Source organism: Dermacentor albipictus, chromosome 5, assembly GCF_038994185.2.
Source record: "Dermacentor albipictus isolate Rhodes 1998 colony chromosome 5, USDA_Dalb.pri_finalv2, whole genome shotgun sequence".
Lineage (NCBI taxonomy): Eukaryota > Metazoa > Arthropoda > Arachnida > Ixodida > Ixodidae > Dermacentor > Dermacentor albipictus.
Window position 1 is genome coordinate 120,061,489 of NC_091825.1, and position 143,100 is coordinate 120,204,588.

The 143,100-nt window shown below is 43.1% G+C and overlaps 7 protein-coding genes across 12 annotated transcripts in view; 4 read left to right on the forward strand and 3 right to left on the reverse strand.

The window, feature by feature from the left end:
* The first annotated feature begins 2,031 nt into the window (after positions 1-2,031).
* On the forward strand, positions 2,032-27,722 carry pont (RuvB-like helicase pontin). The gene is made up of 11 exons (XM_065449565.1): positions 2,032-2,443; positions 2,845-2,931; positions 5,249-5,381; positions 6,072-6,155; positions 11,177-11,334; positions 11,985-12,029; positions 17,402-17,570; positions 23,997-24,195; positions 25,928-26,030; positions 26,126-26,217; positions 27,468-27,722. The coding sequence occupies exons 1-11, from the start codon at positions 2,303-2,305 to the stop codon at positions 27,625-27,627; spliced, it is 1,371 nt and encodes a 456-aa protein (XP_065305637.1). The 5' UTR covers positions 2,032-2,302; the 3' UTR covers positions 27,628-27,722.
* Positions 27,723-35,414: 7,692 nt separating this feature from the next.
* On the reverse strand, positions 35,415-42,671 carry Nf-YB (nuclear factor Y-box B). 3 transcript variants are annotated; one of them, XM_065449573.1, is made up of 9 exons: positions 42,416-42,671; positions 40,785-40,867; positions 38,900-39,000; positions 38,739-38,804; positions 38,380-38,447; positions 37,383-37,515; positions 37,222-37,300; positions 35,634-35,698; positions 35,415-35,533 (listed from the first exon to the last, which is right to left on the reverse strand). In XM_065449573.1, exons 2-9 carry the CDS (start codon positions 40,864-40,866, stop codon positions 35,519-35,521), a joined length of 609 nt encoding a protein of 202 aa, XP_065305645.1. In that variant the 5' UTR covers position 40,867; positions 42,416-42,671; the 3' UTR covers positions 35,415-35,518. The 3 variants fall into 3 exon arrangements, with proteins under 3 accessions (XP_065305645.1, XP_065305646.1, XP_065305647.1); XM_065449574.1 differs by lacking the exon at positions 42,416-42,671 and adding an exon at positions 42,028-42,251; XM_065449575.1 differs by lacking the exon at positions 42,416-42,671 and adding an exon at positions 41,458-41,479.
* A 248-nt stretch (positions 42,672-42,919) lies between these two features.
* Positions 42,920-57,018, forward strand: Sec61alpha (SEC61 translocon subunit alpha). The gene is made up of 11 exons (XM_065449569.1): positions 42,920-43,083; positions 44,002-44,069; positions 44,182-44,247; positions 45,124-45,334; positions 45,889-46,152; positions 48,505-48,665; positions 49,493-49,633; positions 51,312-51,368; positions 53,246-53,437; positions 53,769-53,916; positions 56,177-57,018. The coding sequence occupies exons 1-11, from the start codon at positions 43,077-43,079 to the stop codon at positions 56,290-56,292; spliced, it is 1,431 nt and encodes a 476-aa protein (XP_065305641.1). The 5' UTR covers positions 42,920-43,076; the 3' UTR covers positions 56,293-57,018.
* A 3,896-nt stretch (positions 57,019-60,914) lies between these two features.
* LOC135916252 (zinc finger C4H2 domain-containing protein) lies at positions 60,915-70,790 on the reverse strand. 3 transcript variants are annotated; one of them, XM_065449572.2, is made up of 6 exons: positions 70,653-70,790; positions 68,723-68,886; positions 67,603-67,774; positions 66,247-66,419; positions 65,072-65,240; positions 60,915-62,106 (listed from the first exon to the last, which is right to left on the reverse strand). In XM_065449572.2, the coding sequence occupies exons 2-6, from the start codon at positions 68,773-68,775 to the stop codon at positions 61,993-61,995; spliced, it is 681 nt and encodes a 226-aa protein (XP_065305644.1). In that variant the 5' UTR covers positions 68,776-68,886; positions 70,653-70,790; the 3' UTR covers positions 60,915-61,992. The 3 variants fall into 3 exon arrangements, with proteins under 3 accessions (XP_065305644.1, XP_065305643.1, XP_065305642.1); XM_065449571.2 differs by lacking the exon at positions 70,653-70,790 and adding an exon at positions 69,098-69,250; XM_065449570.2 differs by lacking the exon at positions 70,653-70,790 and having other exon boundaries at positions 68,723-69,011.
* Positions 70,791-70,985: 195 nt separating this feature from the next.
* glu (structural maintenance of chromosomes 4-like protein gluon) lies at positions 70,986-110,075 on the forward strand. Of its 2 annotated transcripts, none has more exons than XM_065449566.1 (26): positions 70,986-71,133; positions 71,305-71,403; positions 71,715-71,857; positions 72,095-72,286; positions 73,364-73,540; positions 74,141-74,305; positions 75,119-75,246; positions 77,558-77,698; positions 78,785-78,935; positions 81,143-81,256; positions 82,089-82,196; positions 83,204-83,325; positions 85,905-86,145; positions 87,722-87,883; positions 90,339-90,379; positions 90,990-91,177; positions 92,727-92,962; positions 93,580-93,706; positions 96,145-96,196; positions 96,624-96,761; positions 98,644-98,788; positions 101,190-101,363; positions 102,389-102,568; positions 106,277-106,509; positions 107,060-107,243; positions 109,073-110,075. In XM_065449566.1, the coding sequence occupies exons 2-26, from the start codon at positions 71,334-71,336 to the stop codon at positions 109,280-109,282; spliced, it is 3,822 nt and encodes a 1,273-aa protein (XP_065305638.1). In that variant the 5' UTR covers positions 70,986-71,133; positions 71,305-71,333; the 3' UTR covers positions 109,283-110,075. The 2 variants fall into 2 exon arrangements, with proteins under 2 accessions (XP_065305638.1, XP_065305639.1); XM_065449567.1 differs by having other exon boundaries at positions 71,308-71,403.
* A 9,655-nt stretch (positions 110,076-119,730) lies between these two features.
* On the forward strand, positions 119,731-121,770 carry LOC135916254 (queuine tRNA-ribosyltransferase accessory subunit 2). The gene has a single exon (XM_065449576.1). It carries the CDS (start codon positions 120,329-120,331, stop codon positions 121,496-121,498), a length of 1,170 nt encoding a protein of 389 aa, XP_065305648.1. The 5' UTR covers positions 119,731-120,328; the 3' UTR covers positions 121,499-121,770.
* A 6,964-nt stretch (positions 121,771-128,734) lies between these two features.
* LOC135916255 (quinone oxidoreductase-like protein 1) overlaps positions 128,735-143,100 on the reverse strand; it is a 17,131-nt gene continuing 2,765 nt past the window's right edge. The window contains exons 3-10 of the mRNA XM_065449577.2: positions 142,240-142,363; positions 141,920-141,988; positions 141,489-141,670; positions 139,790-140,005; positions 136,478-136,651; positions 134,304-134,409; positions 133,456-133,501; positions 128,735-129,869 (exon numbers count right to left, since the gene is read on the reverse strand). Of these exons, the coding sequence (XP_065305649.1) occupies positions 129,770-129,869; positions 133,456-133,501; positions 134,304-134,409; positions 136,478-136,651; positions 139,790-140,005; positions 141,489-141,670; positions 141,920-141,988; positions 142,240-142,363 (1,017 nt within the window). The 3' untranslated portion in view covers positions 128,735-129,769. The remainder of the gene's footprint in view (positions 129,870-133,455; positions 133,502-134,303; positions 134,410-136,477; positions 136,652-139,789; positions 140,006-141,488; positions 141,671-141,919; positions 141,989-142,239; positions 142,364-143,100) is intronic.

Genomic DNA, 143,100 nt, shown 5'->3' on the forward strand with positions numbered 1-143,100 from the left:
AAAAAGGCCAGTATGGATTGCACATTGGGTTTACAGCACTAAATCAGACTTTTCAGGCATCAAATTCTGCGTATCAAAAATATGATACGTTGGGCTTTGTGGGGCGAAGCAACGCGGCGAAGCTCGTTGCTGCACGCCACCAAGAAGAAAGATCCTGCACGAATATACTTCGCTGTCCAAAGGACGGTTGCTGGCTGCCCACTGCTGGGTGGCGTAAGCCGAACGCCGCCTCGAGGGGCGCGACGTTGCGCTCGCTGCAGCTTCCCAGTTTCGCTTTCGCGCGCTCTGATAATCGAAATTCGTCGTGCCACAGTTCCGCGGATAATCGAATTTTGCCAGATACAAAAGTGTATATGGCTTAGTTGTACGGAGAGTTCGCTTCATATTTCCGATTACGATGACTCTGCTGAAACTAAATGGTAAAAAGTTAATGAATTATTTTAAATTAATTAACGACTAATTGCGACGTATCACTCGTCGCCTCGTGGTCGCCACCACAGTCGGCATGTCTCCGAAGGAACCGACCTTTTATTTCAAAACGATTATCTTTAAGTATTACCTAAAATCTTCGTAGGAACACACTTTATACACAGCCTGAGGATCTCTTGGACGGAACAACGAGCAGCATCGGGAACGATGACAAGAGTCGTGTACTCAGCGAATGAATGAATGAATGAATGAATGAATGAAATTTTGTTTCGAATAATTCTTCATTCGTACCATCAGCCACGTCGGCATCGCGCTGCTACGTGGCTTCTGGCACGTGTGGTAGAACACGCCGAAACGCAATATTTAGCAGGGAGATATCTCGGCTACTAGCCGCTCAAGTGACACTCCTGGTTTTCCATGGTGCGTGGTTTCCCTAGAGTGCTCCAAGCCTGTGCGGAAGTTAGAATTGCTAGCGCGCTGCAAACGCTGCGAGAGGTGTGTGGTGCCAAGAAGGGGAAAAAAAGAGAAAAGGAGTGAAATAGAAAGCACCGAGTTTAGCATATATCTCCCTGAACACGCTGCTCTGCCAAAATTTCTTTATCGCCATCCTGATACTAAGTGGAAGCCTTTAAGTATCTATCTATCTATCTATCTATCTATCTATCTATCTATCTATCTATCTATCTATCTATCTATCTATCTATCTATCTATCTATCTAGAACGGAGGCGCGCCATCTGGAACAGATATATCGTATAAGACGAATTTCTGTTTGGTTGTATAGGTGGTGTCCAAATCCACGCCCCAGCGGCCGCCCTCCGGTTAACAAATATAGAACTCCAAGGCCATGCTTTTGCTGGTTACATGCGGCGGAAGCAATTGCAAAAACCAAAAACACGTCATGAACGTAAAACGTGGTACCTACGTAACCACGACGTGTTCTGTCTTTGCAACGGCGCATGCAGCCCGCAAAAGCATAGACTTTGAGATCTGCGTTTGTTACTCGGAGGCAACCGTCGCCGGGACGTAGAAAACGTTTTTCTATTGGACCTCTTCGATTGTAGGTCCCTGACAGTCCCGGACTCGCCGAGACGGTGCTTTCAGCTAGTGAGCGTTGCGCATGCAGCGTCTCGGACAGTCCGTGACTGTTGGGGACGGATTATAGGAAAGACCCAGTCTCTAAGCGATCGCACCCTAACAAAAACAAATCTCCAAGGCTGTGGTCTTGTGTATGGCAAACGGCGGAAGCGATTGCAAGAGACGAAAACATTTCATGCTCGCGATGTTTTGGACACCGCCACAACGTTGACCGCCACATTTGCAAATTCCTGTGAAGCTTCCGCAAAAAGTGACTCCGAAAAGAAAACAACACGACGCTCGTGATCCCATAGTGCGACGCCCTCTGGAGTTAAAATGTAGATCTTAAAGGAGATGTTTTTGCTGATTGAATCATAGAATAAAGAACGTTGAATGCGGAGGAAGCAATTTAGGGAGCCAGAACACGTCAAAGACGTCGGGTTTCGGACACTACTTATTGAACCACTAGCGCCAGCTTACGCTACGCATTTATTTCTAGATGGAACCACCATGGCTGCCGCGACTACGGGGTATGTAACAAAAATAGCCTACAGCCTGTGAGATTTAACCTAGGTTAACACCATAGAGTTTTATATTACTAAACACCTTTCAACATTATGGCCGCTAGAAAGCAGTAGTGAGCATTCTTCTAGGTGGTGTTATGGTTGTTCATCTCTCCATTTTTGCTTCGGGTTGTTTTCGGTGAACATTGAACATCATTCTATTGCTGTATCGATTGCGGTGCATTTGTGAATGGCGTCGGACTTGCGTACTCTTTGAGCCAGAAAACTTCAACAATGAAGATAGAAGAAGTTAAAAGTAACACGAAGACTCAGCGCATCGCAGCCCACAGTCATGTCAAAGGGCTCGGCGTAGATGAAAATGGCACGGCGATTCCTGTTGCCTGTGGCTTGGTCGGCCAGGAACAAGCGCGGGAGGTAAGCTGCCATCGCGTGGTCTCTGCATGCCGGTGGTACGCACTTCATCGCTTTGGTTGAAATGCAGTGTTTGTGTACTCAAAGCACGTTTGAACACATGTATTGCGTTACTGCTAGCTCTAAATGGTTTATTTAGCTCCCCTTTTGGGCAACTAGCTAAGGATGTAGCGCTCACTCAGCCTTGCATTTGTGCGCTAATTGAAAATGCACGAATTATGACGCGTTTTACTCTCGGCTTAGCGGATTGAAATGCTAGTGGTAACCCATCGTGCTTTTACGTGTCAATGCTTTTGAGCTGCTGCCGCTTGTTCGTCGGCTGTGACTAACGCATAGTCATCGCAACCATGCCGCCAATGACAGTGCTTGGTATGACGTAAGGCTACCGCATTTTCATTGAACAGGCTGCCGGCATCGTTGTTGAGATGATACGGTCCAAGAAGATGGCCGGAAGGGCTGTTCTTCTGGCTGGACCTCCTGGCACTGGCAAGGTGAGCTTTTGGAAATAACAGTACAGTACTACAAGTCTTCTAGTGTATGTAGTTTGTGGATGTACATCCCCGCCTTTAGTCGAAGGAGCATTTCTCAGAGACCACACTAACTCATCTGTCTACTGCGTTGCTTTACTCGACGGATAGTGTGTACCAGATAAAATCATGCACCTGCACCTTCACCTGAAAGTGTCGTGCGATGTGTAGTATTATTGCAATGTGTTAAACATTAACTGCCAGCATCAGAGTCTTGTATTGTTTTAGTTCACAATTCCAGCTGCTCTTCGTGGTACAAAGTGGCATGTAGTGAGTAGTTTGCATGTCAAGTGTTATAACTTGTGGGTGTCTATGCAGCCGGGCTATTTATGTCGAACATATTCAGAGCATTTAAAGGCTGGGACTACTGTGAGACGTGGCAACGTGGTTGTGTTTCGTACTGCACTCTTTGTAAATGCTCCATATTGTGACACTGACATGAATTCTTAAGTATCATCGTTTATGTACTGCAGTCTTTGATTTAGGTTTGACATTTCTTAATAAAGTAGTGCAGATAAACTTTAGCTGCATCTTTTACTTGTTAGCTTTGCAGCACTGTCACATGTCAGCCAAATATCATATGCAAGCTCTGGCCAGACTGAATGTTTTGCACTTCAGTGAAATGCTTGACAGTGTATGGTTTGAGGAAGGACCTTACGCTGTGCAGCTGTGACACATTTTTGTGACTGTTCAGTTCAGAGGTGACAAAATACATAGCTGAATACCATGTAGTCACATTGCTGGAACTGTTTAATTGTATTTTGCTCCATCATGTGACATCCAGTTATACATTTGTGGCACAGGATGGGGTGCCCCCACTCATCACCACAATATACGTTGTCCCTCATTTGATAAGCTTTACCTAACCCAGATACCTCAATATTATGTTACTCTTGTCACATACATTATTATTGGGGAATGGTTGTATTTTCCTTTTGGAAGACACACATTTATTATTCTGGTTCTTCGAACAGATTTTATGTACTTTTTGTTATGTTTGTTTACAGGGATTGAAATACTTGAAATGAAGCACCCATACAGCTTTATTTCCACCTTGCTGACATTTCTTATAAAATGATAAGCACTGCTCATGCAAGCAGTTTTAGTAAATAAGAGTCAGACTAGGCGGTTACACAGTCCTTGTAAATCTTTTTTATAGTGCTTGTTCAGCTAGAAAAAAAGAGCGGATTATTAATAAAAAAAATTGTAACTGAAGGTGGGAAAGCTTATGCTCTATTTCTGTCCTGTTTGAATTTGCGGCACCAATAACTCTGTTGCTTGATATGACAAATTTAATGGCCTTTTTGCAAATCTGCACTTTTTTAAATACGTTGCCAGGTGGCACGCTTTATTTTTAGAGGCACAAGCATCGAGTGACACTCTTGTTTCTTGCGCAGCCCTTCCATTTCACCTCCTGAGACATCCGGGGACGAAATTCAAAATAAATCAAAAGAAAAAGAAAAAAAATTGTACAGTACAAAATTGATGGGTTTCATTATAGATATGGTATCAGAGCATAAGTCTAGTTACAAGTTGGGTTACTGACATGTCTGGAATAATTAGAATTAGAGATCACTGATTACCACACACCAAAGCACTGAATTGTAGAATTTAGAGACCCGCCACGTGAGCACGACTTTGGTTAAATTCCTGGAAATCTGAAAGTAAAAAGCGCAAGTAATGGTGCCACTAATGATGTCACACACAAGAAGGTGGCATGATATTTACCCAGCTAACTAGTGGGAAAGCAGTTGCCTCCGAGTTCGGTTCGTGCATTGCGTTCACCTAAAGTTAACCTAAAGAACAGCAACGCCAAGGTGCAAGTGCCACTAAGAGACACCTAACTCAATGATTAGGGTTTCCTACCTTTTCTTTTTAATTTTTTAGACCAAATATAATTTCTTAAGATAATGAACAATTAGCTAAACTCAGCTGGATTTTGTTGCAATTGTTTACATTTTTCACATTTAAAACACATTCTATCGCGACAATACTCTGCTGTTGAACAAGGGTGACACGTTTGCTACTTCTAAGGCATCATCTACCAGTTTAGCCTTAGTAAATATTTGCCTTCAGAGAGAAAATATCTAGAAGAATGGAAATTCTTAGCTAAGTGCGTGTGTGTGTAATGTGTGTGTGTGTGTGTCAAGTGTGCTAGCAAAGTATTTGATGGATTATACAGAGAAGTCTGGCACTGAGGGGCTGCATGTTAAAGCACACAGTTTGTGGATAAATAAGCATACTTGAATCCGCTTCCCTTAAATATACCTGTTGTTTTCAGACGGCCATTGCCCTTGCTATATCCCATGAACTGGGCAACAAAGTGCCCTTCTGCCCTATGGTCGGCAGCGAAGTGTATTCATCTGAGGTGAAGAAAACTGAAGTGCTGATGGAAAACTTCAGGCGAGCCATTGGTAAGTGCAGAAGTTTTTATTTACTCGCAAAGCAGCTGTCCTGTGCCTGTCTCGTGAAGATTGTTGCACAGTGTGGTCCACGCTTGAAAATAATGCCTGCTTATACTTAGTCTCGCCAACTCCACACATTGCAGTGAAAGCTATGACTTGCATTAGCCAAATAGGGGAGAAACCGGAACAAGGGCTTCTCCATTTTCCACTTCTAATTGCTTCCCACGGGACATTGACTGAATGGAAGCTTCCTGAAAGGATTAGCAGCGTACAGCCCCTTCATCCCCTCCCATGGACACGTCGGCACTTCAGTACTGACAAAATTGAATGTGCAGTAATTTAGAGGCAACCATGAGAAGTAAGAAGCAGGCAGCGAGGTTATGTAAATCTCTGCTTTATGAAAGTGGCCTGTGTCAACAGTGGCACATGTACGTCTTGCTTTTTTCGCACATACAAAATGCTTGTCAGCTTTCATATTTAACTTTATTGTAAATGATGCCTAATTGGAAACACACTCGTAAGGCTTCAGACACAAAATAATACGATCTCTTATACGGTTCATCAAAGGGTTGAGTGGGCCATGCTGTGCTTCTTGCATGAAGTGTAAATCTCGTTCTTTAGGGCGCAGAGTAAGGGGAGGGCACCGATGCTGTGTTGTGTATTTGTTTTTGTGTTAATGTAGTTCACTTGTCTTTACAGGTTTGCGAATCAAAGAAACCAAGGAAGTGTACGAAGGTGAAGTAACAGAACTGACGCCGTGCGAGACTGAGAACCCTATGGGCGGTAGGTTACTCTTAGTATCTGCTGCCCTTTCAACTTGATCTGAGAAATACTTGACTGAGATAAAAAGACAATAAGGACAGAAAAAATGAGGTGGCTGGAACATGCGCTACAAACAGTCAATTTATTGTGACCAAAAAATGTATGGTACATATACTTTACCCAACTAACGTACATTAAGTTAAATGATGGCCACTCGCCACCATGGCTCGGTCGTCATTTCATTTAATGATCCTTAAGGCCCCGGAGGGCATTATATAAGGGAGGGGGGAGGCATTCTAGTGTGTGTTATACAATAATTTCAGAAACAAATGTATAGTACATATACTTTACCCAACTAACTTACATTACGTTCTGATGACCACTCGCCACCATGGCTCGGTGATTGTTTCATTTCATTTATGCATCCTTAAGGCCCTGGAAGGCATTATATAAAGGAGAGGGGAGGCATTCTAGTGTGTGTTATAGAATCATTTGAGAAACAACAATTAAAGAACAAGAAAGGTAAACAAGATAGCTGATATATAAACCCAATGGACACAGCGTGGAGTACTGCAATGAAGTCTTCACTTAATTCAGTTTCTGAACACGTGGTTGCAGATTCGCTTACCAGTCGTAACAGCTACGTGTTTATGTACAAGCAAAGGTGCTTGTGGACAGAGAATTATGCATTGTCTTGGGCCATGTTAAATAACTCATTGTCAAATTTAATTTGAAGTCCTCTACAACAGCATCTCTGGTAAGCTATGGGTTGCTTCAGGCCGACATTATAAAATCAGACAGTCATTCAGTCAATTATCGGAATCAAAGTGCCTAAGCATCACTGGGCTAGTTGTGTAGATGTTTGAAAGCACCACTTCAAAAACGAACTTTAGTTCAATTATCACTGCTGTTTCCTGTTGGGTCTGTCTGAAAACATGTGGGGCAGCCCTCACATGTCCAATGGTGTCCCGACAACATCTGTTTAGAACCAGTGATGGAAGTTGTTACAGTAAATTATTTGACCTACTTTGAAACTTGAAAAGCATTTCTTCCTATGGTTTTAAGTGTTTTTACTTTATTAAAGGGACCCTGAAACGCTTTCGACGATTTTCTACAAACGTACTGAGTCGTTAGAGTAGGTCCTTCTGATCATTAATTGACACATCTAAGTGCCCCGCGTAAAGCGTGTAATTTATTATAAGGTTTTAAAAATGCACATCGCTGCCGATCGCAGCACACTGCTCGGCGGAATTTTAAGTCGCCCCTACCCATATGACCGAAATCACCCATACGACGTCAGTGGGGCGAGCTATCTGATTGGCTGACAAGGGCGCGTGATAGATAATTTTCCATCTTTATGGTAAACAAATGATCTTCGTAATAGTTGGAATGTTAGTTAATTTGTTTTTATGAAAAGAAAGTAACATAAAGAGAATGCACAAGAATAATTTTTCGGTACACTTAAGCACTTCCGGCACACAGCAGGTGTCGTCTGCTTGTGTTACAACGTACTCCATTTTGACGAGAGCTCCGTGGTCAGAGTCGGTCTCAGTCTTATCGCGAGCACTATGATTTGACTTTGTTGCCTTGTGAACTGCAAACGTAGTGACTGGCAATATGTCAAGCTGCGACATCGTGTCCCTCTGCAAGGCAGCATACGAGCGAACTGGCTGCTGCGCATCGGACTGCCGCTATCCGATGGGCGCCAGGATTTCCGCGTTTGTGGCTGTCACTTTACACCGGAAGATTACTAACGCAATAGCGTTTCGTGAGTCCGGTATTAGGTCAAACGCGAGCGCAAGGGGACATAGTCTGGGCGCTTGACTGTGCCATAACGGGATGAGCCATGATATGAGCAGAAGGGCAAATCATAGAATGGGCAAATGTGAATGGTCTGCACGGTGCAGCCACCTGGTGAAACAGAGCTCAACCATACACAGTAGCAGCAACGAAGTGTATTCTTTTTTGCTGCTGGTGTGTATTTTTCGCAGGAGTGTAATCATGAACACGTTGTTTTTATAGATGTTTAAAATGTCATACATTTGGTTAGAGCAATATTATCGTTTTGTTTGGCTGGTTAAGCACTGCCCCAACAAGTGTATGGACCGTGCAGACCGATTAGGCCGCTCACGTACGTCTGCGCTAAAGTTCCTTCATAAGCTTGAGTTTATGCCTCCAGTCATTTGCCAAAATGACCAGCTTGCCTGTGGTTACCGGAATACAAGACACGTTTGGCGCTACGACAGAATGCTCGCAACGCACGCTGCTTCGATAGCTCTCGCTTGGGGTCGACGGCCAAGCGGCTAGCGGAGAGGTCTCGCGCGCGCGGGGGAGGGCTCCAAAACAACCGGAAGTGGACGATGCGACGTCGCATCGTGACGCTGAACCAGTGAAGGCAGAGCTTAGCCCCGCTCGCTCGGCGAACGAGTTGAGGAGAAAAAGCATGGCTAGGGAGGAGGGTAACTTCTAATTGCTTGTAGCTCCATTAATACGTAACGCTTCACTTAAATTGTGGTGCGAATGTTCTACTTAAGCTGTACCCTCCGCGTCTACAAAATTTGTCCGAACCGATTCAGGGGCCCTTGTAGCACACGCTCAAGAGAAGCACTAAATAAGCCTAGATTGATAAAGTATTCTTTGGAAACTAAATTTCACAGTAATAGCCTGATTATTAGCAGAGAAATTGAAGGTCAAAGTTTCATTCTATGGATTTCACACCGAAACTCCAGCGCTGCTGCTTCAGTGCGACATTGTGAATTTGAATGTATTTTATTGTATTTGGGCTTCTTTGATTTGGTAAAAGTTACTGAAATTTGCCGTGTTGTATCTTTAGCTTGTTTAAAACAAAATGTAGTCCATTTTTACTGATAAACAATTAACTAGGCCCTCGCAAACGCCATTAAAATCCATGCCGTCACGGCAAGCACATGTGGGAACCTCAAGACGGCGTCATCACTTGTCTTTCCTCTGCACTTTTTCTTGTTAAAAGAGTGGCATTTTTGGTGGCGTATAATGGTAATTTACTAATACAGGGGAAATAATTTTTCTCTTTAGTGTCCCTTTAACGCAAAAATAAAAGATAAATAAACAAGAGAAGTCAAACTGTCATGTCAATAGTACAGTCAAACCTCGATATAACGAACACGCATATAACGAATTATTGAATATATCGAACTCTTCCGAAATATTTTTGTCAAACACATGTATTTTTAACTTCCTATAGCGAACGCGGTTTGGCATAAAACGGATATAACGAACTTCGCGACGCCAAGCCCTACCTCACTTTAATAGCAGGCGGCAGGCTTCGTTCCACTACAAGTGTGTTGTGCGGCGCAGCAAACGTTCAGGACTACCTTGCAGGCGCTGACAGCGCCACAGATGCCACGTCGTCATCGAGAGTTGACAGCCAAAGAAATCGTCCGCATCTCACAACCGCTGACAGCGCCGCTTCAGCAGCGGCGGCAGCGGCGTGATCGAATGTTGCTTTTGCGTTTTAGCATAGAGAAAGGGATTGTTTTAGTGTTAGCAGTGGCGTGGCCGTCGTAGCGTTGTATGGAGGCTCTTTCGGTGGTTGTGTCGAGTGCGGTGCGCGGGTGTGCGTAGAACATTCCGACTTCACAAGAAGCACTTGCTGCGTTGGATTTACTGCGCCGCCACTGCAGTGCTATTGAGGGCAGTGGGTTTGCCCTTGTTGAGTGTTTGCAAACTGTGGAACAGGGCGTGATACGGAATGCGATCAACACCAAGAAGCAGGCCGCGATAACACAGTTCTTTGTGCGTAAATAAATGAACGTGACCCAAGTAAGCATCGCTCGAGTTGCTGTGCCTTCTCTGATTCAATTTTGCTCCTCTTGCATGTATTTTTTACGAAATTTTATATTACGAATTATGGATATAGCGAACTAATTTCCGACTTTTTAACTGTTCGTTATAACGAGGTTTCACTGTACCACCATAAGTATCCGTTGATGTAATGACAGAAGAGCCATGTGCAATTGATGAAACTCAAAAGCCTCAAGCAAGAACGATGCGACAAGGATAGCTTTAGAGCACTTTGATGGAAATAGCAAGGTGGCTGGTTAAGTGACTTTTACGTGACATCTCTCCTACTAACAAATGAGAAGAAGGGGAACTGAGGGGCCCAGTTTTTGTAAGTCACAACCACATGAGGCCAACAAGCAATGATTCAAGGGAAAGCATACAGGGAATTACCGTATAGACTCATGTAGGGCCACAACCATCTAAGGGCTACACCCCAACTTGGCAGCCCGAAATTAGAGGGCAAGAAATTTCCAATGGAGAAGCAGTTGTGTTCGGTGCCCCGATGGCATGTGGGCTCATCGGCAAATTTTTGCATGCTGTGTACGTTCATGTTCCGCTACTAGATGGTAAGAGCCAGGGTGTGAACAAGTCACTGGCTGCGCCAGCACCATTTTCACTAAAAGGTTCGCTCCCGTGAAAGGGCTGCACTTCGTCAAAATTGTGAAAAGGAAGTGTGGTCGTTACACTCGCGTGTTTAATTGAAATGTAAAAATTACAAATAAGGGGAAATGAAAGGGAACGAAAAAACAAGGGCCACAGGTGGGATACAACCCACGTCTTCGCATTAGGCGTGCGACGCTCTTACAATTGAGCTACTGCAAGGCCGTTTTCCCATCCACTTTCCTGGCTATTTATGTATGCTGCCGGAGACGCTGCCGGAGACGAGACTTTGGCTATGCAGTGAAGGGAACCGAGGGGCCTGTTCTTTCTTCTTTTTTTTATTTTAAGTCAATAATATGAGGCTAATGACACAAACGAAAGCATGTAGGTTATTACATACCTGTTTATTTAATTGAAATGTAGAAATTACAAATATAAAGGGAAATTAAAGTGGACAAAAAAACAACTGGTCGCAGATGGAATATGAACCTGCATCTTTGCACTACGCGTGTGATGCTCTTACCGATTGAAATACTGTGGCACATCTGTTCTACTAGAAGTTGACCAGTGGCTGATCTGTTCCTGGTGTGTACTTGAGTTTACTGAGTTTACTTCTCCAGGTTATGGCAAGACTGTAAGTCACGTGATAATTGGCCTCAAGACTGCCAAGGGTACCAAGCAGCTGAAGTTGGACCCGACAATTTACGAGAGTCTCCAGCGCGAGAAGGTGGAAGTTGGCGACATCATCTACATAGAGGCCAATAGTGGTGCCGTCAAGGTAAGGCTCAATGAGAGCACCCCGGGGCACATCTTGGCTCTACGTTGGTTTAGGCGCAGGGTTTTACTGGTTTCTGCTGACCGCTTTTTGGCATTTCGTGATTTTGAACTGGTGTGAAAAAGCATGTTTCCATGCTCATGCATGGAAACATGCATGAGCACTAATTGCCAATTGAAAGTCAAGTGGGCCAGCACAGATTGTATAGTCACATGTAGCAGTGCAAAGAGACGTAGCGAGGCCTCATTTGCACATCTATATTCTGCTTTGTCCTGCCATTGTTGTGGCGGCAGCTCCCATCCGGTAAAATGTCTTCAGGCTAGTTTCCCATCAAAAATAGGTAGCAGGGGACATAAATCACTGCTCTACTTCACCATTGCTGGGTCAACGACGGAGCCGCACCCTGTAACCAACCAGGGAAACTCATGAGCTTTGCCAAGTGTAGCTTTTTCACCACAGTCCCTGTGCTCTCTATTGAACTCTCAGGTGCACCAATTTCCAGTCGGCGGTATAAACTGGTTTATATTTACTCTCCTTAAGAACCCAAATGTTTACACTGGCACATATGAACATATGTTTACACTGACACAGGATGCTCAGCACCTACGGTACCTTACTAAGTACTTTCTATGCTTGTGCTTTCCTCTTTTCAGAGACAAGGAAGATCCGACGCTTATGCCACTGAGTTCGATCTCGAGGTGAGTTGTATGAAGTCATCTTATATTTAAGTGAATCACATTGTCAAAATGGTTGTTTCACAGGAACATTACCGTATTTAAGTTCCAAAATTGTGGTGGTGGAAGTCATTGGAACATGGTTTTGGTTGAGTACTTGTCAAAAGTTCCATGCTTCAAAACTTGGGACAGAAGGACAGTTTCATGTGCAAGCTATGGCGCAGGGCAGTATAGAAGACTATTTAGAATACAGCTGCAGGCAAATTTGGGGGGCGTCTTACATATCGATGGCACTTGTTGTATAAACTTGTGCAAGAGCTGCATTTATATCTTTCTCACAATTTTGGCAAAGTGCCGCCCTTACATGGCACCGAACCTTTTGGTCAAAATTATGCGCACTCCGTATCCACGGATGTACTGTTTTGTGAGAGGTCAATATGCAGCTCTCGCCATCTAGTAGCGGCATGCGGAAGTACGTAATGTGCAAAAATTCGCCAATGCACGCCCTGTGCATCCGGGCACCGAACGCGATTACTACTCCAATGTAAATATTTTTTTTCAGAATTTTAGGCTGCCAAGTTGGGGTTGCGGCCCTTATACGAGTCTGTATGGTATCACTGTTTGCTGACGTGTAGCAACCCTGGTGCTTACTGGCTTGACATTACATCTGCGTTTAGTGTAGTGCACTTATAATTGCATTTCTTGCAATTGTAATGTCCTGTAATCATTGGAATGTAACTTTTTGTATTCTTGTACTGTTAAACCTCAGTATAATGAAATCAGTGAAATCGGCAATTTGCTTCATTATATTAAAGTTTGACTTTTTATGCAAATAACTACAGTCACGGATAATTTTTGTTGCACTTAAGAGGTCACCAAATTTTCTGAATCATTGGGCAATTGGAAAAGGCAAACTTGAATGATAAAGAAAAAAAAAAGATCATTTTGTTGAATTTGGGAGTTGGCGACGTAAAATACCATTTCATTCCTTGTCAATGGTACATATCCTCACGTCGGCGGTACTACAGTGCGAGTCCTTCACTGCTGCAAGTGCTAATGAGTCACAAGATGAGAATTGCAACTTCAGGGGGGACACGGCTCTTTGCGGCGAAAAAATCGCGAAAAAATCGAATTTTTGAAAACGAAATTTTCGATATCTACAGCTAATATTCCTTTAATTCACCAAGTTTCGAATCTCGGGGAAGAGTATTTCGTACGCAATATCAATTTATAACATCACTGTGAGCTGAATTCCGCGCAAAAATAGCCCTTTTTATCGCGGCGCGTAGCTCTTTTTCTACGCGCGCGATCGCAGCCATCTTGGTCTCGTTGGAAAGAGGAGCCTTCCTTCTTTAATTTCCCGCCAAAAGTGACTCCGTCGGTACGCCAATGACGTTGAAATCCGGGGAGAAAAAAAAACCCGAACGCGCGATCCGATTCGTTGACTAGCGCACGTGACCAAAAACGCGTGCTGTGGTTGGCTGCGCGAGGTTCCCATCGTCTGCTCCACTCCGTAGGCGACGCGACTGCGCGTCTCGTAGGTTGGTTGGCGCATGCCCAACGATGTCCGATCCACCGGGAAAGTTCGCCACGAGGCACAAGTTCGGCAAAAAGAATAAGCGATCATATAACTTTCCAAAGCGCTCCATTCCTTCTGAAAGCATCGAGAGTAGCTCGCCGCCAACCGCAAATGATGCCGAAACCGCGGACGATGCCGAAGTAGGCCTAGCCAGCTCACAAATGAGTGAAATCGTTACGGACAGCGGCTGCGTTCGGCGTGACACTGCAATGTTGCAGCGTGCGGATTTGTTGCAGAGGGAGATGAACGCTCGATAAAACTTCAAGTTCTTGGGTCAACGCCAGCAACAAAGCGGGTGTTGGATTTGCTCACTCGCGCCGACGGCGTTGCAGCCGCGCCAGTCGACGGCGAGGCAGGCTTCGCTTTCCTCTGTAGGACTCCGTGAACGGACTGATGTCGTCAAGTGCAAGGTGTGCGGCGGCAGCGTCGCAGTAGGCAGAAGCGAACGGTAATCTGGCCTCGCCATAAAGATCGTTATCACGTGCGCGTGTTGCGGCGATATCGCGTCGGCATGAAGCTCGACCCGCGTGACCAACCTTGCCGCGCGCGCGATGCAAGCCACCGGGAATCGGCGAACGGCGCTAAACGATGTTTTTGCCGCGTTTGGATGGCCGTGGTTAGAGCGACTACATTCCTGGTGGCTTTTAGCCACTTTCACTGCAAAATAATGCAAAATTATTTCTGTACTTTTGATTAAAAGTGAATGCATTCCTTCTTTCTCGTTTTCTCAAAACACCGACTTTTCACTTGTACACAATGTAGGGTCAGATTTTGGAATTTATGCTTTAAACTTTTTCAATTCTGCTTTAGATCAGACAGTAGGGTAGCCACAATTCGAACATTAAAGATTGAATTGCTATAAAATTACTAATATTTGATATATCGAAATAGTGTTTCCTACCATTATGTTCCTTATGTTTTCTAGTACCCAGGCATGTGCCAATACGAATATCGTAGCGCATTTTTTTCCCCTATTGTGTCTGCAAATTATGAACAATGAATTTCATTTATCTTCAGAACTAAATGGCCTATTGGAAAAATAATTATATTTGATATCAGCACAAAAGTCTTAACAAGAATGGAAGGTTTCATGAATATTGATGGAAAACATCATGAACATTATTTGAATTAGTGTCCCCCCTAAAGAAGCAAAAGTTTCATTCTTGCCTGGTTGGACCCCTGTATCATCCTTGATCAATTTAATATTCAAGCATTTGCCGTAATCACCATGAACATGTCCTGAAATGTTTTTTCTCGTTTTCTCAAAACGACATTTTTGATGGTAGTGTAGTTTTGGAGTGACGATATCTCTGGTTCTACTCATCTTATTGCAATAATTCTTTTTTCGTCAGAAAGGTGGACAAATTGGGAGTGCAGTAGGCCTAAAATATGAACAAATATCATTACAGAAATTTTGAAAAAGTAATAATTTCTCCAGGGTTTCACTAATGCCTTCTGCTTACAAAAGTTTGACATGCCGTAACTTCGGCATAGATCAGTTTATAACATTCATTCTTGTAGCACTGCAACCTCTGATCATTCAACATCATTTTGATGTGCCAGTCTCCTTCATTAACAGCCAGCATTGTAGAGAGAACTTGCCTCCAAATTAGTCCATACAAAAAAATATGAATTGCTTATATTTTGAAAAATACTTGTTGCATGGGAAAACCAATTGAATATTTGAAATCAGCATGTCAAAATACATAAGTGATGGAAGTTTTATCAAATTGTGGCCACAAATAAAAAATGAAAATTTAAGTGGGGTGTCCCCCCTTCAGCGCTGCTTTTGGGCAAATTAGAAGCAGGATTTGCTGACTCATTCAGTAAGTAAACGCGTGTTGACAAAGTAGGCATTTGGGGGTTTATTGTTTTCTTGATACCCTCAATAATTCAACATTCTTTTAATTTGGACATTTCTTGTAGTCTTGTGAAATCCTAATTGACAAGGTATTATTGTACAAGCGAAGTTAGCCATGCTTTCACGTCCACTCGGCCCTCGCGGCTGGTAGTTTTGCCTCAAAGTAGCAAAATCAAAGTAGTAAGCCGTCATACTAAGAGGTTGTGTATATTTGGCTCATGTTAGCTTTGCAAAAGTGGGTTATTTCCGCTAGTTGTCTGTTCTTGCTGACTTGTGCCTTTTTATACCTAATCAATTTGACTTTGTACCATCTCTCACTCATCGTATTTGCTGTCAAGCAGTAAGCTCAGGATCGGGGGTGGAACCTATAAAAGAGTGCATCCCACCCCCCCTGTTCGCATACCTGTGCCCCTTGCTACCAAGAGGCTGGCTTTCCTTTTAGACATCCAGTGGTTAAGCGTGTTATACAGGCGAAATTCCACCAGCAGCATGAAATTACCACAAAATTCAGCACAATATTACACTTTCATAGATTAGGTAGAAATAAATGCTAAGAACCACGTTTGCTCCCGCACGGCCAGCAATATAGCATTCAATTTGTTTCAAATAATCATATCCAATCAAATATCCGAAAATTTTCAAATATATAACTTTTGAATCGAATGCGAATGGTTAAAAATATAATATTTGACAATATTCAAAATTTTTGAATATTCGCACACCCTTAGTCCTTGGTGGTCCTCCGTGTCGTCAGATTCGTACACGAGGTCGCGCGATCACATCCCGGCCTCAGCGGCCACATTTCGATGGGGGCCAAATGCGAAAACACCCGTGTACTTAGATTTAGGTGCACGTTAAACGTCCCCAGGTGGTCCAAATTTCTGGAGTCCCCCACTCTGGCCTGCCTCATAATCAGATCGTGGTTTTGGCACGTAAAACCTCATAATTTAGTTTTTTTAACACATTACCTATGATGTCCTCATCGGTCATCCTTGTGCACAGCAACGTCTTTATCAGCGCAAACAAACTAGTTGACGCTAAGGCTATGTGGAACTTCATTTTCCGCAGCACAAAGTTTGCCCCATGCATTGGTCAGCAACAGCTGAGGACTGTCATCGAGTGCACCTTCAGGCAAATCTTCCTCCAGTGTCGCTGCATCAGCGCGTGATGCTTGCCGAGTGGCAATAAAGCCGGTGCACTTAAAGCAATTAGGTAATCATGACCACACACTTCACCGCACCAATTCTGAGCAAGCCAAGAATGTAGGCCTTGTTCATTCGTTCGTCCAGGCTATTTGCTTGCATTGATAATCATCGCCGATGGTTCGTGCAAAATTTCTTCTCCATTAAACTCCAAAATAGAGCTTCCTTCCCCCCTAGACCTGCTCCAAATTTTTATTTTCCTGCTCTGAAAATTGCTTCAAATCCTATTTCAGCTGTTGCACCCCCGTAATTTGCTGTGTCACAATTCAACAAGGTGTCCCCTCAGATTTGTGAACAACCACACACGTAGCTTACAACATGCCATGTGGTCACATGTTTCCTCTCACCGGCCATTCAGGTTCAGCGGCTATGGCTTTCTGTTGCTGAGCACAAGACTGCATGTTCAATGCCTAGTCATGGCAGCTGCATTTTGATGGGCGTGTATGCTTATGTTTAGGTGCGTGTTAAAGAACCACAGGCAGTCAAAATTAATCCAGAGCCCTCCACTACAGTGTCTCTCGCAGTCTCGGTGTTGTTTTGGAACATTAAGGCCCTGCAAATCAATCAGTTATGTTCCTTTTTATTTTTATTATTTTTGTGCAACTGTACTGTCCAGATTCCTTTGCCCTGCAATGCTTAATTTTGATAAACTAAGTCTCCAGTAGATATACCTTGTAGGTAAGTTTCAGCTGGCGCTGATATGGGAAACTCATTGTATTTGTTTCGGCATCTAAGATCGATTTGTCCCTTTCAGGCTGAAGAGTATGTGCCGCTTCCCAAGGGAGATGTTCACAAGAAGAAGGACGTCATACAGGATGTGACGCTCCACGACCTGGATGTTGCTAATGCCAGGCCTCAGGGCGGCCAGGATATTTTGTCCATGATGGGCCAACTGATCAAGCCTCGCAAGACAGAAATCACTGGTGCGCAAGTTAAAATGTTGAATTTTTTCATGTTTAATGTTTACTTGTCATGTGAATAGTACTGTCGAGGCCTGTCCTTTGATTGCGTCAGCTGTGGTAGCAATGCTTCGGGACAGCCCCGCACTGTTTAGGACAGTGGAATTTGCTTACACATATTGTTGAAATGCATCTGAGAACAAAGGGCAGGTTACAGATCCTTGAACATGAATCCACACATCGTTAGACATGCTTGAACATCATATTATAATAACTGCACTTAGTGGAAACTTCGGAAACACACTCTAAGCCCTGTATTCATGAACGGGCGTAGACTTAATGCTCTTCCTTGACTCCGTGATATACTCGCCGTGGTTCCTCAGTGGCAATGGTGTTGGGCTGCTGAGCACAAGGTCGCGGGATCAAATTTGGCCACGGCGGCTGCATTTCGATGGGGGCGAAATGCAAAAACACCTGTGGTACTTAGATTTAGGCGCATGTTCAAGAACCCCAGGTGGTCGAAATTTCTGGAGACCTCCACTACGGTGTGCCTCATAATCAGAAAGTAGTTTTGGCATGTAAAACCCCATAATTTTACTTAACTCCATGATGATGATGATTTATTGGCATCCCCCTTTGAAACGGGTTGGTGACAAACTGTCACCGAGCCTGCTTGAGTTAATCAGGTATGCTACAGAAGCTTTTCGTTCGAACATTTTTCACAACTAGCGTTCACAACACTGAATGGAGCACAATGCCACCTCTCAGCTGATGGAAACACTGCAGTTCAAAAGGGCCCCTCAGTGATTCTACAAGAAGCTTATTGAGAAAGATATATTTGGCCTGATTTACTTCAGTAGGTGACTGGAGCAATTTGGCAATATTTCATGGTGGAATTGCCGTAGAGTGTCATTAAAGCACAGTGACTGCTTCAGTTGAAGGGCATCACTGCCGTCGACTTCCTTGCATCAAGGTGGGCTATCAAGTGGAGGAGTGTTATAAAGCAGCACTCGTAACTGCTCTTAAGACTGAATTTCATGTTTATCAAGCTTGTTACCACCCTTTTACTGCATAACCTCTTCAGGTGCTGCGCGTACAATTATACATTCCAAGATGAGGTCTCCAAATCAGTATCATGAATCAAACTACAGTGTAGTCTCGATAAACATAATTTGCTTAAACGTAACTGCCACATAAACTGAACACCATCCTCAAGGTTGGTTGGTTTTGTATTCGTACAATGCTGTCTGCAATGTCTCTCAGTAAATGTAACTCCTCATAAACAGAACCGATTTCCCTAATTCCTTAAGGTTCCATTTAAAGAGAGTCCATTGTAATGTTTGAAACATGTTGCATACACATACCTTCCAACTCTTACGAATTTTCCGTAAAATGTACAAATTTCAAGCAGTCTTACGATTTTACGAACCTTGCTTGAAATTTTGCGGAAAACATTGTATTAGCGGAAAAAAAACTTGAAAATATAGTAAGGGGGGGGGGGGTGTACCTTGCACGAGAGGGCAATACGTATGCATGGTATCATCATCAGCAGCTGCAAGGTTGCAGTGACTTCTGTCGTCTGCTAGGGGGATCACGAATCCATATCCAAAGCTAGATAGTGCCAATAACACCCCTAGCGCCTCCGCAAACCCGTTGCCATGCTGCTGCCTTTGCTGGCGCGGGCGTGCGGCTTTGGACTTCACTCAGCTTCAGTCACTGCAGTGTTAGCCTCATCTTTTGTGTGACTAGCTGCCGCATCAGACGCAGTGCGACACCGGCCTGTAGTGCCGTTGCATTGCAATGGCGGGCTCGAAGTCCCCGCAGTACTTCCAAGTGTTTTTGAATTTGTACGCAGCAGAATTTCCATGCTTCGTGCTGTCGAATAAACTGGAGAAGTTCGGGCTCCGCACCACGTGTGCCTGTGATGGGAACATCTTGCGTGGCAGCAAGTCAGACATCAAGGTCCACATCGCTTTGTAAAAATGGCTGTGGCTTAGCTAAGGTTAAGCCCAGGATGCGAAGCATACTAGCCTTTATTTTCGTTGTTGAACCACTGTTTAGCCTGGTGAACTGCTGTTGCTTGGCTATATTTGGTTCGGCTAGACGAAGAAACAACTCGTGCGTTACTCTGCTTCGCCTTCAAGAGTGGAACGCGACAGTGTTCCCGTCGACCCGCCAAGGGGTGTAAGACAATGGGCTACGGCGCAGCGACTACGCGCCCCGCATTGGACGCGGTGAGCGTCGAGCAACGCAGCGTTCGGCGCGGCAACGAAATGTGCGCCTGAGCAAGCGACGCACGCCTGAGCCTTAGAAACAGCTCGTTTCTAAGGCAACACCGCATTCACTAGAGGCGCTTTTGTACCGCTTTGAAGCATCGTACTCGTGGCTCAGTGGTAGCGTCTCCGTCTCACACTCCGGAGACCCTGGTTCGATTCCCACCCAGCCCATCTTGCAAGAGTTGAGCCAAAGCCACCTAGAAAATCAGTCTCTGTAGCACGCCACAACCTTCGCTTCTCATTCCAACGAGCAGCTCTGTCTCCAGGAGGCATCTTGCCTCGTGAGTGTCTAGCAGAGGCAAGCGCAGCTGCTTATATACCGCCGCGACGCCGCGAACGACGGCGTGAGTTGGAGCCCCGTTTCTCCTCTGTCGTGACGTCACGGTGTCACGTGGTCAGCCTTGAAGGCGACGCCACGAGCGACGGCGCGAGTTGGAGCCCCGTTTCTCCTCTGTCGTGACGTCACGGTGTCACGTGGTATTGAAGGCACACCGCCGCGCCTGAGGAGCTGGGTTGAGCTCTAGTAATATGCTTCGCATAAAAGCATCAGGGATACGTGGAAGCCACGGAAGCCAGCCAAGCGTAGCAAGTTTTGTACACAGCGACAACGACCTCGGTGTGATTCGTGCAGAATGCCTCTTCACGTTTTTAGTTAACACAACATCCAGCTGAGTGTCAGTGATCATGCCGGACTGCTTTTCCGGAAGGTGTTCCCGAAGTGCGAAGAAGCGAAACGCTAGGCCTGTGGACGAACAGAGACGACGACAACTGTTTGGGAAATGGCCGCCAACACTGAGACTCCTTTGCTGAATGCCCTAAAACAGCAAGTATTTTCGATTGCTGTGGATGGCAGTAACAATAGGGATACGCAGCGTTACCCTATTGCGACATATTTCATTAAACGAATAGAGTAGAAAGCCACCTTCTTTGCCTCGGGGAAAATCCAAGGGGAAGTGACGGGTCACACGATTGCAAATCTTGTTCTGCACGAGATGAAGTCTCGGAATTTGCTGTGGAAACCTGTTGGCTATGTGTTCGGGCAATGCCAATGTCATGAGTTGACAAGAAAAACGGTGTTTCTACTCTTTTGAGAGAGGCTCAACCAGGTTTGATAGGGGTTGGTTTCTCATGCCATCTCATCAATTTGGCCGCCCAAAAAGGAGCTTCATGTCTTCCTGTAAAGGTTGATGAAGCTTTGGTTGACCCCCCCCCCCCCCCTTTTTTTTTCACCTAGAGAAAAGCTTGAAACAAGAAGATCTGCTTAGAAAGTTCAAAAAAATGCCTGGTGCCAATGTCAAAAAGATGTTGAAGCATTCACCGACACCTTGGCTGTCGTTGGGGAAGTGTTTGAAGGGGCTGCTCGACCAGTGGAAATCACTACTCAGCTTTTCTTTATCCTGGAACAAAGCAGTGCAACAAGCCGAGCTTGTTTTTGGAGAAATACCATATTCCGACGACTTCCTCACAAACCCTCAAGAACCCTGCACTGACCCCAAAGTCTGCTACACATCTTCACAAGGCTGCTGCAGCCCTCGGGGGAAGAAAAAAACACCAACGGCAATGAACTCTCGCTGAAGAGGAAAAGAGTTCATTCTGGACCTCAAGCAAAAAAAACTGAAACTTCATACCAAGGATTCTGGGGAAGCCAGCCATGTGACCAGTGAGAAGTGCCTGTTTTATTTTTTTCATCGGAGCTAAACTGGGCATGCTGTTTTTTTCTCCAAAACGTTATACTGTTTTTTGAGAAGGCAAACTACCTTCTTCAGGCACAGGCTCCTCAGATTCATGTACTGAGAGGCCTCTTGAACCGCCTTTTCGAGGATCTCCTGAATAGATTTGTGCGCCTAGATGTTGTTAAGGCATGTCATTCATTGCTGGAAGTTGACTATGAAGCTGCAGAGAACCAGAAAGGTGATGAAGACATAGTCATTGGTAGCACAACCTACTCTGTGGTTGAGACACTGATCTGCATCGAGAGGGAGCAGTTCTTCTCTGCTGTATGTCGGTACTTAACGGCAGCATGCGATTACATTCGCCACGAATTCCCGCTAGAAAACGTCAATCTTAACATGGCTGAAATGCCTCAAATACAAGCTCTGAAAGCTGCTTCATCAACAGCGTGTGGTATTTTATTATGGCATTCCATGCTATCCTGCCCCAGCAGAGTGGTGAATCAAAAGAAGAAGCAATAGACGCATGTGAAGTCGAGTTTGCCAACGTGCAAGCATATCAGCTTCCAGCCAACATATTGAATGAGCCAAGGTGCAACGTGCAGTGGTCGCAATTAGGAAGCGTTCGAAGTGTCGACGGATCGCTCAGGTTCCACAGAATTTCAATGGTTATGCTGGGTATTCTCACCATTCCCCACAGCAATACTGAATGTGAGAGAATATTCAGCACTGTGAACAAAACACGAACGGAGTTTCGCTCATCTGTGTGTGAGAAAACACTCGAAAGTCTGCTGATGGTCAAGGGGCACCAGAGTGGTTCTTGCTTTGAGCAAGCCTACACGAAGTTTCTGATTCTGAAGCAGGCAAAGTCGGAAACAGCAAAATAATTGCAAATAAGCTTGTCGCAAAAGGTAAATCCCTGTATATATAAAAAAAGAATGTGCTGCCGCGCACGACCACCCCCCCTCACCCCCCATCCCGATAGTTTTACGAATTCCAAAATCTTCAGGTTTCAGGTATGCATACATATATGAGACTTCTGGTTGTGCCTACTATGTGAAAAATTCAATACTATGTGTAAAGTGTGGGGAAAAGTAAGAGCGTGTACATCTGGATATTCATTCACATCACATGCAGTCATGCAGTGAATTCCTTTATTTCCGTTTATATTTTTTCCCCATTCCTTTTGAAGTGGCTAGTAAGTGCAGTCACAACATAAACAAACTAGCCTTCTTTTTTTTCCCTCTGTTGGGAATGTTGCATGTTCACTTCGATAAAGAAAAAAAAGGCACTATAAATCAGGAGAAACAAGAGTAAAAATGCAACACACACCTATCCTCTAAACCAGTGATGCTCTTTTTTTTTTTTTTTCGGTGCACATCGAGTAGGAAAAACTGTGTTGACACTAAATTCCCTGCCAAAAGTTGCACCAGCCACCAGGTATGAGATGCAGAACACGGGTGTATCCATTGTCTGACTCCGATTTCCTTGTTTGCTACACTGGATTCATGAAATGGTAAGGGAAAGATTAGCAGCATACAGGAGGCAAGCCCTTCTCCTTGAGAGAGGCACAGCCAGTTCTCACTACTGATTAGCTTGCACGACCTATAGCTTTCACTGCAGTGCATGGATTCGATGAGGCTGGGTGCAGTAGGCTGCATAGTAGAAGACTAGCATAGTTTCTGGATTGGTCTGCCCTCCAATATTAGTGGCAACTTCAGAAACGCTTGCGTTCTGTGCTATGACATTTGCCTTTGTTCTCTTTCAATGCATTGAGCAAATTATGTGTCCCCAGCGTAAAATGCTGTTTAACACTGCTGTCACAACCTATGCTGAACAAGTAACAACATAAAGCGTTAGCTTGCCCATTTACGTATTATCCTTTACGGAATACTGGGTTACCAGTGACATGGACACCATCTTGTGGTACAGAGTTTAACTGGAGTAGAAACAGAGCTATTATTGCAGTGACCAACCATGTTCTGCTTAGCTGTTGGTGTAAACTTTGGGAAATGGCCTAATTGCTAACACGCACTCTCTGTCTTCTCTCTCTCTTTCTTTTTTTTTTGCAAGAACACCCACATAACGCAGAAGTGTTTCCAACGCGTTGTTGTTGGACAAAGCATCACAGGATAACATTGTAAAATGATTGATAGGTTGGCTAGTTGGTGATGCATTGTAATAAAAACTTAGAGAGTGCTAAAAACACAAAGGATGAAGAAACACACACCACACGCGCGTGTGGTATGTGTTTCTTCTACGTCCTTTGAGTTTTTGGCGCTCTAAGCTTTTATTATAATACATCACAGGATGTCACTACCAGTGTTGTTACTGCAGTCGAGTTCCCAAGAAACCCGATTTTTCATGGGGTAGTACATATAACCGACAAGGGACAAGCTAAAACTAAGCTTACTATTATTGAAAATTAATAGTTCAGCATTAGCCAACTCAAATAGGTCAGTGGTGCACCCTCTTCACTGTTGTGGTTCATTTGTTGCCTGCAGACAAGCTACGCAAGGAGATCAACAAGGTGGTGAACAAGTACATTGATCAGGGCATTGCCGAGTTGGTGCCTGGTGTACTCTTTGTTGATGAGGTTCACATGCTGGACATTGAGTGTTTCACCTACCTCCACCGCGCCCTGGAATCCTCCATAGCACCTATCGTCATCTTTGCTACCAACCGTGGCCGTTGCACTATTCGGTAAGCTGCTTTTAACAAGGTTTTTGCTTAACAATACTCCTTCTAAACTTACATTTCGTATGGGATCTGCAGCTGTTGGAAGAACTGCCATGAGCCAGACAAAAGGTGATGGAATACTATAACTGAGAAAAAGAAAATATTGCTGCATTCACTGGCCTAATTTATAGAGATTCTGTGGCCTAGTGTCTTGCTCTCGCTGTAGAAAAAAAAAAATCATTTGTAGCAATTATACTGCAGTTATTTCGATTGTGTGTGGTAGTGATTTTAATGTCAGCTGTTTGAGGGTGATGTTGAGCAATGTGTTGTGTGCAGTCTTGAAGAAGTGGCATAGTAGGAGAAAATCTCAGTATGTGGCCAAAGTACACCACCATATCTTTTCATAATTTTTTTTGTAGCCATTTTCAAGTAGTCAAATGTTAACTACAGTTTATCTGAATTTCAGGGTGATTCGAAATCTGAAAAAGCCCTGGCCTCTAAAAGCGCTCACTGTGGCATGCATTGAGCTCTGGCAATGTAGATGAAAAAGCAAGCAAAGTTCTACACATGCTGCGGTTGTCTACTTAGTGACACTGGGAGTTAAAGATCCAGAAAGGTGTCAGTGACTTCTTTAAATTAAAGCACAGTCACCAACCGATAATTTAGGCATCTCTGCTGCACCACCACTGGCCCCATAGACCTAATGTATAAGGACGACTGAAATTTCAGACACCTTACCGAACGCGTTTGAAAATTTGGACCCTGCCTACATGACAGCCTGTTAATTTGACCACCGAGTCGGAAGAGAAAGTGCAGTATTCTTGTTTCAATGCATTGCTGGCGTGGTTGCTGTCCTTATCACTGGCGCCTCCTCAAAAACGAAACTAGAGGAGCCTAGTCTGTCCGGTAGCCCCCGGCAACACCCAAACCCCCCCATACCACGAGGCATGCCAAGCCAAGCCGCTAGCCACTGTAAAGACTATTTGTCATGTCAGCGGCTCGAGTTCCATGTGTTCGTTGTTAGTTCCTTGCGTTAAACAGTGACACGGTCTCGGCCGACAGGTTTTGATGGCACAGAATCATCAAGCAGCTTCAGATCATGTCAAGTCTCTCTTGATGGCGGCGCCAACGAGGGTGGTGATTATGTGTGGGAAGTACTACCGGACAGTGGCGCAAAGAAAGCTGCGATAATTCTGCTATTGGAACGCAATTATCCTTTGGTGCAGCGGGAAACTTGTTAGGAAGCAAACGGGACCATGGGCAATGCAAACTCACAAGAAATAGTCACCGACTGCATCGTGATGCCTTCATTCCTCACCAACAGTGCATGTGCTGACGTTACTTTCGTCTATATGTAGCGACATTTTTTATAATGGTCCAAATAAAGACTAACCAAGTCGTAGATAAGCACACATAAATGTAGCAACACATTGATAAGCTTTTTGGGCTGCTTACGGAATTAAGTCATCTATTTTTTCACAAATTCAATACTTCGGGCTCGATTACTCACATCTTTAGGCAGTCTTCGTCATGTCCAATGATCAGTCCGTGACTGGAATCACCATGTATAATCAAGACTGTCATGTTGTCGTGGTGCTTTGATTGTGGTTTATTGTGAACTATACAAAACTTTAACAATATAAACATATTTCAAGGCGCCAAGGAATTCGTGTTGTTGAAATTTCACTGTACTGTAGTATTACCTTTGGCAGTTCTAATATGGTGTCAAGTTGAAATTCCATCTTCTGTTTTCCAGGGGAACTGAAGATGTTGTTTCTCCTCATGGTATCCCCTTGGACTTGTTGGATCGGTTGTTGATCGTGAGGACAATGCCATACACAAGAGAGGAAATGGTTCAGGTTAGGTCATTTTTTTAGATCATTCAGGTTTTCGCCTTTCGTCGTGCTCATGTCAGCGTGAAATTCACTTGCGCATTACTCTTTCTCGCTTGCAGATTCTCAGAATAAGGGCACAGACAGAGGGCATTGAGATCGACGAAGAATCTTTGCAGGAACTGGGAGAGATTGGCACACGGACCACACTCAGGTATATGCTGCCCGACATCGTAGTATCTGCGCTAGATGCTATTCCTGGGCAACAGTGAGTAATGACAGCAACGCGTAGGGTGCGATACTCAATCGTGAGGTTTTCAACACCACCTGTGTTAGTTATTTAGTTCAGACAGCTTTAAAAACATATATGTGTAAAGGATAGTGATGTTCCCACCTACTAGGTGGATTTCAAGAAGCGACTGTCATTATTTGCAGGACCAATTGCAATGTCCATTTAGCCGATCAAGATATTTTCACTAGTTGACTGTTTTAAATATTCACGTTAGGCCACATGTTGAAATTGCAATATTGAAGTCTCGGCCGCTATCTTGTACACATTCGAAAAGCCGACGTTCGATTTCGCCTCACGCGATTCGACTAGATTGGCCTAGGCCGTGATATCGGCGCAGCCTGGACAATCGCGCGAGGCAGGAATCCTTAGGGTAGCATCACTTTTCAAGATATGTGTCTCTGAGAAATGCTAATAAGTGCATAGGCATTGCAGTCGTGATCATCTCGAACTGCTGTAGGTGTGCTTTTGGGGAAACGTCAAAGCAATTTTTAGCAGATTCGATGGACAGGTATGTTGAAAGTGGTGCTAGTCTTAGGGTTTCTGTTAAAGGGCCCCTCACCAGGCCCCATAGCAAATTTTGTTTATACGCTGGTTTATACACACAATGTGGTCCATTTCCCTATGCAAAAATGAGCCGATTGTGCCGCACACTTTACCACACCTCAACAAACTTGGTGCACTTCTATGGAAGAGCCTATATTCATCACACAATCCATCACAGACCACCATGTGGTTCATGTTCGCAAGTAAGAAAAGCCAGGGACACCAGATTTTCACCATGCAGTTTACCACACACCGAAGTTCCCCGACACACAAGAAAATTGTGGAGATTCAGTCAGTCCACGTGGCGCCCACCTACAAGCACTGTGTGTGACCGCACCACGCAGGAAGCAGGTTCAGGCTGCGTTTTGCAAACCAGGGTCACTGGACGTGCACCAAAGATGTCTGCTCTGCTGCTGCGGGCACGGTGTGACGTACCCCTGGAGAGGTCTATTGCTACATTCGCATGACGTGAACTTGTATGCGGTGCAGCGCCTCACACTGCTCTGTCCAGAAAAGGTGTAGAAAGTGTAGCTGAAGAGATAGCACGTAAACATGCTGAAAATGTAGCTAGAAAATATGGTTTGTTTGTTATAAATTTGCAAACCAACATTTCAAATGTTTTCATGCAGGTATGCCGCACAGCTGCTGAGTCCATCGAGCCTACTCGCCAAGGTTAACGGTAGGACATCCATCCGCAAGGATGATGTCAAGGAGGTCAACGACCTCTTCCATGATGCCAAGTCCTCAGCCAAGATTTTGGCAGAAAACAACGATAAATACATGAAGTGAAGAACCTGTTAAACCATTTGGTCTTCTACGGGCGCCATCACCACAACCACTTCGTCTCTTGTGTTTAAAGCCATTAAAACCTGCATCACATCCTCTTCTGCTTTCAAACATTGTCCAGTCACCCGAAAGCCAGGTATCGGGACTGAGATGCATGCATTCTGTGGGAACTGCTGTGGCATTTTGAGTTGAACTACACTTTGCGCTGTTCATGATTGTACTATAAAAATTAAACAGCGAATTCTGTCAGCAATAAAGCGTCATTTATTGCCAGAAATCCTCTGGTCTAAGGAGCTCTCTTGCATGTGGTTTTCCATCAATAAAAGGTACCTTAATGAGATAGCCCTTGAAGCCTAATGAAGTTTGCTTAGGCATTTACATATATGTTAATTTTAGTTCGGACCTGGTGTCAGTCCTTGATTAGTCTGCAGATTTTACACTACAGCAGTAAAATGTCAAACATCTAGCTTAGAAGTTATCAGTTCATAAACACTTGCAAGTGCAATTTGCATATTTTTTAAGCAAAAAAAAAAGAGTTGCAAGAGGTTAAATTCCACAGCAGGTCCAAGTTCAATTTATTTATATCAAAATGATGCAAGCAGGCGTGAGCCAAATATGGACAAACTTCACTTGGAAGTGCCTGAACCTCCCTTTTTCCTTGCTAACAGCAGGCATACTTTTAGCGATTCATATATTGGTTATGTGTTTCCTGAGTAATGGCATTTCGAAATAACCATTTTGCAGTGATTTATTTTGGTTGCACGTTTCTTTAACAGCTTCAGTTTGTTTTTTTGTTTGTTTTTCTTGTAGCTATAGTGAGCACAGGGTGCAGGTTTGTTTCCCAACCACAGCACTAACATTCCAATGGGGGCAGAATGGAAAGAAGAGAAAGAAATAAAAAAAAATAGCATGCTTGGCCCCAGGTGGTGGAAAAGAATGGAGTCGTCCCACCACTACAGCATCTCATAGCTCATATGTTTGCTTTGGTAGGTTAAACCCCATAATGTAATTTTTATTAAATGCAAAGCACTTCACTTTAGTTGACCTTCTAGGTGCTGAGCAAAAACTTTCTGCTCCAGTGCATACTCACGGATGTTGAAGAAAATAACAGCAAACCTAATGTGTTAGATCTGAAGCAGCAGAAGCTTGATGTGGGCAAGTTGGTTTTGCATACTTGAAGAAAAAAGCACTACGAAGACGCGGACTAGTCCGCGTCTTCGTAGCGCTTTTTTCTTCAACTAATGTATTGTAATGTAGCAAGTGAAATCGTCACTTGCTGTGTAGACCTGGTATTGTGTTGGAAATGAATTGAGCTGCGTTTCGGACCATTCGCACAAGAATTCGTGTTCATCATTCCCAAAGCTTTGTGTTCAGTGGCCACAGATAGCAAAATATGGGGCTCTATGGAGGATTACCAAAATCTGTAATTGTCCTGTGTATTCTGGGAAATTGCATGCCTCCAGTCGCCAAAATCGAATGACTGCCTGCCACTTCTTGATAGCAAACAGCCGGACGTGCTGTCATCTGCAGTAGAGTGAAAACTACCTATGGAGATGCAAACGTCCAAACATCACCTGACTGTAGTTTGACTAACTTTGTTTATATTACAAATAGACAAACCTACGACTTTACCGTGACAGCAAATTGGTGCCAAGTCTGGGTGCCAGGTACAGTTGTACCCATGCTGACCACCACTATGCTGTCAAAAGAGTTTCTTTACATACACTCTGCATGCTCTTCTGAGCAAGCCAAAAGTTATAAGGAAAACAGAGGCTTGAAATGATTAACAGAATATCTCTAGAGCCAACGTTTTGACAAGGGGACTTGTTTTCATTAGGGCAGAAAGTGAGACGTGCTCGTCTAGTCGCTTGAACAAACAAAGTTGTTAAACAAAAACTTTGTTTTTTTACCCCTACCTTTTTAGGGCTGTATTCTCGATGCATCATATTTGATATGTTGGTGCTTATTGAGTGGCGAAGTTATTGACAGAATTCTCACTACTCCAATGATTTATTGTGTTGGCAATAATGTACAACGCAAGAGTACTCCCGAAAATAATTGGCCGAGACTTCAGGCCTTAAATTGTGGCAGTCCTGATAATTCCAGAATGGTACAGGCATGACACTTCCATACATTTTGATGACATTATAGTTAGACATGCTGCCTCACTGTCCAATGACAGTCAAAGCTTACGCCACTGTATCAAGAAATTTGCCGAGTAGCTCAGTAACGCAACAGTAGACAACAGCGCAAGGTTGTGTTTGTAGCTATGGCGACCAATCTTCGTAAGCCAGTGTGCTGAGACACTGCTGTTTAAACATAAGAAGTTCCAGTGGGCGTTTTGCAGCAATAGCTTTTATGGGCTCAATTTTCTGGTCGTTTTGATGTCCCCGCTGGAATCCCAAAATCCTTTGCGAGAAAATTGCGAAGAAAAATTTACCATTGTGTTGCAGGGATTTGAGCTTGTGATGGCCAGTAGATTGGCTAGTCCAGGATTCTATATCTCAGCCACTCTGCCGATGCTACAGCAGTGGAGAATACCGATACGAGAGTGTGTTATCGCACCAGCAGCTGGCCGTGATTGGCTAACGCCTGCTCAACTGCTGCATGTTGGATAGAGCTGGCGTCCGTGCCCTCGTGCTCTAGCATGTTGCTTTCCCACTTGCAGAGGCGATCCTAAATTGAATTTTCTTCTAGGCTGTTGTTTCCTCAAAACATGGCTCGAGGGGGATTGGCCACACTGGATTGACTGAGAAGTACACCCAACAAAATACCAAAAGGGGTAAAGGCAAACCTTCAAAACGAAGTGTTAGGAAACTATATGGTAACACAAATTTTGAGAGGGCTTATACGTAAACTTAGGGGAAAAAAGTGCTCCATGACTGGTAACCTAGCAGTGTAATCTTCCAAATGCTTCAATGAATTTGTGCAGAGCAGTAATCATAGACTCACAGCTTGTGCCTAATCGACAGACTCCAAAGGACAAAATATTTGGTGTTGTAAGGGCTAAACCTGGATTACAAGTCGGAAACATGAGAAAGTTCTGCAGAGGAAGGACAAGCAGCAGCAGGAAAAAAAGAAATGGTCAATAATTTTTGGTTTGTTACAAGGAGAGCAGAGGTTAGTTATGGATAAACCACCTCTATGAAGATGCAAATTTAGGCGGGGAACTCTACAGTGGAAGCTTGATAATGTCGCCCCGCATTGCTGTGAAAGGCAGTTGCTCGTGTTCCACAAAATTTCAGATGGCGAAAATCATTAGAGGAATGTAGGGATGATTCATTACAATTCGGAAATAAATGGCATTTAAATCTAGCTCCTGTTATAAAATAAATCAGGCAGAACATTAGCGACAGCGATGCGAGCGAGTCAGTAGATTCATTTAAAAAGATTCCACTACGTCCGGTACCCAGACAAAGTGAACTTCACACAAATTGTCCGAGGCAAGTGTCAAAAATATAAGCAGCTGTGACCGATGTCATACAAACGGAATGGGAATACATAACAATTATTACTTTAGATTTCTGTGGGCCCAATTTTCTGATGGCCAGGATAATTTCCAGAAATTCAAGAAATATTGGGGTGTAATCGGTGAGATGGAGAGCAAAAGACCAGTTAAGCTGATTAGAAAAGATGCCAACCCTGGCCTTCTCTAAACATTGTCTTGTGTCTGTAGGAATAACCCAGTGAGATGGAAATTGACCAAGATGATCTTGACGGAAACCTTCCAGTATTTGCGCTGGAAGAAGCTTTGCATGTTTTGGGAAAATATTCTCAAAAATCACACATTTCAGCTTCAACAAATTTGTTTTTGGAGAAAATTTTGATAACAGCGGCTCAACAAAAACAACCTGTGGCTGTTGATAACGCCACCCACATATTCTGAAAGATGGATCAGAAGTGATAAAAAAGGATTGCTAACAGTAGAGAGGTGCATCGTAAAGCTTCAGGAAAGTTGGGACAGTAAGTTGCTTAAATCTGGACTCAAGTGGAATAATTCCAGCCTTGAGATAAAGCACGTTCTTAGCCACAAAACTTGGCAGCACAAGGCAACGACGCAGCGCTTGCCTTTCCAGTAGTATTAAAGTCCTTGGCTTGTATGCTACACATCCTGAAAAAAGAACACAGCTGAATTCAAGAATGGGACTGGCGTAATGTTTATAAATCATCAGTAATATAGCCCTATGCATACCCGTGTTTTTATTACTGAACCGGCACTACAATCACATCGCACATTCTCCTTTACTAGCATTTGCTTCGATTTGCTGCTGCCAGTTTAGCCTTCCATCACACGTTATCTTTAAGTACTTCAAAGCTGCAGCTTGTGGTATTGCCTCATTTCGACAATAAAGAGAAATAAAAACAGGTTTTGTCAATTCAAGTAATGAGCACTTATTGATGTTGACAGAACTCAGTCTGTCCAGCCAGGACTAGAGTTCAGACAAATATGATCGTAAAGCTTGGTACAGCTGATTGGTGTGCTGCAATTAGGAGAAAAGTGCAATCTCATCAACAGATCCTGATGAACTGCGACAGAAGATAAGTTAAAGAAAAGCATAGAAAGAAGTAATCTCTGTGGTATGCCTGTCTTCTATCTATATGTAGCCGATGTCACCCCCATCCTTTAAACAAAAAAATTGTCTACCAGAAAGGAACTCTTGTATCCAGGCCACTATATAGTCTGGAACAGCACAGCTTGCTAATTTCGAAATTAGAATTCCATGTTCAACACTGTCATAAGCTTTTGATATATATGAACTTACTAATGCTGAGACATCTCCCAATAGTTCTAAACGAGAAGGGGGTTAACTGAGGGGTCCGATTTTTATTAATCATAAGAAGCCAACAAACTATGACACCAAGGAAAACACTGGGGGAATCACTTGTAATAACTAATTGAATTAAGGAAATGTGTTGGCCAGTGCCACCACTCACAAACCTTGGTGAAGCTTGCGGAACATCCTTTCTGCCGCAGGCATTGCGAGTAAGTGACCTTTTTGGGCGAAAGAAACTGGTGCTGATAGTTCCGAGAGTCATGCAGCTTTCTAAATCGACACAAGCTGACCATACTGAACATTCAGGCCTAAATCCTACTTGTCTCGACCACAGAATAGCCTGAGAACTAAACTTATTGACCAGAAATGTAATAATAATAATATTTGGGGTTTTACGTGCCAAAACCACTTTCTGATTATGAGGCACGCCGTAGTGGAGGACTCCGGAAATTTTGACCACCTGGGGTTCTTTAACGTGCACCTAAATCTAAGCACACGGGTGTTTTCGCATTTCGCCCCCATCGAAATGCGGCCACCGTGGCCGGACCAGAAATGTAAGGGAAATTGGCAGAATGTTGTCCAAGACATACCCGAGATTTGGATTTTTAAGTAAATGCACAATTTTTTTCAATTTTCCAACAGTTCGAAGTACATGTTTATTGTAGTGCACAGATAACTATATTCAAAAGTGTAATGACAATGACTGAGCACATCTGCCTCATCTAGTGCTTGGCTTCTTATGTTTAGTGCATGGCGCTGATGTCCTGTCCCCAGCAATATGCATGATGCCTATTATTAATGGTGTAGCCCAAATATAAATTTGAGAAAAAGAACAAATCGAGCAGTAAGAAACGATCTATTTTCCAGACCCCCAATTTTTGGGTCATGCCTGACAATTTGGACGCCCTCGTGGAACCACCATTTGCTCCATAGAGTCAATGTATAAAAACGTCTGAAATTTTGGGCGCAAGATAACTTCGCTGTCCGATTTTCAGGACATTTTAACATGACCGCAGGTCCACGGCATTAATCGAATTAGGCAACCACCACCTCCATTTTGATTATTTCGCCACCTCACCCCAACCCCACTCACGAGGACTGGGAGGCGACCCTGCTCAGCCGCTGTGACCTGCAGGCCCAAATGGCCTTGGTCGAGTGCGACCAGGCAGTGGCCGAACCCACCTAGTATTTTTAAGGACTGGACCCTTAAGGTCCGACTCATGCACACTATCTCCATATAACTTATTACTTTTAAGGGCAATGAATGTTTTTCACCACCACCCTGTGCCGGCGCTCTCGCACCCAGATTCGCTGGCAGCCACAGCCATACCACGGCAATGCAAGGCTTAGCTACTTTGACGTTCGCTAACAAGCTTTTTTCTGTTCAGTGCGATGTCTTTCATTGAAATGATTCGCTGCTCTTCGCAATGGCGCTGACTCCACCTTCATAATGCATTCATTTTTTCGCACATTTTCTTGGCCCCTAGGGAGTCAGAAAAATCTGACGATTAGTGGCTAGGTCCGGATAGATAAGAGGAGAAAGAAAACCCGATCCTTTCCATCGGGAGTGGCACATTCATGGCCAGTCCCTTGTAGTGGGCTGCACCACACCCATAGGCACCAAACCACCGGGAGGCGCAACTTCCACAAACAAATGCAATTAACATTTTTTTACTTATCAAAAGATTGCTCGCTTGCACCTGCGAATGTTCACTCCAACAAACAGTTCGAGGCTTGCTGCGCACTATATCTTGCAAACTATCATGTTACAGCCTCAAGTTACGGGTGAAACAATTTCTTTTCTAAGCACTTCTGTGGCAGTCCCCTTTTAAATCATAGTTCGAACAGGCCTGCGTGAAACTTGGAGTTTTTAAACTGGGCAAATTAGTCGGAGATATTGAATGAGCTCTGGCAAAGTTACGAAAATAATGCAATGAACCGTGCGTAACGTTTCTAGCGGCAGAGGTGGCTTAAAGGTGGAAGAACATCTCTCGGAAGATGACCAGCGAGACTTGCAGCAATAAGTCAGGGACTGACTTATACCAAAACGATAACCAAGCCATGTACCAGCAGTTGCAGGAGCACTGGCACTGGTGTGTGTGTGTGAAAACTTTTATTGTACAGAGGTCCGGAGGCTCGACTTCTCAAGCCAAGGCGGGCCGCTCCCACGTTGGCACTGTCAGGCCAAGCCTTTCAGCGACATCATGGGCCCTCTGGACTGCCCTTAGTTGGTCCTGAAACAATGGGCTTTGAATCCTTTTCTCCCACTGTGTCCATTCTTCAACGAGGTTGGGGAGAGTCGCGGGACACCCCGCCAGCATATGTCTGATTCCAATGATGCCATTACAATCATTGCATTCCATCTTAATCTCCCTCTCTGGATATATTTTATTAATGGTGTACGGTGTGGGATATGTACCCGTTTGCAATAAGCGCAGTGAGACTGCCTGAGCCAACTGAAATCCGATGGTTTCCTGCGCATATGGGGAAAGTGGACGAGACTCGGGTAAACCTCAATGAGGTTGCTCATGACTTGGCACGAGGACTTGCTAACCGTGACAGTCACAACCGAGCCGTTCACCATCAAGCGAGGGAATCCAGAGATCATTTACTAACATACAATGATGTTACCAAACATTACTATTTAGGACGCCGACAATTCCCATTGCCACATTCAAAACTGAACTGGCACTGGTGCATTGCTGCAATAAATAACTTGTAAATGTAAAAAAAATGTAACGAAATTCTATTGAAGTTTTAAGTATGTAATGCACTGCAGCGCAGTTTAATAACTACGGAAGAGTATCCTGCAGAAATCTGTTGAGCCGTGATTCACTGCAGTCAGGTTCCGAGCGCATGAGCTCTGCTCTCAAGCAAGGAGTTGATGACGTGGCCAAAGCGCAAGCCCCCCAGTCTTCTTCGCTGCAGTAATTTCTTTCTCAGCAGAGCCTAGCATGCAAGCTTTCCAGTACACACTTGTATATAGTTACACGGACAGAACAATTCACGTAAGAATGTGTGGGGTTGCTGCTTTAATAACACTACTATATACATAACGGGAACTGTGCGTCAAACACGGGTCCTGCAGATGGTTCCTTATCACCGTGGTGCAGTACGGCTCAGAATGTAAGGTCCTGTTGAAAGGAAACGGGAAGAGCAAGAGCACACCTGATTTAGCACTTTGAACATCGCAAAACTCAGCAGAACTCATAGAGGTGCATGAGGAACACTTGCCTGGTTGGGAAAAGTTGTGAAAATTACGTTCTGTTGTGTTGCTGGCTCCTGGGCAAGGATGTTAGCTGCAAGTACCGAAGCATTATGTTAGTATGACGGCAACGGGTTGTTCAGCCACCTCACTCTAACTTCAAAAAAGAAAACAGGTGCAAGTGGTGAAATTCTTCATGTAGACACCACTAGCGTATGTATTCCATTCACCATATTTTACATGACAGCTTCCATACTGTTGCAAGGTGACAGTGCAGCCGTATGTGTTGTACAAAGTGTTAATTACTAGTAAAGATATAGGCAAGTTATTCACAGGGCGTAATGTCTAGTGAGGTTACAATGTTGCAAATGCCATAGGAGTCCCTGCCACCACAGAGTTTCGAACTAACACTACTAGTAGAGGGAAATCTGGCACTGGAACCACCATTGGAATAACAGGTAGTAAGTACTACATGGATTCTTTTATGATTATGGCATGGCTTTGTTGAGATTTGGCATGGCTGTCGTTTATTTGTGGTTCAGCTGTGTTGTGTGCTGGTTGCACATTTCTTTAGAGCAATGGTGTGTTCTATGTTAGATTACAGCAATCTGTTAAGCAATCTCAAATTCATAAATAAGCCTCTACACTACTCATTGTGCCTGCTGCTGGATCTGTATGGCTTTCAAAAATGTTATAGTACAATGGTAGAAATTTAGAATATTAGGTTAAAACAAGTGCGGAAGCTGTTCAAAGCTTAACGCAAAATTTAGACAAATTCACATTCTACCTATCATTCCCAAGCTGGACAGAGTATTGTGTTGATCATTGTCCTGTTTGCACTGCAGCTGTCATTATTTTCACTTTTTTTTATCAATAAATGTCGCCACTTTTCCAATCAATATCCACCACGACACTGGCGACTCATTTTACAAGTTGTGACCGGCACTAGCTACATTTACATGCAATTAGCTGAATTGGTTCTGAAATGCGTGATGTGGGCTTTCAAGTTGACATTCAATGCCGACTTAAAATTAGAGAGCTTGCGACTTGTGTAGCAGTCCAGTGGTTAGTGTGTCCAGTCCTCATTTACACATAGGCACTGTGGTTTGGCTTAGGTAGACCTGCGCTACTGCTAATGGCTGAAGTTTTCTTTCGCTGTTTAACTTGTTTCATGGTGAACATGACGCTCTTTTCTTTTAAGTTCATATCTGTGATGATGACATCATCATAGATATTCCTGTCCTGATGACATTTACATGTTAAGACATTTCCCTGTTCTGAAACCAATCACGCACGCACAAGGGATAACTCCATGCTTAATAGTACTAACAAGCAACTACTAGTATGCTGATATAACTTATGCAAGATATAATGATGAGTTGCGGGCAATGCTCAGCACAGCACAGCATCGAGTTTAACATTTCACATCCTTTACAAAACCACCCATCTCTGCTTACACGAATGCAACATGTTTCAGAAATAATCCTGTGCACTCTCACGTTTATGTAAATGTGCCTATAGAGTGATCAAGCACCCTGTTTAAGCACTTTTGAAACTTGTTTCAAGCTGCAAGTCTTAAAGGAGGGAAGAAGGGCACCGTAACAGGCTCACACTCACGGAATGTGTCGTCTGCAAGCTCTTCAAGCGAGGTTTCAGATGCAGATGCAGTTCCAAGGTTCTTCTCCCCTTTCATGGCCTGTGCAACAAAGCAGATCAACAGCATGTGTTAGAAACGCACTTCAAGTTATAAAGAACAAGTCACATTTGATTCTACTCACCACCTCGCGATATTTTTGCAGGTAGAGTTTCAGTGGTTCTATGTAGTTGTCAAATCCCAGGGTTGACATGGCGAAGAGGATATCTTCTCCGTTTATGGTTTTCCTCTTCTCTTGGTGGCAACGGTCACTGGCTCTGGGACAGCAAGCTTAGGAATTCTGTACCTGCCAATTGTACTTCCATCACACTAACACTTGCTTAAGAAACATAAAAAGAACACACTCTGATAAGCCACTCATAAATTACTCTCGCTGTTACCTTTAAAGGGATAATAAATGTGCTGATCAAGTCTAGCTAGAATGATACAATTGCAATCCTTAAAAGCCTCGCAGCATTTTCTCTGCGACCAAATGGAGAGTTATAGGGAATCCCAACAGAAGACCAGAAGCAGCAGCCTGGATCAAGTACTCTACAAGCTTTCAAAACTAAATCTGGCATTGAGAAAAACTGTGCCACGCTGGATTGCCGAGAAAGTTGATGCACATGACCAGTTCATGATGCAGTGTCTCAATTCTTTTTAAATGTGTGCTAATCAAGGGATAATGGCAATTACAGTGTTGGCGATGCTATCACCTGTAGTGTTTGACACTACAATTACAGCCCGTTTCACCAGGAGCCAACGCAGCAGCAGCCAACGTACAAAGTAGCACACTCTCTGTTGCACACTAGTGTTTACACAGAGCACCAAAACAAAGTAGCCCTCCTAACAGGAGGAAACCTTCTTCTCGAGTTAAGATAAGTCTATGAACAGTGAACTGGAAGAGAGTGCCCCACTGCGGAGCAAATCAGCCTGAACTGGCCACTTATGTATTACTTAACCCCAACTCAATTTTTTAGCGCCTCGTTAAGCTTGGCTTAGAAGAAAAGTGCACCGTAAATGAGTAGAACTCATCCTTGACAAGCACAAGCATATATGGCTTGGGAGTTAATTAAGCAAGGTGTAATTGGTCTCTCCAAATAGCAGCACAAGTGTGAATATAGGCACACAGGCAAGGATACTCGCTGGTGATGAAACTGACAAACTCGGACACACATTCTTGTACGCACTCCTTCGCATCTTTGGCAATCTGAAAAAACAGATAGAATATTCAAACTGTGGAAGGTATCAAAGTGCTTACGATTTGGTCAACAGCAACTTATATCAGAAGCATGCTCCGTACTGCGAAAAGCACGGTTAGCTTTTTGTAAGCAATTAGCAAAAACAAGGCACACATTTGAAAAGGCAGTGGTGAAGAAGATCAGGTGTACATAAAGAAAAGTAGGGTCTGCATTCTAGCATATACGTGATGTGCTGAAAAAAAAGACCAGAACTGCTGTACTTGCAAGAACAACTTCATAGTACAGCAGGTGAACCTTACCTTTCCGCTTTTAGGAATGGCATTCTTCATTATTCGAGCAACGTTAGCAATAGGGAGAAAGCGATCCTGCAAATGAGACAAAATGGGGCAGGCTTCAAAGAGCCTGAAGGCGCAGGCAAGTACACGCAACACAGTACACACCGTTCAAGTAGTGATCGTACCTGTTCCCGTAAGGGTTCAGTATCTTTCTGACTGTCACCTTGGTCAGAGCCATCACCAGCAATTCCAAGACCGTCCTCACCCTCCGTGCCAGACAGAGAGCCTGAGCAAGACAGAGACAGATTATCCAGTGTGCAGAAAAGAAAGTACTGACAGAGTGATAACATTGCAAGGAAAGCGAAGGCAAAACACAAAACGAAGAGTATATGACATGAGCAATTGTGCTGGCTAATTTCGTGTACTCATTTTTGCGTAGTTTTCAGCCATGCGCTCCTACCAACTAGCCCAACTTGCCAAAATACAGGCTGTATTCATATGGTATATTTGACTGATCTCTTCAGACTGCTTTGACAGTGCCACGAAAGTTGTGTAAGACAAGTTTAAAGCTACGTTATAAAAACAAGGAAGGCATAACGGTAACTTTATGGCTTCATTATTGCCACTGTGGCATTTTTACGCTTGCAGTAAAGCTCAGTTGCTGCCTGACAGGGCCTTCGTAGCGCTATCGGAGTGCTCTGAAATGACCAGTCAAGTGTGCCGTTAAATGTTTCTCCACTTGACGTGCTCCATCAACTTGTGGCTGCAGAGCGCAGCAGTGCCTTGCCTTATTTCCAGTGAGTCTTAACCATGTTGTGACAATGTTATGGTGGCTAAATTAAGCAACAATACCTACATGCTTTAATGCACGGTTGGAGCTTGAGTGCAAAAGTATGCAGTACCTCCAACACAAGGATAGCTATATCAAGCAAAGGAATAAGCCTTTGCTATTGCACAGGATGGTACAATATGAAAAGAAACATGATTTGCAATAAACGCAAGAACCTCTGCAGAAAGGAGAGTTCAAACATTAATTTCTAGCATTCGCTAGGAAGCCTTCTCGTTGAAGAACATACCCTGAAGTACATTCAATATTTCGGACCTAGAACAAGGCCCTTTGATGGCGTTGAATATGTCACCTGCTGCTTTTTATACTGGTCTTGCCTGTACACCTAACAACAAAAATTTCTGGGACACAAGGGGCTCACATAGAAGTGATCTTTTCTTGTATATTTTCTATGCAGCTAGAAACAGATATGGCAGTGTGATGGCCATACACAGAAACAACCACCACACATTCCAGTTTCTCGGTGGACACATTAAGGGCAAGCAAATTCTAGCTTTTGTAACTGGGCCTTCATTGCTGCAACAGGAAAACAGTAATAGCAAATACAGAGATTTAGTGCAGTGGATACACTCTAATGGTGACATATCCGACATTAATTAGTAGACACATCCAACATCAGCAGCACTGGTGGAGCCATCTTATGACATTGATCAACCACAACACACTCACCATAGGAAGCACTGCTGTGTTGCACAACATTTTGATGAAATCGAGGGTTCGATGGAAGCCCCTCTGGTTGGGATGAAGCAATAAAACGACGGACACCGACCAACAGAAATGCTAAAAAATGATTAAATCTAAAAGACGTTTTGGCTTCCCTACGAAAGCCTTGTTCACAATGGAAAATGATTAAACCTAAAAGACGTTTCGGCTTCCCTACGGAAGCCTTGTTCACATTGGGATCCCATTGTGGACAAGGCTTTCGTAGGGAAGCTGAAACGTCTTTTAGATTTAATCATTTTTTGGCATTTCCGTTGGTCGGTGTCCATCGTTTTATTGCTTCATGCACAACATCTTACTTTTGAAAAACAAAGATGCAGGAATGTCTTTCATAATGGTTAAGTGGCTACCAGCACATACACTGTCAGATAAGTGGACTTCTGATGGTAACTGCAATAAAGGTCCTACTGCATCGGTTGGGCACGGCGTCACAAGATGCGACTTCCAGCATACATCTACATTATCATGTTTATGCAATGCTGAAACTGTTTGATATTCCATACCTTCTGCATGCACTATGTATTGGCCACTCGCTGAGAGGAATGAGTCGGTAATGTTGCCACCATCGTTATCGCCGTTTTCCATCCTGAGGAAAGAAACAGTTCAATTTGAGACATGGTCAAGTGTAGATGAAATATTACAGTACGCAACAATAAAACGAGAGTGTAAAACTTATTTTCAGGTTAAAATGACACATGACACAATGAATATACGTCTGACCAGGAAACAAATTTTTGTCATCTCGTATACAATGATTGGCTCACAGAGTGACCGCATAGGGAGCTATTGGCTAAATAAAGAAAGCACTGCAGGTTTTAAGTGTCCAGAATGGCACCCTGTGGCTATCAACCGAGCACATTTAGATTTTAGTAGGAAATCATCAACCTTGTAAGTTTGCCCTAAAGACATGGAGAATGGTTAGTTATGCTGTTAAAAAGTTCATCTTGATATTGAAGCTCAAGAAGCTTGTGCAGTCGAAACATTAAAGACTGCTGCTAATTAAGTTTTTATTGTGAAATAAATTACCATGGACAGCTCAACTAAGGTGCTAAATTGTTCTAAGTTAAAGAGAATTATGTATGGTAATTTAAGTGTGTTAACAGTTTTGCCCAGCAGAATATTACTGCAAGCACTTTTAGGAATTACGAAACCGATCACTTTCACAATGCTACTTGCCATGCGCTAAACCAAATGAGGAACAACAGTCTTCGTAGCACAAAATGTGTCAAAGCCACACAAAAATTTTATTTATTCGTGTGTTCACCTTAACTGTCCGTGCAATTAAGCGCGTGCTACGTGCAACATAGGACAGTGACGAAGACCCACTGCACTTTGCTCGGGAGGCTCAATCAGTGAAGCTACGCGCTTTAGATCACGCTGCATTGACATTAAAGCTCACGCAAATGTGTGACGAAGCACTTCTAGGTGCGGAATATAAAATTTTTGTGCCACTCCAAGTCTGCTTATCTGTTGCGACATATGCGCATCCACAAAATCTATGAGTAAATTTTTCCGCAATGGAAATCGCGATAAGTGACGCCTGTTTGCTTGGTCAAGCACCCTTGAGCACGATCGGCCGGGGCACCTGACACAACGTTGGACTCGAAATCCTGCAGGCCGTGCTCAAAATAGACCCCGGAAGAACGGCAGACTAGAAAGGGGGCCAACGGGATGCAACTCCCCTTCCATTGTAGCAGTGCCTGCGCGTTGCGCTCAAAACAAAAACTGTGGCGAGAAAAAACTTGCTTTCTAAAGCAGCCCCCGAAATTGCTAGGCCTTTTTTTTTTTCTTCCCAAATGGTCGAGGCATATGCTTCCAGTCTATCGCAAGTTAATTAAGAAGGTATCTTAAAACAGCGTCGCAAACTGCACAAGCACCCCGCATCGCGAGAGATGCATCGTCGGCAAATGCCAGCAGCTATGCCTGTTCGCCTTGACATTTGCCCGTGCTCCCGCGAAACATCGCAACCGCCGTGACGAGTACAGGCGGACCGAAAAAACTCCAACATTCAACCCCGCGGAGTTTCAGTATCGCAGCACGTGCTTCGTATCGCGGGCGATGTTTAATTCGGTGCGTCAGCTTCGAATGACGAACCAGACAACCTATTGGTCAAAGTCACGATAAAAGGACAAACCTGGAAGCGACAGCCACTTGGTTGGTCAGCCCAGAACCAGTAAGCGACGAGCGCACAAAGGCTTCGTTAGAACTTAGCTAATCGGAAGGAACGGCACCGGCGACGATCACGGGACGGCCACATGAATTAATTTCGCGAAAAACGCACCGCTACTGCAGTGCTGGGCCTCAAAACTTTGCTGCAACCACGGCTCAGCGCAGCTATAAACAAATCTTCGCACAGTTGCAATGGCTACTGCCGTGAGTGAAAGCGGCGAGAAGGAGAGAACGCAATGCCAGTTTCGAAACCACTTTTTAAATTTTTATTTTTTAGTTTGAAAATAGCAGTGCATCAATATGTTTGCTTTGCACTCACAGTTCACTTTTTTGACACTGAAAATAATTATAATACCCCAGTAATTGAGATAACGTGTTATATTTTTATATTTTTTTGCATACTTTGGCCAAAGACAGCCGCAAAACGCGCACATGCCTTCCACAATGGGCGGCTGCAACGTCATGCGCAACGCTGGCGACGTGGTCACTTCTTTTGCTCCGGTGTACGCTCCGCTATCCGGTTGTTAGCAGCCGCTGGCGGCCGTGTGTGTGTGTGGTGGGACAGTTAGTCGTTGGCCGTCGTACACACTACACATACTCAAGCAGTGGTCACTCAAGTGAGCAACATGGGAAGTAAGTAGAGCGATGTTTCAAGACTTTTCAGAGAGAGCTTGACGTTTTGGTGTTGTTTACGAGTGCGATTCAACATCCCTTGTTAGGATGAATGCACCGTGGAGAACGTCTTTCGTGAACATTTTGCCGGCTTTCTTTGTTGCTCACGTAGTTGGGCTCCGTAGGGCACCATTCAACAAGATTTAGCAGTCCCCCCACGAATTGGACATTGTGACAAGCTTTGATTTGTCATTCAATGTGCACAACTCGAATGCGATCGCGCAGTTATTTCGGTACCGTTGACTTCACCGAACTTAGCTTTTCGGGGTCATCGTGGACGCCGCTTTAAGTGTCAGTCTGGTGACGTTGACACGTTGCCGGGGACGTGTAGCAGCCGGTCTGACAAAACATCTTGGTTTATCATTTGTCATTTAAAGTCTACTTAGATTGATCTTGCATGTGCTATCACTAAAGCACATGATAGGAGCGTATCCGCTCTGAGTCTGCCGTGGTTATAGTGAGCGTCATTTGTAAGTTCGTGTTCATGACCGTGAAAATTTCGACACGAATGAGCGCAGCTCGTCAGGGTTTGGAACAGCTTTAGAAGGTTCAAAATGTTTTGTAGTTCCAAAGCATCTAATGCGACCTCTGTACTCAGCACCTTTTAGCTATAAATGCAGCTACCAGGCTAATACGGTATTATGACGCCCACGTATTGCACCATAAGACATACGTAGATATCCAACGAAGCATGCAAGTCTAACCGTAGAAGGTGCCGTTCAAGTTGCCCGTAACAATGTGGAAACGTTGGTTTTATTTCACAATCGCACCACGATCATTTCAAGGACTCTAAAATTTGATTGACATACGATATATGAATTGGTATTTTAGACGTAGAAAGGATGATGTTATCTAATTTGAGCATTCTTGTCCTTGCAGTAAAGTTTTTGGAAGTTATAAAGCCCTTTTGTGGTATTCTACCTGAAGTTGCAAAGCCAGAACGAAAGGTAAGCAATACTTTAGGTACTTGTGCTGTAAGTTAACATACTTGGGCTTTAGTAATCTTACAGTGCAGTTATATTTATAACACTGCATTCTGCATTTTTCTTTTGATTCCAGATTCAGTTCAGAGAAAAGGTGCTATGGACAGCGATAACACTTTTCATCTTCCTCGTTTGTTGCCAGGTGAGACTGAAGTAGTAGTTGACCTCGATACCAACAAGCGTTGTGTACTGCTTGAAGAACATGTTTAAATATAGAAGAATACTTGCAGCATATGACTTAGTGCTCACTACGAACCATGGCTGTGGACAGTATCAAAAATAAAAATTAACCAGGAAAAGGGTATTGTTGCAAGCATCCCTTAGGCAGTTTTATAGGTGCAGTTAGATTTCTGTTTTTTTCCATGGCAGCATTCGTTTTGTTTCCAGGCATAACTAGACAATTCAATGATGCCTAGTGAAAGAGAGTCGCATTGTTCATTCCTAGGCTTGCAAAGTTCCCAAGGTTACTTTCCGAAGTGCAGAATGTGGCAAGAAGAAGCTGGTTAGAGGATAGTCGTAAGGCGCAAATAAGTAATGGTGCCCATGTTTGATATTCGGGCGATTGTACATCTCGACGGGCAGTACTGCGTACAATATTATGCCACTGACTCGGCCTATGTAATCGTCAGCAGCTAATATGTGCCATCACGCTGGAATGAAGCCCGATTGGAAAGAAATAAAGAGAACCTCCTACAGCAGATTACTTCAAAGTGAGATGTGTGATTGGGGTACAGCCAGAAACTAAATGCCCACTAGCCCCAAATCTAAGCAGCTGTGAATGAATTGCCTCAATGTTGTTCAGAGTGGAAAATGTGGAAAGGTAACCTTCTCATTCACTCTTGCATTCACATTTTATTCCCATTGACTACGCATCTGTTTAAATGATGTCTTGCGCACACATGTGTCATAACAACCCATAATTTCTGTTTAGGGCCATATTGAAGTTCTGAATATCTAAGCAAGAATCTTTGCTTGTACTTCTAGGTGTTCGAATAACTTTCTTTCTTTTTTTCTGCAGATTCCACTTTTTGGGATCATGTCTTCAGATTCCGCAGACCCTTTCTACTGGATGCGAGTCATTCTCGCTTCAAACCGAGGCACCCTAATGGAGCTGGGTATTTCGCCTATTGTCACATCAGGTCTCATCATGCAGCTGCTAGCGGGAGCAAAGATCATTGAGGTTGGCGACACGCCGAAGGACAGGGCACTCTTCAACGGCGCGCAGAAATGTGAGTGTCTATTAGTTCATTTTGTGAACTGCTTTGTCTGCAGAGCCAGATGTTTTATAGTGTTGTAGAAGGGTGTACTGAGCTTTGTGGTGACTCTTTGATGAGATATTAAAGCTAAGTGAAGAAAGATGTTGCAGAATAATAACTATTTGAGCTTGTTGGTGCATGATTATGTAATTGGAAAATTTGCTAATAAAATGAACATGAAAAAACAACACATGATTGAGAACATCATGAATAACAGCAGGACATGACCTGATCACGCGACAGTATGAAAAAAGTGTATAACCATGTTGAGTCAATTTATTTGTCGATGTTTTTAGAGCAGCAAAGTCACTGTGGATGTAGAATAACATTTAGGCTAAGTTGAAGTTGTATAAGGTGACTGCTTCCTGGCAACCCTTACAAGGTTAGGGCCAGTTGCAGTTAACGACCTTCTTTTCATAGTTAGGAAACACAGTGCTTGATAAAAACACTTAAGGTGTTTTGGTGCTCCAAAGATGCTTGAAGGTGCTGCCATTTTCCCACATCTTTCCCTCTGAATTGTTTTTCAGTGTTTGGTATGGTGATCACGATTGGCCAGGCGATCGTGTACGTCATGACGGGCATGTACGGGGACCCAGCCGACATTGGTGCTGGTGTCTGCTTCCTCATCATCATCCAGTTGTTTGTGGCGGGTCTCATCGTGCTTTTGTTGGATGAACTGCTACAGAAGGGCTATGGATTGGGCTCTGGTATCTCTCTCTTCATTGCCACCAACATCTGTGAGACCATCGTCTGGAAGGCCTTCAGTCCAGCCACAGTCAACACTGGCCGAGGTAAGTGACAAGTATGCACTTGTGTGCAGATTGTGGCGGCAAACTTTGTTTTTATCAATTTGTGCTGGCACCCATGTATGTTTTCCAATTAAGCAGTGTCCACTAAGCCACAGCGATAACTCCCTTTGAGTAACAGAAACTGATCTTGAAGGCTATGCTTTTGCTGACTGAACGCACTGGAAGCTATTGCTGGAGCCGGAATCTGATTATGGTCGCCATGTTTTGGACAGCACCTATAGAAGTAGGCATGAAGGGAAGAGGTGGGGGAATGCATTGTTGGGACCTACGTGATTGAGTTGCTTGTGACAGTAGGAGGGTGGCTATGAGCACAGGTAGGACACGGGGTTCGTAGTAGTCCTTTAAACCTTTGAGAGCCCTTGAATATCAGAATGCCTTGTTCTTGCCGTTGAAAACTCGTATATTTCATGAAGTGCTTAAAAATAATGGCTTCTGTTTTTGGTGGAAGTTGGAAGTTCCAGCATAGAAGCTCTCGCAATACAAAATCAAGCCACTCTTATCCTGCTGGCAGCTTGTGGCAGTTACCTTCGGCTGTGCCTCCGTTTCTTTTTTTTAAATTTATTTTACGCAACAACAAAAACAGAATTGTTTGCTCGCTGTGAAAAGTAGTGCTTTGTTTTCACACCGTCAACACATTGCCTGGGCCTTGGAAGCCCCCATGAAACCTGACCTGGGATATTTTTCTGGAAAAATATTGTATACCTGGTGATAATAGCACAAACATGTTTCTCTCTCTCTCTCGTGTGTGTTAAAAAGGCATTTTTCTACACCAGTGTCTCCCAACGGTGTCTCAGTGTGAGAAGCTGTTAACTGTTTTGAAAGTTACTTCACCAGATTTTGGCATTTGCATACAAACAAAGTGTAGTGCATAGATCATGCAATAACGATTGTACACGTACTTTAAATCTCAGAACAGCGAGTTTCCTCGGCAGCAGATGCAATCAAAACAGCATAGGGATTCCCATGAACTACAGAGGGCACAAAACTAAAGTTCTCTTTTCCTATTTGTGGCTTATAATGGTACCATCCAACGAATGTCGCTGTGCAGGATTTTGTTGAAGGGACACCCTCCTGGTGACCTTTAAGGCTCACTGTTTCGTTTCTGTTTACTTTGATGCTCCTTGACTCAAAATTTATGTGCGCTGTGTACTGGCACTTCCGTTGGTCCCAAGAGCGCAATGATATTGCAAGACAGATGCAAGTAGACATCTGAATCTGAGCTTGTGTGTCACAACCGTCTGATGATAGCAACGGCTTTGTTTCGATTGAAGTTTCTTTTTTTACCCCGGTAAGTGATTTGCACTTGTACTCGGAGCCGTCAGTTTACTATTTAATGCTTTTTAATGCTGCTTCTTTCAACGAGCAGAGATAATGTGTAAGAATGTTATGAAAACATGTATTTTGTAATGTATTTATGCAATAGGTTTACCCCGCCAACTAGATTATTAATGTTTACACATTGGGCTGGGCAGTTTGTATCTTCTTTCAAAGCACTGTGCGGTTACAAGATGATGCGCGTGACTTTTAGAAGGTTACTAAAAAAAAACCATGTCACGTGTAGTATTGAAGTTTCTGTACTTGTCAGCCCTAGTAAATACTTGCACTAGACATGTTACAGGTTGTCGTACCTAATTAATGGAGAACTGTACCATCTTCTCTGAACAGCAGACAAACAATATGGTAACTTCAACATAAAATACCGTGTGTCCCAGCTAATGTTAGCCAAGCTATTCAAAGAAAAAGAAAAGATAAAACGATCGTGGTGCAAGATACAAGACCTGCAGTGTTTGGTCGTCAGTGGTCCGACAACCGAACAGTGTTGGTTTTAAAATCGTGCCTTGCACCGTGTTTTTTATATCTTTCTTTTTTCTTTGAACAGCTTGGCTAACATTAGCAGGGACACCCGTACAAACGAAATATTTTTACTCTCCGGCCACCGCCATTTATGCGTTTACCAAGCATTCTTAAGTAAACCATCGAGCCAGTACCAATATTACTATGCAGTTAAAACACAGTTTGTTAAATAAATTTTATTCCGAAATGTACACAAAAGCTGCATACGTTTAGCTCAATGCATGTGGTATGTTTCTTATGATTTAACAAGTTAATAACATGTACCTGTGGTTGACTACTGGACCAATTCATTTTTCTTGGCAAACCATGGTATCACATGCACGCAATAGGAAGTTTTCTGGGGTCGCAAATACACTGCTGCCACGGTGCGAATAAAAGGGCCTTTTACAATATTGACAATTACTCTTTTTATGGAGTATGCATTTGTCACTGCGCATTTAGAGTACTTACAGAGGGGCTTTCTTGGTGTGCTCCATGCAGGCACCGAATTCGAGGGTGCCATCATTGCGCTCTTCCACCTTCTGGCCACACGGTCGGACAAGGTGCGTGCCCTGCGAGAGGCCTTCTACCGTGCCAACCTGCCCAACCTCATGAACCTGCTGGCCACAGTCCTCGTCTTTGCCATAGTTATATACTTCCAGGTGCGCACTTTAACCTCTTCGCCTTCTGTTGTTGCTCGTTAGCCTTGGGCCTTGTTGTGGTATGTGGAAGGAATGTATAAAAAAAACTCATTTGAACAGTAATATAAATTACAGCTTTCCAGCTCATGAGAGTCCTCTGATGTTCACATATCCTTGCCCAGACTCTGGGCTGTGCAAGCAGTAATCACTGGAGGTACAGGGCGTATAGCAATTTGTTTGCTTAGTTATCGATCAGTCAACCTATCACTTTACTTTCACCTATTTCAATAAACAGACGGAGAAGCGGTGAATAAGAGCAGCCCTTCAGCAACCTGAGACAACCAGAGTGTTATTTTGGCTTGTGATTGAATGCAACAATTGCTCATAATTCAAGGTCCCATGCAAGTTATTTGAAGTCACAGTAGTTTACCATGCTGAAAAGTGAAAACATGGGTACTGTATTCCATAAGTATTCTTTTTCTACAATTCCATCAATTTCACTTCATCTTTTGTGTCAAGAGGCTGATCCCAGTGATAACGGAGTCAAAGCGTCGTGCGAGTCAGCGATGAAAAAAAGAATGAAATAATTAAATATGACAAGAATCATTGCAAAATGCAGCGAAAAGCTGCTTGGCACTCACTTTGTAATAGTGAACTGAGTGAAGGAGTGTAAATGGGTACGTGAATGGATCTTAATGCTTTACGGAACCCTGTAATGCCATCCAAGAAACGTCTTGCATTGAATAGCACCTAGTTTAGGAGCTCCTTGCTGAAGGAAGGACCTGCTGCTCCGCTCGGAACAAAAAAGAGAAAAGAGACCCATCTGTGTCCTCCCTCTTCTCCAACAGGGCTTCCGTGTGGATCTTCCCATCAAGTCTGCCCGCTACCGTGGACAGTACAGCTCCTACCCCATCAAGCTCTTCTACACGTCCAACATCCCCATCATTCTGCAGTCTGCACTCGTCTCCAACTTGTACGTCATCTCTCAGGTGAGCCGCTGCAAGGTCCTCATGCCTCCGTGACTCGTTGGCTGTGGCATTTGACTGCCAGTCATTAGGGCCACATGTTATGTTCACAGCCACAATAATGATATGTGACACAATGCAGAACGTTTGTGTTATTGAAAGTTGAGAGCTCCTTAAGGAATGTCAGGTGATTAGAATTGAAATGAATTTTACTCTGGCACGGTTAGTGTAATTAAGTGTCTTAAGACCCTAAGTTTCTAAACTTGTTGCTACACATATTTAATAATATTGGGCGTGGTGATGACAGCTGTAGTGATTGCGGCAACTTCGTTTACCACCCGTAGTACTGCATCAAAGAAGTTCTGCCACTAAAAAGTGTAATAGGCACACTTTATGTACAATAATTGGTTTAGCTGAGAAATTTATTTTTCGTGTGCAGCTGGTAACTGGGGCTATTATTGAAAGCAAGAGCATGCATTCTATGGCCAAATAAATACTGAGAATGTACTATATGGCACAGTTGATGTCGTATTGTATGCCGGTGTGGCACAACCATAATACAGAGCCTTCTGCTGTGAAGTCTATCGTACCATATTTACTCGAATCTAATGTGCACTTTTTCTTTCCGATAAAACGAGTCCAAAAATTGTGTGCGCATTAGAAACAAGTATGACCCTAAATTTACGTTACTGTATCGTCGTTGGCATTTCAAAATGGCCGCCTCATACGCACTTCCCGAGCTAGCTGCTGTAGCTTTCTCCATCTGCTGTAGCATGTGTCCTTAGCTTAGTTGACCGTCCGTCTTCCTGTTTTATGCATTTGATCTATAGCATAGAAGTGCTGACTGTGGAGTCACGCTGAGTTCATCACGATGCAACAAATAAAAGGAAAGTGATCACATGTGTGGAGACGGACGGAAATGGGGCCGTATCACGGCGTTTGCGCGGCTGCTATCTTGAAAGTGACATGCGATGGAAACACAGGCTACGCATCTAGGTGCGCATCGTGCTGTTTTCATGTCGCTAGTTCGCATTGAAGCGAGAAGTCGCACAAAGGTCAATTTTCTTGCTCCTGTTACTGTACTTCCTCACTCCAGCGTTTTAATGAAGACTTTCCGCAGTTGTTGAGTGAGGCTTGTTCATATTTGCTTGTGCACGCATGACACCGTGCTTATTTAGTTAATAAGTGAATGTTTAAAGGTTCATACGGCTGCTAAAATTACGATCCTTACTTTTCGTATAGCTGCCTACAAATATGCTGCCGCAATCGATGCTTTGCCTTTCGAGCGAAACTGCAACTTTTTTTTATTTATCGCAGCTTTAGTGCATAGGGAGCAAATCTTCGTTTTCCAAATGAGAGAAAGTTGTATTTCTGTACGGAAGAATAAAGTGTGCGGTACTGTAAAGGACTTTTCTTTTTTTTGTTTTTTTAGGTCACTGCGAACGAGTGCATGTTACAATTGAGGGCATTTGTTTTTTTGTTTTTTTTATTTTTTTTCCACAGAAAATGGGTGCACGTTACAATAGAGGGCACGTTAGAATAGAGTAAATATGGTAACTTGTGTTGTTTTAAGATGTTAAATCTTGTCAGTGATATGCTAAAAATTTTCAAAGCAACTTACACTCTGTGTCAATTGTTTTTTGTTTTGAATCTGCCCTAATTCTCTCTTGCTCTCTCTCTTTTTTTTTTTCTGCGCATCCAGATGCTTGCCGTCAAGTTCAGCGGAAATGTATTTGTCAACCTTCTGGGAGTCTGGGCGGTAAGCATTCCCACTACTTTTTTTTTTTTTTATGTGCATAAACACCAATGCATATGTCTAGCAGCTAATTTGCCCACTGTGCAATTGAAGCTGCTGGACACACTCATATATTAACCTTGAAGGTTAAGCCATGAGTTATAACCATGAAAAAAATAACTAAGCGTTACGAATAGTGGGCCTGACAGCAGCGATAAAACTGCAGGGTGTAGCACACCATAGCTTTGGTATGTCGGTCATGATGAATGTGTATACTAAACATCTGTTAATTTGACTGCAGTTAGTTTGGTTTTTTGGTTAATTCGATCGTGGCCAAATGTCCCGACCGCCACCCATGCATTTTCACAGGCCCGAACTTTCATTATTTCAATCTTAAAATTGACTTTCGCTAGATCATTTGAACTTGACCAGTCAGCACATAGTGTCTGATTATGGTATTGAGCAGTTCTAACACATACCATTTTTTTCATACCATTAATCAGGTGTGCATTAGATTTCTATTTCCGTTAGCAGCTTTAATGTCATCTCTACATTAGTTTTTTATTTTATGCGAAGCATATTACGAGAGCTCAACCCAGCTCCTCAGGCGCGGCGGTGTCGCCTTGAATACCACGTGACACCGTGACGTCACGACAGAGGAGAAGTGGCTTTGGCTCAACTCTTGCAAGACGGGCTGGGTGGGAATCGAACCAGGGTCTCCGGAGTGTGAGACGGAGACGCTACCACTGAGCCACGAGTACGATGCTTCAAAGCGGTACAAAAGCGCCTCTAGTGAATGCGGTGTTGCCTTAGAAACGAGCTGTTTCTAAGGCTCAGGCATGCGTCGCTTGCTCAGGCGCACATTTCGTTGCCGCGCCGAACGCTGCGTTGTTCGACGCTCACCGCGTCCAATGCGGGGCGTCCAAGGCGAAGCAGAGTAACGCATGAGTTGTTTCTTCGTCTAGCCGAACCAAATATAGCCAAGCAACAGCAGTTCACCAGGCTAAACAGTGGTTCAACAACTAAAATAAAGGCTAGTATGCTTCGCATCCTGGGCTTAACCTTACCTAAGCCACAGCCATTTTTTTTGACACGGAAAGCTGGCACGCATTTTATTGGGGGCGTTTTAGAATCTGGAATATGCTGCCAAATGAATCAGTGGTGTTTTTCAGCATTTTCCCCACATCTTGTAAAATTTGACACACTGGATAATTCAATTGATCTCGTCAAGATCGAATTAATAGAAGTCAACTGCATACAGAAAGCCCTCACCATAACGAAATGGTCAGGACGGTAAGTGGAGTTCATAATAGTAAGCTCTAGTTAGTTAAAAATCAGAGAGGCTCTAAGAGAGCCATACTAACCATAGAAGTGCTGAAGTGCATTTGAATGGTGTAAAGAAAGCAGAGTACATTGCATTGAAACATGGCAGTGCTCTTTAGAATCAACATAACAGCAAGATTCTGAAGACATCTGTCAGCTGCTGCTTTGTCTGTCGGTTATGAATGCGTGATGTAGCCTCAGTTTGGAGGATCGTCCGCTGTGCTGCCTTTGCCTGTCCAGGTAAGCAGACAGAAGGAAAGTGTTACCATGTATGCTACACCAAGCTGTTTCACTCAGATTTGCTGCTTCGCACTTCCTAGTGAGTGGAATCCGGCACCACTCCACTTCCAATAATCTGGTGTAAAATGCAATGACTATAGTCGGGACCTCGTAGAACTTCAAATAAAGTGGCTTAGTTATAACAAGGGTGTACTGTATACTGCTCGCCTTTTTTGTAAGCCAGCACTGTGTGTGTCCGCTCCTATCCATCTTTCGTCCATGTGCTGTATGCAAGTTCCTTGGATTATCATGATTCTGCCAAGGTTTTTTTGTGAACCTTGTTTGTTTTACTTCTGTAGGATGTTGGTGGCGCGGGTCCTGCCAGGGCGTACCCAATAGGAGGCCTCTGTTACTACCTCTCGCCACCCGAGAACTTGGCTCACATATTGGAAGATCCCGTCCATGCAGTGCTGTACATTGTCTTCATGCTAGGCTCCTGCGCCTTCTTCTCCAAGACGTGGATAGAGGTGTCGGGCTCTAGTGCCAAGGATGTAAGTAAAAGTGTTCTCTGCATTCGTCTGTGCTATGATGTTAATTAAAGGAGAGACCAGGCAGATCAGTGAAGTTTGCTTAATTGACCAAGAGTCATTGTAACGAAAAAATGGTGCAGAGAGCTATCATGTTCTAAATTGAAAATGGAGATTGATTTTTGTCCCTTGTTTAGATAATAGTAAACAAGAAAAGACGGTAGCAAACGAGTAGATAAACCATCAGTGCCATTTCTTGCAGGCTGATACAATGAACATGGTTTTAACTTTCTTTAGAATTAGGTTTGGTATGTGAAGATTGTGGCATTGGCATACCATTTCTGTTATCACCCAGGTTGCCAAGCAACTAAAGGAGCAACAAATGGTGATGCGCGGTCACAGAGAAAAGTCCATGATCCACGAACTGAACAGGTACATCCCCACGGCAGCTGCATTTGGAGGCTTGTGCATCGGAGCCTTATCGGTGCTTGCCGACTTCCTGGGTACGTGACGACGACTTCACTTTGAAATACTGCTTTGCACTGGCTTTCACAGCTTTCAAGATGATCTTCTACAGCAAATATTCATTAATTTGACTCCAGATAATTGAACACCAACCGCAAGTCCCCCCGAGCACCCATGCATTTCTGTGGGCCCAAAATTCGTTATTTTGATCCTAAAATTGGCCAGCACCGAATAATTAGAACTTGATCGGTCAGCATGCTTGCACCTGATCCCCTATTTTTCCAAGAAAACTGGGCAAAAAATTGCCTGCATGGTGCAATCAAATGTGAAATGAAAACGGCGTTTGCAGCTTTCATATGCTTTACCACATAACACAACACATAGCAGACTTTATGGAACCCCCAGTCACCATGGTTCAACACATTAAAACCCTTGCCCATTTTTCTTGCTAAAGAAACGGGTGCTCATTAGACTTCTACTTTGCCTAGGAGCCTCAAAGGGGTCCTGGACCAGCCCTTGGGCTTCGTGAAAAAGCAGTCCGAGGATAGCATACGCTGCTGTGAACATCTCAGCCAAATTGCCAATAACTCTGCTTCAGCTGAACGCATTGAAGTACTTTTTTCAGCGAAGTATTTCTGAAATAGGTAGTGTATTTGAACTTGAAATGCATTTCTCAACTTCAGTAAAATGTGGTTCAAGGGCCCTTCAAGTGTAATTTCTACATTACTATTCTACTTTCTTTCCGCTGTAAAATGTGTAGACTTTAGTCGGAAGAGACATAGTCATAGGACACATTCGGAAAGCGGGCGCGGGTTTGTTTTGGACGCATATTAGAATCGAGCAAATCCTGGCAAATGGATCAGCTGTGTATTGAAATTTTTTCGACATGTTGTTTAATTTGACAAGCCACACTATTAGATCAATATTGTTGGTCCTGTCAGCGTTGAATTAACGACAGTAGACTCTTTGATGTTACCTCCCCCCCACACACACACACATTTGTGTTTTAGATGGCGATTGTGGAATGTTCAACATAACATTGCTAGCTTTTGCATGGCCCCTTGATGTCGTAGCATTTATTCTAGATGTACAAGCAGAAAGCAACCTTCGACCTGCTGATTACTGCAGTTGACAATTTCAACCTTGAACTTGATAATTTAACCTTAACGGGTTTATTGGAATTATACAATTATCCAGTGGGTTAAATAACAGACGATATAGAAGAAGTGTTTACCTGAATCTAACATGCCCTCAAATCTAGCACCCACCCAGTTTTATAGCAAAAAAAAAAAAAAACTTAGCACTCCTCCAATTCTGGCAGTTAGAAAGAAAACGGAAACTGCAGAGTTTACCTTCATATATTCTAAATTTATTTACGCTTCTTGTCCATAGTCACCACTCTCAGACAGTTTTGTCAGTATGAGTCGCATGCTGTCGCTGTTTCCTACCGTATTTGATATTCCACATTTCATTAAACGATTACACAACCACGGCAAATAGAAATGGTTTCTGATGCCTGGACTAAGCACTTTTCCAGTTTGTCATGTGTTACAAGACTGTTAAACATCAAAAAACTTGCAACTCAGCTTCATTGTCGGTAGCCTTAGCATGCAAAGTAACTTCTCCTTTTTATGAGCTTTTGTAAAAACTGCATATTCAATGCCAGCCTACAGAAAAACTTCTCTCGCCATGTTGTGATGACAATGGCGGTGATGGCAACCTTGGCATGGCAGTAGGCTGTTGCCAACAGCGCGAACATAAGTTTCTTATCAAGTTGTCGTGAACCATCAGCCTTCAGACCAATTTTCTTTTTCATTTTTTAATGTGCAGGTTAGAATGGGAAAGGCACTAACCATTCGTTGTGAGCTGCCATTTTTGCTTGAAGCTCAGCTTAGTGCAGGCCAGAAATTTGTATTTTCAGTGAATATAGCATGTCATACACAAGTTCATTCCTCGTTAGTGCTGCCAAGACCAGCGCCATTGGGGTCTCCATTCGGGTCGGGCACAACCCGAATGGCACAGGCACATGTGGTGGCAATGGCACAGGCATGTTGTGTGTCGACGAGACAAATTCTAATGAACTAGCAAGGGCAAATTTTGTGATAGAAATAATGAGTCTTGGCTCATATAAACCTACGGGTGCCAGCCAGGTCCTTCATTATGAATAAATTAATCGAAGTCAAATTAGTGGAATTCTCAGTTCCTCAGTCCTACACTTTTGTAGTGAGCTATGTGAGTTAACACTTGGTCGCGCATGGTTGTGCCTCATTCTGAAAGCCTTTGCTTTCTCTTGCACAGGTGCCATTGGCAGTGGCACGGGTATCCTTCTTGCCGTCACAATCATCTACCAGTACTTCGAAATCTTCATCAAGGAACAGGGTGACATGGGCGGCATGAGCACACTGCTTTTCTAGGCCACTCAACTGTTCTCTCTTGTGTGTTGTTCTTGTTTTTTTTTTTTATCAGTGTACATGTATTTAAAGACATTAAAAGACAACCACCTTGTTGAGATGGCTGCAAGGCAGGTCCCCTATATGCGGCGACATGGACGTCAAGGAGTGTTGGGGTTGTGATGGCTGCCTTAAGAACTCGGGAGAGACTTGGAAGAATGACAGATGCGTGTCTACAACATTTGTGTTCCACTGAGAAGTTGTCAAACAGCATGGCAGAGAAGGAGAGTTCTTTCACATCTTTTTCAGCGCTTGCAACCACCACCTTCGTCACAGCAAGCATTTTTTTTTCTGTACTTACTGTCTTTCATGTTTAGCATGTGAGGCAGCAGAGGATGGATTTTTATTGTACATACTTACAGACGTTGTGTTGCAGGTTTTTGAGAATGTCACACTTGCGTATGAGTCATGTATCAAGTGCTTTTTTCTTTCTTTTCTTTTTAAAGCAGTGTCCATTTGTATAGTTGCTGCTGCAACACGATTGTGTGTTGACCATGTCAAAGGCAGACTTTTTTTTTTTTCTGCTAGGAATCTGGAAAGTTATGCGCACACCGGAGCTTTGTGAACATTTTTGTATGAACAATACCCAAACTGGCCTTTTTTGGAGGTCACGGAATTGGCAGACAGATTTGTCATGTATCATATGTATGACATGCGCAAGTGGAAAAAATAAAGGACTCTTCAGCAATAGTGGCATTTGCTCTGTGTAAGTTACGCACACACAGTCGCTGCACATCTTTGAAACTGCGCTTGAGTGGGGAACTGTATTATGTCATGATGTAATAGTTCTACGGAAACCCACAAGGTGGAGTGAAGTAATTTATAAAGGGAAGATGAGACACCCGGACCAGACGTCCAGGACCAGGATGAATTTTTCTTCAACTGCGGGGCTTTTCTTTCGAGGAACCCGTATGGGCTTTCTTTGTAGCAATTGCTACGGTTGGGTGGATGTCTCGCTTTTCCTTTATGTATATTGGGTCACGCAGGGAAGAGATTGGAGAAGCTCTACTCGATAAACCGTACTACAGGTATTGTCGCAGTCATGCAACTACTCAAATGACTACGCAATGCACCAGGCAAAGTATTTTAAAGTACAGCTGGCTCTTCGATGGACCTTCGTTGGTTGCCGCCGAGCTTGCTCCTTGGCAAAGTACAAGCGTGATATAACCACATTGTTTACTTTAAGCTCTGGCATACAAAGGTGGCCTACAATTTGAACTGTATCGATTCAATTGCAAAAGTGTTCCAAAATTGCCAACGCAAAATGCACAGGATCCAGCTACAAAAGAAGCTTGATGTAGACATACCACTTTTTACTCGGTTACAATTGTGGAGATACAAGCTGGTTATAAAACACAATCTACAACCAGGTACAAATTGAAGAATGGAAACAATGCAGTACATGACAGGCACAAGTAACATGGCTAGTGCGTCTACAGCAACGGCTAGACAGACGGTTAAAGTAGCCATTTCAAATTAAGCTGAAAACAAAAATGATCTTTGGTGCCTAGCGTGGGAAAGCCTGCAAGCAGGGTCGCAGGATGACTTGCACAAAACGCTGTCGCACACAACTACGCCAACTACTGAGCCTAAGCTAACTGTTTGAATCAAGAATGTTACAGAATGCAATTCTACACCAGCTACACGATTAATTTATGTGCACGTCAGCGAAATTTCCTACTATCCTCCATTCTTCAAGAGTAACACTGTTTGGCACCATGAAGAAATATTGCAGCATACCATTGCACTTGTACGTACAAACACCAGCACCAAATGGCAGCAGATCGCAATCCCTTTGGTAAAAGGTTCAGAAATGCTTACAAATTCCTGCCCAGCGTAAGGCAACTGTACAAACAGGTTACCCATCGCCATCTGAACTTGCTTTGCACTTAAATCATTATCAATTGGATACCGAAGTGCATAACTTGATTATGCAGGGTAAGCTGACGTTCGCAATTAGAAAGTCGCAGACCATAAGAGTGAACTAAAAGCTGACGTTCGCAATTAGAAAGTTGCAGACCATAAGAGTGAACTAAAGGTAAAACCTCCAGAGAGCAATTGCTGCAGTCGAGCACCTCTACCAGGAAAAAATAATTACGTTCTGGTTCTATTTGAAGCTGTGCAGTGAGCAACCTTTACGACGAAGTGACCTGTATAACGAACGATTTCGAAGGCCCCGGGCACTTTGTTACAAAGTCGTTCGACTGTATGACGATATTTGCTGTGGAAGACTAAATGAAGCACACAAAATGTAGTGCGACTGCTGTTTAGTTGAAATCTTGCAATGGCAGGAGGTTATAAATGAACCCACATGGGCACACACGTGCAACGAAGTGTGGGGTGTTTTAATCAAACATCCACTTCATAGACTTGCAACATCCGTGCGTTCACTTGGTTGCCTGCAAAATGTTTTTGATGTGAGCGTTCCTTCCAACAGTTGCACCCCATTCATATATGGAGTCCGTTTTGCCAATTTAAAGCCATTGTCTAGAAGTTATTCCATTATATGTTTTGTTCATAACATGTGGTTGCCTGTTAATTCTCTTCCGCATCGTGCTAATAATGTAGAGGTTGTGAGAGTTTTGCATTATCGACTACTCGGAAATCATTGATAGGGATGTATAGTGCTATGTCCTAGCCACATCAAGCAAGTGCTTATCACAGCATAAATAACAAATAAAGGCCTACAGATTAATGTTTGATCACCAAATATCTGGTTTATTCAAGAAAGCCAACTTTTTTTCCATGAATAAGAAATGTTGAGGCCAAATTGCACTAACTGCTGACAGTTTACATTTTAGCATGTACAGCTGTGTACCTCTGGAAGGGTTGGTTCTGCGCTTATGGAGTGGCTGTATGACACACTTTCTCACATTATTGTTTGTTTTTGTTCACATTGTGTGCTCTGCACTCAACAATGCCGCGTACTTATTTTAGGACCCCAATTGAGCTCTACTTTAATTTTTGCCACTACTACCCCTTTAATCAGTTGAACAATTAATGTGTAACTGTACCCTCATGCAACACACGACTGAACATGATAGTAATGCAATGTCAAACAGCCCATAAATTCTTTTCTAAAGCCGGCTCAATGTTCTCTGAGACACTGAAAATCCATTGGCATCTTACGACGCCCAACTCGTGAAGTGATGCACCAACTTATTACAAACTGCGCATCTTAGACCTCTTCTCAAATTTCTTCTATTAGGCCTTGGCTTATTCCTGATCCCTTAATTTCTAAAAGACATCACTACAATTGTGGCAGCGGCAACGTGAAGTGTGTTTCAAGTGCCTTTACGCTCGGTCAGCTCCATGTAGTGTTGCAATGACATTTGCAGAGCGCAGCACGCTCCTTGTCCACAAGCACGGGCCATTAAATGGTAGCTTACAAATTTGTTCAACACTCGTACGAGCAGTAGTATTAGGTTCACGAGTGATAGTGCTTGTCTCTCTTATGGCAGGCTCTGGCTGAATCCTGGCTGGGGAGATTTTTTTTTTTTTTTTGTGCAATGTGGGGTTGATATTGCACACGAAGCTGTTTTACATCTACAAAAACTGCGCAATTAAGCATGAATTAGCCAACAAATCACCCTCTATGAGAAAAATATTTTTTCATTGCGATTATTGTCCATGCCTCTTTTCTTCTTATTTGTACTTCTCCCTTCCCATTTTCTAACCATTCCAAGCTCGCGCATGTCCCAGAGCAAAACCCAAGGTGCCAAGTTAGGCCTAACAAGCCCATGCGGACTGATACGGTCCAATTTTTCACTGTGAATTATTATTATTACCTTAATTCACTTAAATCATTCAATACAACAATCCCATCTGTAAAGTGAACTACCTACTCAATTGGCAAGCATCCGCGACGGAGGCTCAGTGGCCATGATGATGTTCTGCTGAGATTGGTCGCGGAGGCCACATTCCAACAAGTGCAAAATGCAAAACCGTTTGTGTCCCATGCATTAAGTACATGTTACAAGGACCTCAGGTGGTCAAAATTAGTTCGGAGCCCTCCACTACAGCATCCCCATGATCATATTGTGGATTTAGCACACAAAACACCAAAATTGGCACGAAAACCCCAGACTGCAGCTGCGCCTTCCCTACGTCCATACCGTACACTTGACTTGTTTCGAACAACTTTACAACCAGCTTTATCAAGCGGCTTTTGATGCAACCAGGTCGGTGCCAAGTGGAAAATTCTGTCAAATAATAGAAGAATGGCAGCATTTGGGCCAATAATTGAGGGCAAAATGAATGGAAAATGAAATTGATTCTTACAGTAGCGCCCCTGAATACCAAACATTGGCTGGTTTATTACCTTTTGTGTCTAATGAATGTCCTTTCATCAGCCGTTTTTGGCTGTTCTGTCTGTATGCTGAAGAGCCCATGTTGCCAGATAAAAAGAAAATAAGCTTGAATTAACCGAAATCCTTCCCCGACAACCAAACTGAGATTTTCTGAATTAACCGGTATTTTAAGCTATACAAACGAATTATCGTGGGATACCTGTAACCCTACAAAGCCTGACGCTGCATATGAATTTGAGACTGCCCTACAAGCATGTAAATTTACTTTGCCACAAGTCGAATAAATATATTTATTTTTGTACACACACATAGACATGCTGGTGTCAGCAAGAACTTGGCATCACCGATAAAAGAAAAGATTTCGATGGCAGTCAAAAACAGGCACAAAAATACAGAAGTGCAATAACATGACCAGGAAAAAGAAAAGGAAGCGAGTTCTATGATAAGTGAGAAGCACTGCGCAGACAATATGTTTTTTGTACAGGAGCTAGGCAAAATGATTGAAATGCTGGTGACAACATACAGAACAGACACTGAACAGGATGTGTGTGTTGCTTACAAACAGTACATATTAAAATGAACTATTACAGAAGACAGGTGGACTAGTTGGTGCCAGTGGCGTAGCAACAGGGGGGGCCGGGGGGGCCGTGGGCCCCGGGTGCAAGGGGCGAGTGAGTGGGGGGGGGGGGGGGGGAGTCATACACGTCTGAGGATGCCCCTCTTTTCACCGGCTACAAGCGGGGAGGGGGTAGGGGGGTGACAGAAGACCTATGGGCCCCGGGTGGCAGACGACCTAGCTACGCCACTGCTTGGTGCTTAGTACAGACACTAACGTTCTGTCCCGTGTGCTTCTCGCTGTCATCATATTATTTTTTGCGCTAGTTAAGATGTCTCAAGTAGGAAAATAAACTAGTTTACCTGTTTGTTACGACACGATTATTTGTGAAAAAAGAAAATGTGTACATACATATAAACAAGAAAAATCAGTGGATAAGCTAAAATATAAAACAATAGATTATCAGTGCAACTGGCCACGGACAAATGTAAAAAAAAAAGGTAGTTTGGTGTTCCAGGATCCATTGTGTAAGTACAACAGCATCCTGTTGAACTAATAATGTTTTTACCTGACCAGACGGCATTCCTGATTGATTGAACTCTTGATTGCAAAACAATAGATCATACAAAAATGTGTTCCACATAAGGTCAACATGGTTGCCTCTTCATAATACCGTGTGAACAAGTCACTGCTTGATGTCTTGGCACATGGAAGGCCTCAAGGGCAACACAAAAAAACATAGCAGTGAACAGAAGCAGGCCCACATGATGACTCCAAATCAAAGTGCGCAAGGAGCACTTAATCTTCCAGCTTGCGCTTGGGCTTTTTGGGATTCCTGGAACGACTCTTGGCCTTGCACAGGGGACAGATGGGTGCGTTGCGATGGATCTGCTGGTGACAGGACAGGCATGCCTGTAAACAGAAAATGAGATGTAAACAAGCAAGGTCGTCCCTAACAATAATCCCTTCAGGCGCCAATCAGTTCTGTTCATTGAAAATTAGGTGCCACTACATTTCTTGCAACTTTAGAATCGTGAAAGGCGCACAGCTGTAAAGTCGGTTAAGAATTTTCAATTCTTCCATGAGTTTTACAACTCTAACGCTATGTGGACTCTGTACAAGCACCCTCTAAAGTAAGGTCACATATGATGCGAACATAGTATATTTTGTGCCTCTGGCATACTTCGAGCCCATGTCAGGACATACTGACACCAAGAGCAAACATTCAGCTGTCTGTCTGCCTCCCAACATGTCTTACATAAACATTTTACACATTCAGACTTGTAGCACAGGTCCGATCAAAGATATGAGAAGCCAACAAAGACACCAAGGAAAACATAGGGGAAATTACTTGTGCTTACTAATTGAATTAAAGAAATCATAAATTAATGGCAATGAAAGTGGATGAAAAAACAACTTGCCGCAGGTGGGGAACGATCCTACGTCTTCGCATTACATGATAAATAATGGCAATGAAAGCGGATGAAAAAAACAACTTGCCCCAGGTGGGGAACGATCCCACATCTTCACATTACACGTAATGCAAAGACGTGGGACCATTTTCTACCTGCGGCAAGTTGTTTTATCATCCACTTTCATTGCCATTAATTAATTTATTTCATTAATTAAGTAAGTACAAGTAATTTCCCCTATGTTTTCCTTGGTGTCTTTGTTTGTTGAACCTCTTCGATGTGTTGGCTTCTTATGATATGATTAATGAAAAATCAGGCCCCTCGGTTAACTCCCTCTCTTCAGGTCCAATCAAAAGTGTTTCAAGATGCACGTGACACACTTTTAAATACGTATCATTATTCTTTTAGTGCTTTTGCTTTCGATGCACTCTGTTGGTGTGCATAATTCTACACACAGTGCCTGAAGGGGCTAAAAACTGCATGTCATTGCACACACCAAGTTTTATGTCCCCGACTACCTTTGCTACTAGACTTGCATGACTTTTACTAGACTTGCATGAACTGAACTTTGAGGGGAAAATCCCAAACGGAACAATCCATGTAGATACAGAGCTCCACTGGAAGTATTATGCATAGTGAGGAAGCAACCAGAATGGAAGCAGCTTGTACTAGCTATGTCTGGGAGAGAGGGCCCAATTCAAAGCCCAGCAACAATGCGTGATGAAAGGCATAGCCAGGAACAAGTGTATATACTATATCAACTCATTGTCTGGCTGCTTTTCACTTGCTTTGTCCCCGCATGCAAGGACTGTGTATTTTGAAGGCTAGTGAGTCACCAAACCACTGTGACTGTCTGGCTATTGCTGAATGTGTGTTGCGTTCCGCGCCGACATGCCAAGATTTCCTGCTCGTTCATTCTTCTTGCTTATGCACGTCCCAACATTCACCCAGCTCGGCTGCCACCCTGTCGTGATCGTTTTTGATGTCGGGGTGTTGTATGATAGCTGCGAAATAATTCTTGTCTTTTGTGGTTCTTTTGTGGTGCACCTTTTTGGCTGTTGGCGAGGGTCTTGAAGAGTTCCCTGGACACTAAGTGAGGTTGGGTATTCTTCTCCCAATCCCCTTCCTTTCACAGTTGCTTTGACGCGGTGTTCTCGGGCAATTACTTTCGGAGACTAGCTTAATTTTCGCGAGAGTTTGTGTGAATTGGTACTGGGCGCGCCCGCGGCTATGGCCTGCGATGTCTCTGCCACCGTGCCAAGCTTGCTATCTCCGTATAGTGCCAAGAGCACTGTGTGCTAGCACTGTACTTTGACCTGTCCTGTGCCAAGTCGTGCTTAATCTCGCGAAAGTGGTACTACACCCAAAAGTGATCACCCAAGAATACTTCCCCTGCAATGCAGAGCGAGCAGTCTTCTTGTTCCCCATACATGTTTGCAGTGGCAGTTTGTGCGTGTGTCGTTTGAATGCAATATATTCAGTGTTGCTTGACTGCTGTGGTACTTTCCCTTCATGTCTGCATTCTGCAGAAAGAACTGCTTTCTGAGAGCATAGAGGCATGACACAGCAGGTGTCGGCACACATTTTGGATAGGAGGAATAACTCCTGCAACGTTTTTCTGTCATTACACCTATATCTAAGTCTTTCGGGACCAACTTAGGAATTTAGTGACTTTTAATGCAATCACCATTCTTAACTTTCCTTAAGCTACCTGTCTATCATCTGTGTCTATAAACTGTTTTCCCGCCAACTTGGGTGACGGGTAGTTTATTCTCTATTGGGTAGTGCGTTGAGCTGCCGTACAGAGGAAAACGTGTTCGAAACCAACTGTCGGACCAACTTGGGGTCACAGGGTATGAAATTCTGGGTAGGAGCCATTTTTCAATGAACCTCTTCGACGTCAACTTGAGTCGCTGGGCGTGTGCTGCAACTCAATGACACAAAAAAAAAAACATCCTTTAACATTTATCTGGTGCTGGGGGAAATCGAACCCACCCGCGTCACATACAGCTGAACCCGGATATACTGAATACGAAGGGGATCACCAAAAATTTCGATACATAGGTAATTCGATATATAAAGTAAAAATGTTATGCAGACATTTTCAAAGGGGTTTTACAGCTGTTCATTCTACACGATAATTTGACATACGTGGGTTTGATATATCCGGATTAGACTGTATGTTTAGACAATTTTGTCTGAACACCATATATTTACACATGTGCCATGCGCGGACTTCACTTTGGTGCTGCTAGATGACACAGCGCATCCATAGGGAAGCACGGAAGAGGAGCTCGGCCGCATGCATGCCTCATGCATGGCGCATTTCAGCGGTGGCAACATAGTGTGTCACTAAACTGGTTCAACGCTAATCGTAATTATGTTGCCATTCGTTGTGGGATGGGTTCTGCCAGAATTTTCTAGCAGTACTATCTTCTGCGAAGTGCAGCCAGGGCAGGACTTGCCTTCATAGGTGGAGGCTGCTGACGGAAGGCCGAGGGCTGCGGGCGTTCGGCGAGAGCCTTGCTCCTCCCCGGCTGCTGCATCTGCTGCACCGCTGCGGCCAGGGAAGGGGGCAGGGCTGCTTCGGTCATGTCGCTCTGGTGCCACTCGGTCTTCTGCTTCTCGAAAAACCTGCACACACACACACACATACCGCCAACATCAAACTGAGTCAAAAGTCTCCTCCAGGCCCACCCTCCCACAGAGACTGAATGATGGCTTGTCACAGTGTAGTACCGATGAAAAAGCAAGAACATTAGTGGAAAGTTTGAATAAAAATCGAACTGTTTATTGTGCTGGGGTAGGAAAATCTATATTCAAATGCCAATAACAGCAGTGAGTGATTTTAAATGTAGAAAAAGAATGTTCCATTTAGGCCATCAAGTTTCTTTCTTTCTTTCTTTTTTTCAAAAATGGCCTCGAAAATCGCAAAATTTCAGAAATCTCAAGTATCAAGTACAGAACTTTTGCTATAACATTGCACCACTGAGCTCAATGTCGTGGGTTTGATATTGGCTGCTGCAGCTGAATTTCGGTGGGGGCAAAATGCAGAAATACTCATGAATTTAGACTTAGGTGCACAACAAAAACACCCCACGAGGTCAAAATTAATCCGAAGTTTCTCTCCACAACGTGCCTCATAGTCAGATCAAGCTTCTGGCACATAAAGCCCCAAAACTTTTACAACTCTGTTACTCGGCAATAAAATAAAATATAGCAATTCTGTAAACTGCACCTAATGATATATGTAAACCACGAAAAATTGATGTATTATACACTACTCTGAAATAGACCACAAGCTTGTGAGTAGAACTTTTGCAAAACGCTCATAAACATTGTAAAAATTTAATGTCAGCTGTAAATTCATGTCACAGTTGTCTGCTTCAGATGCTCTTTACAGAACTGCGATATGTGCTTTTGGCACAGAGTTATGGATATGTAAACTTCGCGCTTCTATTTGTCTGAAACCTTCCAAGAACATGGGTGAGTGCCGAAAAGCATCTGCACGCATGAATGTGAGTGAGTACACGGCCTGCAAAAAATATTTGTGAGCTGCTATGAAAGAGCACTGACTTTACTGCCGGCCTATGGATTTTGGTACGATTTTGATTCGGCAGCACGTAAAGACTTCACTGACTCTGGCTTGAATGTTTGATCCTCCTCGTGTAGCTCGGGCAGCTTGGAGAGGCCAATCTCCAGCCGGAGCCTGTCGACCAGATCCTTGAGCGGCTTGTACTCGTGGTGCATCTGCTTGGCGCCGTCCAGATGCTTGTTCCTGTCCTCCTCGGACTGCTTGATCACTGTCTCCATCTGACATGAGAGAGACGCAGGGTTTGTAAGCAAGAGAGAAATCGAGCGTTACCAGCATAAGACCTGGCAGTAACGACGCAATTCACACAGATTATTCCTTTACTGGTTTATTTTTGCTTTGTTTGAGTCATATGAACATCAAACCGAGTTTGTAAACACCTGAAAGCAGGATAAGGAAAGGAAAAAATGTCAACAATATTGTCAATCTGCCAGTTTAAAAAAGAGAGAGTTGGAAAATCTTGCGTGCATCTGGCAAATTTCATAATGGGCAGGGATATAGCACATAGCATGCCAAAACTGGCAAGAAAGCATATTTCAAGGAAAATTTGCGAGCTTTTTGTTCTCGCTCAACACGAAAACGTGGCTGAAAGGGCAGATTGTATCGATGCACCACAATTGTGCTGTGTAGCGTACAAAACAACATTTTTAAAAATATAAACCACATGTAGAAGTGGAGCTATGTTTAAATTCACATAACCTTTAATATTTAAGGAATGACGTTTCATGGCCATTCTCGTTGGTGCAACTAATTCATTTTGTTTTTAGGCTTGAATTTAGAATCAGCTAATGGTAGCAGCAGAAGACACAATGTACTTCCAGTAATGACGATGTAAGATGCAACAAGCAATGGAATGCTGCGCAATGGTACTGCATGGTTACCTAGAAGATTTCAAGTTAGTCTGACTTTGTGAGACTTAACCATGCCCAATTCACTGATGCGCTACTTGCCGCTAATTCTCCATCAGTCAAAATCACACACATGTGAAATTTCAAAATGATAATTTGAAAGCCTTCTCCTCTGGAGGTATTCTGTAAGAGTCCACCTAGTGGACATGTCCATTCCGCCTGCTGTTGAAGTTCTGATTGGCTGGGCTGAGCTGCGCATCCGCGGCAGTGAACCACCACAGCCAATCAACAAGTCAGCGGCAGACGAAATGAACCCACTAGGTGGACTTTTACAGCATACCTCTCCTGCAGAGGAATGTGTGGGCACTTCATGGTGCCATTGAACACCATAAATTGAGCGAAAAGGTACATTAAATGATTACGACAGAAGTCAACTTTAGATTCTCCATGAAATTTAGGGACGAGAGTGATTGAAGAGTAAATCACAGGTGGTGAAAAATGTTTTTATGTGTTGTGTTTCCAAAGGGATCTCCCCAATACCAAAATAGCCACCTACCACATTGATGTCAGCATGAATCTGTCTCAGCTCTTCAACATGGGCCATCTTCTCTTGAAGCAACAGTTCCATTTCATGTCTGTATTCTTGGAGGCATCGTTCTTCGCTCTCTGTTGACTCTATCTCACTGCGAAGCCTTGACTTGAGCTTTTCCATCTGAACAGTGCGGGCCCTAGGGGAAAGACAAGTTTCACACAGAAAAGGGTAACTGATGCATCCTACTCATCACTCATTAGTTAAGAAGATTGCAACACAATAACAATGTAATGGAAGAAAAAAAATGGTGAAATCAAAGTGTGAAAGATCAAAATACTTAAGCTAGCAGCCTGTGTCAAGGCCTGAAGGCAGTGTGTTTTTGCATGAATAAGTTGTTGCTACAGGCAAGCTGACACTAAAACACCATTTTCCACATTAATAATGCAGTTATTTTCTTTTCCCTTATGGCTCAATCCTGAATCAGCTGACTTTTCAGTATCTTCTGTCACTTTTACATGCATTCGCGAGAAGAAAGTCTTTCCATGTTCTTTCTTTGGCAAACCCCGACCAATACCCCTTCCTGGGTAGGTGCCGTTTCCAGCAGGCAACAATTTCGAAGTGTGCATATTGTAAGTGTGCTAGCCTCTGAAGTCGACAACAGAACCAGTAACACTTCATGAGTAAGATATACCGGCCAATAAGTACGCTTGCATTATGTGCAGTACCTAAAGACGTTTTATGTTCCTCACACGGGTGCGCGAATCGCACCATTCTCAACGTTCTGTTTGAAATCCACAACCTCGATAAGCTGACGCTATCCAAGCAATCGCAGATGTTGTATGACAGTACGGCCAATCGAAAATCATCAGAACAACAGCAAACCAAACGCTACTGTCGATTTGACTAAAGAGTCCATAGGTTGCTGTAGAAAAGAAATTATATGAAATTGCACGCATAAAATTAACGTGAAAACGGGGAGCGTCGTTTACACGCAAAGCGATGTTTACAAAACAATCTAGCGAACGCTTTGCGTTTCACTTGTTTTACTCCCTTCTTTCTCTCAGTAATCAATGTATTTTCGCTCTGCACATTAAACCGAAAATATGAGCCGCAAATAATAACAATATTAAGAAGAAGAGTTTACCTTATTTCCTTGAGGCACTCTAGTTTTCCCATGATTGTCGCTTCATCCGTCATGGTCTCTCAGCGCGCAGCGATTGTGGGCCGTTAGGCAAGCGTAGACGTTGGTAGGAAATTACGCTTCTCGGTGCGATCAGCATAAAAGCCCACGAATATTCGCAACTGTACCTGCGATACGTCGTACCAGCACGCAGTTAGAGCGACCGCAAGCACCTCAAGCTTTCCCCTGAAAGCATCGAAGCTACGTCGTCCTGCAAAGTGCGCTTCGCCTCTCAGCGCTCAATAAAGCAAATAACATAAAATAAAGTACCAACGTTTTTCTAAACTCGTCTTCAGAGCAGAAAAAAATACTATGACTGCAAGCGATTATATATTGTACCGGTAATATCTGGGTGACTTCAAAGACGAACGCAGCAGCGCATGTTGAAGCGCCTCCGGTTTCTGAAACGTTCCTTTTGACCTGGCAACAGCAGCGAAAAGAAAAGGAGCGTAGGTACAGTGCTCTAGAATATGGGGTAGTGGGTTCAGGAGCCGCCGCGCTCCATGCGATGCGGTGAGGCGGCGAGTGTCGACAGGTCCCGGATCTAAGCGGTGGCGCTGTTGTAGCGTGGGCTGTAGGCTCGGCGCGCCCGCCCGCGCGGCTAGCAGTCCTACCCAGCTGCCTGAGTACACAGGGCTTTAAGTATTTAATGACATCGCGCTTGAGCCAGGATCTATTGGAGAACTTTTTCGGTATCGTAAGGCAGTCCTGTGGATCTAATGATCACCCTACATCAACCCAATTTTTTTATTGTAGTGAATTGTCTTTCGTTTTATAATCTAGCGAGCGTAGTGAGATCAGGAAACGCCGACAGCAATGAGCCACTTAGTTCCTTGCTGGATGCATATGATGCCAACACTGCAGAGGAAGACATTGACAAACTCATAGAGTCGGGCAATCTCTCATTGGCTGAAGGCAAACTACGCCAAATATCTCCAGATCACAGCGGTTATGTCATTGAAAACAGCGATGACCGGCTAATACACTACATGGCAGGTTATGTAGCGCGCAAGTTCATTGCACGCAGTGACTGTGTCGAATGCAAAAACTTGCTGCTACAGGCGCCAAATGAGAAAAGCCAGGACAATGAGTTCACTGCAATTTGTGACAAAGGAGGGTTGCTCTACCCGTCCCGCGTGCTTTTTTTGACGGTGAGAAGGCTGGAAAACCTTTTCACAACTTTTTTTAGTCAGGAAAGCCTGTGCAGTAACAGAATAGTAGATGTTATGGTGCTGGGCAAATCTCAGATTTCATGTGGTGTAGGGTGCAGCCAGCATTCAGAAGCGCTCACAGCCAGCATTGTCAAGTTTTATGTTTTGACAAGGTTACATTTTTATGTTCAATTAATCAATGAGTCGCGAGAAGCTCGAAGGAAAAAGAAGCTTCATGCTAAGATATGGGCAAGTGCTCATAGTCGCGCGGCTAAATTCAAGAATTTGTTTCACATTGGGCATAGTTGGAGCGCTGCAATAAAGGAGTGCTTTATTTTATGAAAGTCATTTTGTCTTGTCTTGCATTCATCAGCGTTTATACATCGGCGGCAATTGACCCTTCGTTTTGAAGAAAAAGAAATGCATGCATCAGAACAATTAAAGCAGGGGCATGCATACCACACTTAATATTATCGCATTCGGATATAGTTCGCGGTACACACAACGGTCTCTAAGTGAAGCGTTTTTTTTTTATTGCGATTTCTCGTTGCCCCGCCCCTCTACTAAAACACTTCCGATGGCTCAAGCTGGAGTACGCTCGGCCACGTTTGCCGACAGTTTCGAGTGGGCGGCTGGATAACCCCGATGATCTATAGAATGTTTACTCCTCTCCCTTTACTCAGCCTTTCCTATGGGCGGCGATAATACTACTATGCACTAACGTTGAAATATGGGGGCCGTACCTGCAAAAGAGCACGATCAGCGTTGCGAAGGATCAACGGGGCCGCTCGTCCGCACGACCGCGCTATCGGCTGTTGGCTACTACTATATCTAATTCTCTTGATTCGCCGACAATATCTGTGTACAGCCTCACCTATTTGTAGGACCTCTTTTAAAAGACAGAGCCTTGTTTATTTCTGCGACAATTCTATACACAGTGCGCAGCCACGGCGCAGCGCGCCGCATCTCATACAGCCTATGCTCTGGTGGCGCCATCTGGTATCGTCGACACAAGCCGCCTCACCGGCGGCCGCTCCCTGAACCCACTACCCATATTCTAGAGCACTGTAGCGTAGGCCATCATCATCATCGATTGCAACGCGCGCATTTGGCCGTTGTTGAACAGTCGAAGAGGTCGAGCTGCGTAACGGTGGAATCGCGACTTTCGTGTCGTGTTCCTACCGTTCCTACTTCGAGAATTCGTCCGCAGTTGTGAAGAAACAGGCAAGCCGTGTTCGCACGTTTTCGACGACTCACTTTTTAGTGGCCTGCTACGCATTTCTTTACGTTTCGCTGCCTTTCCGATGAGGAGTGTGGGGGCTAGTGGCGACTGTTGAGCTTAGCGTGCTCCTTCTAGGAGTAATCGCTCTTCGTTTTGGTGTGTTTCTTCTTCAGCAGTTCCTACAGTCTAGCAAAGGTCCACGATGGCGGAGAACGGCGTCGCCGAGCACCACGAAGACGAATTGGAGGAGGAAGAGGAAGAAGGAGGCTTCCGTGAGTTCTGGACTGCGATTCGCACATCTTTCCATTCGCGATGCAGCGAATTCTTGAGAAACACATGTAAATGAAATTGTGCACGCCTCTACCAGCGCCTACCGTTACACTCTGCCTTCGCAATTTTATGTGCGGGGCTCGCTGAAAACATTCATGCAGACAGGGGCGTAGAGGAGGAGGGCATACCAGGTTGGGCGGTACCAACCCTGCCTCTACACCCCTGCCTGCGCGTCTGACGCCTCTGCACACAGAACTTGCTCAGATAGTTCAACTGCAATACGTGAGTTCATATTCAATTCTCACCACTACAGGCATAGACGACATCTACGTCCCACCACCGCCGCCAGCATCGTGCACATTTGACCCAACTGGTCCCCGCCTCATGATACAGAAGATTGAGAACATCAATTTCAAATCGTACGCCGGCAAAAGAATTATCGGACCGTTTCACAAGGTAAGCATACGGGCAGTTTGCTGTGCGGCTTTCCGAAGTGAAATGAATTGGAACGAAGTGCCTAACATAAATTTCGCTGCAAATGAATGATAGTTGGGACTCATGACTGCTCTCACCTGATTGACCCCTTGTTTCTGTTAAAATACCAGGAGTAATCATTGATTTGCTGTGACCTTTCCGACTTTGCGTTCAATACAGAAATGCTAAGTTTCATTGTATCTCGATTTTCTTGTGCAGAATTTTACAGCCATTGTTGGGCCCAACGGGAGCGGCAAGTCAAATGTTATCGACTCCATGCTCTTTGTCTTCGGCTACCGGGCACAGAAAATTCGGTCCAAGAAAGTTGGTGTGCTCATTCACAACAGCACAAACCACACAAACTTGGACAGCTGCTCTGTGAACGTCTACTTCCAGAAAATCATTGATACGGTATGTTCCAAGATCTCCTGCCCTGAATTGAATGTTCTCGCAGTTGCACAGACCAGCAATAGCGCTCGGGTTCCAGCACCGAAACATTGTGTGCTTTCTGAAGCACTATAATTCAGTCTACCAAGAGGATCAATCAGTTTTCTTTGGCACATGCTGGGCTTCTACAGTGCTAGCTGCCATCGTATATAGCGTGAGTGTTCAGGTGTCTTCAAAGGCATGAATACTTGAGGTGGCACTGGCATGTCCAAAGGCAGCCGTAGTTCATGTCATTTTTAACATGCTAAGCTAAGGCAAGCAGTAAAACATGGGTATTTCTTTTTTTCTGTTATGTTCTGTGCGCTCCACAATGAGTCAGCAAATAAGGCATTCACCTGCTGTTTTAGAGGTCATAAGTTTGAGACCTGGCTGTGCTGGTTATATTGCAGTGGTGGCAAAACACAAAAGTATTTATGCACTGGCAGGTTGATCCACATTAAAAAACAGCAGGCAGTCAGAAAGTAATCTGAAAACAATCCATCGCAGTATCTCCCACAGACAAAGATTTGGGATATCAAAAAGATTAAAATTGAAATATATGGCACTGACCTGCGTCTTTTTTTCCCAGCCCATTGCAGAAATAGTGCGAGCTGTACTTGACAAGTTCGGGTTATTCGTAGCTTATTTGTTGCCGTGGCTGAATTTTCTTAGAACTGCTCACTAAAATGCTTTCGGAAACTGAGTTGGAGCCAATTTTCTCTCTCTCTCTCTCTCTCTCTCTCTCTCTCTCTCTCTCTCTCTCCCTCTGGGTGCCTGACCACAATAACTACATCGATGTTCTGTCTACCAGTTGAAATGCACTGTGTATGAAAAGTTGTAATAACCACAATATTTGGCACCCTTGCTCACGACACAGAAGTGTGGAATACTGTGTAAATCGTACTTAACTGAAACAGCATTCCAATAATTCGCGAGCCAAGTCGCTCGCAGTTGCAGAGTGTGATTACATTTTGAGTTCGTAATTTGACTGATGCATGCTGTCAGGTCATAAGAATACTTAACCTTGTTTTGTTATTTTTTCTTTACCCTTTTTTTCTGCAGGATGAAAACACCTTCGAGGTGGTTCCAAATTCTGAGTTTGTGGTTGGTAGGACCGCTCACCGTGACAACTCATCCTACTACACGGTGAATGGCCGTCGTTGCACATACAAGGAGGCCACAAAAACTCTACGCTCTTTTGGAATTGATCTTGACCACAATCGATTCCTAATTCTTCAGGTATATACCTTTGTTTTTTTCCTCTTCTGTGAGTCCCTACATGTGCTAGCCTCCAAGTATCCTTAACCCCTAAGGGGTATTGATTTCTTTATCTTGTCGTTTTCTGGCTTATGACAGGCCCTACTCTCACAGTACCTCTGGTAGTAGGTTATTGCATCATTGCTTTTACTGAATCAGATTATTTGAACTGTTTCCAGACCTACTTCTGGTAGCATATTATGTCAACAAAGTGAGCCATTATGGTAGTTTGTTTTTGTTTTTTTGTTTTTCAAGAAGAAAGCAGCCCTTAAGGCATTAAGAAACATACTTGGCAACTTGTATCCAATAGAATAAGCTTTATGGTGCAATAGCATTCAGGGGTTGCGTGTTAGGTTACCTTATGCACATGAATTGTGTCCAGAAAGTCTGACTGGTGTTTCTATCCACTGACACAGCAAGCAAATGCATTTTGGTTGCTTCTTCTCAGTAGATGACTGTCCAATTTACCTTGGAAATAGATGGCAATGCACATTCTGCCTGAAACGTTGCTCATGTTCTTGGGAGGCCTGAAAATGCAACTGTCAGTATTGAACATATGCTGCACCTTCCTTCTAATTTCAGGGAGAAGTGGAGCAGATTGCGCTCATGAAGCCAAAGGGGCAGACTGAGCATGACCAAGGAATGCTGGAGTTTCTTGAAGACATCATTGGTAGCTCTCGCTACAAGGAGCCAATTGAGCTGCTAAATCAGCGCGTTGAAAAACTTTCAGAAGAAAGAACAGAAAAGGTACATTGTGTTGATAACACAACCCAAACTTTGACACAGTTGTGACTTGGTCACCCATTTTTTTTTTCTGTATTCTAATGAGTACATACTTGTGGAATGCACATTAAAATCGAGTACGAAACCAAGACTACAATAATGAGATGTCATTGGCATTCAAGATCACTGTAATACAAACCGATCCACATGTCAGCTGCAGCTTGAGGAGCTGCAACATGTTTGTGCCTGCTTTCCATGTTTGTTTAGGGTGCCTCCATTTTCATGTCATTCACAACACCGTAGCAAATGTCATGGGCAGCACTGAAAATAAGATGTTCCGGACTGTTGCATTTTTCATTTCTGCCTGTGAAAATGAGGCCCATTGCTATTGAGGGCTCATTAAAATCAAATAAATATGGCATGCAGTGTGTTTAATTGGAATTGCATAGTGATATTAATTTGTTGATAGGGCAGGTATCTGCCATAATACACAACAGAATCTCATAAATGTGTTTCTAAAAATAAAGGAAAACAAAACTTGGAATCATCAATGTGATTCATAATCCAAATGGGCTATTTTCAACACCCTCTATTATGATTGTAACGCTTTGTACGACATGTGTTGAAATTCTGCAGTACCTTCTGCTATTGTGCACAACACAATAGGTATTCATAGTTGTCGATGCGTGATACAGCCATTGCTCCACTTTGTATGCACAGATGGCTAGCACTCTAGCACTGTGGCATCAGTCTCGTCTTGACTTCCAACACCATGAATCTGTCGTTTTCTGAAACGGCTAATTTCACATTTATTTACTGTCATATGCACATTGGCAGCTCAACCGTGTCAAGCTGGTGGAGAAAGACATGGAGGAGCTAAAGGGAGCACGCGACGAAGCTGTCGAGTTCTTGAAGCTTGAAAACGACATTGCTGTAATCGAGAACCAGCTCTTCCAGTTCTACAGGTTAGTACTGCACGCATCTGTCCAGGTATTGACACTACAGCATGAAGTGTAGGCAAGCACTGCATCATCGCATCCTGTGAGAGTTGCTAACGTAAGGTGTGTTCAGTGGATGCTGTTGTGGTTTCCAGTGAAAACTAACTAAGCCAACTGCTCACGCATGTTTATCACTGTGCTTGCTCATCGAGGGGATTTAGCTTGGGAGCTTCTATCTAAATGCATAGGACTGGAGAAATTTTTTTTTTTTTGGTGGGGGGGGGGGGGGGCACAGTTACCACACCTGTTTTTATGAGGTTTGTTGCATTTGAAAGAAGTTAAAATCTAGTAACTGTAGAGAGTGGATTTTTTATTTATGCCGTCAATTTTTAAAGAAATTGTTGAAAATTGCAAAATTTCAAAAGTACTCGGCAGTCAAAAAACGAAATCGCAATTCTGTAAACTGCACCTAATATAGGTACTACATCTAAAGTGCGCAAAATTCATGTATTGTACATTGCTGCGAAATACAGCACTAATTTGCGGGTAGGACTTTTACGAAATCCTCATGAGCATTGTAACAGCTTCAGGTAAGGTTTAAACTTCATGTATCAAATTTGTCCGCTGGAGATGCTATAACAGATGTGGTTTACAGAACTGCGATATCTGTTTTTGGTGCAATGATAGAGTTTTAAATTTTGTGTTCTTTCTTTTAAGTAATTTATCAACTTTCTGTAATTCTTGTAAACAATTCAAGGGCCTAAATCAAATTTCTTGTTTGTACAGTCACTAGAACTTAGCTTTATCTCTCGAATGCAACAGATCACAGTTTTCCCCATGCTATCGTGTTGAAAAATTATGTTAACACGCAGTGGTTGGGTCATCTGCAAGCTTTTGTCAGCACATCTCAAGAATTGAAATCTCAATTATTTATTCCTGTCCTTGCACTCTCTGTCTGTCTGTCTCTCTCTATTTCTCTCTCAATTATTTATCTGCAGCTCTACTTATGCTACGACGCTATGCACCTCTTGTACTTCACTATCTTACAATAAAAGAGCAGTGCTACTTGCACTTGTGTATCATAAGTCAACAGTTTCTTGTCCATGTTCAAGTGTTTGGCATTGGACAGTGTTTGTATTAAAAATTTTAAATGTATGACAGCTCATGATGTAGTTTCTTTGCAGATAGTTATTAGCTTTGGGTTAAGCAATAGTGCGGGGCTGCATACGTCAATATATTTCCTGTTTTAGTGCCCCGCAAAGCAGAATTTGTCTTTAAGATCATCATTTTGATCTTTTCAACCACACATTTTTCCACAATCGTGCAGACCATAAAGCCCAGACTGTAAGTAGGCTTGCAGATGCATGCAAGCTCGCTTCTATGTGCCTTATGCCTGCCTAGCGAGGAACGGCTTTTGTATCCACAAGAGACACGCACTAGTGTGGGCTCACACATCATTTTGGCAGACATGCTGAAACTGAAACTGAAACCTTATTTTTCAAGAACATCAGAAGTATATGTATAAAGACTATTTGGACCGACAGCCTAAGATGGCCAGTGGCTGGTCCAGTGCAATATACAACAAATATGCACAGGGCAGCTAGAGGATAAAAAAAAGCATAAAAAAATAAACATACATTCATGTACGTACACACGCACACAAAGATGCATTGTTTTGTTCTGAGTTATTGACCGTGCTTAAGAATGCTTAGAAATTTATAAACATCATTGTTGTTATTTTCGAGTTAATAAATCAATGCAAAAAGAAAAAATGAACTTTCATACGTGACATAGACTTTCCTTACTGAGAATTGCTTGTACCACGATGTAGCGGCAAAGCCAGGCGCACCAATGCGAGGCAGCCCGAGTGCACAATAACAGAGAGGAGCTAATCACCGGGATCGCTCCGCACTGACGCATACGAGCTGTGCTGCACCATCTGCGCATGAGTTGGCACATGGACACGAGCTTGCACACGTCCACAAGCGTGCGTGTGGTCTTAAACATATTCATAGCACCACTCATTAGCCAACGATGCCTTTGCTCCGTTAATAGCTGTAAATCACCATCTGATCTGACCAATAAGATTGAGTTCCGTAACTTATACATGAAATGCATTGACCATGTAACGTCTACCATATAGCAATGGCAATGCAGTCGTTTCAAGTTCATTGAGAACATTGCTTGGTCTTTCCAAACTAACAAACTTTGAAAGTCTTTCCTTCCAATGTCTCTGTATGTTTCTCGTGTCTGTATGCATGTATATCTGTTACCTGTGCTGAGCGACTTTCAGATATAGAACGTAGTCTCAAGATCACTTCATTTTCTACCTCTGCAGACGGAACGAAAAGATGCAGGAAGCCGAGGCTGACAAACAAGTCAAAGAGGCCCAGGCGCAGATGGTCGAGCTCAAGAAAGAGCTCGATACACAGCAGCAGGCACAAAAAGCGCAGCAGGCCGAGCTCAAGAAGGCCCTCAAGTAGGTATTGTGTACATGAGAATGGGATACAGTTGAACCCGAATATAACGAACCTGGTTTAAGCAAATTCTCTACAATGTGGCTGCATTGATTTGCACACTTTCATTATTTCATGGTTTATGCGACAGATGGCTGGATTAGCAGCAAATACAATGTCGCGGTAGCTTTTGCGTGTCCCTACGTAACAGCTTTAGGTTTCAAAGAACCACAAGATTATTTTTTTCGATTTTACAAACTTCTTGATATAACAAAATAATTTGAGTCTGGTCATTACTTCATTAAATCGAGTTTCAGCTGTATTAGAGTAACAGAATTGATGCCTTGAGAACGGAAATGCAGTTGAGTGAGGCAGAGGGTTTTGTGATGTCATGAACTTAGAAATTTGCAGTTATAGGATTGCGTTGGCTCGTGCAAAGCAAGGTAATTGGAGATCACCAGGAGAGGCCTTTGTCCTTCAGTAAACATACATTAACCCCTTATTGACGACTGTTGCCTTCAGGCAACATACCAGTTTAGTTTCTGTATTGGGCACGAAGGTTCTGGCTAAATGTCTTTGGCCACCACTGGATGACAGGCATCAAGTGTAATTTGTTGGACTAGAACAGAAACACAGGATGAGAAAGAAGTTTGGCATGCAACAGGCTTTCTTTCAAAAGTACTCTCAGACGAGACAGACCGATGCAAAGTGTCCGGCTGCAGTGTTGTCAAACACGTGATGCAAAGCAAATGTAATGTACACCTATGGTTCACATATGAGAAGAGCTGTCTGTACAAATTCAAAACTGTGTTATGTGGCTTAGGGCAACGTTCACTTCCAGTTTTCTGCCTGGTATTTCGCACCTGTTGCTGAAAAAGCTTACGCTAAATGGTTTTTAACATTTTCATTGATTATGCTTATTCTCAATGTGTTTTGCACATTTAATAGAAAATAAAAAATTTTGGGGGGTATTTATATGTGCCACCATTAAAGAGTTGAACCAATGATCACGATGATGATAATAATAACCATGCTAACAGTGCCAGCAAAGTCTGCATTTGGCAAGATGCCGTGTGTTGCAAGGAATGAGTGTGGGCCACTTTCTCCAGGGAGTGCGAGAAGAAAGAGAAGGAGGTGGACGCCAAGAAGCAGGAGTACGCTGAACTCGAGCGCCGGGACTTGCAGTGCAGGGAGACCATCAAGCACACGAAGCAGAAAGGAAAGGAGCTGGAAAAAAATCTGGAGGCAGCTAAGGAAAAGGTATGCTCTCTTGCTCTACAGTCAGTATCTGTCTGTGGTGCCCTTGGTACCAACCTTGTCTGCTTTCTGTCTGCGTCTCGAAACTCCTGAGCACCTTGCCTTGCTGGGAACCCTTACCATGTTTGCTGCACATATTGACGCGTGTATTCTATGCAGAAGACGATGGCGATGGGGGCATTAACGGACTCCGTCTAAGTGGGTGGCTGAGATTTGGGCGAGGATGAAGAAGACGTGCCTCTGGGGGTTCCGTTTGTTTTTGAACAGGTTTTCCTGTTGATCTTGAAGAATGTCTCCCTGTCTTCTGTCCGCGTTGTACCGCGACATTATAACAGTATAAAAAAGGGAGTGTGTAAAGAAAGTGTTTTATTATAGAGAAGTGGAGTACAGCTCTCACCATGCTGTACCATGGTACCAGAGGCTGTAAAACCGTATATGTTTTCAATGCCTTTTGGAGTTGCGTTTCTTGAACAATTGGTTGGTTCAAACTTTTTGTCTTCTCAGCGCATAGCAACATAGCCAAATATGGCTGATGAAAGGGCATTCGTTCCAGTGTTCGATATTCTTGCTAGCACGTCTGTTCAGACAAGGTGGTGAATCTAATCTTGTGTTTTCTGCGTAAGGTTATTGGTATGTTTGCAGGCATCTTCTGGTTCAGACATGGACAAGTGTATGTTTATCTGTTTGTATAATAAGTAATTGAATTTTAGGCTTTATTCTATTCCACTCGAGCAGATTCAGACAAATTACTGCAGCCCCTTTCTGGTGTTTGTTTATTTATTGTTGGATGAATGGAAAGTGGAGACCGTGGGCATTGTAACTTTTTCATATTTGTACAAACATCTGAACTGTCCTGTGGCTGGAGAGGGGAAAGGGAGAGATTGTCTCTAAAAAACACTTACGGGGCCTCAAGGAAGAAAGGCAAACAAAGGCGGGGCACAAAGGGGGGCATCGCACTGGTTGCGGGAAGCTGCCTGGCCTTCCCACGCGAGAAAACCGTGCAAGGAGCGTCCGCCTTACTCGCGTCTTTTGGCAAGCAATTAAACATGCGCAATTGGTTTATATAATGCCCACAACTTTTATTGAAAAACAGCATTAGTGCCGTTTCTTCAGGATGGTAAATCACAAACTCTCTTAATTGATGACCTTGTTAGAGAGAAAGAAGCCCAAAAAGAGAGAGGGGTGAGAGAGAAAAAAGTGCAATCAGTGGCTGCATTGTTAACATGAATGTTAACTCTATCCCCTCGCAGTTTTTTTTTTTTTTCTGACGTTGGCTTTGGCTGGTCAGCAAAAAGGGAAAATGTGCTTAAAAATTTATTGAAATTATGGTATCAGTAAGACTTGACTTGCTTGCCTTTATATGATGTTTTCTCTGCAGATCCTTGCACCCTTACTAAAATGGAGTGCGCGTTATTGTGAACTTTCCTACATTGTTGAGTCCAGGTGAAACTAGATATCTTTAGGAGAGCACTTTGTCTTGCAGTGGACTTCTGTAAAAGCATTTTGTAAGGAACAATTCTCGATTAATGGCAGTGCGAAGCTCAAGGATAAGGAAGGGATCACACTGCACGAGCATTGATAGCCAGCGTGGGACAATAACAACACGGCGTGAATAGTGTGACATGAATAGTGTGACACCATATTTGGACACATATAAGCTGCACCAAGAAATTTCAAGCATGAAGGTGTGGTATTGGTCATGCTTTGCAGCGCAGCTTCCTGGCTCTGCATTGCTGTGAAGCCACATCATATTTGAACAGGGAGTACCAGTGAAAATTGAAGAACTGGGTGATGGTAAAGGAAGTTTATTTTGAAGCTCTTCTTCATACACGCCAATAATTTCACAGAGTTGCTTTTATGAAAAATTTGAAAGCAGTTGCATGCAGTTATTTGCCTGAGTTACTCCCATGCTCTTTCAATGTCTCTGCCGTATTAAGTCGTGCTGCCCAGCCATAATCACGAATTCGTGCCAACTTGCCTATCTTTCAGTCATTCTGCAGTGAAAATTCTGATTATGTGTGGAACTGATCCTTTGTTGATTCTAACCCCCAGCAGCATCTTGCATGCATCATTGAAGCTTTTTATTGCAGCACTTGTAAGTCGCTTAACGTAGAATACTTGTACTGTCATTTTGCATTACATGGGCACCATGCCGTTTTTTGTCAAGACCTCTCATCTTCAATTTATGCAAACAAATTTGTTTGCTTCAGGTTCAAGACCTGAAGAAGCAGCCGGAAAAGCTGCAGAAGGACATTGAAAAACTGCAAGCAAAGAAAGAGAAGCTGGAAAAGGAAAAGGTTGAAGCTGAAGCCAAGCTTGCTGAGGTGGGCGTCAGCCACTGTAACACTCTTGTACGACCCACACGTGTTGCCATTCAGAACTAAAGCTCGTTATAACAGTAGTGTCCAACAGGAAAATGCCTTCGTTAGTTCCGATATTCATTCTAAGTGTAAAACTTGCGATCAGGTTTATCTGAAATAAATACAAGCATGGCATCTCCAACTGGCCAGCAGAGGTTCTCTTGTCAATTAACAATAACATTAACAATGCTCACAAATTCATTTTGCATCACAGTTAATCCCAAACGCACTTTGCACCATCACACTGGCTGCAGCAAAGCGGTCAGTGTGATCCCACACGATCGGCACGTTGGCTCGCCAGTTGTGGGCCAGCAAAGTCAAGCTGCTGGCGAAGATACGCACACATGCCCAGAGTGTGCCGTTTCAAGTTGCTTAAGCCGAGTATATGACATTTCTTGCTAACAGAATGCATATACATATTAATCTGTGAATGAACAAATAATGTTCACTTTCGTGTGACCGAAATTGTCTTCTTGAACCTTGCATATTAGGTTTCGTTATATAGCTGCGGAATACTTCTTGAAATAAAGCATGACCAACGAAATTTTATATATTTGCCTTTTCATATCAGGTGATTTCCTATGTCCATGTTTGTTGGGTTGAGGTTTGACTAAGTTGTTTAAATGTTCGCATGAGGTGTGTTTCAGATGAATTCCTTTATATGCTAGGTTTTCATTTTGCATAGCAGTAGTTTAGTTTCTTATCTTTAAGTTCACGGTTGAATATAGGCATAATTTTGTAGCTAGGACTTGGTGTTTAAACGTTGCAGTAGTTTACAATCGAATTTTTGCTCTAGGTCATGGAATCTCTCAAGACACAGACCGATGAACTTCAAGAGCAGAAGGCAGTCCATGAGCAAGAACTCCTTGGCCTTCAAAAAGGAGTGAGCGAAAAGAAGTCACAGGTAAGTGCTTGACAGTGAAAGTAGTACTATGCTTGGGACCTAAACCTTGTCGTAGGATTGCCTGACCCTGGGCTAGGCACTCTTTGATATTTAATTCATGAATAATTTGCTAGAAGTCTATCGAAAGTGCATCACCACTTTTTCACTATCGAAGAGTCTATGCATTTCAAGCTGCATGCATCTTAATGCCCCTTGCATGATGCTTCACAAGTTACAGCATAAAGCGAAAATCTCCAGCGGGGCCTAGCGGAGTACTTACGATTGGCCAAGTTTGAAATCTCTCACATGCTTTCGCATGAAAAAGGATAACACTTCACAAGTATGAAAGTTTGGAAGCACTTATGAGGTAATTTAACTTGATACTAAAGCTGGCCTCAAAATTCTGGACCAGGTGCCGTTATTGTAATGTCATGACACAGACCAAAATTGTGTATGGCAGCCACAGTAATTGCAGGAACGTAGCGAGCCAATGTACGACACATCCACCTCCAGGTACCGTGATGCAAACTGTGTTGTACAAATTACTACTAGTATTAATAAATCGTTTAGGGCACTCTTGGCAGTTGTCAGTATTTTTGGGGAGTGGGGGTTTGGATGCTTCGGACCTCTATTTAATGCAAAAAATAGGGAAGTCAATAATGCACTTTCAGAATGGTCTAATTTACATGTGAATTGTTGCTTTGACCGTAAGTCTGTATGCATGCAAAGTTGGTTTGACAATTCCTAAGTAAACATATGGAAGTCAGTGTCCGTTTTCAGCGTTTGTGTTCTTCTACACCGTGTCTACTTGTGCTGCACAAACTTCTGAAGAACCGTGTTGACATTTAATTTCTCATATGTGAGGGGTCCTACTTTGTGTCCTCCAAAATATCAACTCGCAGCACTGCGCCCTTGTGCTCCTTCCTCTGTTCTGTGTTGTGGCACCATCATTAGTTTTCTTTGCACTAATTGTTGCACAACTGTCCTTGTTTCCCCACTCAACCCTCCCCCTCCTCCTCCCACTGTAGTACGAGATTGCCAAATCGGAACTGGACCTCAGCGTCAGCACGCACCAGCGAGAGACGTCAAGGTTGGAGGAAATCGAGCTCAACCTCGACAAAGTGAACAACTCGCTAACCGACAAGTCCAAGTGAGCTTACACATGAACAGCCGTTTTGTGCACTTGATTTGCTGCTCCTTTTTGTTGGATGTCCAAGTTTGCCCTGTGCAAGGGGCACTGAAGAAAACCAAACTTAAGCTGTATTATTTGTAATGTTCCTTCTACAATACCAGAAAAGCCACTTTTACAGTAACAAGAGGCTTAGTATTAAGGATGCAGAAGTATTTGTAAATTTTAAGGGTTTGCGAATAGTGGTTCTTGAGACCAAATCAAATTTAGCATCAAATACTTTTCGAATAATGGACAGCCATTTGCACAATTAATATAAAATGATATTCACAAGTATGTTAAAGTTGGCAAGTTTAAAAACAGAAATGAACCAAATGCGAAAGAACTTTAAAATTTGTGATGTGGCACTGACACCTGGTGCTACTGGTTCCGGCGTGAAATTTGAAGAAATGGTACTCTTACTTCATTTTCTTTTGCAAAATTGACCTATTGCCGCAAAATTAACGAAAACCGAGCTTTGATAGAATACACACTAATCACTCTGAATTGACTTTGTGTTTTTTTTAGTGTATCTTTAATGTAGCTCTATGGGCTTCATTGTGCAGAAGTGCTTTATCTTTTTCTTTTTCTTCTAGATCCATAATTTCGTTAGAACTAATTAGGTGCTAGATAGAGTTGAACTGTAAAAACAAAATTGTTGTTATTTTTGTTCGGTCGAGGTTTGTGGAACCTGAGTAGTAGGGTTTGTTGATGCACTTGCTGGGGGTGGCTCAGTGGCTATGGGCTTTCCACTGCTGTGCACATGGTCCCGGGTTTGACTCCCAGCCACGGCATTTCAGTGGGATCGAAATGTAAGGACATATGTGTACTTAGATTGATGTGCACGTTAAAGGGCTCCAGTGGACTGAAATCAGTTTGTGCACACATGCGCACTCTTTAGTTCTATCATGGTCTACGACCGACTGTTGCGTTGGCGTGGTTACGCCTTGCGGGTACTTCGCCCACTTACTGTATTTGCACGATTCTACTGCACCCCCAATTGTAATGTGCAGTTATAAAACTGCCCAGATGTCCATAAAATTAACTTGGTGCCGATTCTACCACGCACAAATAGACATGTGCACAGCTGAATCTTAGTTGCTAGTCACTATCGGAGTCCAACGACACCTCTTTTTTGTTGCCTGTGGCCCATAGAAAGTCATCTTCAGTTCCATCTAATGCATTAGAAATGCAACACATACAGCAAACTGAAAAATGGTGACTGCAAACCAAGGCATAAAGAAACACCGTCCATTCGATGGAAGTCTGGCTATAGCTACCTTGCATTGAGCTTTTTTACAGCGAAGATGTTAGCCTCTCATTGTTCGACATTTTTCGTGTCTATATCTGTGGGTAAAAATGTGGGCCGATCTCGGAGGTAATGAAATGCCAGACCGACCAGCTGTGGAGGTGAAGCAGGCTTCAAGCACTAGGCAGAGTGAAGCGAAAACTGCGTACATTCTTTGGAATCATGCATACAACATAGGGAACAGCATTCGTGTCAATAAAGAACAAGCCCAAAACAAGCATCCAAACCACATAATTGATGATAAAGCACTTCTGATAACAGTGCTAAACATTTAGCGCTCCCCGCATACATTTCCCAGTAAAGATTACTGGGGAGTGACCTCACTAGCCTTTCATATATAGAAGAACCAGCCTAGCAACCGATTTCGTTGTTGTTGCAGCACTGCTATGGGTAGGCAACGCATAGTTCAGACTCCCGAGGAGCATCATGAATAAGAGGAGGTGCACAGGGAAAAAGGAACGGCAATGAGACCAGCGGCCGTGACTGGTGATTGCCGCGACTCCCGTTACTCTAAAGCAATAAAGCATTGCATATTCTCATCTGCAGTTGTAGTGATGGTTTTCGGCAACTTCACCAGGCATCCACTTTCGCAGGGCTGGGATGGCGAGTCTTTTTCTTTGTAAGACTCAGTTTTATTTGTGATTTTAAAACAGAATTAGTTGCGATTGTAATGCGCATGCAAATTTGAGCGCACTTTTTATTCAAAAAGAAGGTGCATGTTAGAATCGTGCAAATACGGCACCTTAAATGGCAGGCAATGTTGGCCACGAGGACGGACTATGATCACAATAATGTAATAGTTACAAAGAAGTACTTTTGTTTTTCTCTTTGTCTTCATTATCTATTAAGATGTTACTGTAATAGAACTCTGCTTGTCTTAAAGAGCATGGGTGTGGAATTTCACTGATAACATATTTAAGTATATAGAATGACAAAAATGCAATGATGAGCTATGTGGCATTGCGACACTAAGTTTGCCAAGCTTTGCAACTCAATTATATCAGGTCTGTCTTTCTCACATACCAAAGAATAAAGTTACCCAAAGTGGTTATTTACATTTCATGCAAAAATTTTGCTTTAACAAGTCAACAGTGATTCCACGTGGAAGTAAAGAAATGTCAGATGTGCACATTTTGATTTAGTCACTTGCTTGACTCTTCATTTTACCATGTTATTTAACACGCCACCATATCATTCCTTCATTCCTTGCATGTATAACTTTTCTAATGTTTTCTTTTTCTTCTGTCTCTAGCTGCTTGACCAGACTTGAAAAACTCGTTCCTGAAAAGGAGGCCAAGTTGAAACAGCTTGAAGCCGAGATGACACAAGTGAGCCAGCAGTACCAGGAGGCCCAAGAACAGCTTCGGGCCGACCGACATCGGATCGAAGAGCTTCGCTCCAATGCCCAGGCCAACAGGTCGCGGTCGCGAGTCCTCGATTCGCTTCTGCAGGCTAAGAAGTCTGGGCAGCTGCCAGGTGTCATTGGACGACTTGTGAGTTGCTTGCTGTGGTGACATCTGCCACTCAACGCTTTTGCAATGCCTGTGCACGATCACAAACATATATCGTATTTACACGATTGTAAGTCGACCCCTTTTTTAATATTTGAAAGTCTGAAGTTGGGGGGTCGAGTTACAATCGAAACCAAAACATGGCCCCGCCAAAAAAAGCGATACAAACAAGAGCTACAACGTAGTTACAATTTTATGTTTGCTCTATGGCCCTACCCGTATCTAGCGCCGCTGTTCCCATTTGCGGCCGTACCCTCACAACGGCGGCGCTTGCGGGGAGTATTGGTAGTTCATAGAAGAGCAGACACCGCTTGCGGGTTTCTCTTTCTCTGCTTAAAGTCTAGACACGTTCCACTTGACTGCCGGCTACGTGCTACATCTATGCTTCCCCAGTCGTCATGAGTGCTGCAGGCCCACTAATCGTTCGGCACTCGCTCACAGCAGCGTTCAAGGGGGCTGCCATCCTTTACACCGAAGAAACAAATCACTGCGCAGCGGGCCGCAATTTCGATGTTTCTAAACGGGTGGTGCGAGAGTGGCGACTGCAGTGAAGCGAAATTTTCACCCTGTGACGGCAAGTGACAAATTTCCCACCTGCCGAAGTCTGGACGCTTTCCGGAGCTGTACGCTAAGCTTGCGGCGTACGTCGCTGAAATGCGTGATCGGTCCCTGCCATTGAAGTGCGACGTGATCATGAAACAAGCCCGGACCTTCGCCTTAATTTTAAGGTTCTGCTCCGCCGTGAGTACAACGAGTAGCTGGCGGCAGAAGACTGCGAAATTACGCCAACCGGACCTGTCAAAAGAGCCTCCGTGATGGCTGCGTGTGGTTGGGTGCATTTGGCTTGGGCTGCTGTTCTGCAAGATGTCCTGGTGCGGTCGTTTGCCAAATTTGAAATTTCGCTGGACCACAACGCGCTGTGGGACCGCAGCAACGATGACGATGGCAGCACTAGTGAAGACGAGTAGTCGAGTGACCATGTCAGCTACTAATAAATTTTCGTTATCGAATGCGCCCTCGGGTATGCTCTTATTTTCTTTTTTTTTTCGGTCAAACGATATGGGGGGGTCGACTTACATTCGAGTTGACTTACAATCGTGTAAATACGGTACAAAAAAAGAAAAAGAACCAATTTGGGAGAAACGTGAACTTCTTTGACTTCAACACTGGTTTGTGGCTGCATTGTTCACTGTGACATATTGTGGCGAGGAAAGAAGCCTGTAGTGCTCTTCCTCTTGACTTCCTTTAAATAAGGTCATGAACGACAGTGTAGAGTGCAACAAAGACAGCAGTTCATTGTTGAAGGACTATTGACACAGAAACACTGGGAAATGTTCTTAGTATTCCTGAAATTAATTGGTGTTATATATTAGCTTACATAACACTTAACCATCACCATATCAGTTCCCATTTCTAAAACATGGCTTTGGCTTGTATGCTGGTAAATGTAGAAAGTGTTGTTGAACAATGGGAGTAAAACTTCATATATTTGAAATAAACAGAACCTCTTAAAACCTGAACTTTACAGTGTTCTGGTCTGTGAACTTGAATACCGCAGGGTGACCTCGGTGCGATTGACGAGAAATACGACGTGGCGATTTCGACAGCTTGTGGCCAGCTGGATTATGTTGTCACAGACACAGTGCTTACAGCTCAGCACTGTGTTGAGTACCTGAAGAAGCACGACGTTGGATTTGCAAACTTTATTGCCCTCGAAAAGGTGAGGCTGCCAAATTCGATTATTTCACGCCTGTTGTCCACATTGTCTCTAGACTCGAAAATTTCTTTTGTTTGCGATTTGGCTTCCGCCATTTTTGTACCCTGAATTCCACCGAAGGACTTGTCTGGAATTTTGACAACCCTAGCCATACAACTATGCACCGAGAGATGAAATTTGTCTTACATTCGAAAGCACTGTCTGCCAGCTAATTGAACAGGGTTTATTAAGGCCGTTATTTTATTATTATCTTTCTTCTTTGTGTGTGGGGGGGCACCTGCCTCGAATCGCAATTGCTCTACAACTAGGATAGATATTAAATTGTGTAAGTGACACCACTTAGTACCACAGAGCAAGTATTCTTGAGGAGGTGAAACTGTGCTTCCTGCTGGGTCCCAATATTTTCACAGCCCAGGGTGCGGCACTGAGCTGCCATGTGTCATATGGAGTGCTTTATTTGTTATAAAACATGTGTAAATGAGATTAGTGGCTGCCATTAACAACCTTCGTGCATTTGTTATGTGTTTACATAGGCAAGTCGGACAGAATTCAAATAAATTTTTTTTTCTACATTTGTCATTAGGGGAGCTCAAATGGCAAAATTTCCAAATCGATCTGAATGCGAATACTCGAGAAAGACTACCTTCAAATATGGAATTGAACGTCCAATGTTCCCTCATTTCTAAACAAATGTGTTAAGTTAGCATGGAATCCATATGCTAAAAAAAAAGTCAGGCTTTTCTGCAATATTTGATACATGCATGTAATGGCACTCACTGCAAGGTTCGTAACAGTGCAACACAACACACGGACAAAAAGAAGGTAAAAACGACGATACAGCGCTGACTATCAACTGTTGAGAGTCGGCGCCATGTCATCATTTTTACCTTCCTTTTGTCCGTGTTTTGTGTTGCACTGTTACAATGAACCTTACAATGAATCTTAACTAACTGGACTGCCGGGGGCACATCTTCCGTGGTCCGCTAAGTAGCTTATAAATGAGAAATGACTGCTTTCAGTTATCTGCTGCAAAGTGACAGTGACATTAATGAAAAAAATGGCTGTGGCTTAGCTAAGGTTAAGCCCAGGATGCGAAGCATACTAGCCTTTATTTTAGTTGTTGAACCACTGTTTAGCCTGGTGAACTGCTGTTGCTTGGCTATATTTGGTTCGGCTAGACGAAGAAACAACTCGTGCGTTACTCTGCTTCGCCTTCAAGAGTGGAACGCGACAGTGTTCCCGTCGACCCGCCAAGGGGTGTAAGACAATGGGCTACGGCGCAGCGACTACGCGTCCCGCATTGGACGCGGTGACCGTCGAGCAACGCAGCGTTCGGCGCGGCAACGAAATGTGCTCCTGAGCAAGCGACGCACGCCTGAGCCTTAGAAACAGCTCGTTTCTAAGGCAACACCGCATTCACTAGAGGCGCTTTTGTACCGCTTTGAAGCATCGTACTCGTGACTCAGTGGTAGCGTCTGCGTCTCACACTCCGGAGACCCTGGTTCGATTCCCACCCAGCCCATCCTGCAAGAGTTGAGCCAAAGCCACCTAGAAAATCAGTCTCTGTAGCACGCGGCAACCTTCGCTTCTCATTCCAACGAGCAGCTCTGTCTCGAGGAGGCATCTCACCTCGTGAGTGTCTAGCAGAGACAAGCGCAGCTACTTATATACCGCTGCGAGCGACGGCGCGAGTTGGAGCCCCGTTTCTCCTCTGTCGTGACGTCACGGTGTCACGTGGTATTGAAGGCGACACCGCCGCGCCTGAGGAGCTGGGTTGAGCTCTCGTAATATGCTTCGCATAAAGGAAAACAGCACATCACCAGATGCACACAGAGGAGCTGTGTTCGTTGATGTCGTGCTATAGCACAGCACATTGTTTTAAAGAAATGCTTACATGGTGATATAGGCCAAATAATATTAATTTGCCTAAAGCGGGGGGCATCTTGTCCAATGACATGATATTTTTAAGCAGAAGTCATCTGCCACGTGCAGTCGCTCAGGAACCAGTGCCTTTACTCAGCAGTCGTGGCTCTCCTGCAGAATTATTTGCAATAGCCCACATTTGCATCAGTTTATCTCCTTTGAGGGTCGAATAAGCTCTTTTATATTTGAACAGAAACGAATATTCAGCAATTTCTAATTGCAAATCCTCAAATCAAATACGAATTGAATAGCAAAGACTGTTCAATCCGTATTCGAAATTTTGAATATTCACACACCCCTAATTGTTAGCATTGCTTGTCATTAAAACATGCATATCTTCTGCCTGTGCTTGATCCATTCTTGCTTGATTTTACTTACAATGTGCACTATTGAATGTGTTGAAGGGAGTAAGAATGCTGTGTTGGGTTGCCCTGGTGATGCTAGCATTGTGCTTAGCATGTACTCAGCATGCCTGCCACTATGCGTAACATATAGACATTGGCTTGAAAAACTTTTTTCCTTCAATTCATTGCAGATGGAACGCTGGATACCTTATACCCAAAATAAGATTAACACGTAAGTTATAAGTTGAAACAGCTACATGGCCATTCTTTAAAGTAATAGTGCTGTATAAATACTGTTTACTTGTGGCAGCTTCCGGATACTTCTATTAGTAGTTGAGCACTACCAGGTCTCTTAAGGTTTCAAAAATGGTTTGCTATATATGTGGATTGCTTTTTGGTCTGCATTACAACATAATTTGCCAAGTGGCATTGAGGTACGGTAGAGCATTCTAATGAATACTGATGTAACAGACTGTCAGGTGCAACAAATTGTAGACCTAAAGATTGACTGGATCTACCTTATTATGAGAAATTTGTAACAAAAGCAACAACAGTTAACTATAATACAAGGTGTAACAGCAAGAAAGTATGGTAACTATTGTAACTTTAGTTAATCAGTAAACGTTTAACAGCCATTGAAAGGACTGGTTATGAAAGAAAACTGTGTAGAATAAAACTAAAACGTAAAGCCTTCTTGTTCTCACTGTCTCTCTTTCTTCATAACCTCATTTTGCTAAATTAGAAAGCCAACAGTTAATAATCTTAAAGGCGGGAAATTATACTGGCTAATTTCGAACTTATGTTGACTGCCAAACTCTGCGGCTCGCACATGTTCTGTGCAGACCTGAAAACGTGCCACGTCTGTTCGACCTGGTGTCAGTCAAGGACACTAGCCTGTTGCCAGCCTTCTACTTCGCCTTGCGAGACACTCTGGTGGCTGACGACCTTGACCAGGCCACCCGCATTGGGCTGCAGGGAAGGACCCGTCACCGGGTGGTCACCCTGCAGGGGGAGCTCGTGGACGTGTCCGGTAAGGCATGCATGGACGAGCTCTTCATTTGGTGCATCCTGGAGAAACAGGACAGCAGAAACCTCGATATCGCGAATTATGCCTAAAATGCCTTACCACTATTCTTGTATAACAAGCATCTGCCTATAGCAGATGTTGGTTATGAAGGTATTTTCACCTTCGATGCGACTTCAGCATAATGAGGTTCAAGCTGTACAGGATTTGTCAAATGTGAAACCACACATTTGGTGTCATGGCCCCTTCCTTTTACGAGGCACACATATTGTGGCACATACATGCAATAGTCCAAGCTCTTGTATAATTGGCGTGACAGGAACTAGCACCTGCGAAGTGGGGGAAGAAGTAACTGAACTCTGGCTTTACACTGATGCATGGAGCATACCTGCCACCTCTCCTGAATTTTCCATAAGTTCATGAATTTGAGTTTACTCTACGGTTTTATTAATGTTGCATCATGTTTTATGAGAGACAAATTCCGTTAGCAAAAAAAAAAAAGTGTGGCTTTTCCAAGGGCGTGGTCTCTGAAACCTGGGAAGTCAGCGGAAGGGGTACCAGAGGCGCACTTAAAGGCCAGAATACATGGAGCGAACCTTCACGACGAAGTTCAGGCGGCAGAAAATCAGCCGCGGCGCGACGTCGTATGTTCGTCGGGCTGCGCTACATGGAGCGAAGACACGGCGGCCGCTGCCGACGAGTCGCTGCGTTGTAATCAGTGTGGCTAGACGAGGCAAATGCGCTGTAGTGAAACACATGACACAAAAAAAACTTTAACGACAACTATTATTGCTTTTGAATTGCGGAACACTCTAAAAACGCGTAAAATTTTGTTTAGAAATGTCCCACAGTATGGCACGCTTCTGAACAGCCGAAATTAATTTGTCGTTAAATTGCAGCCGCGCCTCTTTGGATACCATGAATACGAAAAGCGGGAGACCAGCGTGAACGATAGAGCGGGATCGGGATACACGGACAAGCGGGGAAGCCAGGTCGGAAGTCGGGGCGGATAGTGAGACCTGATTGGCTCGCTTTGGGGCGCCGCTCGTTTACCGCTTCCGGTATCATCGACGCCCGACGAACTTTTCTGCGCCAGCTAGATCGGCGGCGAACGACGTTTTCTCCGCCGCCGCACGTCGCGCGTACGCCGCCGGGCATCGAACGCCGACTATTCGTCGCATATTCGCTCCATGTATTCTGGCCTTAATTCTTGTAGGTTTACATTCACGTTCCGGAGGCAGACTAAATAGGAAACAGCAGCTTCAGAAATATCCACTGTAATCCAAAAAAAGAAAGTTTTATTTTTTGGTCTCTGCTGTTCTAAGTTTGCTACTGTTTGTGTGCCGTGTCTAAATTGTTCTTGCTAAAGTGTGTATGTATCCCACAAAAGGTGTGTGCTCAAGAAAAACGTTTTTTTTTTAATCCTTGCTGTGACCCTTTGCCTCGCCCTTTCTTTGTTGTGAATCCGAGATTTCTACGAAGTTTAACATACCCAAGTTGCCACTTGTGCATTAAGTGGCCTGAAATCCATGCAAACCACGTCTGTTCTCAACAGGCACCATGAGCGGAGGAGGTGGACGCGTCCTGCGAGGCAAGATGGGTCAGGCGGTGCTCGACGACAACATGAGCGCGGAGCAGATGGAGCAGCTCGCCTCTCAGCTGACGTCCCTCGAGAACAAGGCCCGGGACCTTCACGAACGCCGCTCCGTACTGGAGGACAAGATAAACTCTCTCCGCAAGGACGTCACAGCTTCCAAGCATGCCTTGCAGAAGTTCCAGGTGGAAGTTAAGGTGCCAGATGCATTCGTATTTTCCCGGGGCGTACCTCGTTTACCCGATTCTAACGCACTCCCAAATTCAAAGCACATCCAATTTTTGCCAGTTCAAAGTGGTAAGAAAATAGAAGTGTACACGAATGTAATGCGACCCCAATTTACAAAAGAAAAGTATAGTGTGCCACCTCTGTTCACGCTCAGAAAAAATGAGACGTGCGGAGTTTATCTTCATAGAGGATAAACATTTTTAATGAGCTTTCATAACGAAAGAAGCACATGCACGAATTTATTCCAGTGATTCGCCTTCACTGTTGAATGTTCTGTTCCTTTTTGCATGTTTTTTATTGTTCTTGTTGTGTCCTTAAATAAATCAGTTGATGGTTAATCCTTGTGTCAGTCAGTTCCTCTTGAGTCGGTGACATAGTCTTCATGAAATGATGGCACGCATGTTACTTGGGGCTGGCAGGTGGCAAGGGCTATGTAAGGGTAAAACATGCGACACATGCCTGCAACTTTACGTGCACCGAAATCTAACTGCATGTGCTCTACATGCTCAATGTCAAAGCTTCTTCGGGGCTTCAAGTTTGTGTTGCTACCACCGTGACATTCTGAGATACTTTTTATTACTTGCAGGGCTTGAAGCAGCAGCAAACCTCGTTTACGACTCAGTTGGCCGAGCAAAAAGAGAAAGTTGCCAAGACTGCTCCGGACAAGAAGAAACTTGCCCAACAGGAAAAGGCTGTCGCTTCCTACAAAAAAGGTACGACTCCCTTCTGTCTGGTTTGATTTAATGTTTTTCTATTTAACACATTTGACTCCTGCTAATTCGACCCTTACGGGATGGGAAGTTTTGGCCGAATTAACAAACAGCGGCAAAATTAACAGATTTAAATTTTTATTGGTTGAAATAAACTGCTGTTACCGACAGACTACTTTCATACAGTACTACAATAACTCTTCATGTCGTGATTGGCTTGTGGCCCAGAGATCTCCACATTGTCATCGGCACTGACGAAATCCTCGAAAGAGACACTATTCTGGGCAGAGCACGAGTCCTCATAACCACTACAGGACAGGCTGCTGCCATCACTGTCGTCACCTAAGAAAACAGTTGCGTGCCGTCTGCTGAATTTCTCCCGTATTGAAGCTTTTAGTAACCCTTTCTCACATGAGGGAGTTGAATGAACCAAAGCGGCATGCTTTTTGCGCACAAACTAGCGAAAAGTGAAGTTAATTGAAGTCGAATTAACAGGACTCGACTCAAAAGTTATGTCAACGACCCAGTCAAAACAATATACTGAGTGTCGCATAAATAGCGGTGCCGGGTGTACTCCCGCAATCAAAAGCCTACAGATCACAGGTACTGGGAAAGCAGGTCAATTTCTTTGAAGCTTAGTCAGGCAGCCTAAAATTTACTGTGGTGCAAACTTCACCACGCAAATGCCACAATGCACCCGTCAATTCCCATTTGTGCGTATAGTAGAATCTTGTTCATTTGAACTCCAAGGGGGACCGGAAATTTATACGACCAAAACGGCATTTGAACTCAGGAGAGCACCTTTATATATAGCGTCCGATCAATTGTGCACGGTACTGCACGCAAGACCAAAACCATGACTGGGCTTACATTGAAAAGGTCTCATCTTTTCTCCATCAGCTCACAACATGTGCATAAAGAAGCCTAGGTTCCATACAAAGCCTAGGTGCGATAAGATAACGCCTTGCATGCAGTTGTCTGTGGAATGCGAGGGAAGGCGGGTGAGCCGAGAAGGATAGTTGCTTGATTTGGCCGTTCTGCGTGCCAAATGTTGGAGATAACGTGATCAAGTGCATTAATGTGGTCAAGTGCGCGTTAAGAGAAGGAGAAAGGAGGGGGATACAGGTGAGTGCGCGGTAACGTAATCAAGCATGTTCTGGGGGGATCATTCTTGATACTTTTAAGCCAGACGAGAAAAAAGGGTGCAGGCCGCTCTGCTTGCTCCAGTTTCATCTTGGCTTCCTAGATGTCTTTGCTCATCATGTTTGGGGTGCGTGCATCAGATCTTTGCTTTTGGCTCTGGTTTGTTCAAAAAGTGGTCCCCGAGAACGAGAAATATTGTTCGAAAAAAAAAAAAACATTGCGCAGTTTTTGAATTTTTGAACTTGCAGGAGTTTTTCTTTATTCAAATACTTGTGACTTTGCCGGCACCAACAGAGCAGTTCGAATGACCCTTCAATTCAAATTAAGAGATATTGAATTATCGGCACTGCACTGTAATAAGGAACAAATGATTTTTTTTTTTTTCGAGAAACTCGTGATCTATTCGCTCTTGATCACAGGTTTATGTAATTCTTGCAGCTCAACCACTCACTTATATTTACTCAAATTTTGCACGGGGATAGCATTTTGCAGAGAATTTAGTTAAATACACTTTTATGAGCATTTTTTTTTACCCCTAGTTTCATCTATGATAAATCCAAAGCGGGCTGCTACAATGCTGCTCATAATATGTGGATTCCATTGCAATGCAATGGCGTCACCACCATATCCTTGTAGTGAAATCGAAAACTTTTGAATGGTGTCGCTACGGACTATGCCACTTTGAAGATATTGCGGGCAAACCTCGCCAGTAATGCCCCCAAAACATGGCATTAAGCTAAACTCATTACAAGATGCTACTTGTCTGAGCAAAATTTGAGCGTGTGTGAGCCAGCGGTTTAGCAGAGACAGCTGCGTATACCTGGCGCCCCTATTTACGCAACACTCAGCAGGCTCACGCAAACATGGGCTTTGTGTGGCAGCTGAAATGTTTATTTTCACTTGGTCAACAACACGGTTTTCAGTTCAATGTTCTCTAACTAGGCCTAGATGGTTATTCATCAAACAGAGTTGCAATATTTTTTTATCACCTCTGTAATGGGAGAAGTGCCTTAGCAACTGGTTTTCCTTGCTCCAGTCGGTGTCGTGAAGTGTATGCCAGGATTAGCTTTGTTTGCTGCATCAAACAGGGGCAGTTGAATATGCCAGTAAAAACAGTTTTTTAGTCCCGTTTACTGCCACATTTAATTCTTAGTTCGTGTTCCATTGAAAATTCATTATTATGGCCCTTCATCCTATAAAATCAATAAATCATCGCAGTTTCATAAGCGAATTTGCAGCTATTGCTGTGTCATTCTACACATTGCATAGTGCCTCACAATTATTATTCTTCTTTGCAGAGTATGACCAAGTAATGGCATCATGGAACAAAGTGGAAAACAAAGTGCTGGAGTAAGTGTTCCTAAATTTGTGCAATCGGGTGTTACAGCAGTGTCGTTTGATGCCCCTGAAATTCATGGCATTCGAAAACTCTGAAGTTGAAGATGAGCTTTCTTCCTCCTTTCAATTTCAAACACTCTGGCTCAACAGTACACCAACTAGGTGTCCTGAAGTCAGCTATGGTCGTGCATTTACTTTCAACGAAAGGTTGCATCTCTAACATGATTCTTGTGTAGTACTAGTATAATCCTAGTATATAATACTAGTATATATATACTACTATATACTAGTATATAGTATAAGCTTGTTGTGCTTCTTGTTTTTCTTGGCTGTAGTAAGCAAAAAAAAAAAGGAACAGTTGTTTTATAGCCTGTTGTTTAAAGATTGTCTGTTTCGGCATTGCGAGTGCTGACTTTTTTTGCTCATGTTTTGCCCGTAGGCTTCATGCCAAAATCATGGAAATCACTGGAAAGTGCATGGGCTCAGTCCAGCAAAAGGTGGAAAGCGTCACAAAGCAACTGGATGCCACCTTGATGGAGATCACAAGGGCGCAGTCCAGCATCAAGACTTCAGAGCGGTATGAAGCCGCTTCATTATCATTCTGCTGTTTCCAACAGGCTCCTCAATTAAAGAAACATGAAAGAGAAATAAGTCAGTACAGAGTGGTAAAGGGCACCTCTGGAATACGGTTAAATGTCACTGCGCGAAAGTTACACCCAATGTGAAAATCATTTCATTATAGTACTCTATCTATGAAAAAAAAAAAAAAGGTTCATATGAAACAAGCACAACAATTATGCATTCTGCAGGCTGGAAAAGCAAATGACCCGTGCTGATAAACAATATTAATCTGCCAAGGAAAGGCGTAGTATTCAGTTTTGATAGGATGCTGTAGCTTTATAAGTTTACTTGGCATTTCTCATGAGTGTTTGCTTAGGGCGGTCAACAGTTTCCTATAAATTTTAATGTAAAGCTGTCAGAAATTGAGGAGTCATTATCCAGGGATCACATTAAGGGGTGTCGCTTTTAAACACGTCATTTGTAAATTGTTCTTGCTTCCTTGCTGGCTTGAAACTCCTATTACTAGTAGCTCTGAAAGTGTAAACAGCTACTCAAGCTCCTAATATTCATTCAGTGTCACTTCAAGGCACAGAGCTTACATTCTCTTCAGTTTGCAGACCAAATATGTGGGATGCGGACAAGTGCTCTTTCCATGCTAAGGCGATGTTAAGGGGAGCTACACAACTGGGTATATGCGGCAGTAAAAGCCGGCATGTGATGGCATGGTCAATATCAAATGTAACTAGGGGTGCATGAATATCCAAAACTTTCGAATAATGAATCAACTAGTGTCCTATTCGATTCGGTCTTCAGGTCGAATAATCGCTATTCGTAAATGTGAATATTTTTCTAATACTTTCAAAATATTTTAAAATATCAACTGCACCTAAATAAGCATCAAATTTGAGCAAAAGTATGGGAGATTTCACCCCCACGAGCATAATATAGACATAAAACATGAGAACTTGTGTAGCAGAGCAGGCTACATCACTTAGGTAGCCATACTTTACAGGCTGTACAGTGATCATTCGTACTCTCTGAAGAGCCCTGTGCATGCGAAGGAACTACTCGTTTGCTCCTAATCCTCCATTTGTGCTTTTAATAAACAATGCTTCATAATGTACTATGTAATGACAGATGCTTGCTAATTTGAAAAATACAGGTATGTGAACATTGTTTTATAATAATTGTGTTATTCATTATTCGAAAAATATTTTAAAAGTACTCTATATACAATTTGATTCGTTTCTGACTCTATTCGATTCATATTTGGTTCGGTCTCAAAAATCACTATTTGCGCACCCCTAAGTGCGACACAAGTGAGCCCCAAATTTGCTATGAAGCATAATGATCAATAATTATAAAATAAGTCATCTTGCATATATTCTCATTCGAATAGACAACTTAAATGTGTGTTTTTTTTTAAACCAGTAATTTACAATTTTCGTTTTGTAATGCCATGTTATACTGGCCCCGCGCTGGAGGTCAACAGGGAGTTTGTGCAGCTGCGGTGGTGAGAGGCAATGCCGTAGTGATGCAGCGCAGTTTGTATGGGAGCCGTCACTAAGAACAGCTAGCCACGACTGCGCTCAAACGCAGCAGCAGTTGCTGCCGTGTTCAAGCAAAGTCATAAGCCTGCAAACAGACCCTTAGAACTTTCGAAGAGAGTGAAAACTCTCGTATACAGCTTCACTGTCCTTGACATATCATTTGCCAGATCGGCATGCATCTGTGCAGGTCTTTTTTCTTTTCTTTTGTCCATACCTTTGCAAACATGCACTACAAAGTTCTCTTTGGCTTCTTGTGTACAAGGAAATTTTCATGCTATAAAAAGCTCCTTACATCCACTAGCAGACATAAACGCGTGTGTTGTGACCATATCATTCTTTCTGTGCCAGGAATCTAAGCAAAGCTGAGAGCAAGGTGGCATCATTGGAGACGGAGCTTGAGGACGCCAAGAAGCGACTCGAAGCGGCCAAGCTCGAGTACAGCGAGCTGGAACAAGTGGGAAAGGAGCTGCTTGCTGTCGGCGAAAAGGCTGGGGTAAGGGGGACCCTGCTCTTCGTAGCCGAAAATTGTCCCAAATACATTTTTACGTTCCTTTGCTCCAGATCGGTGTAGAGCATTTAGTCTTGCTTGAGTGTATGCCTGTGTCATCCTTGATAGATTTAGCCTTCGCCTTAATCACCATAAACGTGTTGTGAAATGTTTTGCCTCATTTTCTGAAAAAAAAAAAAATTTCCAACATTACATAAACATAGATTGTAGTAGACATGTAATATACAGTATAGGCAAATATTACCTCAGAAAATTTCAAATAGTACTAATTTGTCCTGGGTGTTACTATGCATTCATAACTATAAAAAGTTTGAAATGCTTTTACTTCGGCTCAAACCAGTCCTAGAACATTCATGCTTGTACCCCTGCCATACTATGATCATGCAACAACATTTTTATATGTCAGTATTTTTTACACTGTATATGGTTTAGTGAATAGCTAACTTCCAAGCTTAAACATTGATGTAATGAAAGTCATTTTAAATAAATTCCCAATATAACCAAGTATATATAACCAAGTATAACTTCTTATAACTTCTTGTCAATGCAGTGCCATATATTTTGAACTTCAATATAATGAAATGTGTTCCTACACGATTTCAATACCGTAACGAAATTTCAATGCCGCCACGAAGGGATACTAGAGCAGTAAATGGAAACTGCCACAGATGCAGATGATCAAATACTTGAACTACGTGCGGTTGCTTCCAAATGCACCTCTCAAATCGCATGCTGCGTGACAGAACGCCCTTCGAAGCAGAGCTGTCCCTTTGCCAGTGGCGGCAAATTGAGCTGGTGATGTCCTCCAAAATCCTGTGGCTTGGTGGTTCCATCTTTCGGAGGTCGCAACTGGACAGTGCAGTGTTGGCATGGAGTCAGCGCATTGCGTCAACACCCGATCTGGTGTTCTTGTGGCCAATTATCCCAACCTCGAGTAACAAGAACAGTGATAAGCATTAGTAGCGATATAATACTAAACACAGGACCCTCTCGCCATTGTATAAATAGACTTCAATATAGATAGACTTCACATAATTCAGAAAAAAATCTGTTAGACCCATTGTGAGCACTCCGCATGCCAGCAACCGGAAACGACTCTTTAAGAATTTAAACTGCTTTTGCTTCCCGACTTTTCCTGACTTTTACAAAATTATGTTAACTAAGTGATATCAAGTGAACATACATGAAAATGATTTCTCTAAGGCGACTTCTGGTCTTTCTTTAAGAGCGAAAGCATGCGATACTTGTATGTGCCAGAAGGTGAACGTTCCTCAGAGAACGAACTATGGTGGCCAAATGCTGTTTTACCTCCTACTTCAGAACCTAAACAGCGTTACAGAGCTGATGTGTACAGGGCACAGAGTGTTACAGAGCACTCCTCGACTAAACCCTACGATTTACCCAAAAATCTACTTGGCTTTCCCTTTGTGTTAGCTTGAACCAAGTACAGCAAGAAAGCAGCAAGGACTACTGTCATCATGGCAGTGGCTGGGCCACTGCTCACAGATTCTGAGTATGGTGAAGTCAGCATATTGTTATACAGATGAAATGATGCACCAACTCGAGTTCACACTTTGCTTTGTATGCATCTCCTACGCATCTTTTCATTAGCTGTGACTTGGTACTTCTGCTAATTAGAGCGGAACCCCGCCGATACATACTTCAAGGGACCGTGGGAAAATGTGGCAGTGAGAAAAGTGCTAAATCACCACAGTAACATCAGAAACAGCTCTGAATTGCTGCCAGTACAGTTTGTATTAGACGTCTCGGCACTCGTACTGTAGCTGGAGACAGTATGTGCATAATTAAGGAACACGTACTACATTTCGTGACAGTGGCCCCTATCCTCTCTTAATTATTTTGCATATGTTTCACCGCATAACACCTCTCTATTGCAGCGAAGCTGATGTTAGGAAACTGGCATAAGACATTATAGTCCGAGACACTTATTTGAAACTGACGATCTCATACTTCCGGCATTTCAGGGCAGGGCCATAGGTTGGGTCTTGACAGGCTTAACTGCGAGTATACTCGTACTGTCTTTGTAACAGCATGCGAAAGCGAATTTGCCTCTGCACCGCTAAATTTACGTGACTGCCGTGTTCAAATGCTGCGCAAGACGCAGCAGTGTTTCAGAATGGCGACGAATCAAATGGGAACATAATGCGTAGGAGTCAATGAGCTTAGGTCAAGACTGCAAAAATGTGACATAGCAGCTGGGAAAACATAACAGCGCCGAACTTACCAATGCAGTTCCGCTCTACTGTGCTTTTGCATCCCCCAGTACCATTTATAGTTGCACACTTTATCATGATCTGCTGCCAACTAGTCTCACTTGGTATAATAGCCTACAGCATGAATTATTCACCCTTTTTACTTTGTGCAGGGGGAGCTGAAGACCCTGAAGCAAACGCTTGCTGAGGTACAGGCAAGAATCGACAGCGGAAAATCTGCCGAGAATGCGCTGAGTTCAAAGCAGATCGAGCTCAAGAACCAGCTGGAGCAGAGTGAGGCTGCCCTTCAAGACCGCCAGGCCAAAGTGATACGCTGGACAAGAGAGGTCAGCTGTTAATCTCTTGAAATCTCGTTTAATTTTAAATCAAAGCTTTCTCTGCCTAAACGGCAGAGGTTTGGCATGCCATTGTCTATATCACCTGATGGGCTCAGTGGAGGGTTATTTCACTGCTAGCTATTTCACTGACAATGAAGGTAAGGTTTACACCTGAAAAATAAGTCCACGCAGCTATGCCGTCACTCATTTGCTGAACTTCAATGCTAGAGATTTAGTGAGACAAAACGACCTGTAGTTTGGAGGCCATGTTTAGCTAAGTTTTTCTTGTGGCATCTTGAGGTTTAGCTGCCATGGACCGTGGTAGCACAGTTGCTGCATCTGTCTGTTAGCGTCTCTAAGGTTCACTGGCATGGCTGAGGATGGCCGCAAGAAACGTTCGTTGCAAGAATCTGTTGCGCAAGGCAGAAGGAAAGACCGCTCTGCATCATTTGTCATGTTGCTCCACAGTATTTTAACCTGCAGTCTGTGGGATCTGCACGAAATGTTTTCTGCATCAGTGTTGACTTTGCACATGGAGGCAGAAGAAAAAAAACTGAGGAGAGGTCCTAACGTCTGTCTTTGCAAAGCCTCCCAAGACTAGCATGTACAACCCTTTCTCTCCGGGATTTGCACCACGCCACGGAAGTGACGTCAGAGAGACCAATTAGTATCCCTGAAACCGTTGCTATTTGCCCCATTAATGAGGACAGTGAAGTCTAAAGAGACACTGCGACTTATACTACACTTCCCGCTTTACATGTAAAGTTTTTGGAGCCTCTTTTTTTTTTTACTTTCTTTATGGCTGTTACATTAAAACACTGCTCTGTGCATTTCACTTTGCACAAATCTCTCACCGTCTGGTGTTAATTCATCACCTGCGTTACTGCAAAAAAAGTATGTTCGCTGTTTGGCTATTGGGCCCTGTGCTCCACTGGTGCTGGTAGTGAAAGCTTAAGCACTGTTTTACTGCTGGCTTGCGTGGTTTCATTCCACTTACACCCTAACGACTGTACCTGTGTTCTTTCTGTTTACAGTTGAAGAAGCTTAAGTGCCACTCAATTGATGGCGAGCCAGAAGTTACGTTACCCGAGATGGAAGACAAGGATTTGGAAGACCTGAATGAAGAAGCACTAACGATGAAGTCCACAATGCTCAAGGAGAACCTGTCTGCCATGAAGCCAAACATGGCTGCGATACAGGAGTATCGTCGAAAGGCAAGCCTATTTCAAACGCTCTTGTATTTTATTGTACGTGGAACCTTTGAAGCTGAGCCAAGCAATTTTTTTGTAATGTAATTACTATACATCTTCAATTTCTTTATGGTACAGATGTGTGGATATTGCAAATTTCGAACACAATTTGAATGGTTCTAGCTATTTGATTCACATTCAGTTTGGCTATTGACTATACAAAATTATCAAATAATTATTTGTTTTTAATATAAAATAACAGTTAATAAAGTGGAAAAGAGACAACCACCCAAGCGTAGCTAAGTGGTACAAAAGAAACCCATACAAATTCCTCGAAAGAAAAGCCTTGCAGTTGAAGAAAAATTTGCCCTAGTCCGGGACTCGTACCCAGGACCACCGCCTTTTCGGGGCAGCTGCTCTACTATCTGAGGTAACCAGGCGGCTAACAGATGCCAGGGCGAAGTCGAATCGTCAACAACTCAAAGCAAAGACAAAGGTTTGACGTAAAGTTCTGCGAAAACCCACAAGTTGGAGGGAAGTAAGGACGAATCTTTGTTCAACTGCGAGGCTTTTCTTTCTAGGAACCCGTATGGGTTTCCTTTATAGCACTTAGCTACGTTGTCTCATTTTCCATTTATTATTTACTTCCCCCCACCTTGTGGGTTTCTGCAGAACTTTACGTTAAAAATAACAGTATTCATAGGGACCTCGAGAGACAAAGTTTGGTATAAGTGGAGTCTGTTTCAAATAATGTGGCAAGGAAACGGTGGTTGGTGCGCAAAGGCACCAGTTCCTGAGCAAGCACATACTGCAGATAACTTTTGAATTATTTTGCAATCATTCAATGTGAATGCCTCACTTTTAGGCAGCTTAGTAATCTGTTTACTAAAGCAAATAATTTTACAATCTCACCATGTTTGCATCCCTTCGAAACAGTTTGCAGCGCTGTAGTTTTCACGCCAGCTCCTTCAGTGTACACCACAATTTACGTGCATCTGGTGAGGTGCTGTTCCCTTGTTCCACAAATGTAATGCACTGGTGCAGCAGATAACCTAAAGCAGTAATTTATCATTTGCAAGCTCCTCAGTGGATTTTCAATGGATTCACATGCATCAATCAATCAATCAATCAATCAATCAATCAATCAACCAGTCAATCTTTATTGTTTCTTACATATATATATCATCCTATTTTTATACGGGCAAGACCACAGAACCTTTTCAAGGGTTGTGGCAGGGGTCCGTTTGTTAACACATGGGACTATCAAGGAACTGCAAGAAAAGTATTATGCAGATAGTACAGTAATTTTTGTGGACAATAGAATAGATTCAAAAACGCATGCAACACATTCATTTTGCTAACACAGGAGTTATTTTTGTGAGGGTGAAAGTGAACAAGCTGCTTATACAAGTGAAATGATGTGGGTGACGTGGTGTTATGTGGTAAAGCATTCCAAAATTCTTGTTGCAACGTAAGAAAATGAAAGTAATCCATAGTTAGTCCTTATGCGTGGTATGTATAGTTAATCAGTGAAAGTGAATGAGCACTTCAAATTATGTAAATAAACCTTTTTCTTTTTATCAAATGGGCTCTTCAAAAAGTTTGTTTCACTTTGCTTAGAAATAAGGAGCTGTTTTATTCAGTTAAAAAATTTACACTATTCAAACACCCGTACTCTATGGTCATTCGTTGCTTCAGGAGGAAGCTTTAGCTTGCATCCAGTTCCAATGCTTCCTATTCAGATAGTACATGTAAAATGCATAAACGCTTTTATGAGTCAACAACTAGACTGATTTGAATGAGATTTCTTGCAATTCAGAAAGAAAGCTAAATTCAGGTGACTGCAAAAAAACATAATGTTGATTTAGGGCCTGAAATTATTTTTAAAATCTCCTTTAAAGTTCTAAGGAAAAAAAATAGAAGCACAGAGTTTCCAAATCCTTAACTCTGCATCAAAAACAGATATCAGAGTTCTGTAAACTGCATCTGCTAGAACCATCTAAAGCAGACAAATTCGATGTATGAATTTACAGCTTAGGTGAATTTGTTGCAATGTTTACAAATGTTTTGCAGAAGCCCCACTCCCAAATTTGTGATACATTTCAGAGAAGTGTATAATACAGTAGACTTCCATTAATTCGATCCCGGTCAAAGGTCGCGGCCAGTGCCCATGTGTTTCTATAGGCCCAAAGTTTCATTATTTCGATCCTAAAATTGGCCTTCACCGGATGATTCGAACTTGACCAGTCATCACACACATGCCTGACCCCCATGTGATCCCAATTGCGACCCCTTTATTGGCAGTGTCTGTCTCAGTAATGCTTAGGGACAGCAAATGCATTGAACGCACGTCATTTACTGCCAGAAACTACTATTTTCGGCCTGCTCCAGAAGGATTTTCAAGCGATAACCGTAGCTCATAATGTCTGATTAGTCTTTACGCTATTATAATGTGTTCCCTCCTTCCCCCCCCTTCCACCCCCCACAGGAAAAGTGGGTTGAAAGTAGCCTGCACAGTGCATTCATACGCGAAACCAAAACTGTCTTTGAGGTGTTCCTATGCTTTACCACATAGCAGAAATGTATCGTGGCGAACCTGACTTTAAGAACTGGCCGCCATTGTGCAACATATATTAAACCCTTGCCCATTGTTCTTGCAAAAAAATCGGGTGTGCAATTCATGTGTTGGCATTTTTTTCTTCATCTTGTTTAATTCGATGCACCAAATATTTTGATCAATTTCGTCGGTCCCATCCTGGTCAAATGAACAGAAATCAACTGTACATCTATTTTGTGTGCTTTAGATTTATGTGCAGTTGACGGAATTGTGACATCATCTTTCATTGCTGGGTTAGATTTTTAAAAAGCTTTGTTTCTTGAAATTTTTGAAGTTTTCCACAATTCTTATTTTAAAATCGATGGCCCTAATAAAAAATCTGCTTCCTACAGTCACTGTATCGTACCCTTTCCTTTATATGCAACAAGCTTCATTAAATTTGGTGAGGTTGTTGCCAAGAAAAACGATTTCTCTGTTCCCATGTATTTAGATAGGAGCCTTGGAGCTGAAGCTTCCGCAGAAGGATAGGTTTGTTTCACTATATTCCTCAGAGCAATGTTGTGTTTGAATGTCAAGCCATAACTTATTGTACACCTGCCAGCTATCCCTATGTTTTCATTAAGTTCACAAATTCGGGCTCGTTCTGCAATTTTACTAATGTTGCGTCAAGTTTTACGAAATGTAGACTCTGTGTGTGAAGAAAGCTATAAATGTGTCAAAGGATGGGGCAGTGCAAGGTTGGAAAAGATATGCGTACAAGAAATTATGATAGTAGCTGCGGCATCCTTTCATAGCAGCGGGAGGTGCCATATACCAAAGGGGTATTTGCTTTGAGCTTTCTTTGAGTTTACTGAGATGCGTGAAGCTTGAGAAACTGGAAGCAGCTTAGTCACCGCGGTCTAAAAATACATTGTTTCAAACGAAGTGCGAGAGAGGGGGAGCCTAGCTGCAGTACATGCCTCATCCGTGATGCTTTTCGGCTATTCGCACACTTGGACAGCCGTTGCAGATGAGTTCTGTTCAAATTTTTTAACGCAGCAGCCGCCTAGTTTGTCACATCCATGGGATTTTCACTAACTCTAATGTTTACAGGTTGTCAGGTATGTTGTTGCGAGTTCTCATTGGCTTGGAGGCAAAGCTACACATGGTGCACCTTCTGCGCTAATTTCCTGCAGGAAGAGGCCTACAAACAGAGGGTCACCGAGCTGGAAGCGGTGACGGAGAAACGGGCCGAGCAGCGACGTCACCACGACAACCTGCGCAAGGAGCGCCTGAACGAGTTCATGAGGGGATTCGGCATCATCAGCAGCAAGCTGAAGGAGACGTACCAGATGCTCACCCTGGGAGGCGACGCAGAGCTCGAGCTGGTCGACTCGCTCGACCCCTTCACCGAAGGCATAGTCTTCAGGTGCGTGTCTGCGGTGTTGTTTCTCTCTGTGGTCTTCACAAAAGAGCTTTTTCTGCCTGTAGTTTTGTGTGACTGCTTTCTGAGGCATTGCAATTTCACCCACCTTGCAAAGCAGTTATCGGAATAGGTGGTGCAGTGTTATGTGCGTACGATGAGATTTGATGTGGTTTGGGCCTTAGAGTTTTTAAAAATCAAGAGAGAACTCTAGTGCTGCGATCGTTCGGCTAGCATGGGAATGATGGACATTTGTGAAATTCCTGTTAGAACTAGGTAGTTTTCCGGTGATCCACACCAAGAAGTCTACACAATATGTGTACCAACTACTACAGTTTCTTGTACTACTGCAATTTCTCACGTTAGTTTTCTTTTTTTGCTTTCCTCAGTGTCGGATATTACTCATGCCATATAGCATTATCCACAGGAGTCATTGGACCAGGAAGGGTGTAATATTCCCATGCGACTAAATCAGTTTCAACTGCAGTTGCAGTTTAAAAAGAAATGGTTAGTTTTCGCTTTCACTACACTACATTAACAAAATAATTTCCAACAGTGTGCGGCCCCCAAAGAAGTCTTGGAAGAACATATCCAACTTGTCGGGAGGTGAGAAAACGCTGAGCTCTCTGGCACTTGTATTTGCTCTGCATTACTACAAGCCAACGCCCTTCTATGTGATGGACGAGATTGACGCTGCGTTGGACATTAGGAATGTGTCGATCGTGGGATACTACATCAAGGTACGTCTCACACTGCCTCTTGCATGCTCATCTAATTAGAAATCTTGTTTTACTCTTGTCTTGTTCTACGTAGGCTGTGTTCGCCAGATTAAGGGCACAGTTACAGTGAAACGCTGTAGACATATGCCTTTGTCATTGTGTAGCACTGTATTTGCAAACAGTGGAGGCATGATGAGGATTAGTTGAATAATCAATAAGTGACAGTGAACAAATAAATTACATCTAGATCCTATGTGCAAGCACAAGGGCTTACTTCGTGCATGATCTCACTAATGCAATGCTACTTCAGGGATAAAAAAGAGGCCTAGCACTTGCTGGGGGTCTCCTTGGGCCATCATCGTCATTGCATGTCATCGTTCCTATAGCTTCATGCCACATGTGTACTCCATTGTATTTTAATACGCCTTTTTGACTGCTTTACCATGAGACTACACTTCAGAACCTCTTGTGTCGTGCAACAAAGCACACTTTCTAAGACGCGCTTGAAGTTCAGCTCGGAGTTTACTGGACCAGTAGATCTGCCAACTACCTCGAGACAATCAGCAAAAGTGTTGATCTTGAAAACTTGCTATGATAGTCCTTGCATTCCAAACTACTGAATCCGAAGTTCCCATTGAAAGGTACAGCCATGCGCAAATGTCTATACCGTAGCATCAGCAAAAAATTTTTAATTTATTCTATCACAGTGGTACAACATTAGATTGTCTGAATTGTCTGATTGGTTGAACAAGTACACATACACTGTACACTTGATTTCAGTCTGCATGCTTAGGTTTCAAAGAAACAATTCTTTTCATGGATTCTGGGGTTTTCAGACTTCTGCTCGTATATGTAGCTTTTATACAAGGAGGTGAATGAAAAAATAAACACTATTTGACCCACGTATGCCTGTACTGTAGGCAGATATTTTATTAGTAATGGAAAAAAAATAACAAGCCCAGTTCAGGTAATGATACATTCGACTGGTCTCTTGAGCACTATCATGGTGAGGTCAAAGGTTTTAGAATAAAATTGCTGGAGTGGAGATAACGTCCCAAAGGTGGAGCCATTCCACTGCTACTTACCATAGGCACAAAGAAATGTTAGTGTACTGTGGAGAATATAGGAAGTGCTTTCATCCTACTTCGCACAGGTTCAAGATATTGTGTCATGGATTCTGCTCAACGTGCATCTTTATGTTCCCGGTCTTAGGTTAAAACTTCAATCTCAGGAAATTTTATGGGATATGATATTAGTAATCTGCCAAAAGGTAATATTTTAGCCAGAAACGAGCTCTTATTTTTCAATTATATCCTATCATTTACAAAACTCAAGGAGCAAGAACGCTTGAACTGTGAATGGACTACAGCTGGCGCAGCTCTTCTTCAGAGGTGATGTAGAGGAAAGCTCCACCTCTGCCGGTAAGAAGCTGCGGGGACTGCCCCCTCCAGCAACCTTATCTTAATACTCCTTGGGCGTGGTTTACGTTCGGCTGTTCAAAATTGAGCACTTGGGGTGCATTCACCTGGTTTATTTGAGCACTGCGGTCCAATTTGGAGTACTGTGAGGCATTCTCACCTTCGAGCTGCGAGTGTGACAAAGATCTGACAGAATTTTGATCACGTGGCTCCTTCAATTGCTCCGGAAGCAGCTGAATACGTGGCTCGAGCAAGCTTTCTCCGTTTCGAATGTCGAGAGACCTTTGCGATGCTGCAAGCCAAGTCGGAGCGCGCTAGCAACCAGTTGAGTGACATGTACACCATAAGTGACCTCCTTGAAATCTCGTGTAGTGAAATGCCGCGTGGCTGGCCCCAGACGTTTCACTGTGCTTTGTCGGCTTGCACTTTCAGGAACGAACGAGAAATGCGCAGTTCATCATCATATCGTTGAGGAACAACATGTTCGAACTCTCAGATCGCCTGATTGGCATTTACAAGGTGCACAACTGCACGAACTCGTGCACCGTCAACCCACGGCGCCTTGTAGAGATTGAAGCGGAAACTGAAGAACCACCACCACTACCTTCTGAAGAGCCAGAGCCGGAAAATAGTGTTGATTGATGTTACTGCATGAAGTGATTAATATAATTGTGTATGTAGTTCTTTTTTGTTGTATTTTAATGATCTCTATGCTCATTGAACGGACTACAATCACCTACGAGGATTTTGTCATGTGAGGATTTTTTTGTTTTTATTCTATCATTGTTCGTTATTATATCCACTTATGGTGTTTCTAATTGTGCAAGCTCGAGCAAAACCTGTGCAAAGGCAGTTTAATAAAGGAAACTCTTATTTTGTATAATACAGTTGCACATGCGATTGAAAATGCACATGCGGTGTCCATGAATGACAACACTTATTAATCAGCACAAAACAACGGAAGACAGAGTTGGAAGAATACACAAGACAAGCGCTGTCTAACAACTGAAGAAAAAACATCATCATCAGGCACAAAGACTGAAGGGCTCATGAACTTGCTGAAGCCTTCCATATATAGTAGAAAGGTTGTGTGATAATTGTGTATTTGAGCCATCTGTCATTATCATTTCTTTAATTCAATTAGTAAGTACTAGTCATTTCTCCTATTTTTTCCTTGGTGCCTTTGTTGGCTTCTTATGATATGATTAATAACAATCAGGCCCCTCAGTTCCTTTTCTTCTCGTTCATCTGTCGTTTTGTTAGATTGTAAAACGCACTTGCTCAGTAACTATTTCCAGGTGGCTTAGCTTTTCTGTGCACGCAGGTAGTTTGTTTGTTCGTTTTATTTTTCGAGCATCTTGTTCAATAAGTTTCATTTATTATACAGCGCTCATCTTGTAGTCTTCTAACTCTGTGTCTTCCATTGTTTTCACACTGATTAATATGTATGACTCGCTGTGGGTGCTTAGTGGCTATGGTGTTGGGCTGCTGAGCACGAGTTCGTGGGATCGAATCCTGGCCACGGCAGCCGCATTTCGATGGGAGCGAAATTGTGAAAACACCCGTGTACTTGAATTTAGGTGCACATTAAAGAACCCCAGGTGGTCCAAATTTCTGGAGTTGTCCACTAGAGCATGGCTCATAATCATATTGCGGCTTCGGCACGTAAAACCCCATTAAAAAAATATGTGTGCATTCTTTCGAACTTGTCCATCTTTCCACCTTAATGACATCACTATGCGATGCCAATGATTTCTTGGCTGTTTACAATGTCTAGTTGCACATATTTTTGTGCACATATTGTGGAGTGTTTCTGGGTTCGCTTGTGCCCAGCAACAACATAAATGCTGAAGTTCTTGTGCAGCAGACAAAAAAAAACGACTTTTGTGCTGAATTTCAGCTCTAAAACAAGGTATCTCACTTCTCTGACCACTCACATGCGTGTGGACCACAGTTGTGTAAAAAACGTGGCTTATCAGCTTGGGTTGCATCATGTGCTGTATTATGCCTCAGTCATATGTCAATATGTCAAAAAAACTGTTGTGCTTAAATTATGGAACCATATTAAGTTGGAAAGCAGTTGGTGAAAGCCAAATGTTTGTGCATTACTTTCAGACTCATATTACCGACGCACGTCAAACAACTCACAGCCACTTATACGTTTTACTTGGATTACATTTTGCCTGCCAAGTGGTCGCATTGTATGACAGCATCAAAAGCCATGGTACAATTTGTACATCACCTAGTTCTCTTTCAAGGAAAGCAGTAGAATCTGGGTAAATTTTGCATCTCCAAGATTGTAGGGCAGACGTGTGTTACAGGTAATGCTGGGCCTTTTGTGACAACACGCTGAAGTATCGAATCATTCACCTATGACTGTGCCCTGTAATGGCTGTAGCTCTGAAGGTGTAAGTACAAGATTAGTTTGTTCACATAGTAAGCGCCACTGTGGGACTTCCATTTGCCACTTTTGAAATGGATAACTCAAGATGCCCTTCATGACTTGTCATGTTTGGATGCCTAGGTGCACAGCATGCTGCTGTAAAGGCCATGCTTATGCGCACTTTCATTCTAGAAAATTGTTCTATAGAGGAAACATGAATGCAAAAAGACAATAACGCAGCACACACACACATCGTGTTTTCGTAGCTTTTTGTGCAATGTTTTTTCTGTGGCATTATTTTTCAGAACGAACGCATACTAACTCGTGCAGCTGTCGGCTCTTATGTTCACTTTATGAAAGTTAGCCTGCGAAAACCTCTGTCCAATTTGGCTGTGGTGATAGCTGTGGTGCATGCGTGCAATGATACGTTTCGGCGCCAGATTGAGAAAGCGCTAAATGACTGAGGCATAATGCAAGATTGTGTTTACATTGGTGATGCCCTCGTGAACTTCTAAGAACTTTTATTTTTCTGTAAACTTTTAAGAATCTTTTCGAGCCTACCATTGCTTTGTTTGCACTCACACTGCTCAAGAATAAAGCTTTTAGATCTGCATTGGTCACAAAAGAAAGAAAATTTGGAGGACGCTTAAGCTTCGCCTTGAAGAGTGGAATGCGGTAGCATTCAAAGATCCCCGACTACTTCTCACACTTCCCGGCAACTGGAGCGTATGTAACCATAATGTTTACTCGGAAATGCTGGCCGTGAACGCTATGCACGAAGGTGGGCTTTGTAATATAAATGCGGCCTCTTGCGTCGGCAGCGATGTGGTGGAGGCGAGCGTAAGCCGGAGGTATTGCAAGGAACCGGGTGCACCACTCGCTGGCCCATTTGTGCGCCAGCGTGCTTGAATGGTGGATGCCGTGAATTGTGAAAACACTAACAGAAAAACGCATAACAGAATTGTTTTCTCGTATAGTCAAATTACAATTCAAGAGCTATCATGTCTGTAGGTTGTGTGTACGTCGTAGTGTACGATTTCCGCCACGTATTTTAGCTTGAGAAATCCAATCAATTCAGTAAATTCCTTGTGCCACTTGGATGGCCTGGGTATGGGTGGTTTGAAAATCTTTTTGCCGAAACGATGCTCAACGCCGACTTTTGATTTTCTGCGACACGGTATCCTTAACGCTATCGCATTAACATTGCATTGTTGGCCTCCTAGTACATCAAGGGGGAAAAAGACATTGTTGTGTGTGCTGCTTGCGACTGAAGAGGAACTGTATTTACAAACTGCACATTGTCCGGCTGGAGAGGAGCTGCTGCATAGGCATGGAGTACAACTTCCTAAGTGCAGTCTGGCATCGCCATTTATTTGCAGCCTTCACAAAAAAATAAGTAAAATAAAGAAATACTGCATAGGGCAGCGGCATGATGACTGCGTACGTGCCTGTCTATTAGCCCTACACAGTTCCGGAACCTTAGTCATTCATAAGGTTGCTCTGTTCCCAGCTTCTGCTGCAGGTGCTGGTTAGGTGCGATGCCATGGCTATCGTGTTTTATTGATTCCTATGCATATAACGTATACACTAAAAGCTTTCAGGAGTTTATTCTATGCCTGAGCGGCTGCATTGCTACAGCATGATCGGGATCAGCCAGCTTTATATTGCGTCTACATCTATAGGTTTGGCAAGTGCCCTGTATAATGCAATCTTATACCTGTGTCACACGGGCAAATTTGGAAGGCCTTCCAGTCGACGGCCTTCGAAATGCCACAAGTCTATCGACTCAAAGGAGTTGTCACGCTGCTACACGGCACTTTCGAAAGGCCGTTGAGCGGTTCAGGTGTTTCTCGTAAAATTGTGTGGCGCTGCGGATCTTTACTTTTGTTTTCATGTCACGAAAAGTTAAGCAACATTAAAACCACTTAAAGAACTATAATTTCTTTTATGTTTGTTTATACATTTAAAGAAATGTTTATACATTGCCATACATATATGTTTAATTTTTAAGTTGTTGAGTAGCGAAACTGCGGCAACGTTTGCGTCGCTGTATATCGCTGTTGTCGAGGGTATGTACAGTTCGCACATATCAAGTAGCAAAAATACTTTATTGAATAATTAGTAACACCCATATATAGTATTTTTTCGAACATTTTGGTTTGATTTGTTCTTTCTAACCGATAGTACGAGCATACTGTGAACGAGAGGGCATGTTCGCACTATTTCCGTTTCCGTTGCTCAAAGGCCATCGAGATTTCGATAGAGTTGTAAGGTGCTCCGTTGACTCGATAGACTATTGACTCGGCGGCCTTCGAGACCGTACGTGTAGCAGCACAAACTTGACCTTTGAGTCAACTGACTATCAGTTGGAAGGCCTTCCAAACGCCCGTGTGACACGGGTATTATTGAAACTGGCTACCGTCGCTTTAGCTGCATAACCTGCTGGTTGGACGATTGGACACCATGTGGAAGCCTTGAAAAAGAAAGCTGCTATCCTCTTATTTTTCATTCCTATGTTCACTGATCAATTCACTGAAATGAATTCTCCAAATTCGCATTCCTGAATAGATGGTGTGCAGATCAACACTGCAGCCAGGGGCGCAGCCAGGGGGGGGGCTTATGGGGCTTCAGCCCCCTCCCCGAAATATTTTCGCGCTGTCCATGCACCGCCGACCAAAGCAACCCCCGGCGCAGAAAATCATTCTGAATTTTGTCTAGAACGTATTTTTCATGCTCGAAAAGCCATCTCACCGCAAAAAGTGCGAACTCGGGCTGGATTTCGCGGCAATGCCCATGCACCGGGAGTCACATAACGCAAGCAGCCCCATCCGAGCACTAAGTTTCAAGGACGTTTTGATGGCGAACGGGCTCGCCGCGGCATCTCGCGGAGGCTGCGGAATCTACACTCTATCAAGGACTCTACGGAGCGCGTGAATGTCAATTCCGAAACTTAATGGGTATAAATTTCTCATAAACTTTTGGTCTGAAAGGTGCATTGACATTTCCAAACGTGTGCTTTAGATATTCAATTGCGTAACTTTGTAAGTTTAATGTTCTCATAAATATTTGACGCCAAAGGTGCATTAATTTTCCAAACTCTCACATCGGGACATACAACGAGACTAGCCAAATCAACGTACTGTCAGACAAGTTGACAAAGCCCGCAGCGAGTCCCGATGAGACGAAGCGTTGTGGTGGTTCATTCGTGCCGTCATGTCACATAAAAAATGTCATTTTTTTTTCACCTGCGCCAAAGCATCCAGTGAAGACACTAAAGCCAGCCAAGGTAACTACGTTCTTATTTAATTTTTCTACTATGACTTTTAATCGCGAAGACCACGTTGAGCCTCTTCGATGTTGTTGTTCTCGCTCCCTTACCCGGGGGCTGTCAGAGCCAGCCAGAGCGCATGCGTTTTTCTCGTGTTGCCCCGATCACCGCGCGGCACACTTCTGTGCGCCTTCGGTTTTCTCTGGCCGAGTGCATTTTCGCCTGGCAGAGTTTTTGGGCGCTTTCTAGCTAGCAGACGAGAAAAAGAAACAATGGTCGCTCGCCGCCATCAATGTGGGGACTCGACGGATTGCACCGCGTTCGCATGAGCGCAACCTCTCCAGAAAGTCTTATCTCGCCAGTGTAGGATACCGAGCAGTATTCACATGGTTCTTGGTGAACCAAGGGTCTCATGTTTTCTTCAATATTTCTTTAATAGCCACATTAGTTGCCCAAAGTAGGCATTCGATTGTCACCAACATACTTTCCTTTGCGTATTTTGTTTCGTTACGGTTCCCCCGCCCCACAAAAGAAAAAAAATGTTGCGGCGCAGCGAATTGTTGCATGGTGAAAGTTCTATTTTGTTACTTCTTTTGCGGAAAGTAATGGACCATGGGACGCTTCAGCTGCCGGATGCTCATTATATTATTGCGATAGCAATTATATGGAGACTCATAGCACATTCCTGCCGTCGCCGGCACCCTCATATTCTGCATAAAGTCTAAGGGCGATAACATCGTGACCGCGCGCCGCATGCTGTATGTGCGAGTGAAAGCGTGTGTGTGTGGGGGGGGGGGGGGGGGGGGAGGGGATGGGTGAACCGATGATGGTCGCTCAGTCTTGTGTGCGCAAAGAAGAAAAGCGGGGAGCAAGCGCGCCGCGCCTTCCGTCGCGCGTGATACATCGGGGGAGTGGATGGAATTGGGGCGGGATTAGGATTCTGTGAATCTGTGATTGCGCAACATGTTTATTTGCCTTGTTTGACCCATTATATACCATGATTTCTTAGATACGTAGATTTATTGGAAACTTATACGTATGTTTAGATATGTTGTTGCGAGGTTTTGTGTATACGTGCAGTGAACTTTGTTTCCAGTGGCAATTTTTTGCCCTTTATCAAGCTGTATCTTAGCATTTGTATATTCCATTGTATCTTCGCATTTCTAATGTACGAGGGCGAGTCAAATGAAAGTGAGCCTACCCACCCCGCGCAATGATGGTTCTGTTCATTATCTGCAAGGACTGCGCGTAGCACGCAGGCATCCTTCATTTACAAAAGTGGCACGCAGGTGTGAGCGTAAATGTTCTTTAATGCGCTCATAAACTTGGTTGAACATGGTTGCGTGACGTAATGGATGCTCCAGAAGTTGAGCAGCGTGGTGCCGTGAGCTTTTTGACAGCTGAAGGTGTTTCCCGAAAAGAAATTACTCATCGTGTGGCTGCCATGTAGATTGAACATTGCATTTCATTGGCCACTGTGAAGCGTTAGAACAAACGGTTCAAAGAAGGACGTGAAAGTTGCAAAGACGATCCCAGACAGGGACAAAGCCATCGTGCGATCACCCCTAACAAAATTTCAAAGGTTGATGAGCTGATGACACAAGAACGGAGAATAAGCATCGATGAACTGGCAGAGCGTGTGAACATCAGTCACGGTTCGGTTCACCGTCACCATTGACGCCATAATTCATGAACATCTCGGTTATCGGCTCTTGTGTGCGCAATGGATGCCCAAGATTTTGAATCTCCGCCAGAATACGGAGAAGTTCGGCGCTGCCTTTACTCATCTGATCCGGTATTACAATAAGGGTGACGATTTCTTGTCTGCAAGTGTGATCGAGGACGAACCATGGTGCCACTACTACGAGCCTGAAACACGACGGCAAAGCTTACAATGGAAACACTTGAATTCACCACCCCCAAAGAAAGCAAAGGCCACCATTTCCGCCGGAAAGGTGTTGTTGACTTTTATTTTTCGATCGTCAGGGGCCATTACTGATAGAATTTACTGAATCTTGAGAGACTATCACTTGTTTACGATATTGTGAAACGCCGGATCGCCTGCGTGTCGCAGTCAAGAACAAACTACGTGAAAAATTGACGAATGGGTTCATCTTGTTCCACGACAATGCCCATCTCCAAGTCGCTGATGTGGTTAATATAAAACTGAAGTTCATGTGGGAAATGCTGCAATATCCGCCATACAACTCAGATCTGTCGCCTTGCGACTTCCACATTTTGGGGCAACCGAAAAAACAGCTCATGGGAACCAGATTCGTCTCGGACGATGACGTGAAAGTCAGTTGCAGACGTTTTGAAGCAGCAACCCAAGGAGCTTTATGAGACTGGAATTACGCGACTCGTTTGTCAATGAGAGAAACGTCTAAATGTCTAAATGCTCATGGAGGCTACTTTAAATAAAGTACCTCGTTTGTCATATATTTGCATTGGCTCACTTTCATTTGACTCACCCTCGTATACTCTGCAGAACTCCTGCTTCTGATACGTGCTCTCTGCTGCCAGTATAATTTCGGTGCAATTACTCACGATACACGACCTGTGATAGATGTTTCTGCGTAATTCATTGGAACAAATGACAGCGTCATTGAGATTTTTCACTGGCCGTTGCATATGTGCAAGGATGTAAACAAGGACCTTGAATGACAAAGTTTCATTAACATATTTGTCCTCAACTTGTTCATTTCATGGCCTTTACATTTTTCATATCAGCGACATGCACTGCTTTGCTGATTTCGAACTGATGTAGTTCTAAAGTTCATGTGATATTTTCTTTATTATTAAATAGACAAAAACATGGAAGCATTGACATCAGTTACGTTGGGCACGATTTTTGGCACATACGAATATAATATTTTATGAAAAAATATGTATTTTACTTGTATTGACAGTGCGCAGCGTTCAAGAATTCGTTTGCAGCATCTTTGGCAATGAGGTTATTATTCTTGTATTTGATCCCTAGTCAAATTATTTAAGAGGAAGCTTAGCTTGGGCGCAACTCCGACGCGGCCTATTTAGATACATGTAAAACGTAGAAACGCTTTTCTGAGATAACTCCTGAATCGCTTTTAATGAAATTTGTTGCATTTGAGAGAGTAAGTTGAATTCTAGTGTCTGTTGGAAGCGGAATTTCGATTTAGGGCCGGAACTTTGTTTAAAATATTTTGAAAAATTCGAAACTTCGAAAAAAAATAGGACGAAGTTTACGAATTAAGAGCTCTGCGTCAAGAACAGATATCGCTGTTCTGTACACGGCACCCACTACACCATTCAAAGCGGACAAATAGGATATGTCTATTTGTATCTTACATGAATTGGTTATGTTATGTACAAGAGTTCTGCAAGAGCCGTATTTCCATAATACTTTATTTTTTGAGACTCATGTGTAACATATCAATTTTGTCCGCTGTAGACGTAATATTATGTGTAATTCACGGAATTGTGATATCAATTTTCATTGCTGATTTACAGATTTATAAACTTAATTGTTTCGTTTTCTGAAACTTTTCGATTTGGGCCACTTTTCAATAAAATATTGACGACATAAATCGAAAATTCGAAACAAACAGGCGCTCGAATTTAAGTTTTTCTTTTAAATGCAACAAATATAATCAAATTTGGTGCAGTGGTTGCCGAGAAAAACGAATTTTCCTTCTACGTGTATTTAGATAGGAGCATCCGACCTAATTTTTCCTCTTAGGAGGATGCCTAGCTGCAATGTGAGCCCCCCCCCCGAACGAAATTTCTGGCTACGCCACTGGCTGCAGCCAATGTTACTAGAACCATCTAGGTCTTGCAGCTCTGCCAGAGAGAGAGAGAGGGGGCTCTTTATTAGAAAAACAGAATTTTGCCGGCGCGTATATAACCGCTGACATGCTGCTCTGTATAGGGCTATGATTGGGGCTTGCCTAATCTCAGTGATATAGATGGGGTTCTGTATTTATAGATTCGGTAGAAAGAGGGGACATCTTGTGGGTGATTTACAATAGAAGGGATAACTGTGTAGGTTAATTGGCAATTTTTCCTATAAAGTACTTCTTCAAGCGTGTTGAAAGCATATTTTAAGAACCGTGTACAAAACTTGCTCAACCTGTAGAAGGAACTGAATGCGTTGCACAAGTGACATTTCAAAGGAACACGTTGCGTTTTATAGGCGATTTCCTGGAGAAGTTTCAAGGGCCCTAGGTGCTTAAGTGTTTTGCAAAACAATTTTAGGCAAGTGCTCAAAAGCATTGTACAGCCATCATGCAAAATGTTTAAGTCCTGGTAGCTGTGTATATCACTTGGAGTTCGCATTTAGTAGAAATGGAGGGCATAATAAGGACAATGTGTTGCGAACAGTTAAATTGTCTAGTTTAATTATTAGCTGTACAAATAATTACTGAATACTATTTTCCGTCTTTCCTGCATAATATGAGATGCATAATAGGTTTTCTGGCGTCCTCGGAGAAATAAGACACGCGTCTTTCCACATTTGGTGGAAAGACACGTCTAATGTATGTGCAAAGTTTGTTGCATGTAGAAAGAAAACACTGCATTTACAAGTGTTTTGTGTATGCTTTCCTGGTTTCTTGAGAGTATGAACCCTGGGTGCCAGGGTGCATATACCACCTCAAAAACCGCTGAATTCGGAAAAAGAGATGCAAGGGCCCTTGAAACTCCTTGAAAATAAATGTGCTCCTTGGATTCCTTGAAAAGTGGGGTTGGGGGCGACTTTTCATACGCTCCAAGTTCCCCTTGCACAACATCTGGCGCGCTGCTGTGGCAGTAGTTGTTCCCCTTCGTCCACTCTGCCCTATGCAGGCGCGCTTGTGCCATGGCGTCGAAGCCAATGGGAATTTAGGCGCTGTTTCGCTGCTACAGACGCCGGATGTAGGCTTTTTCATTCAATGAGTCATTTGATGCTTTTGCGTCAATAAATTCATCAAGCAACTGTTATAATGGCTACACTGAAAGTTGTACCTTAATTCTACACTCTAGCAAAGCCTGATATGATTTATTGATAAGTCACTGGATAAGTACTAATCTCAGACGCGAAAAAATATCCAAATTTTTAAATTTCATAATAATCAAACGTGATTGATAATTAATGTGGACGGATTAGTTTATATAAATTGGCACTTAAAGAAAATGGGCAGTCCTTTTTGACCATGTTCCTTTCACGTTATGCAGAATGGCGTATTTATAGAACATGCGCTGGGATTCTCTCTCTGCATGTGTATACGAGTTTCTAGGAAAGAAAGCCTTGCAGCTGAAAAATTCATCCCGGTTCATTTAAAGGAAGCATAAGTAAACAACTAGTTATACTACATTCAACTTTGAGGACTCAAGATCGAGGAATCTTGTTGCGGCAAAATACAAAACCGCTCGTATATGAAGGTTTAGATGCACGTTAAAGATCCCCAGATGGTCATAATCAGTCCAGAGACCCCCACTACGGCGTGATAAGTAAGGCCTGGCAGCAGCTGTAAGTTGGTCAAAGTTGAGCGTCTACCACCTGCGACTTCGTGAGGTAGTCTGTTCACCTTTTCGCACTGTAACCAAGCTGTAACCGCGCACTCAAACAGTTCGTCAGCAGCTCTATGGTCAGCAGAAAATACACCGATAAAACTACGGTCATCGCATCTTGTCGGCTTCTGTGGCCGGTGGGACGCGTGAACAGATAAAAGCACCATTGCGAAGGCATCAATGCCCAATATGGCTGCGCCCGCATTGTATACGTGCCAATATGCGCGCCTACAGTGACATGTTTCAGCGCTGATTTGAAACTGTTAACTGACCGAGACGTAAGACAAGTTCGGATTTACCTTTGGTGGCTTCCCTCTCGCGTGGACTTATTTCGTCTTGCACCAATGTGATGTGCATTTCGTGAGCGGACGTTTGGACGGTGCTACGTGCAACACGTGCCTGCCGTTCATTCATTCACTCTGTCATTTAAGTTTTTCGTCGACTGCGTTACGAGTTTTCTATATTATGTTTTGAACGCTGGAGTGGCACTTCGTTTGACACTGCCAACGCAATGCGCTTTTCCGTGTCTCACGCTTGTAAAAGCAACAGCGGCCGCTGTGGCGAGATTTGGGCTCTCCAAGGCGCTTCCGACGCTGAGCGCTTCTCCACACCGATGTGCCTGCTGTACACACAAGCCGGTAGCGTTCCTCACTTGACGTACGACATGCTCCACAAGATCAAGGGCGTCGACCATCACCCGGCGCTGTTCCCCTTGCCTCCCATCGCCAACTTCTCAAACTCGGTTCAGGAGTTCGGCGCCGGAATTTCCAAGTTCGCAGGCATGCCGACGCATCCAGCTTTCATCAGGGTTCAGGATCCCATGAAGGCGACGCCGTCTGGGTTCAACGACAAGGCCGGCGTTTCCATCTGGGATCAGGGTGGTCGCATTCACCTGAACGTCCCCAGTTTCATGCGCATCGTGGAATCGTTCAAGCCGTCCTGCTACCAAGCGCTTTGCGACAGCGATACGCCGAAGGATGCCACGAGGAAAAGGCTTCAGCGCGCCGTCGAAAGAACAACTTCCCTGCTGGATCAGTGCGTCGCTGCTAAATCTGTGTCAAGCGCCCTCCGCGACAGTTGCATTCTCGGAACAGTCGTTGGCGGCTACAGCAGAGAGCACCGCCATACCTCCGCGAAGGAGATCGCCAAGCGCGACGTCGACGGATACGTCATCGAAGGCTTTCACATCGACGGCCCGGCGTCGAGAAGCCTAAAGTTCGAAGAGGTGAATGGCCTCTTGGAGGAGGTCATTTCGTTTTTGCCCGAAGACAAACCGCGGTTCCTGCACGGCATACTGCGGCCAGAATTCATACTGAAGGCCGCTATGAGCGGCATAGACGTCTTTGACACGTCGTTCGCGAACACTGTTACCGATGATGGAATGGCTTTGTCGTTCTGCTGCAGCTGCGACAATGACAAGGGCCTCTCGCTGATGCTCGAGAGGGACCTGTTGGATCACGAACTTGTGCTGGACATGAAAGATTGCAAGTACAGGGACCAGTTTGTTCCTCTCCTGGAGGGATGTACATGTTACGCATGCAGACATTTTACGCGGGCCTACGTCAACCATTTGCTAAACGCGGGGGAAATGCTGGCGTTCGTGTTGCTAAACTTGCACAACATCCATCATTTCCTGAACTTTTTCGAGGCCATCAGGAAGTTTCTGAAGGAGCAGTACTGAAAATTACATCACTTGCCCGCAATCAAACCACATCTCTGGAAACTCCTAGTAGACGGAGCCATTGACGAGTAATAAAATGCACCATTCAGATGAGAACTAATGGGCATTTGTGTCAGCCCTTAATAAAATTGGACAGCTCATAACTGCAACATTCTTGATGAACAGCGTCACGTGGATACGATGCTAACAGAAAAAAAAAAAAGGTGTTTTCTGCAGTTGTAGCAGAAATGTAGCTGGTGCTGTGATATTGTCATAAAATTACAATTTTGGTACGCTGTGTGTCTACTCTTGCGTGGCTGCATTTTAGCTTGTCTCATCTTGCATAGCATCAGCTTGGATGGTGCAGACAATGCACTCTCTTGAGTTGCATTTAGGTGCTGCATCCTCAAAGTGATAGTCATAATATAAACAAAAGCATGACATGAGCCGCTACTTAACCCCTTCAGTCGTGAATTGTGACGCACTGCAATTGAAGATGGTAGAACGATTATTTGCGCATTTCCTAATGAGTTTGTTGTAATTACAGTAATTAAGTTTCAGTTTAGTGTACAGTAGTGGACACATTTCTTTTTATCATAAAAAAATGTTTGAATCAATAGTTCAAACTGCATGCACAAGTTGGGTATTGGCTGCGGAAATTATGATGAATGAAAACCTATTTTCACTGCTGCTGACAGGACATGACGCATTTAACATTCAAACACGGCAGTGCCTTAGCAAAGTGGCCATGCACAGCAGTACTCTGCAGTTTGAAGTGAACTGGAGTTATAATGAGTAAGCAGAGGGTTCATTTGACCGATAGCTCAACGCCCACATTTTTTTTCTCCTCTATTGCATATAGAAGAGAAGCTTATTTACCACTTATGTACACTGATGTACATAAGCGGTGGGGATGGCGGGTTAAAAGCTGCATAACTGCAGCTTGACTGGTCCCACCTCCCCATGAACAACAAGCGGCAACATGGCAACATATTCATTATACATACTTGTAGCAAGATAAAAAAAACAACATCGTACAGCAAGAGCAGAAATACTAACTTTAAAACGGTAAAGAAATACTTTTCAAGTGACACACAAGAAAGTTAACATTCACAGAAGTATTCACAGTAATGTGTTTTTAGATACTTTACATATGTTTCCATCACTTCGTTTATATTTGTTAAGTGTCGAGGGAAGACAGCAGGAAAGTGTTTGAAGGCCGTAATTAGTGCATGGGCACGCAACTGCCCAGTGCATCGATTTAGGCAAAAAGCTGGCTTCTAATGCAGGTTTGCAATGTTTCTGATATGAGTAGTACCCTTACTCATCTCACATTTAAGGAATGCATAAGTTTATATTCGCAAAGAGGGTTTACTCGTAAAGTTTTAAACTTGAGGAATACATCACGTGTATGTGATGTGTATGTGAGCGCTCGTCCATGTCTCTTTTGTGTCGTCTGTTTGGCACTTTAATACCTCAGTAACATGCACCAGCTAGCCCAACAAAAAGTTCTGCTGGAATATCAGTAGTGATATCTGGCATCTGCACAATATATCTAAAGCTTTACTAAGTTTATTTTGTAGGTAATCTGTATGGTGGTCCCATAGCATCAGTTTATGAAAGATAACACCGAATGTTTTAGCTATAGCAGAAAGTTCTGTTTTCGTGTCGTTGAGTGTGAAGCACTCGCAAGGTGAAGACTTCGCTCTAAAGAGAACCGCCTTTGTTTTGGAGCAATTTAACTGAAGAGAGTTCTTTACCGAACAGTTACATATTTTCCTTAGTATGCCGAATTTATGAGTTCATCATCTTTAGTTCCTCAAAAGAATCACTTGGTATCATCTGCATATGTAATATAGTTAGTTGAATCATCAATATTTACAGTGTCATCTATGTAAATGATAAATAGAAGTGGCCCCAATGTGCTACCTTGAGGCAAAACCTGCTTAAGTTTAAGCGAAGATAATTTCCTATTTAATGATACCCACTCTTTCTCTTGGTTATGTAACTTTTAATGAAGTCTAAAACAATTCCACATGTACCATAACTAAATGTTTGTAATAGTGTCCCGTGGTTAATCCTGTCGAAAGCTTTTGAGAAATTTAGGAATAGTCCCAGTGTTAGTTTCCTTGCCTCTATGTTTTTTAAAATTAGTCTTTTTTTTGTTTAAGAGGAGCAGTTTCAGTCGAGCAGCCTGACCTGATCCCATATTGAAATGTTGTTAAGACAGAATGCTTGTCAAAGAAGTCATTCTAAGGCAAAAACAAATCATATACGCAAATGTGTACCATTGCACAACTCAGAATACAAACAAGAAGCAACTGATCATAACTCCTGTTATGGCGCAAGTTGTAAGTTCGACATGCAATCTAGCTGGTTTCTAAGCATAGATTAGTAAGTGTGCGTCTTGGATTGTGAATTGGGCCACTGTTACAAATGCAGGTGAAGCTGCAAACATAGTGACACATGGGAGCAGTTTCATAATTTACTGCATTTGAATTTGTGGCGATAGTACACCATGACCAAAAGGGTTATCTTGTCACATGGCAGTTAACCGACAAGACTATCTTGTCATGTGACCATTAACCAAATGGATTATTTTGTCATGTAACAGTTAACCAAAGGATCTATCATCATGGGACAACCCAAAGGTTGACCCTGTCATGTTGCAGTTAATCGACGGCAGTGTTCTGTAGGCGTACAGGGAGGGTGCAGCGTGTTTGCAAGAAAAGAAAACACATTATGCAGACCGTTTGAGTTGTCAAATGGCTGGGGTGCCTAAAGTTTTTATTGCTTAGCAGAAGTACATTGCATTAGCATTGGGACAAGCATTTATGCGGTTGTGTTGTGTAAATTTGTGGCAAAGGTGAAAGACCCATCACAGCTCATAATGTAGCTCTAAGTAGTGAAATTGTGTGAATGGAGAACAACAGCCAAAAAAGAAAACAATGAATACAAGGATTCCTTGTCAATTCTATTCATTTTTTTTATCATCTGTCACGGCCAGTTGCGAATAATAGTGATAAAGAAGACCTGGCGTCATGCCAACGAATGATGCAAGGCAAAAATAATAAAAAATGAGAGGAATGTTACGTCATACAGCCACTGAAAAGCATAACAAATGGCTTCTGAAGCAGCTTTTTAGCAAGTAAGGCTATGGTGCATATTTTTATAAGTTTTTTTTAGCTCTACAAGTGCCCACAAAAGCTGATTGATGAAGGAGCTAGAATTGAGAGGTGAATTTCTACCTGTGGCCGTAACAGTGCAGCTCTCACTTTGGTGTACTGGCTGCAAGAGGAGAAAACATTTTCTTTTTCCCAGACAAACTTGTTGGCAATTGATGCGTGAGCAATGATACTTTATCAACTGCATGTGAAGCATTTGCTAATGTAAATAATGAAACATGCATATTTTATCAAACATGGCTCTTCCAAAAGGTCACAACCAAATTTTGTTTTCCTTCTCAATGTAGGACATGTAGCAGTGTTTTCGAGGTGGGGATAAATTCTTCAAACATGTACATGGAACACACTTTGCAACATTTACAAGGAGCACCAATAGACCACACAGTCTGTACTGTTGCTTCACATCTGGAATAGCTCACCAATAATCCATCCATTAAATGTTCTGGTGTGTAAGATTGTTGGCACGCCTTCCTTGTGCCCTTTCGTTGTTATGTGTTCGTTTCAAGACAGTAGCGGCACACTTGGTGCAAACCTTTGTTTGCCAGAAGTCAAAGCATGTAAAGGACAAAGCTTTGTTCTTAGTTGCCAAAGCAGTATTGGCAGGGAGTACAGGAAAGGTAGTTTTGCCTCAAGGCATGCCCTGCAATTAAACAATGAGAGTCCCAACACACGGGGGGAGCTTGTTAATGGCTTGCCTCATACTTGAGGACTGCAGTCTGTACCAGTGTTACATGGGTAAGGTTAACGACATCAAAGGCCACATGGGTGAGGTTTGTCATTAAGTGGCCAGGACCTTAACATCAAGTTCGTACCACACACGCAGTCTTAGTGACATTAAATGCTGCAATGTTGATAGCTGAAATGAGTGCAGCAATGCCAGAAAATTATTTAGCTGGTAAATATTTTACGTAGAAATTTATGTTTGTGCAGCCGCAACTGTTAACATTTAGAGCGCCAGTACACAGTGTATGCATGCAACAGCGAAATGAGTTGAAAGCGCACGAGGATGCTGCAAGTTTCATTAAGCTTTAATGCTGTTAAGCATGTTCATTTGGCACCATGCGAATGACTAATCAATTAATGTCATCTTTTGTGCCTGCGTGGCATGGGTATTGTGTTCCCTAATGCCACCAATTTCAGAGTCGGTTTTGCAAATGCGCGTTTCATGTCACTAGATGAAATTATGACAATACTACCGCCGATCACAGAAGCTTGGCATAAATTGACAGTTTTCAGAAAGCTTATATATTGCTTAAATTTGCCAATAAGGTCACTAAACAAAGTTAAGTTCTTTTTTTGTTTGTTTTTTAAAGCAAGGATTGCTGTAACGCGTCAGAGAGCACACATGTCCACAACTGTTGAATCTAAAGACAGTGTGGTTGAAGAAAAATAACGCCTGTAATTTTGAAGGACGCGAAACTAAAGTATAGCCCAATGATTTATGATGTCACTGCCAAAGACTTCTGATGCGTGAAAAAGTATTTCTTTCAAAAAAAGAAAGTCATAACGGTCCTTGTTAAGTGTTTGTTTAAGGTCATCTAGTAAGTGTCCTGCTCAACACAAACACGGGAACAATGGTGCACACTTGATAAAGCGTTGATTTTTCAATACTCTGCTCAGTGCTAACAGCACTAAGATTTAACCCAACAAAGCCCAACATATCATTTGTGATACCCTGAATTTGATACATCAAAATTCAGCTTTAAAAGTGCAATAAATTTAACGAAAAAAATTAGTGGTATTTTCGAAACACTTGACTGAGATTTTATGTGCAGATAATTCAACAAACTCATCAAAAATTAATTGCTGTATTATTTTTGTTTACTCATATTGATATTTTTTAATGTATTCTCCAAGGACATAAACAAAGATAAACCAAGTTATAATTTTCCTTGGTACAGTGGTGCTTGAACATTTGCTATCAATGTCATTTGCAGTTAAGATAGCGGCATTTGAGGCCATTAAGGCCACTGGCATTTAAGGCTCCCTGTGGCAAGGTTATCAATCACAAATAAAAAGAGGTGTCTAACTGGCTAAATACTCAGACTGGAAGTGGCTCATCCTGGCATTTTCCAAAGGGGTTGCCAAAGAACTAAATGCCTCAGAAAATTTTGATGGAAATCACAAGTTTTCGTTTTCTGTTGCCAGAAACCAACATTCACTGAAATTGTAATTTTAAATCAGCAGGTAAATCCAAGAAAAGCTAAAAGAAGTGATAATGTGGTGATTGCTAACTAACACATGCATGCAGCATATGACCATGAACTACTATGGAGTCTTTATGGTTAAATAGATCACGTTTTTGCCCATGGTGTCATCTGCGCAGTACAAGAACAGCACAGATTACCGACAATTCTGTCATGGTATCTTAGTGCACAAAACTGACTGTTTCAGATCACTCTGAAATTTCTATAAAAGTAGTGTAACGACAGCTTTAATGTTGTATTACAAGAATCAGTGGGTCTAGAGCGACAACCTTGCTTCGGTATTGCTATTGCAGAGTATTTATGCCCGTAGTACAGCTTAAATGGTGTTCCACATGACTTTTGCAGTGCTACTGGAGTGGTCTGAACACAACCAGTTGAACATATTCTTAAAATATTTTTAACAAGTGTCACAGGTTTATCCAATTCTGCTTGAAAAAAAAAATCTGAGTACTGCGCACATCTATTGCTGCCAGCCTCTTTTGCAGAGTGTTGATAACAAGCATTTGTCACCTGCGCTGCTAACTGTAAAACCGTGCAAGCTTCTGCTCACTTGCTGCTTAAGAGACGCATGGTCTTTCAACAGTGGTACTGAGCATTGTGGTTAAGATTTTTTTTTGCATAAGAGGAGGGATAATGTGCAAGAAAACTGCACACAGCATGAAAGAAAGCTAGCTGAAAGAGGGACAGATAAACAATGAATTTATGGGACTGCAAGTGGGTAATATATCACTACATCTACCTCAATAACTGGGATGCTAAACTTTCAAAACTGCCTGTCACTGCGAGATAATGTGTGAGAACACTAGGCGAAGCACAAAAGTGTAAATAGTCACTTGTAAATGGAAGTAATACAAGTTCCTCTCAGGAGTAGGAATGGTGAAGGCAGTACAAAGGGAAGAAGGCAAGCGAAATATGTATAAAGTAGGAGCTACAGCAAATTTCCCAAAGAATTAATAAGAAAAATTATTAACGTTTACATGGTACCATCATCTCGTAGCTCTCATAGCCTGACCTGCCCAGCATATGCAAACACAAATAGAATTGCGTACAATGGGTCACCTAGACAAAAAGCACTTTTCAAATACAATGTTGTTAAGAAGCCATAAAAGAGTATGGGGAGGCCTTCTGGTGCATGCATATGCACACTTTTGCAAGCAATTACTCTGCCATATGACGCAGAACATTGGATGTCGCTCCCAAAGAAATACACTCAAGATCATTTTTCCATTAAGCTATCACTCAAGAACTGTCATTTACAAATGATAGCAACAATGGTTTGGTTACCTGTACGCATAAAATTATTTTTTAAATTGTATTATATTTCCAAGCAAACTTTACACTCAAGCGTTACTTAATACATCTCATAAGGTGAACCACGACAGCACAATGAAACTGAATGAAGTCAAGAGACAAAGGGCAACATTGTGACTATGAAACCTAAGCATAATATTCCTAGTTAGCAGTAACCAAAGAAGTGTAAGTGAGCAGTGTATAATTTGCTGGTGTGCAGAGAAAACTGGCGTTTTTGAAAACTGCAACCATTGCCAGTGTTGATGTGAACTGATGTGAAACAATCATGAGGAATGACAATGCACAATGCATTGGGGTCACTGAGGACTAGCTTCGTGGTACTGTAGTACTTCTCTTTTTCCTTCAGAACATAAAATGCATGTTCAAAACTTCTAAGCACATGCTTTCCATCCACTGACTTCCCATATGATTCAGCATTTTATAGCTGCTGCTAAGAGTCTACCGTAGAGTACGCAATCTGCACCAAACGCAAATGCGTTTCTTGGACTTGTTAGATCACACGCTGTTTTGCCAGCAACATTTTCTGAAAGTGAGACCAAATTTGCTCAGTGACATAAATGTATTACAGCACAGTCACTATTTAATGTATGGCCCACAATCAACAATGTTGGCAGCTTAAAGTAAAATCAGACACTTAACAGAGCAATTTCTCACAGTCAGCAGCTAACAAATAGTCGTCACTCAAAATTAAAACTAACACAAGTGGGTCACTGCAAGTTTACAACATGGGCACAGGCTTTTTGTATATGCACGGACAAGTCACAATTGTCTTGGACATTCTTTTTGCGTGGACAAAGCATGGCAAGGGCTCCATTCTAACAATACATTAATCCTTGTTTCAGAGATTTGAAACTCTGTAAATGCAACAACACAAACCGTCACTCGTTCTTCACGTCCGCCATAATGTGCACACGATGACAGAAGCGAACACTGACATCCCACACTCTACAACATGCATGTGACAAGATACACATTGGCTGGCCCCTGAGGCTACCGCTAGTCAAGTGCACATAGATACAGTGCTGCTCGTTCACAAGGTCCTGCAATGACTAGCCACAAACTAGACACACAACCAGAGTCTAAACATCAAAAAGTTTAACAGAAACCATTAACAGAAAGGTCTGAAGCTAACTGTCACATTCCCTGTACAGAACTAAACGTGTATGAACTAGTTTCAAGAGCTTGTGCGAGGGGGTTCGATTATCGTAGCCGAGTGCTCTATCACAAGGACATCACACAGCGTGTGCTACACAAATGAGCAAGTTAAGGTGTGCATTTTGCTAGCGTACTGCACATGTAAATCTACTATCCTAACGGCGTTGTAACTGGGACCACCATCGGCGGCGAGCACTACGGTGTTCAAGGAACGGGTGATAAAACTAGAATGAATTGCGAGCCGCAAGAGCACGTAAATGTGGTAGTGTTGTGTAGGCCAGCACTGAAAAAAAGGATGTTACAAACAACTAGAGCTAGTTATAAAGACACTGGCTACTTGAGTGACGGAGAAAGGGGCGTGGAAAGCCCGTAGTGACCAGAAGAAAGAGTTGTCGAACTTTAGCACCGCTGCATGGCACAGCACACTGCTTCGTTCACTTCATCTTCATCACGACTTTGCCCACTCTCTTATCTGTAAGGCTCTCAAGAGCGTCAGGGACAGCCTCAAAAGAAATTGTGTGATGGATGTTTGGCCTGAAAGCAAGAAAAACGCATGACATGTTAGCAACAGCTTGCTGCACAGGCCCGTTTGCCTCTTCAGCCGGCTGTCGCGACTTTGTGACACATTGGTCCTGAATTTCTAATTCAGGACAGGACACTTAAAGAGGCCCTGCAACGCCTCTCGATAAAGATGAGGAGTGTATCATTTGTTCATTGGCATAACCTCAATAGCCGAAACATTATAGAGGTGAGTGGTATAACAAGAATTCAGTAGCACATTACTAAAGCATGTGGCAAGAAAGAACATGGCATAATGATACAAGGCAGCATGTTAAAAAAAGAAAAGCCTAGAAGCAAAAAAAAAGGCAACATGCACTTAAGCACGCAACACAGTTAATAAGGAAAATGTGGAATGCAGAATGAGAAGGCTACGCTATTGAATATGCAAAATAAACAAAAGGAAAAAGTACAGAGAAAGAGAGAGAGAGAGAGAAACAACAGTAGGTCATTGCCTCACAAGTCCCTTTTTTTTTTCTAGCAACAATATTTTGTATGCACCTCATATAAGTGCAGCAATTGAAAATCAACTATTGCTTCGCCTTCTCCTCCTTTTTTTGCACCCCTGCACTATTAAACGTGTTGTCCAGGCATGAAGAAATGCCCCCATTGCTCTCACCCCCCATTATTGTCATCATCATCATCAGCCTGGTTACGCCCACTGCAGGGCAAAGGCCTCTCCCATATTTCTCCCATTATTGTGCTGAACTCCAATATTTGGCCATTGCACTGCTAAATCTCAGAGGCCATTATTGGCACAGTGGTATCATCCCTTGCTACCAGATGGCACCGCTTCTCCACCAATAGTAAAATATATCTCTGTATTTTGGTCCTCTTATATGCACTACTTTATCAAGACAACCCAAAAAATCTATGCAACAGCTGCCATGCTTATTGATGCATCACAGTAAGCATGAAAAGTGGTTGGGACTCCTAAGGAGTTGAAGTAATTGGTACATGGTCCTTTGAGTAAAACTCCTGGCTCCCTGCCGTGTGTACAGGAGTCTCAGAAGTGCATAAATGCATTGTCTAGTGGCTAGGCAAGTTTATGATGTTTAAGGAGTGTTTCAACATCCCCTCTATACAAGAGAGAGCTGGATTCTGACAGCTTGTGCAGTCTTCTTACAACAATATGTCAACATGTCACCATCTTTAATTTCTAAAGCGAAGTTTTCCATACAGGCGGTCTCCAATGAGGCTGATGAACACTAAGCAAAGCACCTCAGCCAGATGGTATCCTGCCATCACCCTACACTACAAAACATACCATATTTACTCTATCCTAACATGCACATTTTTCCTAGATAAAACTGACTAAAAAATGACACGGACATATGAAGCAAGAACTACAATATCGTTAAAAGCCATTATAATTGGTATTAGAAATTTCTACAATTCGATCCAATGTGCAAGTCATTGCAGCTGTGGAGCCTGGGGGTACCTTCAAGCCTTTTGTACAAATTGAGTAGGCTGCAGCACATAAGCAGAAAGATCTAATTTCTTCTAACGGGGGAGGGGGGGGGGGCTGGGTCCTGACTAGCTTTCCAAATATATATATATATATATATATATATATATATATATATATATATATATATATATATATATATATATATATATATAATTTGTTTTTTTCAGTGAGTCCGAGTATAAGCGCTACTGTGCATGATTGTTGTTGATTCCGATTTTCAGTGAATCTGACTTGGCCTCATTTCAGTTACTGAGTAAATTATGCAGGGTGCCCCAACTATCATGCACCAAGATTTAAATAAAGAGCAATTGTGTTACTCGACGAAAACCTAGTGCATACAGTTTCCCGTACAGCGGAGTCACTGCCAGTAATTTTTTCATTACTGAGATTTATTTAGGTAATTATAATTAAGTACCTAACTTGAGGTGTACTGTCGTAATTATCAAAGTGTCAATGAGGCATTTGTAGGCATTCCCAAATGACTTTTAATTGCAGTGTTTTCAGTGACATATTAGTTGCGTACAAGTTTTTTTTTACTAGTAAAGAAACCCCACGAAAGACTATAAATAATACGCGACTGCGCTCCCACTGGCATCACAAAGCAGCTCCCTCAAATAAGCTGATTGCAAGCAACTGCTTTGCCTGTCACAAACTCGAAGAGATAGTGTATCACTTTGATAGTGATACACTATATACTACACACTAAATAGTGTGTCTAAGACGACACACCAAGCGCAAAGTTTGCACTTGGTGTGTCGTCTTCTCTCACGTCCATGTTGTTTTTTTGTCGCGAAATATCATTTAAGTAAGGCATAGGCCATCCGTACGTTTAGGAATAATTTTTAATTGGCTACCTCCTTCTCTTTCAAAGATACAATATACAATAAACGTTTCCCTGTGCATATATTTAAAAATGTTGTGTATTTGCATGGTGTTTACAGTGCAAATTCAACACAATGCTGAAGTGAGAAAATACGAATGAGGCAGCCGCCGCTGATGCTTTTAATGCACTTGTCCTCCTATTGTCGGGATTTCCAGAAATAAAGCGATAGTATGAATTAAAAGCCCTGAATGTCCGCACCAATAATGATGCAGTAAACTATAAGCCACAATAAAATTTTAAGTAAAAAGGTTGCGGCACGTCAATAGAAACCTCAAACGATGTGGGTGACAAAACAATGGTAATGATATTTTAGGTGTGTGTGGGGGGGAGGGGTGAGGGGGTAGGCCTCAGCATCGCCAGGGAGGGGGGCTCTGCCCGTTCTGGAAAACTCCGGAGGGGGTTCAGTCGGCACCTATGCTGCAGCATATTCTAGACACTATAGTTTGGGCGGCATGGTCCGGAAGGCATTTGACAAAACAACATTTCAAAGGCCACAAGCAGCAACGAAGATGAGATGCTTTGGGTGATTGATATTGATAATGAGGCCTTGGACAGCGACAATGAGAAATGCTCCATCTAGAATAGCTTGAATACAGTAAGTTATTTTCTAAGTAAGAACAAATAAGCTATTACTCTCACTCGCATAAGAAGCTGGTGAGTGGACAATCAAAGGCATCACATTTATAATTTCTTGAAGCATGAAACTAAGGCGCATTTTACAATAGAGAACATTGCATTTTTATTTCTGGCCACGAAAATATCGGCCACGTTACAACAGAGTATAAACATGGCACTAGATTTACATGCCACACTATTTGGCAGTGTAGGCAATCCACTGAAGGACCACAATTTATAAATTTGAGAAAAGCCAGACAAATCCATCAGTAAGAAGCTAAAGGGTTGTTTTAGTAAAGACCAGTGGCCAAGTCCAGATGGGTAAAAGGACGAAGAAAGGCTGAGCCTTCCCACTTCGCCACCAGGAAGCAGAATGTTCACAAACGAATGTGATTCACACTTTTTTTCCTTCTCAAAAGGAGATTGCTTGATCACAGCTGCAAATGTTAATGCTAGCAAGCACCACACAAAACAGTCAAAGGCTTGGTGCGCATTACATTCCGCCAGCTATCGCATGATTTGCATCACTGCTTCACATTACGGGCAAAACTATAACTTTTGTTCTTGCAACTGCGAGAAGAAAAAAAAATTACCTGATCACGCCATTGGAAACCTTCTCCATTATGTCCATCAGGATGTCTGTTTTGCAAAAAGTCAAGGAGAAAGTGTAAGAATAGCTGATGAGAGCATAGTCATAATGCGTACGTGGTCAAACTGTGCCCACATATCACTGCTGTGTATGTTGGCAGGCACATTTTGAAGGTGGCACCTCTGACTCACTCTTGGATTCTTAGTTCAGATATCACAGAAGTGTGTGCGTGAAGACTTGCTTCCTCTTCTCAAAACATAGCCCAGTGGTGCTCGGTCACTCATTGTTATACTTTATGTAAATGTACTTTCATGTGGACACAAGCTTAAATATTACCACTTGATTCTGTGTTGGAGCAAATATCATAACTACATAATTCAAACAAAAATGTTTGGTTATAAGCCACATTTATTAAACACTACATCAAACTTCCGATTGTTTGTAGAGCTTACAAAAAGTTGCAGCTGCTTCTTATAACCAGCCAATTATCACTGCACAGCTTTTGTTGCAAATCATTCATGCAGAACAACAGTCAAAGTTACCCATCTTCAAACCGTTCTTCATTGTTCAAACCTATCTTCATCGTCAAAGTTACCAGTCACAATTACAACGCAAACTTGTGTTCAATAACTCCCACAACTGTTATATCTTTGAACACTATGTCAAAAAAAGTTGTCAGTTTCGGTTACACCAGAAACACTAAAAACTAATTGCGTCCATCTCCAAGAGGAAATTAAGTTCCAGAATTCAAAGAGCAGTAACTAACAAAAAATGTGACAGACGCAGTTTTCTAGCAAGTCACTTGTTTTCTTTTTGCCAGGGCACTGTGTGTGCCACTGTTGCAAAGGATACGCAGGTAACGACCTTGCTGTGTAGAGGACAGGATCCAGGCTTGCTCAAAAAGGAATCCAATCGAGGCACACTTCATGAACATCATCTGGGAATGTGGTGGGTCCAGCTGAAACAGCAATCATGACATACGATTAAACCAAGCTTTGAACTTGAATTAACTACGAGTGTCTCAAAGGAAGCAGTCACTAAAGTTAAAACTCATATATGTAAAGCATACCTGCAAGAGCTAATCATTATAAAAGAAAGTAAAAGAGTATTAGGTACATTGTAAAAGACAGTTAACAATTGGACACTGGTCAGGAGTACACTGACATTTAACAGATTTCAGAGAATGATGTGGACAATGGTTCTATTCAGCAGATTCGATTTTTTGTCGCAGCGGCCACATTCTGATGCATACTGAGTGCACATTGATGAGCTCCTAGAGGGTTTAAATTAATGCAAAGCACCCCCACTACGGTGTCCCTCTTAGTCCATGCATGTCTTTGGAATTTTAAAGCCAATGATTTGACTTGATTCCCCAATAGTGTTGTCTGTTGCTCCACATAAGCACTTACATTGTATATCGAGCGTTGTTAACTACACAAATGCATCAAGCACTCAGGTATGTTTTTAGGCATTAACAATTGCCGGCTCGCAAGAGTTACCTCCAGTGGAGATGAACAAGAAGAAACAGAACCGAGGGGCCCGATTTTTAATTAGTCATATCATAAAAAGCCAAAAAAGACACCAAGGACAATGCAGTGGAAATTACTTGTACTTACTGACTGAATTAAAGAAATGATAAATTAATGGCCATGGATGCCTTATGGCTGTGGCTGCAGCTATGACACCAGTTTAAACAGTTCATTCAATGCACATGAAGCAGTGCTTGAGGTGCCTTAAAGGGCCCCTCACCAGGCCTTATAGCAAATTTTGGTTATACGCTGGAAGTTGTTACGTGTCCTCTAGGGAGTGCTCTGCCGCAAAAATTTTTCAAATCATCTCATTAATAGCCGAGATATAAATATTTCAGTGCCGCGAACCCATGAGTTCAGAAGGCAAGCTCCACTGCAAAGCGAGACACTCTCTCTAGCCTCTGCAAGCGAAACGCCTTCCCTGTGTTCTTCCATATCGGACCTCAAGGATTGCTTGACGCATACGTCACGGGCCACGCCTTCATTTTTTTTTTCTCCTAGTTTTTTTTGTTTTTTTCCGGCGCTGCGCATTTCTGCTGACGGCGTCGTGCGTGAGCTGTTGTGATCCTCTCGTTTCGTACAGCGCACGATTTTGCACGCTGTGCACAAGGACACATGACTAGCGGTATAGTTCAGTGCTACACGAATACTGAGGCAGACACAAGCGGATCGCAGAGCATGATCATGCACTGGAACAAGGTAGAAAATGGCATTGTTTTGCTACCTGCGCAAGTTACTGCACGACCGCGGGAACAAGCAGACGAAGCGGAAGTACATCACTCTTGCTTCGGTGTGAAGTAAAACAAAGAACACGCAGACGTTCCGTTTGCATGTTTTATTTATTCTCTAAGCTTCAATTTGTCAATTCAAGCAACAGATCACACAAATAACAGATGTTGTCTTGAATAATTCTCTATGTCAAGTGTCTCGATGATTGACGTCACACTGCAGACACGAGTACGTAGGCGCAGGGACACGAGTGTGTCACCGTCCAGCTTCGAGCGCGGTTGCCACGAGGGAAAGCGAAAATGGTGTTGGGATTGAAATTTCGGACTTTTCTGCGGCGCGTAGCGATGTAATACTATGCAAACACGATCGTTAGTGCGCATTGTATGCTCTGCGCTTGTCAGTTCAAGATGGCCAGACTTGGTGAGGGGCCCTTTAATGTGCAAAGTCTCCTTAATAATATGATGCAATGGCCATCAGGGACAATGCAACACAGTGTACAGCTTACCATTGCTATCGTTATGCACACACTTGCGGAAAAGAACACTTGGAGAAAGAAATAGGGGGAAAACGTGATTATGTCACAGGAGATATAGGATGTTGTTCAATGTAAGAGTTTGTCCCTGCTAAACTTTTCATTGAAGAAAACAAAAAGCAGCTCCATATAGGTGCAAATGACATGCTATGTCTGATGTATGCTGTAATGCAGACTACGGTATCCACTCAAGCGAAAAAAAAAAGCATATCCTGGCATCAGTCAAGTGCGCTGACCTGAAGGTCACTCTTGGAAGTAATCCAACGGCCACCCACTGCAAGGCAGGAGACAATGTCATGCTTGCTTGGCACTGGATGATCACAAGTTTCCTCTAGGATGCGGTAGCTCGTCTCCGCAAACTGTGTGACGCCATTGTCCAGCACAAGATCTATGCCAAGGCCTGCAGATTCCTAAAAGGGGGAAAAAAATAAGAAAAGAAGTACAAATTTCGAAGAGGGCACAGAGGTGTTTTAATGGCAATAACTGCTATGGGCACTTTCCTGGTTCAAATAGATGAATGGCATTGCACATAACTGACATCAGCCACAGCCTAAAAAGTGAAAAGAAATCCCACACAGCCAGCCTGAGGGACTAAACCTCAGGTCCACTGCACACAACCCAAGTGCTGGAGCACAGCAATGTCAGCTGCTTTGAATGCGCCACACACACAAAAAAATAAGCTGCACACAAGCTGTGTTCCCAAGTTTCGCGTCGCACTCAAGAAAAAGATGATGCTGACGGTACTGTGTACGAACGCATTGTTATACACGAGGTGTTTCATGCAGAATCAGATGAATCTGGTTGATAGGCGCGCTTTCAACGGTCCCAAGGCAGCTTGGCCAACATCGTTCTCTTCTTTCCTACAGCTGGTTGTCTGCACGGCAGCCGTGGTTATGACAGAGCTCGTGACAGTATTATGCTGAATAGAGAGCATGTAAACCAAGAAAAAGAAAACAGTCTGAGCACCCATGCATCTAGGGTTGCCACTTCCACCAAAAAGAAAATTAAATACAAGCACTGAGAAAGTGGGTGGGGTGCATTCTTGTGAAAAGTACTGTATGCAAAAGTACAAACAAAATAAAAACAAAAGAATATGGGAAGATGCTGAGTCATGCCAGCTGACGAGATAGCAGCCATCAATTGATGGGCACTGAGACAGCAAGAAGCACAAGAGTGCATTTGGACTTGTATGGGGAAGGTCTAAGAAAACAAAAGAAAAGACAAAAAGAAGAGGATGGACGATCTAGTCTCGCAACTCAGGAAGACTGGATAGAGAAATGCTTAAGGAATCAGGAATGAATCTGCTTGTGGCCATTCAGCTGCCTGCTATGTTTGAACGTCCAACAGAGCGCTTGCAATGTAACTTATATAATGTGCTTGTTTAGAAAGAACCAGAGAATTCGTAAGTGTTGGTGCGAAGGTCAAACCTGCAGCTGACCCAATGAGGGAAATACTGGCTAGAAGAAAACCCTACTTGTGTTTTGTACAACACACTGCTTAAAGGACTACAGACACATATTTTACAAGCTGTAGAAACCCTGCCACACGCTTCTTGTATATGAAGAAATGACACTTGGCAAATATGGAGGGTGGGCTACATGAGATATTTCTGCTTGGTGCTAGTAAAGTTGGCCTCAAAATTCTGCACTTTGCATCATCAACATTACTGTGGTGTCATGACACAGGGGCAAGATATGCTGACGTTGCATAGCTATAACATGTTTACCGCTAAAGAAGGACGAAGACAGCAAAAATCCTCCAACGAATCCGATACTCCCTAATGCGAAACTTGAGCGCAGCTCTATACGTATTTTCATTTCGCAATATATTGGCTGGTGTGGACAATCTGTCTCGTGCGGCACGTTGCAGACAGATCGAAGTGTCGCGCGAATGCCTCGCTAATCTGGAGATTGCAAGGGGCAGGACCTGGGTGGTGCGTGGGCACAATTCACAGCAGCCGCCGCCGACAGACCTTCCTGACGATGCATGCTACTGTGGCGCCACCTCGTAGCCATCATTGCCGCACTACGCTTTTCTTCTCATGCTTTCACCATACCCTCCACCTTCGCTTTCTGCCTCATGGTTACGCTGTACCCTCCTTAAGGCCTACATGTGATGACATTGCTCATAAAAGAATACTAAATGTGTGCTGCACACATTTCTTTTTTTTTTGCGCTCGCATCTTGCAGCCAACATGATTGCATGAACGAAGCCAGCCAATGTATGACGTCATGACACATCTACCTCCACGATACTTAAACCAAATATGGTTAATAGAAACAAGTACCTATTATTCTAAATTATTTGACCGCTACAGCATTTGCAGGTATCTTTTCTAGAGTTTAGAGCATTTAAACATTCATTTGAAGCAAGAAAATGACGCATTCAAGATGTCATATCGTTCCTGTGTCTGTCATTGACCAACTTTGTGCCTGTCACCCTCCCCAATGACCAAACTCTCGCATGCATATAAAGCAGAAGTTGTTGCAGTGAATGTGCTGTGAATTGTGCAGGCCTAAAGGATTTCTCTTTTCTTTTGTCCATTTGCAGCCTTGTGACAGGGTTTTTATGTTGCCACTGCTGATCTTGCTGTCATGCCTGGGCACCAAGGCAGACACTGGTTCTCAACATTCTGGGTTCTGCATCCTTTCTGACAAGTGGTTATGGCAGGACTTTTTTTTTTTCAACGTTTCACTTTAAAGAAATGTCAGTTTTTGTTAACTTTTTGTGACAAATCCACTTGTATTTCAAGTGTAAATTATGCATGGCGGCTGCTCCGAACATACAGTAACAGAAGCAAGGCCTTTTTTTGCATGCTCTGAAATTTCATTGCTGTTGGGCTTGCCAAGTTTTCTTCAGCATATCAGTTTAGTGGACATTTCATGCTACATACAGGCTGCTTTTTGTCATCACTTTCTCGCATTTCAGTATTTGTAACAGTTCATAAATTCCTTGAGATGACATAGTCCAGATGGATGTTCCTGCTGCCCTGGCCATAGCCACTGTTGTCGTTCCAACCTCAACTCTGACATTTCTTTCTTTTTTTTCCCCCTGCCTGTTGGTTCAGCAGACAACTTATGCTACATAATAACTGGTTCTCCGTTGTCGGTCTCTTTCGATTCAGAATTGATCAACAGTTAACAAATTTCGGCGTCTCTCATGAACCTGCCACACTGGTTGACCATGGCTACCCTACCGAGACAGAGCGCTGAGACATTTGCTCCACCTGCAGACAGAGAATTTAACTCGTTTTTCATGTGTTTAGATAACCTCTCAATAGATGGCGCAATAGGTAGGCTGTATTCTTTTTTTGAAAGAGTTGCTTGCAGAGAGGCAGGGAGTGTGCTGATAACACAAAATGAGAATATACTCAGGAGTGGGTAGGGGTTCTACGAGGGTGAGTGCCTGAGTTATCTCGGGAGTGGCAGTGAAAGGGTTAGGGAACCCCAGGTAGTAAAAAAATATCCTAAGCACATTAATATGTTGCCCTACATAGCTCACTGTGCAGCTTTAGTATGTTAGAACCTCACCAGTTAACTCCTACTCACCTGCATACAGGCTGGCAGCAGTGCCTGGGCATTCCCACCAGCGTTGCTGTTGACGTTGTTGTTGTTGTTGCCACCAGCACCCGTCATGTAGGTCGGATGAAAGTCGGATCCGGAGACGCTGTTGTCTGTCTTGCGGAGGTCCACCACCCTGGCCACCTGGCTCTTAAGCCCCTCGAGGTAAAGCACCTCGTCATCTGAGCTCGCTGTGGTGATCACCTGTGTATATGCTTTTTTCAGAGCCTTCGCTCAGTTCTCTATTGCAGTACATCTTATACATCTTATGGGTGGACCCCTTCAGTCATAATGTGCGACTGAATGCTGGTGAAACTTGTAGTTTAAAAGCAACCTCTATAGCTCGGGCCCAAGTCCAATTTCTCCACCTAGATAAGTGCTACATCCAAGCCACTCAGCACATTACCATCTGCAATCTATGGTCCACACCATGGATCCCTACTGGACCTTATTGAATAAAACCAGCTATATATGTTCATATAAGATGCGTCACCAATTTTATTCTCGGGAATTCAATCAAGACAAAAAAAGTGGGAAGCAGAAGTGCTTTCATTAGGCCACTGTTGAGCATATTTAAGCAAAACTTGATGCACTTAACAGAAAATTAAAAAATAATTTTAGTGACTGCTAGAAGCACCATTTTTATTTTGGCCTACAAAATCCCAAGAAACACTAATTTTATATATTTAAAAAAAGTTGGGGCGTCAAGTTCACAACCCAGTAACCCTGCACTAAAGACCGGATGTCGCAATTGTGTAAGCCACATATATTAAAGCAGACCACTCTAATGTGTTAGTTTACAGTTTGATGTTAAAATTTTACACTGAGTTCTGCACAAGTGCTGTTGACAATTCCTAATAAAATTTAGGGCCATGTCTAAAATATATATACAATTTGTCCACTTTAGACACCCCAGCTGATGCACTTTGCTAAATAGTGTTATGTATTTTTATTGTGGTATTTCGGGGTTTGTGAACTTGATGCTTTGAAATTGTGCGAATTTTTATATTTTTGGCAATCTTGGTTTTAAAAAAGTTTATAGTCTCGATAGCAAACCTGCTCCAAACAATCACGAGAATTTGGGTATTTCTTTGCATTGTAACAACTTTCATTCGAATTCATTCAGTGAGCACCCTTGAGAAGAGCACTGTATGTTTCACAATCATTTGAACAGAGAAGGGAACAAGGGAGCTGAAGCTTGCATTCCATACATACTGATAGTCTGGTAAATATGCACTACAACAATATGTGGATTTTAGGTATTACCATGACAAGGCCGCAGTTTTAGCCCTAGCTAAGAACCAAATACAATCAAACCATGCCCTAACGAAGTCGCAACTGACAAAAGATACCTTTGGTGTATCCAATATTCGTAGTAAGCATATATTTGATACACGCTCACACTGGTGAGAAACATTTCAGGCTTACTACGTTATATTATTTGTGTTTGCTATAGAGTGGTATGGCTGTACTGTCAATATAACTTGGTAACATCAAAATTTGGTCTAGTTGGTAATGCGTGATGTAAGACAAAGAGCACATTCCGACTTAAGACAAGGTCAAAACTGGAGAGAAGATGAGGAAGGACACGAGGCTCGTATTCAAATGCTCTCCAGTGTTTTCCTTGTCCCAAGTTACACTGTTACATATTAGATAACTACTGGCTCTACAAGGTTATGTTACCCACCTTGGCACCCCAGTGCTTGGCCAGTTGAATGGCGATAGCTCCAAATGAAGATGCACCATCCATGACTAGAACAGTATCACCACTTGTGAGGCGTCCGAGGTAGTGTAAGCCTGTGTAGGCCTTCACCGCATCGCCAATGCAGCCAGCAGCATCGACAAAGCTCACATTTTGCGGCTTCTTGGCTGTGGAGAAAAAGAAAGAGAGAGAGAAAAAATGGCTGAGGCCAGAACAACATTCTCTTTTTCTTCTTGGTACTCATAATTCAAAAACCAATGTCCCTGTGCTTGAATTATTGTGATCACATATTGTGATCACAAGTACAACATACACACACGCATACACACTTTTTTTTTTAAGTGGCTGCAATGCTAGACTGAAAAGTGGTGTAGCTGTAAGATGTGAAATGCTTGAAAAAGAGTGGAATTACTTACCGACATCATATTCATTGAGACGTACGTATTCAGCACATCCTGACTGCCCGTAGTCGAGAGGAATCAAACCTGAAAAGAGAGTAACAGTGCATAATGGCTACAGTAGTGATAAGAGTTTGTGATAATTTGAAAGCTGTGAGAATGAGTTCCAGCTGAAAATATCGTTTCTGATGACAATGATAGTACTTGATGAACACAATCGCTTTCAAGAAACATGATTAAGCTAGAGAGCAGAGAATATGTACATATAACGTGTAGAAATCACATAATTCAGATAGCTGCGACTAGAGCCACGGACATATGATCCTCCAGGAACGTACCCACTACTTCATCACCACGATCCACAGATGTTACCCAGTCTCCAACCTCAACCACCACACCAGCGATCTCGTGACATATCGGGTACTTGGTCCTTGACTGGTCCTTGTACAGGACTTTCAAAATCTGTGGGAGAAATTGCAGGCATGTCAATGCATGCTGATGAGACATGTCACAGAGCATACCTCAACAGATAATCTGGCATAGCAGAGAGGTCTTGGCATAAGTGCATACAACAACATGAAGGATGTACGCAGGAGCAGTAGTGTCAGTGGCGGTCTCTCGTGACAAAGTTGTGAACCAAAGCACACAATGTCCTTATAGCAATGGATGAGTAAGCTTCAATTATCAGCTACTGCAAACATTTAGGCAACTACATGGTCATGACAAAATATTTTAATTGTTATGTTATTAGTTTCTAATGGAAAAAGAATGTCGTGCAACACAAGGCAATTTCTGATATGCTAAACGCAGCATCAGAAGATGTTGGAAACACAGCAGCCATTCCTTCCTACAGCTCTCAGCGTATGTCTGCATTTGTACATCTACACTATGCTAAAACACATTACCAGTAGTACAATCACATGCTGTCAGAATATCAGACGACTTTAATCTAGATGCTGTTTAACATGCCATGGAACACATGCATATCAACTACACACATGCACATGTGCTAACTTGACCTTAACGTACAATTCTGCTGAATTACAAGGTTGTCTCCTCAATCAACTACTTTTGGTATGTTATTTTCATCATAAACTTATTAGACAAACCAGAGGAACAGAAAACAAAATTTTAAATGGAAGCATGTGACCAATCACTGTATTATTTCCACATTAAATTGTCATTAAAACACATCACAC

What these genes read in the sequence shown, in the direction of transcription:
- pont (XM_065449565.1), top strand. Translation starts at nt 2,303, where the DNA reads ATGAAGATAGAAGAAGTTAAAAGTAACACGAAGACTCAGCGCATCGCA. An exon ending in GACCTCCTGGCACTGGCAAG is followed by an intron (nt 2,932 to 5,248) that starts GTGAGCTTTTGG and finishes TGTTGTTTTCAG; the next exon opens with ACGGCCATTGCCCTTGCTAT. An exon ending in TCGCAAGACAGAAATCACTG is followed by an intron (nt 17,571 to 23,996) that starts GTGCGCAAGTTA and finishes TGTTGCCTGCAG; the next exon opens with ACAAGCTACGCAAGGAGATC.
- Nf-YB (XM_065449573.1), bottom strand. Translation starts at nt 40,866, where the DNA reads ATGGAAAACGGCGATAACGATGGTGGCAACATTACCGACTCATTCCTC. An exon ending in CTGAACCCTTACGGGAACAG is followed by an intron (nt 38,805 to 38,899) that starts GTACGATCACTA and finishes TCTCATTTGCAG; the next exon opens with GATCGCTTTCTCCCTATTGC. An exon ending in GTCAGTTTCATCACCAGCGA is followed by an intron (nt 37,516 to 38,379) that starts GTATCCTTGCCT and finishes TTGCTGTCCCAG; the next exon opens with AGCCAGTGACCGTTGCCACC.
- Sec61alpha (XM_065449569.1), top strand. An exon ending in TCTTCCTCGTTTGTTGCCAG is followed by an intron (nt 44,248 to 45,123) that starts GTGAGACTGAAG and finishes TTTTTTCTGCAG; the next exon opens with ATTCCACTTTTTGGGATCAT. An exon ending in ACCTTCTGGGAGTCTGGGCG is followed by an intron (nt 51,369 to 53,245) that starts GTAAGCATTCCC and finishes TTACTTCTGTAG; the next exon opens with GATGTTGGTGGCGCGGGTCC.
- LOC135916252 (XM_065449572.2), bottom strand. Translation starts at nt 68,775, where the DNA reads ATGACGGATGAAGCGACAATCATGGGAAAACTAGAGTGCCTCAAGGAA. An exon ending in GAGTGCCTCAAGGAAATAAG is followed by an intron (nt 67,775 to 68,722) that starts GTAAACTCTTCT and finishes TCTTTCCCCTAG; the next exon opens with GGCCCGCACTGTTCAGATGG. An exon ending in TTCATGCTGACATCAATGTG is followed by an intron (nt 66,420 to 67,602) that starts GTAGGTGGCTAT and finishes CTCTCATGTCAG; the next exon opens with ATGGAGACAGTGATCAAGCA.
- glu (XM_065449566.1), top strand. Translation starts at nt 71,334, where the DNA reads ATGGCGGAGAACGGCGTCGCCGAGCACCACGAAGACGAATTGGAGGAG. An exon ending in CAGAAGAAAGAACAGAAAAG is followed by an intron (nt 74,306 to 75,118) that starts GTACATTGTGTT and finishes GCACATTGGCAG; the next exon opens with CTCAACCGTGTCAAGCTGGT. An exon ending in GTGGAAAACAAAGTGCTGGA is followed by an intron (nt 96,197 to 96,623) that starts GTAAGTGTTCCT and finishes TTTTGCCCGTAG; the next exon opens with GCTTCATGCCAAAATCATGG.
- LOC135916254 (XM_065449576.1), top strand. Translation starts at nt 120,329, where the DNA reads ATGCGCTTTTCCGTGTCTCACGCTTGTAAAAGCAACAGCGGCCGCTGT.